This window comes from Oncorhynchus masou, chromosome 3 (genome assembly GCF_036934945.1).
Source record: "Oncorhynchus masou masou isolate Uvic2021 chromosome 3, UVic_Omas_1.1, whole genome shotgun sequence".
Classification (NCBI taxonomy): Eukaryota; Metazoa; Chordata; class Actinopteri; order Salmoniformes; family Salmonidae; genus Oncorhynchus; species Oncorhynchus masou.
In genome coordinates, this window is record NC_088214.1 from 19,256,326 (window position 1) to 19,361,630 (window position 105,305).

The 105,305-nt window shown below is 43.6% G+C and overlaps 1 protein-coding gene across 5 annotated transcripts; it reads right to left on the bottom strand.

The window, feature by feature from the left end:
* Positions 1 to 16,759: 16,759 nt before the first annotated feature.
* Positions 16,760 to 96,253, bottom strand: LOC135512244 (E3 ubiquitin-protein ligase mib1-like). 5 transcript variants are annotated; one of them, XM_064934080.1, is made up of 23 exons: positions 95,858 to 96,253; positions 95,245 to 95,459; positions 94,263 to 94,434; positions 86,150 to 86,279; positions 79,258 to 79,362; positions 75,125 to 75,191; positions 74,447 to 74,651; positions 74,047 to 74,233; positions 72,373 to 72,517; positions 72,050 to 72,183; positions 63,031 to 63,138; positions 62,389 to 62,586; positions 61,973 to 62,124; positions 24,472 to 24,604; positions 23,842 to 23,928; positions 23,319 to 23,477; positions 22,225 to 22,406; positions 21,883 to 22,072; positions 21,437 to 21,515; positions 21,057 to 21,203; positions 19,575 to 19,652; positions 18,916 to 19,016; positions 16,760 to 17,052 (listed from the first exon to the last, which is right to left on the bottom strand). In XM_064934080.1, exons 2-23 carry the CDS (start codon positions 95,444 to 95,446, stop codon positions 16,912 to 16,914), a joined length of 3,102 nt encoding a protein of 1,033 aa, XP_064790152.1. In that variant the 5' UTR covers positions 95,447 to 95,459; positions 95,858 to 96,253; the 3' UTR covers positions 16,760 to 16,911. The 5 variants fall into 5 exon arrangements, with proteins under 5 accessions (XP_064790152.1, XP_064790171.1, XP_064790161.1 ...); XM_064934099.1 differs by having other exon boundaries at positions 19,575 to 19,649; positions 21,117 to 21,203; positions 95,245 to 96,253; XM_064934089.1 differs by having other exon boundaries at positions 21,117 to 21,203; positions 95,245 to 96,253.
* Positions 96,254 to 105,305: the final 9,052 nt, after the last annotated feature.

Sequence of the window (105,305 nt, forward strand, 5' to 3'; positions counted from 1 at the left end):
AGAATCACCTAGAAATACTCACACTGCCAAAGGTGATCCTAACATGTATTGACTCCGGGTAGAATACTTATCTAATCAAGATACAGTGCACTCGGAAAGTATTCACACCCCTCGACTTTTCCCACATTCTGTTACGTTACAGCCTTATCTCAAAATTGTTTTTTTTCTTCATCAATCTACACACATTACCCTGTAATGACAAAGCAAAAACAGGATTTTAGAAATGTTAGCAAATTTATTACAAATAAAAAACTGAAATATCACATTTACATAAGTATTCAGACCATTTACTCAGTACTTTCTTGAAGCACTGACTACAGCCTCGAGCCTTCTTGGGTATGACGCTACAAGCTTGGCACACTGGTATTTGGCATGGGGGCTGTGCTTTGGCAAAGTGGGTGGGATTATATCCTTCCTGTTTGGCCCTGTCCGGGGGTGTCCTCGGATGGGGCCACAGTGTCTCCTGACCCCTCCTGTCTCAGCCTCCAGTATTTATGCTGCAGTAGTTTATGTGTCGGGGGCTAGGGTCAGTTTGTTATATCTGGAGTACTTCTCCTGTCCTATTCGGTGTCCTGTGTGAATCTAAGTGTGCGTTCTCTAATTCTTGGCCATGTTCTGTTATAATCTCCACCCGGCACAGCCAGAAGAGGACTGGCCACCCCACATGTGCTCTCTCTAATTCTCTCTTTCTCTCTTTCTTTCTCTCTCTCGGAGGACCTGTGCCCTAGGACCATGCCCCGGGACTACCTGACATGATGACTCCTTGCTGTCCCCAGTCCACCTGGCCGTGCTGCTGCTCCAGTTTCAACTGTTCTGCCTTATTATTATTCGACCATGCTGGTCATTTATGAACATTTGAACATCTTGGCCATGTTCTAATCTCCACCTGGCACAGCCAGAAGAGGACTGGCCACCCCACATAGCCTGGTTCCTCTCGAGGTTTCTTCCTAGGTATTGGCCTTTTTAGGGAGTTTTTCCTAGCCACCGTGCTTCTACACCTGCATTGCTTGCTGTTTGTGGTTTTAGGCTGGGTTTCTGTACAGCACTTTGAGATATCAGCTGATGTACGAAGGGCTATATAAATAAATTTGATTTGATTTGATTTTGATATTTGGGGAGTTTCTCCCATTCTTCAGATCCAATCAAGCTCTGTCAGGTTGGATGGGGAGCGTCACTGCAAAGCTATTTTCAGGTCTCTCCAGAGATGTTCGATCTGGTTCAAGTCCGGGCTCTGGTTGGGACACTTAAGGACATTCAGAGACTTGTCCCGAAACCTCTCCTTAGTTGTCTTGGCTGTGTGTTAATGGCTGTTGTCTTGTTGGAAGGTGAACCCTTGCCCCAGTCTGAAATCCTGAGTGTTCTGGAGCAGGTTTCCATCAAGGATCTCTCTGTACTTTTCTCTGTTCATCTTTCCCTCAATCCTGACGAGTCTCCCAGTCCCTGCTGCTGAAAAACATCCCCACAGCATGATGCTGCCACCACTATGCTTTACCGTAGGGATGGTGCTAGGTTTCTTCCAGACGTGACGCTTGGCATTCAGGCCAAAGAGTTCAATTCTTGCATTCATCAGACCAGAGAATCTTGTTCCTCATGGTCTGAGAGTCTGTAGGTGCCTTGGTGGTTCTAAACTTCTTCCATTTAATAATGATGGAGGCCACTGTGTTCTTGAGGGACCTTCAATGCTGCAGACATTTTTTGGTACCCTTCCCCAGATCTGTGCCTCGACACAACCCTGTCTCGGAGCTCTACGGACAATTCCTTCAACCTCATGGCTTGGTTTTTGGTCTGACGTCCACTGTCAACTGTGGGACCTCATATAGACAGGTGTGTGCCTTTCCAAATCATGTCCAATCAATTGAATTTACCACAGGTGGACTCCAATCATTGCAAGGAAGATCAATGGAAACAGGATGCACCTGAGCTCAATTTCAAGTCTCATAGCAAAGGGTCTGAATATTTATGAAAATAAGTTATTTCTCTTTTTATTTTTAATACATTTGCAAAAAAGGACGAAAAACCTGCATTGTATATTAGTATTTTATGTTCCATAACCTTCCCTTTACAAAAATGAGTTTTTATTCCACAGAGTATTTTGTGTAGATCGTTGACAAAAAAGACAATTAAATCCATTTTAATCCCACCTTGTAACACAACAAAATGTATAATAAGTCAGGGGTGTGAAAACTTTCTGAAGGCACTGTATATAACAGTTACAGGAGTATATATATTATTACATAGATTAGAGGAATATGAGTATTACCAAAGGCAAATGTTTTGTCTGTGGGTCTGCAGGTTTAGAGTTATGCCAGTAAACAGTGACCTAATGCTAAGCATTACTGTAGACTAAAGAGCAGTGGACTGGTCTCTCCCCTGCCCCCTGGCTGCCCCCTAACCTGTACTATCCAGGGGCTTTGTGTAAAGTAAACTGTCTGTCATAGTGACCTCCAACAGAGAGAGAGCTGTCTGTCTGTGATCATCATGGGTCTCGCCGCCCCAACCCTAAACAGGGTTCAGTAACACCACCAGTCAGTTCCAGCCAGTCAGCCAGCATTAGCCAGAGACCCACACCACCAGTCACCCAGCCCCAGTCATTCAGGACCCTAGCCTGGCCTGCTCTGTGTCCTAGCCAGCATGGCCTGGTCTGAATCTAGCCTGGCGTCTCTTCGCCTCTCCGTCTCCTCCATGGAGACAGCCTATCAGGGGCTCACGTCATCCGTCTCCTGGACCCGATGGGCAGGGAAACCTGGGCGGATAACAGCCAGGCCCTATCAGTGGGGATGCCTATTTTAAGTGGATGCTCTCTCTCTCTCTCTCGCTCTCTCTCTAAGAGTTGTTTTAAAGCAGCTAAAGCGTTGTTGCCAACCAGTTATCTGTCTGGAAGAGAAAATGATATATCTATTTTTCTTTAGGTTGACAAACATACAGACACACAGTTTACCAGACAGATTCTGACATATCTCGGGATGACTACAATTTGGGAAGCCAGTTCCGACACTGAAAGAAAGGGGAGCAAGTAAGGGCAACCTAGCTTGATTGTTTGGGGTCATTTCCCCCACAAATAACCCGCGAACTATACAGCACCAAGGGTGAAAAATTACACCAATGGAAATGTGCAACGCTGACGTGCGCTGCTGTCCAAACCAGGTGGTGCATTCTCAGGGTATGAGGCAATCTGGCCTTCAGTGCTGGAAAATAGAACTGTATACACTTTTCGACATGTCACACAGACAGTAGAGATCCGTTCAGTTTCAGAACTGGGAAAGGAACAATGGAGAAAGAAAATGCAACAAAGACACTCAGTCAGTTGAGTGTGAAACAAACAACAGTTCCTCTCAGGCAGCTGCAGCAGCAGCAGGTGCTCAGAGTCCTCCCCTCCACCACGCTGTAACCTTGAAGGGAATAGACAGGAATGCTGCCTGCTGGCTGCGCTATCTGAGGAGAGAAATACTGACAGCAAAGGCTTTTTTTCTGTGGGTGTGAGAGAGAGAGGGGGGAGAGGGAGAGAGAGAGCGAGACAGGAGAGAGGACTAGTCAATATTCCAGAGTCCATCAGAGGAACCAGGTTTTTTGTGTGTGTGTCGGTAGGTCTATGTGAAACCACACTGTGACCCCTGAAAAAAAAGGTTAATGTCTAACTTCTTTATCTCTCTTTTACAGCCAAGGGTTGTACCCCGAATCAATACACGATGCACAAATATCTCAGAGTTCAGTGTTCTGAACAGAGAGATAGAGAGGTAGGTGATGACGAGAGCCTGAGATTTCCCCATCCGTAGACCACCTGGAAAAAAGGCTCATGTAGAACAGACCTATGATACAGTGTGAATGCAGATTAAGGTCAGACCGTTTAACTCAAAGAGTTAAAAAAGAGTAGGAAAGCAGAAATCCCTAAAAGGCCAAGCATGCAGTGGGATCATGATTTCACCATGTTCAGGCTGCATTTGATTGTTATATGGTTAAGTCAGTGCAACAGACACTATTCATTGTGAAACGTAACGTTAAAGCAATGAACATTGGATTCAAATATGTTGAAATATTCATAGTCTTACTCTAGAAAATAAAGTAAAACAACAAAAAATTACATTATCACACCACAGTGAGTTGGCAGCATTAAATGCAGGAATTGTTTCCAATATATTTTGAGCAAGTTTATGTGAAGCCATAAACATCATGATCATTTCTAAATAAACACATCATAAATGCAAAGATGTTCACTCAAAAGTATTTAGTTTTTTTGCGATGTAACACAGTGCAGGTATGGATCTTGCATCCAACAACAGACCATAGCTACATACAATGTGGTGAATTCTATCTAACCTTCTAATGCTTTTCTCTGGGTTAAAAGTGGAGTGTGATGAAACTGCTCTTAATTCACAATGTACCGGTACCACCACTGTGCTAATAACCTGTATGTGTTGTTTGAGAGGCACACCATGATTGGTTCAAGCCAACTGTTGATTAATCACAACTCCTCCATTGTTCTACATTACTTGCAGAGTGGATCTAATCACCACGATGGAGAAGATAGAGCGACTGTTTGTGTGATGGCTACTCTCTCTGTCTCAGTGTCACCCGATTACACCACAGCTATTTGTTCTGGCTTGTATTTACATTACGACACAAAAATGTGATTGTGCTGAAATTTTCTGCAATATAATGTGATTATTTTTAAAGTTTCCTTTGTTGTTTTCCCTCGGTGGGATGTGTTTACTACCAACAGTCCTCCGCCTGTTCTGTTACTCCTCTTGCCGGAGAAATGCAGAGTTGAAAAAACCTATTCCCCTACTTCACACACCTCTTTAACTTTTGTTTTTATTGAACTACATTCCCTTTCTTAATCAACTATATTTTCTCAAATACTTATTTACATAAAAATGGGTACAAAACGTTGGGAGCTCTTTCCATGACAGACTGACCAGGTGAATCCAAGTGAAAGCTTGGAGCAGAGAGTGAATGGACAAGACAAAAGATTTAAATGCCTTGGAAACGGGGTATAGTAGAAGGTGCGAGGCGCACCGGTTTGAGTGTGCCAAGAGCTGCAACGTTGCTCACTTTTTCACACTCAACAGTTTCCTGTGTTTTTCAAGAATGGTCCACCACCCAAAAGACATCCAGACAACTTGACACAACTGTGGGAAGCATTGGAGTCAACATGGGCCAGAATCCCTGTGGAACGCTTTCAACGAATTGAGGCTGTTCTGAGGGCAAAAGTGTGTGTAACTCAATATTAGCAAGGTGTTCCTAATGTTTTGTACACACAGTGTATAAATATGGTTATAACATGGTGGTACAGCATTTATAGCCTCTCTGTATTCTCAGAAGGCTCTCTTCAATCTCTCTCTGCATCAAAAACACTTGAGGCTCTTTAGTTTACTGCCCAGCCAAAGGTTGCACTTCCAGAGCTTTATAGAATTATTAAGTAAGCAATTATGATAACCCACTGTTTCAAAGATAATACAATGATAAGGTTCTGCCAAAGTCCCACTGTAGAGTAGTTTGCTCTATAACACTGTTTTCCCTCTACAGAGGCCATACTGTCCTCTCCTCTTTCAGGTCGAGTGTTTGTTTTGATTTCTGTTGAGTATGAAATGTCCCCCGATAGAGGCACGGTAAAAACCTCTGCCATCCACACTTTGTAATGACCCCGCTTAGCTAGTGCTAGTGGCATTTTATCAGAGCTCATAAACCTTGAATGACTATATATTGATAAAGACTGTTTAAAGTGTCATCTAAACGATAACATTTGCACTGTAAATGTGACCCTACAGGCTTGGGCTCTCAGTACTCCAATCAGGCTGTGGTGGTGATAAGCATGGTGCGTGTAGTGGGCCACAGCCATACACATCAATAAGGTCAAAAGTTACACAACCTTTTGTGGGGATTTATATATACAGCTGAGGAGGCTGCATGGGAGCTTGTGATGCAATGTGGATTCTCTATGTCAATTCATCGCAAAATGTATATCATTTATTTGTCTCACAACATGAGTTCTGCAAAAAATATATAAATAATGTGGTGAGAAAAATTATATGTAAAAATCATAAAAAATTATGAAGCTACAACAAGTTGAAGAGAAAAGAGAGAAAGGTAACCCTTTATTTTAAAGCCTGGTATTTACAAGGCAGTTACTTAGAAAGGACTTGTTGAAACAGTAGCTACCTAATAAGTGCATAGCAATTACACTTTGGTTTCTTTGAGATTCATTGACACAAGCGTCACTATGTACCATTTGGTACCAGGTAGTTACCAATTATGTTGACATCTTTGCTGAAAGATGGGGAATCATGAACATTTAATGAGGGTTACTGGGATTTCATTATTAAATGTAGAAACCTATAGAAAGATTCTGATAGGCCAATTTTCACACACACCCTATGAGAACAATACAGGCTATCTGCCATCGATAACGAATCATGAATAAATACATCATGCAACAATATCAGTCCCCCAAAAAGATAAGTATTAATAATACTGTAGTATGATATAAACTGTAGACACTGTGCAGTATTGCACAGCGCTAACGCGGTTAGCATTGGGCCAGTAACTGAAAGGTTGCTGGTTCGAATCCCTGAGCCGACGAGGTGAAAAATCTGTTTGTGCCTGTAACGGTCTTCTTCATCCTCTGACGGGGAGTAGTAGGAAGGATTGGAGGACCAATGCGCAGCGTGGTAAGTGTTCATGATACTTTTAATAGAACACAGAAAAATACTAAAGAACGTGAAATAACAAAAAACGAAACAGTTCCGTGTGGAACACACAGACACAGAAAATAATCACCCACAAATCAAGGGTGAAAACAGGCTGCCTAAGTATGGTTCTCAATCAGGGACAACGATTGACAGCTGCCTCTGATTGAGAACCATACCAGGCCAAACACAGAAAAAGCAACTCATAGAAAAACAAACATAGACAACACACCCAACTCACGCCCTGACCATACTAAAAAAAAGACATAACAAAAAGAACTAAGGTCAGAACGTGACAGTGCCCTTGAGCAAGGCACTTGCTCTCTCTGGAGAAGAGAGTTTCTGCTAAATTATGTAAATGTATAGTAACTTTAAAGTAACTTTTTAAATTGTGTTGCAATGGAGACACATGCCAACAAGCTCTCAGAGTCCCATTGCAGAATTAGACGTTCATTCACGATCTGCAAACGCCAAGTTTAGAGGTGTTTTTGTTGCTCTCATTCTGAATTGTTATGGTAAGGGTTAAGGTTTGGGATAGGGTTAAAAATAAAAAATAAAACAGTCTCCACAACTGGGAACAAACACGCAGTTTTCTGATCAAGAGTCATTGGATCATGGGATTATGCCCATCCACCACCCCAGTCCACAACACCCGAGCAAAACCCAAACCTACTTGATGGTAATAGCACTCACTGTTGCCCCTAGTGGCCGGTTTTTGAAGGCATTTCCCAATGTCCTCAGGACATGGACAGATGTCCAATTTCGACGTCAATATTGAACGATCTCCTTGCACATACAACCATAGGTGTAAACTAATAAAATGTTACATTAGCGTTCAAACAACAACTTGGGGACACGAGTCACCACATCATTGAGTTGTTCAGTCCTTTATTCCCCCTCCATGTTACATGTGTAATATGCTTCCCACATGAGAGGGCCAGGACTCTTTGCCCTGATCTTTAAAGCAATCAGTGTGTCAGTTAGTATAGAGGTGGGGTTGGTGAGGAAGAGAATATAGCTCCTTTATGACTTTACTGTGGAGGTGGGGCGGCCAAACTCCATGAACACACACCGACTTTTTGGAGGTGAGACTGGCGGTGGTTCCAGGCTGAACTCCATGAACACACACAGCCCCCCCCTCAACCCAGTATAAGGCACTCTCTGATCCAAGATGTGCCTGTCCAGACAGAGTGCACTTTGCCCAGGCCAGCCATAAACCCGACCATAAATACAGCTCTGCTTATGAACTGGATGACGTGAGAGGACCTTCAGACCGAGAGAGATCAATGCCTCCAACAAGGCACTCAGATTCAAGACAGGCACATACACTGACAAATGCTGAACACGCACATACAGTTATGAAAAAACATGACTCTTACCTGGAATTGGGATGACATGGGTCGACCTCCCAAATAAAGAGGAAGGAATAAATGATTTCCAACATGGCAGGTTTGAATTGAAACTAACACATAATTAGCACTTATTCTGAACATATATAGGGGAAATACTATTTTCAAAGATGGTTGCAATTGATTTCCCTTCATAATGTTCTGGCAGGACAATATGCAAGAAGCAGCTCAGAAAGCTATGTCCAAGAGGCCTAAACGCTTACTGGACATTGGATATACTGCCACCTTGTGGTTTGTTCAAGAATATGCACGTCAACTACAGCAAAGATACAAAACATTAGGAACATCTGCTCTTTCCATGACATAGACTGACCAGGTGAATCCAGGTAAAAGCTATTATCCCTCATTGATGTCACTTGTTAAATCCATTTCAACCAGTAAAGATGAATGGGAAGAAATAGGTTAAAGAAGGATTTTTAAGCCTTGAGACAATTGAGTCATGGATTGTCTATATGTGCCATTCAGAGGGTGAATGGGCAAGACAAAAGATTTAAGCGCCTTTGAACGGAGTATGGTAGTAGGTTCCAGGCACACCGGTTTGTGTCAAGAACTGCAACAATGCTGGGCTCAACAGTTTTTTGTGTGTATCAAGAATGGTTCACCACCCAAAGGACATCCAGCCAACTTGACACAACTGTGGGAAGCATTGGAGTCGGCCTCCCTGTGGAACTCTTGACACCTTGTAGAGTCCGTGGCCGCACAAATTGAGGCTGTTCTGAGGGCAATAGGGGGCCTGCAACTCAATATTAGGAAGGTGTTCCTAATCTTTTGTACACTGTGTATATTGTTCTTCTCACCCTTCTTTAGTTTAGAAAAATAAAATCCAACATTTTAAAGTGATGGGACAATGAAAACTTCAGATTTATTTTCTACACAAAACCCCAAAACCCATTCTATTCAGGATATGAGTTTAGACAGGTAAGCCTTCATCGTGCTCCTTACACTAACTTAGAAGGGAAATCTATATTTACAACAAATAAAGTTCACCCTAACGTCTACATTTTCTTAAAGGGAAACGGTGAGGCGCTGTAATGTTCTATGTTGTTCTGTACCTTAATGAGGTTCTTTTCCACCAGTCAGCCTTCTTCTGCAGCTTCTCGATCAGAGCAGACAGCTCAGTACTCATACGATAGGAGGGAAGGACACCAGTTAGTTATATATACAGACCATCTGTGTGGCGGGTAAAACAGACCACCGTGAGGTTAAAGGGATAGTTCGCAGTTGGATGAACTACCTTTTAAAAATAGCTTTGGTGTTTCTATTGTGTTATACAGTAGGTTATGTTCTATGTTATGTGACAAGCCCTAGACAACCAGAGGGGTATACTACCAAGCAGGGTTAGTGAGTTAGCCAGCTAACTGTGATAAACAACCAGAGGAGTATACTACCAAGCAGGGTTAGTGAGTTAGCCAGCTAACTGTGATAAACAACCAGAGGAGTATACTACCAAGCAGGGTTAGTGAGTTAGCCAGCTAACTGTGATAAACAACCAGAGGAGTATACTACCAAGCAGGGTTAGTGAGTTAGCCAGCTAACTGTGATAAACAACCAGAGGGGTATACTACCAAGCAGGGTTAGTGAGTTAGCCAGCTAACTGTGATAAACAACCAGAGGGGTATACTACCAAGCAGGGTTAGTGAGTTAGCCAGCTAACCAGCCAGCTAACTGTGATAAACAACCAGAGGGGTATACTACCAAGCAGGGTTAGTGAGTTAGCCAGCTAACTGTGATAAACAACCAGAGGGGTATACTACCAAGCAGGGTTAGTGAGTTAGCCAGCTAACTGTGATAAACAACCAGAGGGGTATACTACCAAGCAGGGTTAGTGAGTTAGCCAGCTGTGATAAACAACCAGAGGAGTATACTACCAAGCAGGGTTAGTGAGTTAGCCAGCTGTGATAAACAACCAGAGGAGTATACTACCAAGCAGGGTTAGTGAGTTAGCCAGCTAACTGTGATAAACAACCAGAGGAGTATACTACCAAGCAGGGTTAGTGAGTTAGCCAGCTAACTGTGATAAACAACCAGAGGAGTATACTACCAAGCAGGGTTAGTGAGTTAGCCAGCTGTGATAAACAACCAGAGGAGTATACTACCAAGCAGGGTTAGTGAGTTAGCCAGCTGTGATAAACAACCAGAGGAGTATACTACCAAGCAGGGTTAGTGAGTTAGCCAGCTAACTGTGATAAACAACCAGAGGAGTATACTACCAAGCAGGGTTAGTGAGTTAGCCAGCTGTGATAAACAACCAGAGGAGTATACTACCAAGCAGGGTTAGTGAGTTAGCCAGCTAACTGTGATAAACAACCAGAGGAGTATACTACCAAGCAGGGTTAGTGAGTTAGCCAGCTGTGATAAACAACCAGAGGAGTATACTACCAAGCAGGGTTAGTGAGTTAGCCAGCTAACTGTGATAAACAACCAGAGGAGTATACTACCAAGCAGGGTTAGTGAGTTAGCCAGCTAACTGTGATAAACAACCAGAGGGGTATACTACCAAGCAGGGTTAGTGAGTTAGCCAGCTGTGATAAACAACCAGAGGGGTATACTACCAAGCAGGGTTAGTGAGTTAGCCAGCTAACTGTGATAAACAACCAGAGGGGTATACTACCAAGCAGGGTTAGTGAGTTAGCCAGCTAACTGTGATAAACAACCAGAGGGGTATACTACCAAGCAGGGTTAGTGAGTTAGCCAGCTAACTGTGATAAACAACCAGAGGGGTATCCTACCAAGCAGGGTTAGTGAGTTAGCCAGCTAACTGTGATAAACAACCAGAGGGGTATACTACCAAGCAGGGCTAGTGAGTTAGCCAGCTAACTGTGATAAACAACCAGAGGGGTATCCTACCAAGCAGGGTTAGTGAGTTAGCCAGCTAACTGTGATAAACAACCAGAGGGGTATACTACCAAGCAGGGTTAGTGAGTTAGCCAGCTAACTGTGATAAACAACCAGAAATAACTACTGATATTCTGGCTCATAAAAAAAAGCTAAACCTAGATATGTGTATTTGGTTGTTGTCAATCAAACCATGCCCATTTCATTCACATCAGAAGAAGCAAAATATATATTTCAGAATATTTAGGCATGTTGCTTTGTAGTATACCCCCCTGGTCCTTGCCCTGATCCATGGGTGGCTGATCAGAAGCAGACAGGCCCCCAAACAGGCAGTCTGCTGATCACCTACCATGGCTCAGACCCAGTCCATTCCAACATCCATCACCCTGACTGATTGGCTGCAGCCCTGCTGTCCCGTCAGGGTGTTGGAGACAGCACTATCTCCTCTGGCCTGGGGAGGCTGGCTAAGCTGCCTAGGGAGGGCTGTTTGCTGACTGGGCCATGAAGGGTTAGGGGCTGTTACTCCCCCACCAGGTGGTCAATTTGTCAGTTAACCCCTGCTGGGTGTGAGTGACAGCAGCCCATCAGTTCAGCCTGGGGAGAAGAATGGAGACGTGCGTCACCCCAGGACACTGACTTTGACCCCTCATGACTGTGCTGTGACCATCCCTAGTGTCTTATGATTTACAGCGCCTTCAGAAGGTATTCACACCCATTGATTTTTTTCCCCATTTTGTTGTTTTTCAGCGAAAAATTTTGTCTCACTGGCCTACAAATGATTTCCAACATGGCAGGTTTGAATTGAAACTAACACATAAATAGCACTTATTCTGAACATATCTAGGGGAAATACTATTTTCAAAGATGTTTGCAATTGATTTCCCTTCATAATGTTCTGTCAGGACAATATGCATGTTGTTTTTCAGCCAGACATTTTGTGTCACTGGCCTACAAATAATACCCCATTATGTCAAAGTAGGAATTGTGTTCAATTAATTTAAAATGAAAAGCTGAAATGTCTTCTCAGTAATTATTCAACCCCTTTGTTATGGCTAACCTAAATAAGTTAATGAGTAAACATTTGCTAAATAGGTCACATAAGTTGCATGGACTCACACACGCTAGTAGTGTTTAACAAGGTTTTTGAATGACTACCTCATCTCTGTGCCCCACACATACAGATCAGTCAAGCAGTTCAACCACAAAGACCAGGGACGTTTTCATACATCTCGCAAAGGGCACCTATTGGTAAATTAAAAAAAGCAGACATTGAATATCCCTTTGAGCATGGTGAAGTTATTAATTACACTTTGGATGGTGTATCAATATACCCAGTCACTACAGAAATACAAACCGCATAGGGATTTCACCAGGAGGCCAATGGTGACTTAAAAACAGTTAGTTTAATGGCTGTGATAGAAAACATTGTAGTTCCTCCTCAATACTAACCTAAATGACAGAGTGAAAAGGAAGCTTTATACAGAATACAAATATTACAAAACATGCATCCTGTTTGCAATAAGGTACCAAAGTAAAACTGGAAAAATGGTGAAGAAATTAACTTTATGCCCTGAATGTATAAAGCTTCTGCTAAATGACTTAAATGTAAATGTAATGTAAATGTAAATGTAATGTAAATGAATACAAAGTGCTGTTTGGGGAAAATCCATCACAACACATCACCGAGTGCCATTCTTTTTTTCATGCATTGTGGTAGCTGCATCATGTTATGGGAATGCTTGTCATCGACAAGGACTAGAGTTTTTTTTAGGATAAAAAAAAAACAATAGAACTAAGCACAGGCAAAATCCTAAAGGAAAACCCGGATCAGTTGGCTTTCCAACAGACATCGGGAGACAAATTCATATTTCTGCAGGACAATAGCCTAAAACACAAGGCCAAATATATACTGGAGTTGCATACCAAGACAACGTTGAATGCTCCGGAGTGTCCTATATTTCATGTTCAATAAATGAGCAAAAATGTCCAAAAACATGTTTTCACTGTCATTATGGGGCATTATGTATATGATATTGAATGCAGTCTGAAACACAAAATGTGGCATAAGTGTCCAGGACTACAAATACTTTCTGAAGGCACTGTACCTTGGTTTGCAGCCCTTCAGGTTTTTTTTCTGACTGAATATTTTGAATATTGGTATGTGTAACAGTTCAGCTTCCGTACCTCTCCTCGCCCCTACCTGGGCTCGAACCAGGGACCCTCCGCACATATCGACAACAGCCACCCTCGAAGCATCGTTACCCATCACATTTACTTCAAGGTCTCAGAGCGAGTGACGTCACCGATTGAAATGCTATTGGTGCGCACCCCGCTAACTAGCTATCCATTTCAAATCGGTTACATATGCTCAGTCAGCCAAATACCTTTAAATGTTTGTAAATACAATGCCAGCCTACACTGAAGGGGCAAGTTAACAACATGCTAATTGCCCAAACACGTTAAGCAAACAAGTTGGCAATGTCGTTCTTCAGTTTGTTTACATTCACAAGAAACAAAGGAATAAAAACAAGAGTGTGGGTAGAGGTCTCAAGATTCATTCAGAACTTTATTTCAGTTACATGGTGCTTTGAAAAGCACTTAAGCAATACAGAGTGACCAGCTTTTATAATACATGTCATACTGCATAAATAAAATATTCATGCCTAAAAAGGGAAAGAATACTATTGAAACCTTTAAATCTTGACAGGTATAATAAGTTTTGAACATAAGGTAGAAAATAGGCCTTTATAACAACTAACAAGACAATACTAGCATTAAGCAATATTAGTGTTTTTAGAATGTTAACGCCATCCGGGAAATAAAAACGGAGAGTAAAAAAGTATGAAGCTACTTTTCGTTCTTTCCTATAAAATTGCTTATTTGCGTGGTCAAGCTGGTCAGCTTATACCGAGGTGAAGAGCTTAATATATAATAATAATAATATATCCCATTTAGCAGACGCTTTTGTCCAAAGCGACTTACAAGTCGGCTGGGGCCACTACTTTTGCATATGGGTGGCCCCATATGGCTCCACACAGACGGATCTGCCTTATTACTGTCAACTGGACCAGTGGAACCACTTTCTTTCTATCCCCCAAAACACTGGCAGAAGAATACATGAAAACCCTGACAAAATTGTCACCCTCATCACCAGTTTCATTATTGACTCTGAACATGTTAGACTTGCAGACAAAACAAGATAAAATAATGCTTAGTGTTTTTTTGCTTGAAGTCTATCAAACTAAAAAGACACATTTCAACATTGATATTGAACCAGGATGTGTGGGTGAGAGTGGACGGCTACATTACATTATAGCTAAGGCTCTATAGAGATACACTTCTAAATCCTATTTGTGGGCAGCAATACAAAATAATTTACTCTACATTTTATCATCTTGGCTTTCTATTAGATTGTACACTCTAGCTCAATAAATGTGTTCATTACAAAAAATTCTGTAAAATACATTTAAATAAAAGCAATACCAGATTAAGAGCACCTTATCCCCAAACAACATTTAACAGGTAAATCATTTTTGGAAGCAATGGCACATGAATAATCAATGGTTATTAGCGATGCTTATAAGAATCATAGGATGGTTGTATACCAGACAGGTAATACCATCTATAGTCTTGGAACAGCTCTAAAACAACTTGTGTCATACATGATGACATACTCTGTTTGTACAAATGCTCAATAAAGTTCATTCATCCTCAGAAATGTCCAGCAGGTACATGATAGTATTCACTTATAAGTAGGCTGAATGAAACACTGTCTTGACTTGCATCTCTACTGGGTCCACTGTACTTAAGTATTAACAATTGGTGTAATGCTAACATTGTAGTGTCTGGCCTGTCTGTGTTTCTCCAGAGAGAGAGGTTGGTAAACAAGGTACAGGTGATGAGGTGTTAGCAGACGATTGGACTGCAGCGGTATCACCACCTTATCAGTCAGTCAGAGTTAAGGTGGATTTGGACCTCCAAAGTCTAGACAAACAGAACAGCAATTTTGCTTTTGTTCAATCAGCAGTTTTTCTCCCGAGATAGCGTGCAAACCTGCCCTGTGCAGGTCTTAAAGGCATACTTCGGGATTTTGGAAATGACCTTTGTCTACTGCCCCAGAGTCTAATGAACTTGTGGGTACCATTTTTATGTCTGTGTCCAGTATGAAGGAAGTTAGAGGTAGTTTTAGCGATCCATTGCTAACTAGCATTAGCACAATGACTGAAAGTCTATTGTATCTGCTAGCATATTATGCAGACTTCAGGTCATTGCGCTAACGCTAGTTAGCAATTGTGCTAGTTAGCAACTTCCTTCAAACTGCACAGACATAAAAATGGTATCCACAAGTTCATCTGACTCTGGGGAAATAAAGGGCCTCATTGCCAAAATCGCCAACATGTCATGACAACCCATCTCAAATATGCACGTGTAGCAGAAGACTGGCTGAACTTGTAAAAGTGCTAGACATCGCATTTTTTTGAATGTACACAAATATGTCATCATATTGTAGCGATCATGAAATGTTGAGTAAACTACAAAAGTAATGAATATCCAAGTCAGTAGCTTCTATTACCAATACTCTTGCATAAGAAATACAAATAGAATCAATGATAAATGGGTTTTAAGTTTTAGGTTTAGCGACAGGAGAGGGAGCCCTTCGACAGGAGAGGCAGAGCGTGCCCTAATGAATAGGACCTTGTAGATGGGACTAAGTGGCTCTGACCATATCCCTCAGTCCATATCCCAAGGCCAACACAGGGCAGTGTTGGGATATGTGCCAATAACCCCACTACAATAATAACAGGAAGAGGCGTTCTCACACAGAAACAGGAAAACAACAGAGGGGAGGGGGGGGAGAAGAGATACGAGAGAGAGGAGAAAGGGCATTCTGAGGAGAAAAGCAAAGAATCAGGCTGCTACAGGCTTTCAGCTGAGCTACAACACCAAAGACCTCTTTCAGTACAATGTTTGATTGTTATAAAACAAAGTTTCAATTTTTAAAAGAAGCAACGTTGGTAATTCTGATGTTTTTGTTTTTCTGGTGTAAAGACGCCGAGATAGATGGGAGAGCAGCAGCTGGTGTGGCTGGTTGTAGATGGGGGATTAGGCAGAGACCTGCCTGAGACTCTAGTACAGGAGGATGCGCCTCTCGAAGGCCTTGACATGGGGGGTGGTGGGGGTGTAGAAGGCTCAGACTGAAGCCTGGGACTCTAGTACAGGAGGATGCACCTCTCGAAGGCCTTGACATGGGGGTGGTGGGGGTGTAGAAGGCTCAGACTGAAGCCTGGGACTCTAGTACAGGAGGATGCACCTCTCGATGGCCTTGACATGGGGGGTGGTGGGGGTGTAGAAGGCTCAGACTGAAGCCTGGGACTCTAGTACAGGAGGATGCACCTCTCGAAGGCCTTGACATGGGGGGTGGTGGGGGTGTAGAAGGCTCAGACTGAAGCCTGGGACTCTAGTACAGGAGGATGCACCTCTCGAAGGCCTTGACATGGGGGGTGGTGGGGGTGTAGAAGGCTCAGACTGAAGCCTGGGACTCTAGTACAGGAGGATGCACCTCTCGAAGGCCTTGACATGGGGGGTGGTGGGGGTGTAGAAGGCTCAGACTGAAGCCTGGGACTCTAGTACAGGAGGATGCACCTCTCGAAGGCCTTGACATGGGGGTGGTGGGGGTGTAGAAGGCTCAGACTGAAGCCTGGGACTCTAGTACAGGAGGATGCACCTCTCGAAGGCTTTGACATGGGGGGTGGTGGGGGTGTAGAAGGCTCAGACCGACGCCTGGGACTCTAGTACAGGAGGATGCACCTCTCAGAAGGCCTTACAGGAGGATGCACCTCTCGGAGGCCTCGACATGGGGGGTGGTGGGGGTGTAGAAGGCTCAGACTGAAGCCTGGGACTCTAGTACAGGAGGATGCACCTCTCGAAGGCCTTGACATTGGGGGTGGTGGGGGTGTAGAAGGCTCAGACCGACGCCTGGGACTCTAGTACAGGAGGATGCGCCTCTCGATGGCCTTGCGGCAGATGGGGCACTCGCTCATGCGGTCGCCACACAGCTGGCAGGTGCCGTGGCCACATATGAAGATCATGTTCTTCAGCCGGTCCAGGCACACCGGACACATGGTCTGGAGAGACACACAAAATAACACTTAGTACTCATCTTAGTGGAGTCATCCAAGTTCTGATATAAACACATTTTATTGGAGAAATGGTTGCTTTGAGACATGGCTATAGATTCCAAAATGGTCTACAGCCTGTCTTAGGGCAAGGAAAAGGTGTCTCATTTCCACACACTGTTATTAAACATTTTGTTTGTTTTTTTAAACCTGTTTTCGTGGTATCCAATTGGTAGTTATAGTCTTGTCTCATCGCTGAAACTCCCGTACAGACGACTCAGGAGAGGCGAAGGTCGAGAGCTGTGTGTCCCCTAAACACAAACCAACCAAGCCGCACTGCTTCTTGACACAATGCCCACTTAACCCGGAAGCCAGCCGCACCAATGTGTCGGAGGAAACACCGTACACCTGGCGACTGTGTCAGTGTGCACTGTGCCCAGCCCGCCACAGGAGTCACGAGTGCGCGATGGGAAAAGGACATCCCTGTCAGCCAAACCCTCCCCTAACCTGGACGACGCTGGGCCAAATTATGCGCCACCCCATGGGTCTCCCGGCTGTGACAGAGCCTGGATTCGAACCCAGAATTTCTAGTTCGGGAGGCCTTTATAAAAAATGTTATACATATTTTTACACTAGTGGTTGGAATGATACTGTGAAATTGCTAAAATTATGATAATGCCCTTTAAGTGTAAGAGCTGTTTGAAAATACTGCATTACATTCTGCCTGTTTTGGTGGGATGGAGTTCAGGCCTGCCTGGTGACATCACCATGCAGTACATTAGTTCATAGACCAATAAGCGAGAGAGTTCCAAATCTCTAGCAGATTTTCAGTTTTCCCCTCCCCACTCAGACCACTCCCAGATAGTCCTAATTATATTCTTGCTTGAGAAATTGCTCTTTGCTAACAAGCTATTTGTTTCTTTGTTTTCATTTTAAAAATGGTCAAAATCACAGTACATAATTGTTAACCAGAAATTATTTGATATTGAGATAAAATCAGCTGCATTGGACCTTTAATGTTTATTGATGTGTCTAGCACACACACACACAGTTAACGTTCATTATTACAATTAAACCATCTTTAGTACACACCACCATGTCGTCTTTAGTACACACCACCATGTCGTCTTTAGTACACACCACCATGTCGTCTTTAGTACACACCACCATGTCGTCTTTAGTACACACCACCATGTCGTCTTTAGTACACACCACCATGTCGTCTTTAGTACACACCACCATGTCGTCTTTAGTACACACCACCATGTCGTCTTTAGTACACACCACCATGTCGTCTTTAGTACACACCACCATGTCGTCTTTAGTACACACCACCATGTCGTCTTTAGTACACACCACCATGTCGTCTTTAGTACACACCACCATGTCGTCTTTAGTACACACCACCATGTCGTCTTTAGTACACACCACCATGTCGTCTTTAGTACACACCACCATGTCGTCTTTAGTACACACCACCATGTCGTCTTTAGTACACACCACCATGTCGTCTTTAGTACACACCACCATGTCGTCTTTAGTACACACCACCATGTCGTCTTTAGTACACACCACCATGTCGTCTTTAGTACACACCACCATGTCGTCTTTAGTACACACCACCATGTCGTCTTTAGTACACACCACCATGTCGTCTTTAGTACACACCACCATGTCGTCTTTAGTACACACCACCATGTCGTCTTTAGTACACACCACCATGTCGTCTTTAGTACACACCACCATGTCGTCTTTAGTACACACCACCATGTCGTCTTTAGTACACACCACCATGTCGTCTTTAGTACACACCACCATGTCGTCTTTAGTACACACCACCATGTCGTCTTTAGTACATACCACCATGCTTACCTGCTCCTTGATGTCCTGCAGTTGCTGCTGCAGTTTCTGAACGTCAGCGTTGACATTGGTGTTGTCTTTGTCTCTCTGCATGGCCGGGATGTTACCGCTGGCTGTAGAAGGGAAACGGGGAAAACACACACAACGTTGAGAAACGAACAAACATATGCAGGTTCTCAAACTAGTGGCCCCCGAGCCGATTTAATGCGAGCGAGAGCGAGATGCCTTCACTGTAAAGTCTACCTGTTGTATTCTGTGTATGTGATCAATAAAATTGGAATAGATTTTAATGACATGATGCTCTAAAGGCCAAACTAATCAAGCAATCATAAAGCCTTGTCTATGTGGGCTATTCTGGAAAGAGTTCTACACTTTAACCCAGTCCGTTTTTAACAAGCAGCAATTTCAGAGTAAGACATGTACTTCCTCAGACAGTATTTGGCTGAAATAGGTCTGAGGCCCTGTGCTTGAGGGCACAACCTTTCTGATTGGTGGAAATCAGTATCATTAAACATTTGTATGTGTGTGATTCTGTGTCTTGTGTTGAGGGGTGGGCGAAGGATCGTTGCAAATGGGGTTTCGGCAGCAGGTCATAGGCCAAGCAGGGCAGACAGCACTTGGGATTTTTGGTTTGGGGAGTTTTGAACCAGGGAAGAGGATGAGATACTTACACCAACTTAGTGCCAGATTGTTGGGCTGGAGCAGATCCAGCGAGCCCCCTGCCATTAGAGCTGAGTTAGAGTTACCTGCTGAGAATAACCAGTCACAGTGTTATAACAGGAGCCCCTGGTACAACTCCACAAGGCCTGAGGAGGAGTAGTCTACTCACTACTAAAGGCCTGGAGACAGAGGAGGGCATGGACAATAAGGTTATTAGATTTAAACACGTTAGGTGGGAGAGAGGAGTCTCTTCTAGGTAGAGTGAGCTGCAACCGCGTCCTTCAAAGTCAAAAATCATACACACTAAGTTGTACTACTAGAAGGAAAGGTACCAGGACAAAAGCTGTTTCGTCATCAGTACTCAGCAGGTAACATGACAACTCGTAGTGCTACCAGTGGGCTAGAAGAGTGGTCTAGGATGGCATCCCTCTCCAAATGTCCAGGGACATAAGGGAATGAGTGTGTGTGTGAGATTGAAATCATGTACTTTGTATTTGAAGAGATCTCTGTGTGTGTGTGTGTGTGCGCGTTTGTGTGTGTGTGTGTGTGTGTTTGAAATAATGTACTTTGTATTTGAAGAGATCTGTGTGTGTGTGTGTGTTTAAAATAATGTACTTTGTATTTGAAGAGATCTGTGTGTGTGTGTGTGTGTGTGTGTGTGTGTGTGTGTGTGTCTGTGTGTGTGTGTGTGTGTGTTTGAAATAATGTACTTTGTATTTGAAGAGATCTCTGTGTGTGTGTGTGTGAGAGTTTGTGTGGCAACACACAAAGATCTTTCGACGAGCAAATCTTTGGCAAATCATTATAAAATCAGTGAACTTACAACAGTTTCCCTTTTAACTCAACATAAAATAATAAGGAAAACAAACTAAAGGGAAGTGCAGTCATAAAGGTCAGATAATAACGTGATAAGAGTGTGTGCAACTTAAAGACAACACTAGCGATGGTAAACGTAAGCCTTAATACACACTCACACATTGAAATAACCAACACTGTACCGTCACTACTTAGCTAACAGATTGGATCGAGCAATGGACTGATGGCAATATTAAAATCAGTTGGCCAAATAGACTTTTAGGAGCCAGCTAAGGGAGAATTAATAGCCGGTTATGGAGGTCAATTTCTTTTAATAAAATTAGTGCATGCTGCTGAAATGTTATAACACTGATGGGATTGAATTGCATGTTATGATTAAAATACATTCTTGTCTGATTAAGTTACAGATCATGCATTATGCATTAATGACCTCAACTAGGGAGGTTTGTTTTCCAGTCTGGGAAAATGACACATTCAAATAACCCACACAAAACAATGACAACATTAACATTAAAATAATGCAGGAGCAAGACAGCTGTGAATCAACAAACCAACACAAACAAACAAAAACACAACAAGTTCATCATGGGGGAAACAACAAGATGGACAGTCATGACAACGAGAGAGAAAGGAGGATAAAAGGGAATTAAAAGGGAACGTGTGGAAGATTCACTCACTAAGGTCCTCATCATCATCATCATCATCATCATCATCATCAGCGGCATCACCCTCCATACCTTTCCCTCCACAACAAAGGACAAAGGGCGTGCGGCGTTCCACAACAGCCCGGCACTGTACGCACTTCTTCATGAGGCCGGCACAGTCTGTATGGAGGAAACACAAAGACAGAATGAAAGGTCAGTATGGCCCACTAGAACGCATCAAAGGTTCTGGAGAATTGTTGCGTTCTTGCAGCGAGGCAGGGTCTTCGGTAGGGCACACCGAAGCAAAACATTTTGCAACAGAGAGAGAGAAAAAGTGTTCAGTAGGCTACCTCCCCACTTCAAAACGGTTTCACCGTACGGGGAAGCAACCGTAGCTGGTTTAGTGTACTTACTTTCACAAGCGCACATGTGACCGCAGGGCTCGAAAAGCACGGCAGCCTTCTTGTCAGAACATACGACACACTCCTCGATCTGTATGGAGAGACAAACATCTGATGTCAGCGAAGGGAAAGAGAAGAGAAAGTCAGACCTCTAACTGGAGGATGACGTTACACCCAAAACCAATGCAAAGCATCCATTAATGTACTAACTAAGTCATTAGTAACTTACACAACTTGATACGTCGAGGCACCCCAACAGTTGGCCTAAATCACTCATTGACATCAAAGGGAGACTTGAGCGAAAAGGTGAGTGAAAAGCATTCAGATCAGAATACCGGACAAAGATTAGTCCTGTACTACAACGTTATTTCAATGGAGATTCACAAGTTTTCAGTCCAAGACCAAACCGTCCGTTAACGTTATTATTTAAACCAACGAGGCCGGGTTTGGTACAATACCTTGGTTCTGGACTGGACCTGGTCCTTGCAGATGAGACACTTCTTGACGCGGGGGGAGCAGAGAGAGCAGGTGGCGATGTGTCCGCACGGTCCGAACAGGGTGTCTCTCTTCATGTCAGAACACACCATACACTCCTCCAGGGTCTCACCGGTACTGTTCAGAGACGGGCTGCGAGAGCCCACCTGGCCACTGGAAGAGAGAAAGGGATAGAGAGACGGAGTTTGTGAGAAAGAAAAGACGACGGGACATATTAAAGGAAGATGGGGAGAAAACAAGTTGAAGCTCACCAGCTGTTTCATCTAAAAGAGTGTAAACCATGTCCTAGACCTGGGGTTTCTTACCTGATCTTCTCCTTGTGGCACTTGGCCAGGGCCTTACAGAGGCTGGGGTCGGGGCAGAGGTCCAGAGGGGACTGGCCCTTCTTGTTGCGCATGGTCAGGTCTGCTCCGTTAGCTGCCAGGAAGCAGGCGATGGACGCTGCACTCTTCTTCTCTGCTCCCTGGGTGCCCAGGCCCATGATCAGCTGGAGGACCAACACACACAGGAGTCAATAACACTGTCTCCCTTTCTCTTTCCCCCTCCCCCCAGCTCCACCAGACAGAGGAGCACAGAGCAGAATACAGTGTATTTGGGAGATATGCAGTGTGTTGGGTAGGGCTGGGCTATACATCAAATTAATTTGATTAGCGCAATGTTCCAAATGCCTGTATCGCAAGAATCGAGGTTGTTATTTTTTTCCTGTTTTTATGAGAGTTCTGTGTCTTTTTGGTCTCGTCTCCTTCTGTGCACCTTCCCACTCAGACACCAAGCCCCTCCCCCGTCCACTTACAACAAAAGACCAAAGATAACTGCTTGTTGTCAGGGAGGAAGAAGTTTAAACTCACCATTTGCATTGGAGGTGTGGTCCAACAGAATCGGTCACATGGACAACGAAATGCTTAGACATTTTACTGTAATAGACAATAACTTAACCTTTTAACGACCCCCTTTTATTGTCTCATCTCCCAAAATGTAGAACAGAGTAGACCCTACTAAAACCCGTATCAATTAACATGATTGTGGAAAATGGATGCTCAGTTTGTCACGCACGGCATTGCGGTAGCCACAGACTGATGTGCAAGCTGTCTAGTCTGTGTTTAATACATGTGCAATGAGCATTAAAAAAGGCACTTAAATAAGGAATTGGCAACTTGTTCTCATTCTGAGAAATAAGCATCTTCTCCAGGTAGGCCACGCGATTTCAATATGTAAAGGTGAACCGGCTGCTGTTCAAACAGTTGGAAACAGACAGGAAGAGACAGCACTCAAATGCTCAATCCCCTACAGTATTTTTGGAGGGATCTAGAGGTATGTGTTAGGTGTTTGTGGAGGGTTCTAGAGGTATATTAGTTGATTTAGGATGGTTTTACAGGTATATGTTAGGTGTATTCTGTACCGTATTTTTTGAGGGTTCCCAGGGCTCCACCTTGCTGACGTCTTGCATGTCCTGCAGCTGGCGGAGCTGGGACAGCGTGTGGTGACGCAGCGCCTCGTGGAGAGGAGTGTCCCCATCCTTGTCCTGCACGTCCAGCTTTGCCTCTGCTCGCACCAGCAGCTGGAGACAGACAGGCAGAGAGGCAGACAGGCACACACAGACACAGAGCATTCCAAATTAACATGGTAATCATTTAAAACGAGCATTTATTTACATAACAGTCCAGTACATAAAAAAAAAAGATCATCATCCAAATAAGTCTAGCATGTCATCACAGCTAGAGATCCTGCATATTGACTGTGTTCCTGCACCACTGAAGCTGCACTTCCAAACCACACCAAAAGATGGCGACGTAACAACTGTTGTCTTCATCTTCTCACCAGCCGTTAGTGCACTGTCAGGAGTGACAGACAGATGGGGAGATAACTGCAGATAGCATCTTCAGGTAGCTGTAGGAGAGAGGAAGTGAGGAGAGGAGACTGACCCTGACTATCTGTGTGTGCTGTCTCTCCACAGCCAGGTGCAGGGCTGTCTGCTGGTTTACGTTCTGGATGTCCAGGCTGGCACTGCCCTGAGAGGAGGAAAGCGAGGGAACAGATAGAAAAGACAGACGGCGTTGGCATTCAAAAAGACCTGTTTGAACTCTGCAGTAGGCTATAACACATTCCTTCTGCAATGTACCATCTCGTGTATTTTGACAACATTTCTGGAATGTTACAATAACATCTCTCACGCCATTGAAGTACAGCAGCCTCATTAGCCCAATTCCAGCAGTTGCTTGGTGGGATGCTACTTACTACACGCTGGTCCTGTTAGATAGAGGTCTGCACCAATACTGTCTCAGATAGGCCGAGCATGATCCTGAGGAAGCAGGTTATAGGCTAACAGTGCTTGTGCACCACTAGGAACCCAAAGGATAATATGGATTCAATAAACAATGAAAGCAGTTATTGCTACCCTATACAGGCACAAACCTATACAGCATTATACAATTAAGAATAAGGCCAGCACTTACTGTGTGCGTGCGAGCCAAGATGGAGACACTAGGGCTGCTATGGACCATCAGCATGAAACCAGGGGTGTCAGTGGTTAGGTTAATGCTAGCGCGTCCTACCTGGTGAACCAGCAGCTCGGCCACCTCTACGTGGTTGTTGAGTGCCGCCAGGTGCAGGGCGGTGTAACCGTCATCTTTCTTCTCATCTACGATCCAGGGCCGCGGCAGCTTGGCCAGCAGCACACGCATGGCACTGCTCAGAGAGGGAGGAAGAGAGGGACAGAGGGATGACTGGAAGGTGACTGCAGGTGCATGACAACAGGAATCTATGATGGAAGGAAGGTCATGGCGCAATCAATTAATCATTATTGGATTTGAGGAGGGATGCACCACACATGGCAGCTGAGCCCCTATCTAGTGCACTAAGTTTGACTAGACTCCTTTAGTCAAGGTCAGAATCTATTTTATATGATATAACATCCATCTCAATGCATATCTAAAACTCCAATTGCAAGGCATCACTACACTGAGGACAGATACAGAATGGTGCTGAAACAGCACATTTATTCTGACACGTAAATGACTCGCATACTAAATAAACCAAGGGATGGGCTGGTAGCATAACCCGGAGTAGTAGGTCAATGATACAAGCGTTGTGCAATTTTAGAAACCCAGTTAAAAGAAGCAGCACAAAAGCCCCAGTTATGGAGACAAACTGGTAATAACACCACAGGTCGCTGCATTCAGTCAGCTCTCATGAACTGTGTGATATTGTTTAAACAGGGTTGTTTAAGAGTGCTGTGATGCGAGGCAGCAGCGACTGGTTGTGTTCCTGTTTGAAGGTCATTTGGAGGCTACATGCCTTATAGAGAGATGGCTGCTGCATAGGAAACTGCATGGTATGAGAAGAACGCAAGGAGTACAGTGTCTGACTCTGGACTAGAATAAAACCAATTGACAATCTGCACAGCACTTGCAAAGGACAACTGACTGACTATGATGCCACACCAAAATGGGAGGGAGAGCATGGGAGAGAGAACAATTATCATGTAAACTACCCCCTATAGTACATGGGCAGACCGTATTTGAACGTGGGAGGAGGAGAAAGATGGGTAGAGAGGTAAATGGCAGGAGAGCGAGAAAGAGAAAAAAGAGCAAGATAAAAAGAGCGAGAGAGCAGAAAAGAGAAAGGGCGAGAAAGAGAGAGCGAGAGACTGAAAGAGAGCACAAGAGAAAGAAAGAGAGTGGTAGAAGGAGAGAGAGGGGGATAGGAGGAGGAAAACATGCATTCAACAACCTCCCTGCTGAGCAGACTTGGTCTTCCATCCTGTCCCATCATGGCAACATCCTCAGCTAGCCAACACTCAGCCATTATCTCTGTCTCCTCTCCCCCAGCCCAGCCCTGGGTAAGCAGCCTGGGATAGGAGGTGAACAGCCCCTGAGCAGACCAGTGGGTCTCATCCCAACACACACACTGCATGTAGTGAGGCAACACTGTAACCTACCTACTACACAGTCAACCAGGTCACTTTTGTAAAAAAAATACTAAAAACGGCAATATGTATGTTAATGTCTTCTGACTTTCTGTGGGGAGACTTAGCCGGCACAATGTAATGGCGTAGCCGTAGGGTGCATCTTTGAACTGCGACAGAAAAGCAGCAGCCAATTTCACAAGGGTTTGGACACTGCTGAAGAGCTCTGGCAAGGCACTGGAGCGAGCACACACGAGCACACAGGAAAAGAGTGCAGTAGTTGCTAGGTAGATGTTAGGCACTTATACACATGTAGTAGTGAAAAAAAAACACTCTGCAGTACTGGCAAGCTGCAGCTCTCTGGAGAACTGGCTAGCTGCAGCTCTCTGGAGAACTGGCTAGCTGCAGCTCTCTGGAGTACTGGCTAGCTGCAGCTCTCTGGAGAACTGGCTAGCTGCAGCTCTCTGGAGCTGCAGCTCTCTGGAGAACTGGCTAGCTGCAGCTCTCTGGAGAACTGGCTAGCTGCAGCTCTCTGGAGTACTGGCTAGCTGCAGCTCTCTGGAGAGCTAGCTGCAGCTCTCTGGAGAACTGGCTAGCTGCAGCTCTCTGGAGAACTGGAGCTGCAGCTGCAGCTCTCTGGAGAGTACTGGCTAGCTGCAGCTCTCTGGAGAGCTCTCTGGAGAACTGGCTAGCTGCAGCTCTCTGGAGTACTGGCTAGCTGCAGCTCTCTGGAGAACTGGCTAGCTGCAGCTCTCTGGAGTACTGGCTAGCTGCAGCTCTCTGGAGTACTGGCTAGCTGCAGCTCTCTGGAGTACTGGCTAGCAGCAGCTCTCTGGAGAACTGGCTAGCTGCAACTCTCTGGAGAACTGGCTAGCTGCAACTCTCTGGAGTACTGGCTAGCTGCAACTCTCTGGAGTACTGGCTAGCTGTGTGATAAACCCAGTCTCTCTCTCCCTCTGTCCTTAGAGTAATAACATACCCTCCTAGATGTACAGAGCTGGGGCTAGCTGCAGTACTACTACTACAGTGCTGCAGTATACACTGAACCCCAGTCTCTCTTTCACCACACAGAACCACTGGATCGAGAAACACCCTCAACAGACAACCTAGCCAATGACAGCCCTGCTTGCGTCCCCAGTCCTGAGTCCCCTATAGTGACTCGGGACTGATAGACTGGCGCCCTCTGCTGTTTCCTAGGTGATACTCCGGCGCTGTGCCGGTTGGGATGGAGAGAGGAGAGCCTCTCCAGTAAGAAGAAATCTGAACATAGAGATGGATAGAGGACGCACTTGAACACTGCATGGGCAGCACCATTGAGAGCTTTCAAGGAAGCCATCAAGGCAAAGAAAGGTGTTCTCTCTTTCTGACTAAATTGACATGCTCCATGCCACGCTGGGTGAAATGGGCGGACATTAATATTAATGCCCCAGCCACACGGCCTGCCTGGCAGGCACTGCTGCAATGCAGTTAGCTATTTGACAGAAATGTACAATGAAGAAAAGGGGAAAACGAAAGAAGAAAATACTTTTTCCTGTCTGTGTGCGAGTGGATTTTTACTGCAAGAAAGGGGATCTGTGGGAAAGTGGGGAGGGGGTGAAGGCATAGGGGGAGAGAGTGGGGATGGGCAGGTCAGGCTCCAGCCCTTAAGTAGTAACAGGTAATAAACTTGACATGGGCATTAAAACCAGGGAGGCTTGGCGAGAGATTCTGGGGCAAGAGGAGGAAGAGGGAGAGAGAGCAAGTTACAACGATGAGGGAACTGGAGAAATAAAAAAATGGGAGCTCCTCTTGTTACGATTGGTGTTAAAGCTTGCAGGTCGCTAGAGAGTGCCTCAATGCAGAAGGAAGGGCACATAGCGGAGGAAGGAGAACAGGTGGAGAGATGGATCAGAAGAGAAAGAGAGAGAAAGAGGGAGGAAGAGAGGAAGTGAAGACGGAGACGTGATGAACTGGGTCACCCTGAGAGAGATGCCAGGAGTCCCTCAGGAGCACTCCACCAGGGCCTGCTGTCTTGGGCTGCAGTTTGTCCTTGACCAGGAACCTGTATACTATGTGTTTGGGGAAGGGTCGACAGGGCCCTTCTGCTGCCCCGGCCTAGCTGACAGCCATCTGTGTGGTGGTCAGTACCTGGTACCAACCATTCAACGGGAGGGCGGGGGGACAATAACTTCACTAGGACAAAGCTAAATATGAAGTGTCCCATAATGTTTCACTGACAACATTTCTTCCACATTTGAGCATATTTTGGGCTGTCGATATTTGGGAAAGTAAACAGACAATTTGCCATTTCCAACATGTCTGTCGTGAGTTTTTTTCTGTGACAGGCATGCCATTTCACTGAATAAAAATGATTAGAAGGAAACATGGCTAATGACTACAATCAATGTGGACTGTACTAGTCATGTAGTATTTGTGATGCATGGAGGAGGTGTAGCCAAGCCCTATCAGAACGCCTGTCTCAGATGAGGCTTCCTCAGAAGAAACATGGCTGAGTCAAACTCATCAGGACAGGGCAACAGGATCAATCTTTGAAATAATGACCCGTTCCCAACCAATCATTCCAAAAGCCACCAGGCCAGACTCCTAATGCACTGATTACTGATGACTGTTTTAGCCCTACCGTGGAAGGCCAGTCTGTTTTAGCCCTACCGTGGAAGGCCAGTCTGTTTTAGCCCTACCGTGGAAGGCCAGTCTGTTTTAGCCCTACCGTGGAAGGCCAGTCTGTTTTAGCCCTACCGTGGTAGGCCAGTCTGTTTTAGCCCTACCGTGGAAGGCCAGTCTGTTTTAGCCCTACCGTGGTAGGCCAGTCTGTTTTAGCCCTACCGTCTGGAAGGCCAGTCTGTTTTAGCCCTACCGTGGAAGGCCAGTCTGTTTTAGCCCTGGAACAGTCTGTTTTAGCCCTACCGTGGTAGGCCAGTCTGTTTTAGCCCTACCGTGGTAGGCCAGTCTGTTTTAGCCCTACCGTGGAAGGCCAGTCTGTTTTAGCCCTACCGTGGTAGGCCAGTCTGTTTTAGCCCTACCGTGGTAGGCCAGTCTGTTTTAGCCCTACCGTGGAAGGCCAGTCTGTTTTAGCCCTACCGTGGAAGGCCAGTCTGTTTTAGCCCTACCGTGGAAGGCCAGTCTGTTTTAGCCCTACCGTGGAAGGCCAGTCTGTTTTAGCCCTACCGTGGAAGGCCAGTCTGTTTTAGCCCTACCGTGGAAGGCCAGTCTGTTTTAGCCTTGCCATGGAATTGGCATTCCAAGTCAATTGAAATAGAATGGCACTCAGACTGGGGGGGTGACAGTGTTCAGTGACAGCTAAGCCAGAGGATGTAAATATATGATGATGTAGCCTAAATAAGTAAATAGAGCCCCACATATTGGTTTTGGCTATCAAAAGGGGGATGGATGCGCCCACTGACCGAGTCCCACCATTAAGATGGACCAGAGAAGGGGTATTCAACTCTTACCCTACGAGGTCCAGAGCCATCTGCTTTTCTGTTCTATCTGACCATTAATTGTGCCCACCTGGTCTCCCAGGTCTAAAGCAGTGCCTAATAAAAAGGGGGAAAATGAAAGTACTTTTTTTTTTTAAGCAGTAGTCTTTGAGGTCCAGATTTTAATTTTAGGGGCCAAGAAGGTTGGGCACATCCCAATGAGGACTGACAGGGTAAATAAACCATTGGAGGGTAAAGAAGCACATCAGATGAACCAGGCTCCAGCTCCATATTAAAGCCTTTGATTAGGCTGTCGTGGATGGAATATTTCTCCCTGAAATGTGACCTTCGCTGCCTTTGTCTAACAGGGTAGGCTGTTTGTGCGCGTTTTCATTAACCAAGATGGGAAGAAAGTGACTTGACAGAAGCATTTATATTATGTTTTGGTTAGATAATAAATCACAATGCATATAGCGTGCAGTTGTTTGTGGTGACATTTTTAACGCAGGTGCATTTTTAAAGCAATCTAGCCGGCCATGTCTGGTTTTGTTCATCTGTGAAGTAGGCATACTAATGCCTCGTTTTGAATTAGCCTAAATTATCCCTAAATCACCTTGCATTGTGGAACGTCCTGACACATAGGGATTTATGAAGACACAGGCAGACAGTGATAGTGCTGAATGGCACATTAATGTCCCATTGGTTCTAGATGACCCAATTATTTGCCCACAATGCTCCTCTTCCCCTTGCACATTACTCTCTTCAGCGCCTTGAAAAAAACGAATTATCATCTTACCAACTCATCTCATTCACTAGCCACGACAGCCGTAATACACGCCCTGCCACGACAGCCGTAATACACGCCCTGCCACGACAGCCGTAATACACGCCCTGCCACGACAGCCGTAATACACGCCCTGCCACGACAGCCGTAATACACGCCCTGCCACGACAGCCGTAATACACGCCCTGCCACGACAGCCGTAATACACGCCCTGCCACGACAGCCGTAATACACGCCCTGCCACGACAGCCGTAATACACACCCTGCCACGACAGCCGTAATACACGCCCTGCCACGACAGCCGTAATACACGCCCTGCCACGACAGCCCAGCCACGACAGCCGTAATACACACCCAGCCACGACAGCCGTAATACACGCCCTGCCACGACAGCCGTAATACACGCCCTGCCACGACAGCCGTAATACACACCCAGCCATGACAGCCGTAATACACACCCAGCCACGACAGCCGTAATACACCCACACTCCCAACCCCCCGGTGCACATTAAGGTTTTTGCCCAGGCACTACACGCTGATTAAAATAACCAACTCATCATCAAGCTTTGAGTATTTGAATCAGCTGTGTAGTGCTAGGGCAAAAAACAAAAACAACGTACACCCAGGGGAGGCCCCAGGACCGAGTTTGGGAACCCTGCTCTGGCTGAAGGAGGAATACAGAAAAGATGAAGAGGGGAAATATAAGGGCGTGTATGTCGATGACAACACAACGTCAAGACTTGTACCGCAACATGCATTCACTACTCTGTCCCTGCCTAGTGATATGACTGCGCTTTCTTTCACCACAAGCCTTACCATCATGACTGATTGATTTCCTGACCTTTCTCACCACAATATCCATGACTCTGTGCATCAAACATGGCATGAACAACATATACAGTACAAGATAAAAACCTACTCTTGCCTGTGGGGATTTTTCATGCTATTGTCTCACACCGAGGTAAAGAAGCCAGGCTTCGAGAGGGATTGTTGGGGGTTAGCAGAGCAGAACAGAGTGGTGATTGAGAATTCAGCTGCTCGAAGCGAGGGCCTTCGATCGACGGCCAGGTAGACCAGGCAGCCTCCCGCCTCCCTGCCTGCTACACTGTCACCATATGGGGAGAGCATCAGACACCAATGATCTACAGCATGCTTGTAAATCTACCTCTCTAAATCACCGACCGCTGGGTGCCTCGGCCCCAGGCCACACACACACCGTTCACACTCCAACAGATGTCGGAGTTTAGTCTGTAGTAGATGAGCTATAGGGGTACCTGTTACACTACACCATAATAAACCAACACCTTTAAACCAATAACATAGGTCAACCCTTCATCAGAGTCCATACTGAAGTAAAGTGCAGTAACTGTAGGAAGAAGCTCCTAACAAGAGATTAAGAGGCTGCTGCAGTATTGCGGGGATGGATAAGGTCTACTCACCCTCTTACCTACTACAAATACACAGGGAAGGAAGATACACGGGTGGAAGACAGCCCATTTAGCATAGTAAAATGAATCCATTGTTTGCAGAGGAATGATGGGGAGTAAAGGGCTGTGTATCAGCCATCATCTCCCCCCTAAGCTCTGAAACAAAGGGGCCACATGGCCCAGAGCAGTAGAATGTATATGGGTGTAGTATAATGGCTTAGTTGTGACTTAAGGGAGCGGGATCGTTTAAATGTACATTGTTGTAAAGACAAGAGAGCCCATATAAGCAAGATGAAACAATTCCAACTGTAGCCGACCAGATCCATGTGGTGTGGAGATAAAAAACGACTACAACATGTTTCTCATGTTTTCCAATGTATCCAAACCACAGGCCAAATAATGGACTTTTTGTTGTTAGATTAGTTCTGTATAAAAAGTTTTCCTTATTCATGTTTCTTATTTATATTTGAGTCATTTAGCAGACTCTTATCCAGAGTGACTTACAGTTAAGTGCATTCATATTAAGATAACTAGTGGAGACAACCACATATCACAATCCTATAAGTACACGTTTCCTCAAAGTGTATCAGGAAAGTTTTCAATGGTGTGGAGGCTACATGTGTCCCAATATAATAAGATGGGCCTTAGATGGGGAGACTGTGCCCTACTTGTACGCAATGCAACACACACCCCTTTTACTTCCTTCACCTGTCACACTGCATTTATACTTAGCTGTACCCCACTGAATAATTACACTTACCATGGCAACTCGCTGAATAATTACACTTACCATGGTATCCCACTGAATAATTACACTTTACCTGGCAACTCGCTGAATAATTACACTTACCATGGTAACCCACTGAATAATTACACTTTACCTGGCAACCCAATGAATAATTAAACTTACCATGGTAACCCACGGAATAATTACACTTACCATGGCAACCCACTGAATTATTCAGCGGCGGTCAGATTCTAAACACACGAGATCATTCCGTATTAGATCTGAATGTGCACCGTGCAGTAAAAGGCTGCAGTATTGCAGGGATGGGTGACTTTCATCCATTCAGATCTAGTATGTTTTTAGTCATTATGTGTCTGCATGCATGGAACATGAACTACTAAAACAGTGTGGTGAATTTGGGTTCATGTGCACAACATGATGTAAGCTCGATCCCCATGATGAAGCTTTGAGCACAAAACTACTTAACCTAGCTACAAAGTGGTTAAGTCAGAATTGTATTACCTACAATAATCATGAATAAAATACCAATGATAACACTCAACAGTGTCCTTCCACCTCAGACAAGAGGACAACACAACACCACGTGCTGAAACACCATCATTGACGATAAAGCACCATCAAGTTGCGCATGCTAATAAATCCCAACAGCCGTTCCAATACATCAAATGAATATATAAACATTTGTTTTTAAATGGAGTGAGAAAATATTCATAGACCCTTGTCAGCCGTGTAGTGGAAATACATCACTTTCAGCTCCCATATTTATCACATGCATCGCTGAAGCACTTAAAGGGAACTAACACAAATAAATCCTGCTCCTTCTAGGTTTGTCAGATCAGCACAGACCCTACCACCGTTTCATATATACTGTACAGTAGTGCTAAATAATGCAAAGGCTTCTGTCGGTTACGTTTACGAGTGTGTGTGTGTGTGTGTGAGTACCTGTGTCTGTACTTTATGTAGGTTTACGTGCACTTGTAGGTGTGTGTCTCACTCCCCCCCCCCCCCCAAAAGTTCCTGGAGTCGTTGAGGAGGAGAGCAGCTAGAGCAGCATGGCGGCTAGGAACGGATGTTTTCCGCATACCACAGAGAAGGAAAGAGAAACAGAGAGAGAGAGGTACAGCACGGCCAAGCTTATCCATTGGCCCAGAGCCACGATTGGCCCGGCCCCCGGAGGTGGTGTGGGCATTCTGATTTGACAGAGGGGATTCAGGCTTCTATCGGCTTGTCCTCTGATTGATCTGTTGGACAGATCCCAGCGCTGAGACCGACAGCGAGGTGGACAGAGAGTCTGGACACTGTGGTTGGCTGGGTTTGGTTAGGGATGTTGGAATTTAAGTCTTCTCTGCACGCCACATGGGTTACCTCAGAGGTTGGAGGTGGATGTCATTTAGCTGTATGGTAAATGTCTAATATGATACAGCAAAGAAGTTTCAAAACGAGTACTTGGCCGAAACAGTATCCTGGCCTATTCCCTATTTTACGCACTACTTTTGACCTGCGCACTATTTTACATTTTAGTCATTGAGCAGACGCTCTTACCCAGAGCGACTTAGAGGAGCAAATGAGTGTTAAGTGCCCTTTTCATCTAGTCTGCCCGGGGATTCGAACCAACAACCTTTCGGTTAATGGCCCAACGTTTTCAAGCGCAAGGCTACCTGCCGCGGTTATAAAGGGAATAGGTTGATATTTCAGATTAGGATCTGGACATGAACACACACTGAAAGGTGTTCCTTGAGTACAGCTCATCTCATCTGCATTCCAAAGCTTAACTGGAGTTACGCATCTCTGTGAGATCACTTCTCTTTTAATGAAATACACCAGAGCACTTATCCCGTTCCTCCTCCAGCCACCGTATCATCCTCAGTATCCTGGAATTAGACCACATCAACTGGGTAAAGAGGGACCGATCATACACACTGCAGATAAACAACAAACCTATCATAAAAAAAACACAAACCATGCCTGTTTGTAACTACAGTACCAGTCAAAAGTTTGGACACACCTTCTCATTCAAAGGTTTTTCTTTATTTGTACTATTTTCTACATTGTATAATAGCAAAGACAAAAAAAATTCAATAACACGTATGAAATCATGAAGTAACCAAAAAAAGTGTTCAACAAATAAAAATATATTTTCTATTTCAGATTTTTCAAAGTAGCCACCCTTTTCCTTGATGACAGCTTTGCACACTCGTCATTCTCAGATTTACCTCAAAAGCATTAACTGCATAGCCTGGTGCCAGTTATGTTTGTGACGTGGTTGTCACCAACAGAGTTGGTAAAATAGCACAAACGGATCTGGAACCACACTCCAAACTGGACTCATTAGAAATAAGAGACTCGTAGCCCTTTATGGTGTTAGCTGATAGGTTGGGATATACAGAGGAAAGTTAGACAGCTGAAAGAAGCCTCACATGTCAGACTTCAACAGCCAGGATCTGAAGTCAGACGTTGAAAAAGCATCAAGATCTGAAAGCTCATGCAGTCCTTTAAGTGTGAGAGGATCTCTTTCAGTCCAGAGACGTGTGACTGTAGCTGTGGTCAATCACTTGGAAGATCATCAATACAAAAGCCCCCCAAAAAGTAGGGAAGAAATCAGTCCAACCTGACACACTGAAATACGTGAATGATGAGCACATCACTGAAAGTCATCCACTAACTACAAATATCTAATGGTAAATCCAAAGTCTAAACCCAAGATCTTGACTAGAGAGTTAAAGGTTATGATGTTTCTGCCCCTTTGAAATGTTTGGTTCCAGAAAGGAACCACATTGAGAAACAAACCAAAACCCGCCTTTATCTCTTATAAAATTGCCCATCTAATTGGAGCTCTTGTTTGAATATAGTCGAGGGATTCTAAAAGGGGAAATCTGTAGTTGCTATATTGATTTTTGGACTTGAAATTAATGATATACACTACATGGCCAAAGGTATGAGGACATCTGCTCGTCAAACATCTCATTCCAGAATCATGGGCATTAATATGGAGTTGGTCCCCCTTTGCTGCTACAACAGCCTCCACTCTTCTGGGAAGGCTTTCCACTAGATGTTGGAACATTGCTGCAGGGACTTGCTTCCATTCAGCCACAAGAGCATTAGTGAGGTCAGGCACTGATGTTGGGTGATTAGGCCTGGCTCACAGTCAGCATTCCAATTCATCCCAAAGGTGTATGACGGAGTTGAGGTCAGGGCTCTGTGCAGGCCAGTCAAGTTCTTCCACACCAATCTCAACAAACCATTTCTGTATGGACCTCACTTTGTGCATGTGGGCATTGTCATGCTGAAACCGGAAACAGCATTCCCCAAACTGTTGCCACAAAGTTGGAAGCACAGAATCGTCTAGAATGTTATTGTATGCTGTAGCGTTAAGATATCCCTTCACTGGAACTAAGGGGATTAGTCCGAGCCATGAGTAACAGCCCCAGACCATTATTCCTCCTCCACCAAACTTTACTGTTGCACTATGCATTAGGGCGGGTAGTGTTTTTCTTGAATAAACCCAGATTTGTCCATCAGACTGACAGATGGGGAAGGGTGAGAACGAGTTTCCACAGCTCCAGAGTCCAACGGCGGCGAGCTTTACACCGTCCATCCGACGCTTGGCATTGCACACGGTGATCTTAGGCTTGTGCGCGGCTGCTTGGCCATGGAAACTTATTTCATGACGCTCCAGACAAAAAGGTTATTGTGTTGACATTGCTTCCAGAGGCAGTTTGGAACTTGGTTGTGAGTGAGTGTTGCAACTGAGGACAGACAAAATTTGTCGCGCTTCAGCACTCCGCAGTCCTGTTCTGTAAGCTTGTGGCCTCGAGACTTTTCCACTTCAAAATAACAGCATTTACAGTTGACCGGGGAAGCTCTAGCAGGGCAGAAATTTGACAAACTGACTTGTTGGTAAGGTGGTGTCCTGTGACGGTGCCACATTGAAAGTCACTGAGCTCTTTAGTATTCTACTTCCAACATTTGTCTATGGAGACTGCATGGCTATGTGCTCAATTTTATACACCTGTCAGCAACAGGTGTGGCTGAAATAGCCAAATTCACTAATTTGAAGGGGTGTGCTTCATGAAGATGCTTCATAAGCTTAGTTCAACTGTCATACCCCATCAGAACCCAAAACATATGATTGTTTTACTCCAATGTTCGGAAACAAAATAAATGTAATCTAACACTGTATTGCCTCAAAACATGGTCAGTCCATGCATTTTTTTATTCATTTTTATTTTATTTAACCTTTATTTAACTAGGCAAGAACACATTCTTATGTAAAATGACAGCCAACCAAAAGGTCTCCTGTGGGGACAGGGATAAAAAAATACAATATAAACAGAGGACAAAACATCACAACGACACTATATAGAGAGAACATCTAAAGTCCTGTGTATGAATTTGAGTGTGGTTACATTTCTCCAGACCCATCCCTCACCTTGTTACCAAAACAGTGGCGGGGAAAAGATGTGTTATTGTTTCAAATGTGGATTGCCTCTTTAATTAAGACAGTAGAGGGAAACCTTTATCTAGCTGAAACCAAACTCATCCATCTCCAGCCCCTTCCTTCTCTTATTGATTATCTGCTCAGCTACACATCCAGCCCATACTATTCATCACCCAGGCAGGCAGGATGCATGTGAGGCTGCTGGGTGATGCTGTGGTGGGGCTGCAGAGGCGGATGCCTGTCCGCTGATTAAACTGCGGGGCTTGGTTCAGGTTGGGCTGGGCAGGGTGATGACTAGAGAGGAACCAGTCAGACAACACAGAGTGTTGATCATTAGGGGACACTTTCACGCCACTTCAACAGGAAGTGATTTTCATAGCAGGTTAGGAGAATATTTTCGCTAACCCTAACCTCAGTATCCTAACCTGCTACGTTAATTCTCCTAACATGCTACAAAAAAGTTACTTCGGTATGGAAGTGGCGTGAAAAGTGTTTCCCTTATCATTAGGGACAGGAGTTTATCTTGACCACATGACATTGAGTTTTTCCTCCTGACAATGTGACCTAACCAAGAAAAAACAAAAATCCCTACAGCTAATAAGTACGGCCTGGAGTTAATAAGAAGTTAACAACCCCGCAGCTTCAAGACCCATCACCCCCCACACACATGGTAAAGTATGTAGGCCACTCCATCTTAATTCAGTCATTCAACACACAGATGATGTCAAGCCAAACGTCAAGGGGACCTAAAGTGGAAGTAGGAGCTAAACAAGCATCACATCATAGTAAACACAGTTAGCATCACATCAAGGTAAAGACAGAGTAATGAAAGAATAAGGCTGATGTACAACGTTTGCTGAGAAGAAAGAGCCTGTGCTGATTCTCGAGTTAATTCAGAGGGGCACCTTTAGTTTAACAGGTGAAGTGGGGTCATGCTTGAAGCCTCCCTACAGGGTACTGGGACAGCAGCCTCCTCTCTCCTGATATTTACTGCACAGTATACCTACCTACCTCACACACAGTAGTGACTGGGGGATGCAGTACCATGACACGTGCCTGACTGGAGGACTGTGGAAATGACCAGTTATCTGGTGGGTGCTTACACAGCGCATTTAGAACGTTTTTAGACCCTTAGACTTCTTCCACATTTTGTTACGTTACAGCCTGATTCAAAAATGATTACATTTAAAAAACATGAAGCGACACACAACACCCCATAATGACAAAGAAAATACAGGTTTTTAGAAATCACTTATTCACATCCTTTGCTATGAGACTCCAAATTTAGCTCCGGTGCATCGTTGTTTATATTGACCATCCTTTAGATGTTTCTACAACTTGATTTGAGTCCACCTGTGGTAAATTCAATTGATTGGACATGATTTAGAAAGGCACACACCTGTCGATATAAGGTCTCACAGTGGAGAGTGCATGTCAGAGCAAAAACCAAGCCATGAGGTTTAAGAAATTGTCCGTAGAGCTACGAGACAGGATTGTGTCGAGGCACAGATCTGGGGAAGAGTAACAAACATTTATGCAGCATTGAAGGTCCCCAAGAACACAATGGCCTTCATCATCCTTAAATGGAAGTAGTTTGGAACCTCCAAGACTCTTCCTAGATGTGGCCGCCCGGCCAAACTGAGCAATCGATGGAGAAGGGCCTTGGTCGGGGAGGTGACCAAGAACCCAATGGTCACTTTGACAGAGCTCTGGAGTTCCTCTGTGGAGATGGGAGAACTTTCCAGAAGGACAACCATTTCTGCAGCACTCCACCAATCAGGCCTTTATGGTAGAGGGTTCAAACAGAAGCCACTCCTCAGTAAAAAGGCACATGACAGTCCGGGCGTTTGCCAAAAGGCTCCTAAAGGACTCTGACCATGAGAAACAAGATTATCTGGTGTGATGAAGCCAAGATTGGGTGTCACGTCTGGAGGAAACCTGGCACCAGCCCAACGTGAAGCATAGTGGTGGCAACATCATGCTGTGGGGATGTTTTTCAGCAGCAGGGACTGGGAGACTAGTTAGGATCGAGGTAAAGATGAACGGAGCAGAGTACAGAGTTTCCTTGATGAAAACTTGCTCAAGAGCATTCAGGACCTCAGACTGGGGTGAAGGTTCACCTTCCAACAGGACAACAACCCTAAGCACACAGTCAAGACAACACAGGAGTGGCTTCAGGACAAATCTCAATGTCATTGAGAGGCCCAGCCAGAGCCCGGACTTAAACCCAATTGAACATCTCTGGAGAGACCTGAAAATAGCTGAGCAGCGACACTCCCCATTCCAACCTGGCAGAGCTTGAGAGGATCTGCAGAGAATGGGAGAAACTCCCCAAATACAGGTGTGCCAAGCTTATAGCGTCATATCCAAAAAGACTCGAGGCTGTAATCGCTGCCAAAGATGCTTCAACAAAGTACTGTGTAAAAAGTCTGAATACTTATGCAAATGTGATAGTGTATGTTTTAGACATTTGCAAAATTTTCTAAATGGGGTTTTGTGTGCAGATTTAATCAATTTTAGAATAAGGCTGTAACGTAACATTTTGAAAGTCAAGGTTTCTGAATACTTTCCGAATGCATTGTATTTGTCCTATTTCACAAGTGTGTATTAATATGCATGTGTGAATAGGAAATGCATTTTTTTTTAAATAACCCAACTCTCCCTGAGAAACCCTCAGATTGTGAGGTCAAGTCCAGGGTCTGCCATTATCAACAGAGACCCTGGAGCAATTAGGGTGAATTACCTTGTTCAAGGGCACGTCGACAGAATTTCCACCTTGTCCTCGAATGATAAGCTGACTTGAACAGCTCGGGGATTTCAACCAGCAACCTTTCAGTTACTGGCCCAACGCTCTTAACCGCGAGGCTACCTGCCACCCTTAATGAAGGGAATGAATAGATGTTGAGTGTTTAGGGGTGGCTGAGACTGACTGTGGAGGGATGTAACTACAGAGGTTCAGTGGAGTTAGTTAAGTAAGAAGTGAAGGTCATTTAGTCTGGGGCGGCAGGGTAGCCTAGTGGTTAGAGCATTGGACTAGTAACCGAAAGGTTGCAAGTTCAAATCCCCGAGCTGCCCCTGAACAGGCAGTTAACCCACTGTTCCTAGGCCGTCATTGAAAATAATAATTTGTTCTTAACTGACTTGCCTAGTAAAATAAAAGGTAAAATATAAAAATAATCCCTGGTCAAAAGTAGTGCAATTACATGGGAATAGGGTGCCATTTGGGACACACACAATAAACATATGACTTCAAGGGAAGGTGATTGGAGACAAAACCAGCCGAGAGCAGAACAGAACTAAAGCAAAACTATTCCCCACACATATAGCCCTCCTTCTCTCTGCTCTGATGACACTAAGTGAGATCACCACTGGGAAGAAATTATGGCTGTGAAGTTATGGCTGGTTTGATTTAAAGAGGGCCCTGCCTTAGTACTAAAGGAAAGTGGAGAGACAGACTGCAGCTACTTTTTAGAGCCCAATAACATGTGACATTCCGGGTCTGCCATTTATACAGTTGCAATTCTGCACTTTCATTGGCCAGGTAAGGTCAAGCTTTGAGCAGACACATTAGCCTGGAATGAATCCATTCCAACCTGGCAAACGGTCAATTCTTGTAACAGCCATAAAGATAATGTAATTGAATGGCTATAAATTGCACTGACAATACATAAATTGAATTGCATACTTAAAATCTACGTAAGGATTGCTCTCAACCGCCACATAAAAAGCAAGGGATATAATTTTGCTATTGTGGAGTTGAGGAAGTGATGCAAGTGAGCTTGTTAGTGACGATATATAAATCAATCAGCAGCAGATATGTGGAACGAAGCACATTAGGCTAACGCACGATGCTAGACAAGTCCTTTTGATGACAACACACTTTCCTCACATGAGCCCCTCTCCATCTCAGCAACTGTGTCTCAGAGGTTCCATTCTCTTTTATGATGACAAATACCTCAGAGACGTTTATATATGATTACTTAAAGGGGACATGACAGTTAAGTGTGAAATACACTTCCTCAGGCAATAAAGTTACAATGTGAGGAGGGGTTGCACAGTCACTAGGGGCAGTAGCAGAAACAGTCAAAGACAGGTACTGAGAGAGATGGGAAGGGAGAGGGACAAGGGGAGAGAGAGAGAGAGAGAGAGAGAGAGAGAGAGAGAGAGAGAGGAAAGAGAAAGTGGAGGGAGCAGAGGACATTCCAGGCAGTACAGTAGATGTGCCCTGTGATGAGACCAACTAATTAAACAGATATTCCTCAGTGGCCACCGTGCCTCGGGAAAGATAGAAAAAGCCACTTGAAAATTAATGAAAGCTCAAAAGGAGAAAAGAGAAAGCCCTTGTGGAGGAAAACGTTGCACTGTGCCTTGAGGTGAGGCTGGCTGTCTGACGCGCATGTGCGTGCATTGCCAAAAAGGACACACTAGCACTTTGGAAGCGTAATTATATCAGTTGCTCTCCAGTACCCTTTCCACTTCTCACCATCACTCTTTACCTGACTCCTCCTCCTACTCCATTTCTCCAACGCACAGTGTTTCTAAGTATAGAGTTTGAGCAGACACCAGCTCTACCTTAAGCAGCGTTCTCCAGGGAGAGTGAAGGGGGTTCAAAAAGAGGGAGAGAGAAAAAGGGGGGAGTTGAGTTGTAAAACGGGATGGAAAGAAAATAATCAGGAATATACATGAAGAACCATAAAAGGGATACCAGTTTATTTGGTGGTACTAAAAAGAGAGTAGAAAATGGCAGCAGCTGGCAGTGTGGGCCTCGGCTCCCAGGCCGAACCAAACGACACACCTCGCAGGACGGACCGATGGACAGGAGATGCAATTGCTAGGCAGTGGAACTGGATGGAGGCTTACCAGAGGCTGTGGCCAAAAGCTGCTGAGAATAGTTATGAAGGGAAGAGTGGAGTGAAGCGGAGAGGAGGGGGGCGGACTAGATTTTGCACTACTTGACTAAATATGGTCAGAGAGGTGGTGGGTGAGACACACCGGTGCAGCTCCACAACCCAGGACAGAGTGTTTCAAATGCTTGGCTAGCCATAAACAAAGAGCTAGCTAACGAATGGTAGCTTCACTGTCTGAACTGTGGGGAGACGACCATCCCTCATCCTCTCTAGACCGTGACCTTCACCCTCTGAAGAGAGGAACCCTGCTGGGTTGGTTTGGCCTAAAGAGGTGGGGTCCCTTCTAGTGTAAAGACCAGCGATGAACTATGAAGGCAATCAATATCTCCAGGTCACCCTAGCAAAAGTTGTTTTTTTAAAGAGAGGGGAAGGAGGGAGCGAGAGGGGAAGGAGGGAGCGGGAAAGGGGAAGGAAGGAGCGGGAAAGGAGCGGGAGGGGAAGGAAGGAGCGGGAGGGGAAGGAAGGAGCGGGAGGAAGGAGCGGGAGGAAGGAGCGGGAGGAAGGAGCGGGAGGAAGGAGCGGGAGGAAGGAGCGGGAGGGGAAGGAGCGAGCGGGAAAGGAGCGAGAGGGATCGAAAGAGAGAGAGGGGGAGGAGCGGGAGGGGAGGGAGCGAGAGGGGAGGGAGCGAGAGGGGAGGGAGCGAGAGGGGAAGGAGGGAGTGGGGAAGGAGCGGGAGGGAAGGAAGGAGCGGGAGGGGAAGGAAGGAGCGGGAGGAAGGAGCGGGAGGGGAAGGAGCGGGAGGGGAAGGAGCGGGAGGGGAAGGAGCGGGAGGGGAAGGAGCGCGAGGGGGATTGGGAGAGGGGGAGCGAGGAGCGGGAAGGAGCGAGCGAGCGGGGAAGGAGCGAGCGAGCGGGGAAGGAGCGAGCGAGCGGGGAAGGAGCGAGGAGAGGGGAAGGAGGGAGCGAGAGGGGAGGGAGCGAGAGGGGAGGGAGCGAGAGGGGGAGCGAGAGAGAGGGGGAGCGAGAGAGAGGGGGAGCGAGAGAGAGGGGGAGCGAGAGAGAGGGGGAGCGAGAGAGAGGGGGAGCGAGAGAGAGGGGGAGCGAGAGAGAGGGGGAGCGAGAGGGGAGGGAGGGAGAATGGATGCTACACTTTCTGCCTGTCTCCTAAAGACCAGGCCATCCTCCCATCCATCTCTCTCCCTCAGAATGCACATGGTGTAAAGCAAAGGAGTGCTGCAGTTTCTCTTCCTCTGCCTTTTTCAAACGGCAGCAAGCTCCTCATGTCAGCGCAATGTCTTTCCCCTCCTAAAGGTATGGGGTGAGTATGTGTGTGTGAGCGTGTGTGACTCTCCCCCTCGGTGACTATGGCAATCCTCACTCACCCCCTCCCCCAATCAGAGAGCTGAATCAGCGAGTCAGGCGTGCACCCAGCACACGATGGCTGCAGTAGCAGCGCAAGCTCTAGGTCATTATGGTTCTCCTCACTAGGAAAGAGGAGGAGGAAGAAAGGAGAGGGGGAGAACAGGAGCAGCCCCAGATAAGAAACTGATCTGACAGGTAATATATGCTCCCTCTTCTTCATTTGGATGAGGAGTTCACCCCTGATGGGCCCTGACGTCTCTCTCCTCCGTCCTCTTTCGCTCCTCCTCTAGCAGAGGAGCATGGCTTGGCCGTGAGTGGAGCGTCGTCAGTCGGGAGGGGGAGTGGAATTTACTATTCTGCAGTAGCAGCACACAGTAGCAGCCAGCCAGTAGGACAGAAGAGAACTTAACCAACACCTTGGGGCTTCTCTCTTTCTCTCTCCCTCTCTGCTGGGGTCGCTCTTTCTGGTTGCCTGGATAGACCACCAGGAGGGAAGAGAAAGGGAACACCGGCCGGGGAGGAGTGTGGAACAAAAACTAAAAAGGAGTGAAGCAAGGGAAGGTGGAATGAACGAGGGGAGAAAGTTGCTGTCTGTTCAGTTGTACACATGGATCTTTTGTTTTTGCCTTATTCTATCCTCTCTCTGCTTTCTCCCTCTCGCTTCTCTTCATCCTCTTAACTCTCTCTTGCTGCTGTGCTGTGGCTGGACATGCTGCAGCAGAGGTCTCTCTCTGCCTGGCTCATTAGGCATCGCAGTTGCAGCCCTGTCGCTATCTAATGACGGACTTATTAACTCAAACCCACACCGGCTTGGAGACTGCCTGAGACTGAGCCAAAGACAACCATTTCATTTTCTTTTTCACACTATCCTACCTTACTGGAAACTCTGTTTTACCGCCCACTTTTGAGTGTACCCTCTTGCCTTTTCATTCACTGCTCAAGATAAGAGAGAAGACTGCATTTTATAAATGGAGGTCATCAACGTCATCATTTATTTAATCGAGGGGTACGTTTTGAGGACATGTCAACATCAAAGTCCCGAGAATGACTTCTGGATGGACGGTTGGAATGTGGATGATGTCGTCTGGGTTGTGGTGGTGAATGATAACGAGGCTTTAGCAGCAATAAAGAACAGCGTCAGTTTGTGTGGTGAACGAACGAGACATGAGTTTTAAACAGAACATGGGAGTATGGAAGAGCGCAGATTGACGGCACATCGCTTAACACTGAGGTGGAGGGGTGAGGATAGGGGGAAGTGGAGGGGTGAGGATGGGGGAGGAGGATGGAGGTTATGGCTGACTGAGTGGATGTGTCACTGAACCCATAGCACTGGTGGTAGTAACCCAGTTTCTCTCCCTCGTGATTTCTCTTTCTCTGAATGCTTGCTAGGGGCAGGCAGGGCACACAGTACTGCGGTGCTACTGTATCTCTCAGCCCAGACCAGACCAGGGCCAGATGACAGCCACCCACTCAGCTAATTTACTCCCTTCACGCCAGTCAGTCAGTTGCTAGCTAGTCCACCAGAAGGAATTCCAACCCCCTCTCGGGCGGCCGTGACATTTCCTAAATGGGACGTGACACCTCCAACACAGAAGCGCTGGCTCATCCACCCAGCCAGCACTATCTTTATGCCGAGAACAACTGGGTAGGACACCTCCAATTCTCTCTCTGTCCAAATCTTCATTAATTCATATTTCCAGAACCATAACCCCCAAATACATTTCACTATATTTGGCATTAACACACATATTAACAACCATTCCAAAATGTCCTAGTGGTAACATGAAGACAAATGTCCCCCTACCCAGCCATAGCCTCGGTTGGTCTGTCTGTCAGGTCAATCAGGCAGCACCTAGCTAGCGGGTTAGGGGGGGGGGAGACAAGCTGCCACCAGGCAGTGTTGACTTGTGGAATGTGTTGGGCTGGGGTAAAGATTCATTAGAGACTCACTGAACATTTCACACTGCCACATAAATGGCCATCTATCTATCGCCTCCTGCTGCCTCATCCCCTCCAACAGAACAGCTGCTGCCGCCTTAAACATGGGACAAGGAGGAAGAGAGTGATTTGATTTTAAAAAGAGTGACAAAAGAACCCCCCACATAATACAGGAACAGAGAGAGAGGGCGAGGTGGAGAAAAGAGCACCACCCAGGGCCAATCCACATACAAGTGCTGAGTGGGCAGGCTAGCAGTATTAGCGCTAGCATGTGACCTCTGGTCTGCCTGCCTGTGCATGAGCCTAAAACCCAAATCCTGCTCACAATAGCTTCCTGCTCCACTTGGATAGATACCACCCTCGTTGTCAAACATCAGCAGCAGCACCGGGGTAGTAGAGGGCTGGGTGACACTGGGGGACAGGGGCTGACAGTGACACCAGAGACATGCATTGGACAAGAGCAATGTGCAAAACGGGTAAGGGATATGGTAAAGAGGGTGGGAGTGAGAGAGAGAGCAAGCGAGAAAGAGAGAAGGGGGAGGATCAGGAATGTGTAACTGTGTACCGTATGTAGCTTCAAAATGCGCCCCTATTCCGAGGACAGTAGGATCAAGCCTTATTCAAGACCAGATGCACCGAGGCTAACCATCTACCAAAGACGCATCACCAACCAGGAACAAGTCCACTACTGCTTTCGAACTTTGACCCAACCACTCTACATCTCCCCCCTTCCTTCTTGTTCTGGAAGAATACAAGGACAACCTTCACTTACTGGGGGGGGCGGCAGTTTAACGTCACCTGGTAGCTAAAGGAAAGCGGCCTTGACTGTTGATCCGAACTGAAATCAGGCTCAAAGTCACCTTACGGTGCAGACTCACACTGCATTCTTAAGGGGAAAACGGTGAGGAAAAAAAAGTGAATTTTCTGTGCTTCTAGTACTACTACTAACGGCTACGTGCGACCTTGTGAATTCACTGGGATTGCCGACTTGGTGTACATACTTCTTTATGTACCCATATGAACATATGATAGCTATGGAATGTAAAGAAGTATGTATTCTTGGTGAGGTGCAGGGCGACGGGGAATGTTTTCTGATTGATGAGTCAGGTTTTTTTGACGATCTGCGTCTGTGTGGAGATGATTGTGAACAATGCCAGGATGTAAATGAGAATAGCGGGCGGAGTGGAGAGCGAGTGAGTGGTGTAGGGGGTAATACATTAGCTATACTGTTTCTGGGCAGTCTCACTGCAGCAATATAACCGTTGCAAAGACGTAGTTAACGCTGCTTTCTCCAACTGGCTGACTTAACCAACTGGCAATAATAATATTTGTTAAGCCGGTGTCTACCAGAGGTGAGATGTAGGGTTCGTGTGCTTGGCTTGTATTACTCCCCTGTGTAACAGAATGAGTTGGTTCTGGCAGTTCTAGTCAGTTAAGGAATGCGTTAGTTCTATTTATTAGGTATGAGTTAGTAATGAAATGGTTCTAGGTCAGGAAGGCATGAGTTAGTTCCGTCACCTCAACAAACTCAGGAGGAATAATCACCCTGGGACATCGACATACGACAGGGCCTCCTTACATCATTAATGGGTTTTACTGCATTATGGCCTTCTGAATCACAGTCAGCTGCAACATAGCTCTCCACTTCAGTTCAGGAGAGAAGGGCAGCGAGCGAGAGAGGGGAGAGAGCCAGGCCGGAGAGAGCCAGGCCAGAGAGAGCCAGGCCAGAGCTCCACAATTAATACTATAATATTTTCTAAAGGTCTCCCGGCTCGGGATAGGAAAATAAGGAAGGTGAATTGTGGCAAACTGCTACCATCTTTGCTTTATCAAAGCAGCCAATGGGATGGAAGGCCAGCAAAAGAGTTGCTAAGGAGGCAGATCAGAAAGGCAGGTGCACAGAGAGATTGAGGGAGGCAACAACATCGCTGTTTAAAAGGCTGCTGGCTGGCTCTGCCCCAATGCTATATCATATGGCTGGTGTGGTGTTAACCCTACTTTGTGTCCTGTCCAGCTACAGCACTAGCAAAGTCTCCCCCAACATAACCCCACCCCTCTGAAAACCCCTCTGCCTGCCTCCCCCGCTGATTCCTGGCCTCATTGTTCAGTTTGCTATGCTCGCCAAATGCTTTGCTGCGCAGCACGGCAGTCGGCAGTGCAGCTTAGGACCATCGAAAAGTGACAATGTAGGATCAGGGCCTGCTTCGGACTGGTCAGCTGATTCCAATTGTATCACTGCTTCCAACAAATGAAAGGGAGAGAGATGGGGGGTGGCTGCCCAAAAAGGTGTAACCAAACTAAGAAAGCATTCATTGTTTTGTTTTTCTGCAGTGGAAAACAAAGGCTTGTGGAAGTTGTTGTAGAAGAGCTGAACTGAGTGGTGTGCTAACACTAAGTCTGCTAACAGCAGAACAGCTCATACCACGAGCATGGTCCTCTCAGCACAAGCACCATGCTAGTGCAGAGAGTAGCAGTTAAGCAATGGAAAAGTATAACTCCCTATGGGACAGCTCTGTGATGGCACTATTCTAATGAAATACAACACAAAGACATTATGGTTGGACGAATATGCTAAGGAGGATGGTGCTGTGAAGACATTCCATTTGCTATCCATGAGAGAAAGAAGGTAGAGCAGAAGCAAAATTCTTAATGCGGTCTTCGACAATCTGCACCAGTGTCATTCCAGTGACATCAAGACAGAAGAAAAAAATCACCAGCGTTTTTAGACTTCAGAAAGAGAGAAACAGAATTTGTAACCTACTTGTCCCCTTTTAATACATTCAGGTTAATATTTTTACCTCAGTGCAGTCATATTTGATGCATGAAGAGAAAACTGGTAGTAGAGGCACTCAGATTCTCTGTGCTGCTAAACTCCTCTTAGACGCAAGAAGGCTTGCAGACAGACAGACCTGCAATGCTTTTCAATGAAGTCCACACTAGCTCAGGGTGCAGCTATGCTTTAGTGTAAGCTAAGCTATTAGTGCTTAGAGGGGGGTTATGACTAAGAAAAGGTCAATGAGACCAGGGTAAAAAGATCAAGCTCAAATGTCACTTCAAGAGACATTATCTGGACAGAAGATTTAGGCTACAACATGCCTGTCTTGCGCTTTCATTACCCCCTCGCTGTGTCCTAGTCCCTTTTTACGGTCAGTCTCTAACCTTGCTCAGTCTTTCACATCTCCATATATATATATATATATATATATATATATATATCTTTCTCTCCCTGTAAAGACCTATAGCAGCTATTCCACTAACTGTCCATGGGGGCATGGCTTTCTCTCCTCCTCCCACCGTTCCCTCCCTCTGGCCGTGACCTGCTGCTTGACTGACACTACACAGCAGATGCTGACATTATCAAATGCTCAGTGCCTGTCTGTCTGCCCGCAGCCCCCCTGCTTTTGCTCTGTTATAGACAGTGGACAGGATGGTGCAACTGGCTGCCACCCGCCCAACCATCGAAATTGACGAGTGTGTGCGTGTATTGCAAATAGCCTCTCTCCTGTGCCATATCGACCTGCCCCTGTACTGAACTCTCCCGCTCTACAGCTCCCTCTTGCGCTCCACATCTCCCTCTCTGTTACCTGGCTGGTACACACACACACACACGGTCCCATCCGTCACAGGCTGTAATTGCTACATGACTCTGGAACATTCGACTCAAGTGCACCTCGACAGATTATTATCCTTTTCTTAGGGAACCATTTTTTTTCACTCAAAGGTTGGAAACGCAACTTAAAAAATGGCAATGAGGATAAATAGACGTGCTGGAGGGCAGAGCATAGGGGAGATGGGGGGGGTTAGGCAACAATGACTGTGGTGGGTGAGAGAGCGAGTGTACACTGCACACTTCCCTGTACGATTGTACTGTATATGTTCATGTTTCCAGCTTGTTCCATCTGGGTCGGCTCCACTCCAGTCCTTGAACCTGACACAGTGAACCCCCAATGCTTTGCTAAAGCTGGTAAAAAGGAACCAAATCACCTCTTGAATGGATTTGGTCCCCTTCAACCAGCTGTAGCTATGCTTTGATGACTACATACTGTCCAACTGGAGCTTCGCTCTCTTCCAAAGTGTTCTGACTGACAGGATGCCCTCAGTGTCAATGATCAGCTGTAGCGCCGTACCTTGGTGACTTAAGACATATCGTTCACATCTGCTCTCTACATCTCCAGTAAGTGATTATTGATTGAGTGTCATGTTTCATTGCTGCTAAAATTGTTGCTCTTCCATCATGACTAATAAAAAGGATCCCAACATAGTTTTACAACTAAACGGCGTAGCGTCCCTTTCTCCCAGACTCTGACTCAACCGTTCCGTTACCATAGAATGCATATATATATATATACACAAGATTGATATTCCAACCAGATACTCAACGGATGTTTTAAAAATAGCAGGAGACATATGCAGGGCACTTCAGACACACACACACCATACGGGGCTGAGCTCACTCAAATCAAATTGTACTTTTCACATGCACCAAATACAACAGGTATAGGTCGACGTTACAGTGAAATGCTTACTTACAAGTCCTTAACCAACAATGCAGTATTAAGAAAATCTATATGCATAGGTAAAGAGAGTAGCAGCAGTTTGGGGAGGGGGGGGAATAATGCAAATAGTCTGGGTAGCCATTTGATTAGATGTTCAGGAGTCTTACGGCTTGGGGGTAGAAGCTGTTTAGAAGCCTCTTGGACCAAGCACAGGTAGCAGAGAGAACAGTATATGACTAGAGTGACTGGAGTCTGACCATTTTTAAGGCCTTCCTCTGACACCACCTGGTATAGAGGTCCTGGATGGCAGGAAGCTTGGCTCCGGTGATGTACTGGGCCATACGCACTACCCTCTGTAGTGCCTTGCGGTCGGAGGCCAAGCAGTTGCCATACCAGGCAGTGATGCAACCACTCAGGATGCTCTCGATGGTGCAGCTGTGGAACCTTTTGAGGATCTGAGGACCCATGCCAAATCTTTTCAGTTTCCTGAGGGGGAAAAGGTTTTGTCGTGCCTGCTTCATGACTGTCATGGTGTGTTTGGACCATGTTAGTCTGTTGGTGGACGCAAAGGAACTTGATGCTCTCAACCTGCTCCACTACAGCCCCATCGATGAGAATGGGGGAGTGATCGGTCCTCTTTTTCCTGCAGTCCACAATCATCTCCTTTGTCTTGATCATGTTGAGGGAGAGGTTGTTGTCCTTGCACCACACGGTCAAGTCACTGACCTCTCTATAGGCTGTCTCATCGTTGTTGGTGATCAGGCCTACCACTGTTGTGTCATCAGCGAACTTAATGATGGTGTTGGAGTCGTGCAGTCATCAGTGAACAGGGAGTACAGCACGGGACTGAGCACGCACCCGAGAGGCCCCCATTTTGAGGATCAGCGTTGCATATGTGATGATACCTAACCTTACCACCTGGGGGCGTCCCTTCAGGAAGTCCAGGATCCAGTTGCAGAGGGAAGTGTTTAGTCCCAGGGCTTTGAGGGCACTGTGGTGTTGAATGCTAAGCTGTAGTCAAAGAAAAGCATTCTCACATAGGTGTTCCCTTTGTCCAGGAGGGAAAGGGCAGTGTGGAGTGCAATAGAGATTGCATCTGTGGATCTGTTGGTGTGGTATGCAAATTAGAGTGGGTCTAGGGTTTCTGGGATAATGGTGTTCATGTGAGCCATGACCAACCTTTCACAGCATTTCATGGCTAAAGACGTGAGTGCTAAGGGTTGGTAGTCATTTAGGCAGGTTACCTTAGTTTTCATGGACACAGAGACTATGGTGGTCTGCTTGAAACATGTCGGTATTACAGACTCGGACAGGGAGAGGTTGAAAATGTCAGTGAAAACACTTGCCAGTTGGCCTGCGCATGCTCGCAGTACAGGTCCTGGTAATCATTCTGGCCCAGTGGCCTTGTGAATGTTGACCTGTTAAAAGGTCTTACATTGGCTGCAGAGAGCGTGATCCCAGTCATCTGGAACAGCTGATGCTCTCATGCATGTTTCAGTGTTAGTTGCCACAAAGCAAACATAGAAGTTATTTAGCTCATCTGGTCGGCTTTTATCACTGGGCAGCTCTCGGCTGTGCTTACCTTTGTAGTCTGTAATAGTTTGCAAGCCCTGCCACATCTGACGAGCGTCGGGAGGCAGTGTAGTACGATTTGATCTCAGTCCTGTATTGACGCTTTGCCTGTTTGATGGTTTGTCAGAGGGCAAAGCGGGATTTCTTATAAGCTTCCGGGTTAGAGTCCCACTCCTTGAAAGCGGCAGCTCTACACTTTAGCTCATTGTGAATGTTGGCTATAATCCTTGGCTTCTGGTTGGGGACGACGTCCTCGATGCACTTATTGATGAAGCCAGTGACTGATGTGGTGTACTCCTCAATGCCATAGGAAGAATCCTGGAACATATTCCAGTCTGTGCTAGCAAAACAGTTATGCATGTTAGCATCTGCTTCATCTGACCACTTGTTAATAGACCGAGTCACTGGTGCTTCCTGCATTAATTTTAGCTTGTAAGCAGGAATCAGGAGGATAGAGTTATGGTCAGATTTAACAAATAGAGGGAGAGGAAGACCTTTGTACGCGGCTCTGTGTGTGGAGTAAAGGTGGTCTAGAATTTTCCCCACTCTTGTTGCACATTTAACATGCCGATAGAAATGAGGTAAAACGGATTTAAGTTTCCCTGCATTAAATTCCCCGGCCACTAGGAGCGCCGCCTCTGGGTGAGCATTTTCCTGTTTACTTACGGCGCAATATAGCACAGAGTGTGGTTTTAGTGCCAGCCTCAGTCTGTGTTGGTATGTAGACAGCTAAGACAAATACAGATGAAAACTCTAGGTAGATAGAGTATCTCATGATAAGCTGTAGACCACACTACATCAGGCGAGACTTCCTTAGATATCGTGCGCCAGCAATTGTTTACAAATATGTATAGGCCCCCGCCCCGTGTCTTACCAGAGGCTGCTGTTCTGTCCTGCCTATAGTGTGTATAACACGCCAGCTGTATGTTCTTAAATGTCGTCGTTCAGCCACGACTGTGAAACATAATATATTATGGTTTTAGGATATACGTGCTTTCAGTTCGTCCCATTTATTTTCCAGCGATTGAAGGTTAGCTAGCAGAACGAAAGGCAAGGGCAGGTTAGGCACTCGTCGCCTGATCCACACAAGGCATCCTGATCTCTTTCCGCAAAACCTGTGTTTCCTTTTCCAGCGAATCACGGGGATCTGGGCCTGGTCAAGTGTCTGTAGTATATCCCTCGTGTCCGACTCAGTAAAGAACTCCTCGTCCAATTTGAGGTGAGTAATCCCAGTTCTGATGTCCAGAAGCTATTTTAGGTAATAAAAGACAGTAGCAGCAACATTATGTACAAAACAAGTTACGAAAAAAAAAGCATGGTTGGCAAAGAACCGATAAGATGGCAGCACCCCCCCTCCAGCACCATCTTTATCTCAATGGCTGTGTAAAGAATGCAGAAGACCCGGGGCCACACGACAACTAACTCCAACTGACTAGCACAGGGTGATATAACAACAGACAATTACAGTGTGGAGGGGTTGAGATGTGGGGAGGCAAGCCAACGCAGCACAGTGGGGCCACATAAAAAGGTTTGAAAGTTTAGATCTAAGGGAAGGTTTTAAGGAGAGGGGAGGAGTAGAATAACTACTACACACAGTGTGATAGTGTCAAGTAGCCTTGTGTGCGTGAGGCGGTGAGAAGCCAAATACTCCAGAGGATGGGAGCTGAACACACAAATCACAAGGCGCAGAGCCCTCACAGACTGACACACACCACACATACGCTGCCGCAGTACATGCAGGCATATCAAACCAAACCCCTTTCTCGCTGCATCTTTCCCTCCCTCTTTCTCCAGTCTCTCACATGCATCACACTTCGCCTTTCCAATTTGTCTCATGCTTAATGCCAATCTGCCCTGTACTCTAGCTGAGACTACACACACCCTAAATACACGGGATATATTGGTGAGTGTACAGGAAACGTCCCATATTAGCTAAAAATGCCAGCATCGGCCAGATGTCTAGTTAACACCAGTGTGCAAAACCGATGTCAAAGCTGATGTGCATACCTATATAAACGTGGGTAGATGGCGTAATGACGGCATAAAAAATACAGCGCAACACAGAACAAAATCAGAAAAATACTAAGCACACACTTCCAACAACTAAACAGGTTCAAGTCGAGCAATCATTTGAAAGAGTAAGAACATTTCAGCGAGACAACTCAAATGCGAATCAATTAACGCCAAGATAATGGTATTCATTGCCCTTGACAATCAACCGTTCTCTGTCGTGGATGATGTTGGCTTTAACCGACTGGTTGAGCCCCGGTACACACTATTTTTCACATCCATGAGTGTCACTGCTATTAGCTTCATGACTGACATTTGGACCAGCGATGTCAGCCCCATAAGCATGCTGAGTCTGACAGCACAGTGGGTTGACGAGGACTTCCTACTGAGGAAAGCTGTATTGCATGCTCATGAATGTGTTGCTTGTCATATTGCTGCTGCCATTTCAATGGCATTTGACAACATGTTTGAAACTGACTCGAGAAATAAGCTCATCAACTGCACCTGCAGCAGACGTGATACCCTCTGTCATGGCATTGAAACGCCTGTCAACAAAACTGCAGACACAGGCTGTGAGGTTAAAACTTACAAAAGTACTTTAGACTGTGAACAAGCGAATGATTCAGTGGCACTCTATCTGAGCCTCTCTCATGTGTCGCCACCATGCTCGATGCTATGTACAAGGACCGTTACTTCGATGCAAACAAGAAACAGGGTTAACATGAAATGTTACATACACAGCTGGACCAGATGGAAACAGACACAGTGACAGTGCGCACCGAGGAAAAGAAGCCATGGACAGACAGCTGAAACTTCACAAGTATAATGAAATCCTGGTTGAGAATGAAACGACTGAACAAATGAACAACGAAACAGCACAGCAAGTAAGTGAAAGAAATAGGTTTTGATGATGTTTTCCTGGTAATGGGGACGTATGTAAATGCCAACAAAATAACTTGTTGGTCAGTGGTGTGTTACCTTTATTTTACTAGGCAAGTCAGTTAAGAAAAAACTTCTTATTTACAATGACTGCCTACTACGGCCAAACCCGGACGACGCTGGGCCAGTTGTGCGCTGCACCATGGGACTACCAATCACGGCCGGATGTGATACAACCTGGATTCGAACCAGGGACTGTAGTGCCTCTTGCACTGAGATGCAGTCCCTTAGACTGCTGTGTCCATATGTGTGTGTATTTAACTGTACTAGAATGCTTAAAAGGCAGCTAAAATGTTTCATATCGGTTATCGGCCAAAATTGTAATATCGGTGCATCACTACTAAAAACATGGATATAAATGACTCAAATGAGCCAAATTCTGGTTGAAACAGGGATCTGAAAAGGGACAGGAGGTTAAAAATACAAGCTTATCAAGAACCTGAAGGGTTGCAGGTGTAATTGAGGGGTTATAACAACTGTGCTAATGTAGAATACTATTATAACCACAAGTCAAGTGTTTCATTAGCTTTTATTTAAAATAATGTTTAAAAAAAACCTATGGTAAAGTTTTCAGCTGCAACAGTCTGTCAATTCATCTTCCAAGGACTATACAGATTTAATTAATTGAAAGTTATCCTTTTTCCTTGAACAAGGCCCACTAGTAACCTAGTCTGGAAGTAAGGCACTAGGCTTGGGCGGTATACCGTTTCTGATTCTCTTATTTTATTTATTTAATTAAACAAAGTTATGCAACATCCAATTCTCCTGTGTGAAAAAGTAATTGCCCCTTTACACTCAACTGGTTGTGCCACCTTCAGCTGTAATAACAGGAACCAAATGCTTTCTGTAGTTGTTGATTAGTCTCACATCGATGTGGAGGAATTTTGGCCCACTCTTGCATGCAGAACTGCTTTAACTCAGCGGCATTTGTGGGTTTTCAAGCATGAACTGCTCTTTTCAAGTCCTGCCACAACATCGCAATTGGGATTTAGGTCTGGACTTTGACTAGGACTTTACAACACTTTAAATGTGTTGTTTTTTAGACATTTTCATGTAGACTTGATTGTGTGTTTGGGATCATTGTCTTGCTGCATGACCCAGCTGTGCTTCAGCAAACAGACAGATGGCCTGACATTCTCCTGTAGAATTCTCTGATACAGAGCAGAATTCATGGTTCCTTCTATTAAGACAAGTCCACCATGCTGAGGATCCTGGACATCCTGAAGGGCCGCCCCCAGGTGGTAATGGTAGGTAACAACACATCTGCCACGCAGATCCTCAACACAGGGGTCCCTCAGGGGTGCATGCTCAGCCCCTTCCTATACTCACTGTTCATGCCTGATAGCACGGCTAGGCACAACTCCAACACCATAATTACATTTTCCGATGACACAACAGTGGTAGGCTTGATCACCGACAACGAGACCGCCTATAGGGAGGTATGAGGTTCTTACTGTGGAATGCAGTGTTTGGTTTTCACCAGTCATAAATGGGACCCATGTTATCAAAAAGTTAGCCAAAAAGCACAGGGACGATCATCAAGACTCATTGAAGAATGTTCTATAAAACAGATAATTCAAAAGTATACAGTCACTTTTTAGTAGTAGTACTACTTCAGTCAGGGCAGGGTGGTAAAACCCTCACTAAGTGCAGTAATGTATGCCCTGCAGCAGCCATCCCAATAACCCCAAAAACATCCAACACAACCATTTCACAGTCGTCTTCTATACAGTCCCCCGTAACATTAGGTTGTCAGTAATTACAACCCCTGTTGCGACGACCAACAATAAAGCCACTTCTCCTCCCTCTAGTCTATATTAGTTCTGGCAGAGTGAACCATACATTAGATGGAGAGGATTCCTTGAAGGCTGTTTTTCACAATGGTGTGTGCACGCCTTGTAACCCAGCAGGTGAAGTAATTACTACTATATAGGGTGTCCTAACTGTTTGTTGGTGTGTTAACATCTTGGTGACAGGGGAAGTATTGAGTAGCTTGGATGAATAAGGTGCCCAGAGTAGACTGCATGCTACTCAGCCAGAAAAGCTAGAATATGCATATAATTAGTATATTTGGATAGAAAAAACAAGTTTCTAAAACTGTTTGAATGATGTCTGTGAGTATAACAGAACTCATATGACAGGCGCAAACCTGAGAAAAATCCAACCAGGAAGTGGGAAAACTCCTTATCATTCCAATATACAGTGTCTGTGGGGTCATTTTGCACTTCCGAGGGCTTCCACTAGATGTTAACAGTCTTTAGAACCTTGTTTGATGCTTCTACTGTGAAGAGGGGCCGAATGAGAGGGGATTGAGCCAGGTGTCTGGCAGATTGCCACGAGCTCGTGACGCGCAGTCATGTGAAAGTTGGCTTCTTAGGGCTGCAATCCCGTTAACGGGATCCATATGACAACAGCCAGTGAAAGTGCAGGGCACCAAATTCAAAACAACAGAAATCTCATAATTAGAATTTCTCAAACATACATGTATTTTATACCATTTTGAAGGTAATCTTGTTGTTAATCCCACCACAGTGACCGATTTCAAATAGGCTTTACAGCGAAAGCACCACAAACGATTATGTTAGGTCACCACCAACTCACAGAAAAATCAGCTATTTTTCCAGCCAAAGAGAGGAGTCACAAAAAGCACAAAGAGATAAAAATTAATCACTAACCTTTGATGATCTTCATCATATGACACTCATAGGACTTCATGTTACACAATACATGTATGTTTTGTTCAATAAAGTGCATATTTATATCCCAAAATCTCATTTTACATTGGCGTGTTATGTTCAGTAGTTCCAAAATATCCAGTGATTTTGCAGAGAGCCACATCAATTTACAGAAATACTCATAATAAACATTGATAAAAGATAACACTATTATACATGGAACTTTAGATAAACTTCTCCTTAATGCAACCGCTGTGTCAGATTTCAAAAAAACTTTATGGAAAAAGCATACCATGCAATAATCTGAGTATGGCGCTCAGAGACCAAAACAGCCAAAAAGATATCCACCATGTTGTGGAGTCAACATTAGTCAGAATCTACTAATAATATGCATATTTTCAGGGGATGAGTAGCAGGCAGTTGAATTTGGGCATGCATTTCATCCGGAAGTGAAAATACTGCCCCGTCACCAAGAAGTTAAAGCGGATATTGAAAACTGTATTAAAAAGGGGTGAGAGGCATGTTAAAACGTGGCGGTGCAGTCTAGTCTTACACAGCAGGCCCTTCTCTCAAACATGCAATCTTTGGACAATAAAATGGACAAGTTACTGGGAATATTAAACTACCAATGGGACATTAAAAACTAACATCTTATGCTTCACGAAGTCGTGGCTGAACGACACCAATATCAACATACAGCTGGCTGGTTATATGATGTACCGTCAGAATAGAACAGCTGCCGGATAGAGGGGATGATGTCCACGTATTTTTGTAAACAACAGCTGGTGCACGATATCTAAGGAAGTCTTGAGCTATTGCTCGCCTGAGATAGAGTTTCTCATGATGTTGCAGACCACACTAACTACCGAGATAATTTTCATCTATATTCTCTGTAGCTGTTTACATACCACCACAGACTGAGGCTGGCACTAAGACAGCATTGAATGAGCTGTATTCCGCCATAAGCAAAAAAGAAGACGCTCATCCAGAGGCAACGCTCCCAGTAGTCGGGGAATTTAATGCAGGGAAACTTAAATCAGTTTTTGTTTTTTATTATCAGCATGTTAAATGTGCAACCAAAGGGAAAATAACTCTGTAGCGCCTGTACTCCACACAGAGATGCATACAAAGCTCTCCCTCGCCATCCACTTGGCAAATCTGACCATAATTCTATCCTCCTGATTCCTGCTTACAAGCAAAAATTAAAGCAGGAAACACCAGTGTCTAGATCAATAAAAAAAAGTGGTCAGATGAAGCAGATGCTAAGCTCCAGGACTGTTTTGCTTGCACAGACTGGAATATGTTCTGGGATTCCTCCAATGGCATTGAGGAGTACACCACATCGGTCATTGGCTTCATCAGTAAGTGCATCGAGGACGTCATCCCCACAGTGACAGTACGTACATACCCCAACCAGAAGCCAAAGAATACAGGCAACATCCTCACTGAGCTAAAGGCTAGAGCTGCTGCTTCAAGGAGCGGGACTCTAACCAAGAGGCTGATAAGAAATCTTGCTATGCCCTCCAACGAACCATCAAACAGGCAAAGCGTCAATACAGGACGAAGACTGAGTCGTACTACACCGGCTGAAGCTCGTAGGATGTGGCAGGGACTGCAAACCATTACAGACTACAAAGGGAAGCACAGCCGAGAGCTGCCCAGCAACACAAGCCTACCAAACAAGCTAAACTACTTCTATGCTCGCTTCGAGGCAAATAACACAAACATGTATGAGAGCACCAGCTGTACCAGAAGACTGTGTGATCATGCTCTCCGCAGCAAATGTGAGTAAGACCTTTAAACAGGTCAACATTCACAAAGCCAGATGGATTACCAGTACGTGTACTGTGAGCATGAACTGACCAACTAGCAAGTGTCTTCACTGACATGTTCAACCTTTCCCTGTCCGAGTCTGTAATTCCAACATGTTTTAAGCAGACCACAATAGTTCCAGTTCCCAAGAACACAAAGGTAACCTGCCTAAATGACTACCGACCTGTAGCACTCATGTCTGTAGCCACAAAGTGCTTTGAAAGGCTGGCCATGGCTCACATCAACACCACCATCCCGGAAACCCTAGACCCACTCCAATTTGCATACCGCCCCAACAGATCCACAGATGATACAATCTCTATTGCACTCCACACTGCCCTTTCCCACCTGGACAAAAGGAACACCTATGTGAGAATTCTATTCATTGACTACAGTTCAGTGTTCAACACCATAGTGCCCTCAAAGCTCATCAATAAACCAAGTACCCTGGGACTAAACTTCTCCCTCTGCAACTGGATCCTGGACATCCTGAAGGGCCGCCCCCAGGTGGTAATGGTAGGTTACAACACATCTGCCACGCTGATCCTCAACACAGGGGCCCCTCAGGGGTGCATGCTCAGAACCCTCCTATACTCACTGTTCATGCCTAATAGCACGGCTAGGCACAACTCCAACACCATAATTACACTTGCCGATGACAGAACAGTGGTAGGCTTGATCACCGACAACAACGAGACCGCCTATAGGGAGGAGATCAGAGACCTGGATGTGTGGTGCCAGGATAACAACCTCTCCCTCAACTTGATCAAGACAAAGGAGATGATTGTGGACTGCAGAAAAAAGAGGACCGAGCTCGTCCCCATTCTCATCGACGGGGCTGCAGTGGAGTGGGTTGAGAGATTCAAGTTCCTTGGTGTCCACACCAACAAACTAACATGGTCCAAGCATACCATGAAAGTCATGAAGCAGGCACGACAAAACCTATTCCCCCTCAGGAGACTGAAAAGATTTGGCATGGGTCCTCAGATCCTCAAAAGGTTCTACAGCTGAACCATCGATATCATCCTGACTGGTTGCATCACTGCCTGGTATGGCAACTGCTCGGCCTCCGACCGCAAGGCACTACAGAGGGTAGTGCGTATGGCCCAGTACATCACTGGGCCAAGCTTCCTGCCATCCAGGACCGCTATACCATGTGGTGTCAGAGGAAGGCCCTAAAAATTCTCAAAGAGTCCAGCAACCCTGGTCATAGACTATTCTCTCTGCTGCCACATGGGAAGCGGTACTGGAGCGCCAAGTCTTGGGTCCAAGAGACTTCTAAACAGCTTCTACCCCCAAGCCATAAGACTACTGAACATCTAGTCAAATGGCTACCCAGACAATTTGCATTGCCTGCCTGCCCCCCCCCCTTCACCCTCAACACCATTTACCCCTGGAGGGCCCCATCACACAGAACCCCTCTGACTGATCAGTGTGGCTGCCGTGACATCTGATGTCTTAAGCTCACTGCAAGAGACAACACTGCAGATCATATAGCTGAGGGGTAGCCTACTGTATATGGAGGGATTGTCCGAGTGATCATTTCATCCCAGATGACGCACAAGACTTGCAACTTGCATTTGTGTACAATCAATAAAACATCATGTGACAAGCAGTTTTCATCCATAGCTGAACATAAACAGCTTGAAGAGAATCTTGAGCCGTATTGTACCATTTAGAGGTACAACTGCCACTTAACTCTGTCCTTCTGACAACCACCTAGGGTGCTTTTCAGGAATATGACTCACTACTGCAGTCAGAACCTACTCCCTGTCCCAAGCACTCAGTGGGGACGCAAACGTCACTCTAATAAAACACTACTAAAATAAGTACTTTCCCTCCAAACCAGGGAAATGTCGTTTTTAAGGGGTTTAAGACTTGGTCGAGTACAGATGTCCATCTCCCGCTCTCTTTCTCTGCAATATTGTGGATGAGCTTGAGTGTGAAATAAAAGTAAATGGCTAGATTGAAGAGTGGGACAACAGAGTTCTAGAAAGACGAGGGGGACAGAGTGACGGCGGAAAGCAAGGCAGACTCCAGCACTTTTCACCTTTACTGTACAGTCAATATGAAACTAACAGTTCCCACTGTTGCACACTGATGATCAAATCAAATTTTATTGGTGGCATACACATATTTAGCAGATGTTATTGCAGGTGTAGCGAAATGGAGAGAATGCAATGTACAGTACCAGGGTTTTTCTGATATCAAAATGAGTCTTAGGTGGTGGGCGTGGTGGGGACGTTGCCATGGGCGTGGCAAATAGTGCGGTTGCAGACTGAACATTTAACCTCAGTGACAAAATGTTGATGTTTTAAAGCTAATTTCCCATAATTCCACACATTTTGCCATGTGGCGGAGATAAAGTTGTGCATTCTACGCTGACAATCTCAGAGAGAAAATGTTTCAGTTTCAAAGCAAATTTCCTATACAGTAAATAGACTGACAATATTTAAAAATAATAATAATAATAATAATAACAAAAGCAGAAACATTCGCCCCCCATCTTTTGATGCCATTAACTGGTGAAATCACTGCATTATGATGACAAATGACTTCAATGCATCTCTGACTGAGGCCATAGGGCTTGTTCAGTAATAGACTGTCAGGCCGGCACAGCAAGGCAAGCAGATTGCAATCCAGATTATTGTTCAAACTGGCTATCTATCAGTGGCAGGCAGTGCCATAGAGTAGCGATGAAGACTGAGGGGTGTTCCAGTGTTATTCCACTGTGCCACTGCCAGTGGACCAGGCCAGGACAGGGTAGCTGAAATAGCAGGTGCTCCAGAGCCCTCTGACCCCAATTCTCTCTGTCCTCATGCCAATGGAATGTGTGTCAGCTAAGGTGAAATGATACTAATGTCCCCTAGCCGGCTCTGACCAGACAACACCACAAGCCAGATCTACAGTCCAGCCAAAAGGCAGCTGCTAATGTGTGTGTGGCGTACACTCCAGAGAGACTGTGGCCTCTATAACCCGAGGATTTTCATGCTGATGGGTATAGTATAGTCTCTCTAAGCTACTAGCCTTACTGTGTGCCTCATGTATGTATGAGAGACTAGAATAGCCCATCGCAAGAGTGGAGCAGTAGCAACCAGGTGGAGCTAGAAATAGCTGTGGCCAAGGATGAGGACGCCGACAGAACTGATATAGGCTGTAGGCTAGGATGCAGGCTAGGCTGTAGGCTAGGATGCAGGCTAGGCTGTAGGCTAGGATGCAGGCTAGGCTGTAGGCTAGGCTGTAGGCTAGGATGTAGGCTAGGCTGTAGGCTAGGCTAGGATGTAGGCTAGGATGCAGGCTAGGATGCAGGCTAGGCTGTAGGCTAGGATGCAGGCTAGGCTGTAGGCTAGGATGCAGGCTAGGCTGTAGGCTAGGATGCAGGCTAGGATGTAGGCTAGGATGTAGGCTAGCCTTGGATAGAAAGGACCAAACCCATCAACCTCAAAAGCAATAGGGTTCAGTGCTGTCATGAACCATTTACCAGCCATACCATACAATTAGTTAACTTGTACTCAATGAGAATAAAACCAGTTTGAAACACATCTACAACTTTGCAAGCCACCAGTCTAACTGTATGGAGGCCAGTTTCATGTGAAGCCAAAGGCAGATTTCAACATTGTGTGAACAATAAAGTAATTCTCTTTTCATCACTAGCCCTGGCTTGGCAGTTAGGGTCAGGGTCGTACCTGGGGTTCCCTCGCAAGGCGGCGTGGTGCAGGGCGTTGAATCCGTTGTTGTTGGTGATGGTGACGTCAGCTCCCGCCTCCAGCAGCACAGAGAGCATGTCGTCCCTCTTCTTACTAATGGCGTCATGCAGGGGCGTGTCTCCCTCGGAGTCCTGTACGGGGGCGACATACATACCGTTACCACAATATCTAGCAGGAACCATCATTATCAAATCAAAATCCTATCACTAACAATATAGGCCTATACTGGTTATGTGAAGGAGATGTTTACATTTCACAAACACTTGAGTGCAAAGAGAGCCACCCAAATATTTTGGTTAGAGTGGATGCTTGTATTGTATTTGTCCTTTCACAATTGTACAAGTGTGTATTATTTGCATGTGTGAAATGGAAGTGTGTGTGGTGTGTGTGCTAACCTGGAGGCTGGGGTGGCAGCCAAAGTCCAGCAGGGTCTTGACCACCTGCAGATGGCCTTTGTTGACAGCAATGTGCAGTGGGGTCTGTCTGCGCTTGTTCCTGGCGTTCAGGTCGGCACCGCCCCTCTGCAGCACCTCGATCACAGAGCCCTCGTCTCCGAAGGACGCGTGGTGCACCGCCCGGTCTCCATCCTTGTCCTGGGAGGGATATTATACACAGACTGACCCAATGTCTCCACTGTTTACACCTCAGTGAGCATCCAACTATGACTGATAGTCAGCTTTTTAAGAGTATGAATTGAGACCAGTATAGGAAGACTGAAAAAAAGGGATTAGTTTCACTAGAGCACAGCTGTTCAATGTCAATCCTGGAAAGAAACACTCCAGGTTTTCATCCTCTCCTAATAAGGGACTAATTCAGACCTGGGACACCAGGTGAGTGCAATTAACTACCAGGTAGAAGAAAAACAGAAGTGTTTTGGCCATCCAGGACTGGAATTTAAACAGCCCTGATATAGTGTCTAGGGATATCATTTGTGGCACTGTTGGTCTTGGTATTGGGGAGGATTTCAATATATAAGTATTGAGAATGGGCTATAGGATAGACGTTATTATTGAGGAATAACTGTTGCCTGTACAAACCTCAGCCTCCAGGTCCACGTTGTGTTTCAACAGCAGCTTGAGGACGTCCACGTGTCCGTTCTGACTGGCCGCCTGCATGGCTGTGTGTCCAGCACACTGCCCGTTCACCTACAAACACACAATGTAGCACTGTTAGGTGTATTCTTGTATTTTGAGTTCATCCAGTGCACTGCCTCGTCACCTGCATACACAAGAGGGGGTTGTGTGTGTGTTTCATCGCCAACTGAGGTACTGGAATACTTGGGGCATAAATATTCATGTATGGTACTTTGGGAGTCACAGAACACATCTTGCCCTGGCGGGAGGATCACTTTGCCCAGCTCACTGTGCTTTAAAAAAGGTCCAATGCAGCCATTTTTATTACAATATCAAATCAATTCTGGGTAACAATTATGTACCTTAATGTGATTGTTTAAATTACAAATGGTCAAAAATAAACAAAAAAATACTTCTTGGCAAAGTGATTTCTCAAGGAAGAATTATGCCAGAACTGTCTGGGAGCAGTCGGAGTGGGTGGCCTAACTGGAGGAGCCTAATGGGAGGGACATGTAAACTGAAAAATAGCTATTATTGGCAGAGGAGTTTGACACACTCTGTTATTGGTCTATTAACTTATACTGCCAGGCAGGCAAAAACTCCACTCATGCATCATCATCGTCACAATTTCACAGTAACACAGGAAAATAAAGTTTGACTGCACTGGGCCTTTAAGTAATAATTCCACTGAAAGACACCGAGGAACCTGGCCAACCCTCACCGCACTGAGACACGCGTGCTCACACACACAGTCGCAGTGACAATGCTGCAGAACGCTTACAATGAGGGAGGGAGGGTAAGACGCTCTGATCTCTATTCTAAGCAGCTCTCTAAGGAAATAGGAGAGCGCAGACAGCAGACAGCTCCCCTTAGGGGCAGGTTGTTGGCCTGGTTGATGGAAGGACAAGCATCACAAGGGACAGGAGTTATTCCTGACTAACAACCTGCCAAGGAAAAACTCTGTGCCCCACCTATAACTAGGCCGCAGAGTTTTCCTAGTCATGTGTAAAATTGGCTCTGGACCATGAAATGGGGTATATTCACTCGGCTTGGGCGGGATACCGTATATGCCGCATACCAGAATATTTGGAAATAGCCACACTATGTTTTTTTCAATACCATAAAAACTATTTATTTCAAATTTTTCCAAACATTGTAATATTTGTAGCAAGGGTTGCAAAGTGTCGGAAACATTCCGTAAAATTTCCCATGGGGAGTTAAGCCTGGAATTTGGGCACTTTTGCTTAAATTTATTTTAAAAAGTTAGCTATTAAAAGTGAACCTTTTTTGTGAGATAGACACAAGGTAATTCTAGGTCTTGTGGCATATTTTGGTTAACTATCCCCAACTCAATGGAATAGCAAACCTCTGCATTAAAGGTTGACCGATTATGGTTTTTCAACACCGATACGGATTATTGGAGGACCAAAAAAGCCGATACCGATTAGTCGGCCGATTTTTAAAAATGTATTTGTAATAATGACAATTGCAACAATACTGAATGAACAGTTATTTTAACTTAATATAATGCATCAATAAAATCAATTTAGTTTCAAGTAAATAATGAAACATGTTCAATTTGGTTTAAATAATGCAAAAACAAAGTGTTGGAGAAGAAAGTAAAAGTGCACTATGTGGTATGTAAGAAAGCTAACGTTTCAGTTCCTTGCTCAGAACATGAGAACATATGTTAAAAGGAACCACCAGCTTTCATGAGTCTTCAATATTCCCAGATAAGAAGTTTCCCTCTACACCATTTGTATTTCATTAACCTTTGACTATTAGATGTTCTTATAGGCACTTTATTATTGCCAGTGTAACAGTATAGCTTCCGTCTCTCTCCTCCCTGGGCTCAAACCAGCAACACAATGACAACAGCCACCATCGAAGCAGTGTTACCCATGCAGAGCAAGGGGAACAACTACTAGAAGGCTCAGAGCGAATGACGTTTGAAACACTATTAGCGCGCGCTAACTAGCTAGCCATTTCACTTCGGTTACACCAGCCTCATCTCGGGAGTTGATAGGCTTGAAGTCATAAACAGCGCAATGCTTGACGCACAACGAAGAGCTGCTGGCAAAATGCACGAAAGTGCTGTTTGAATGAATGTTTACGCGCCTGCTTCTGCCTACCACCGCTCAGTCAGATACTTAGATACTTCTTGTATGCTCAGTCAGATTATACGCAATGCAGGACACGCTAGATAATATCTAGTAATATCATCAACCATGTGTAGTTAACTAGTGATTATGATTGATTGATGGTTTTTTATAAGATAAGTTTAATGCTAGCTAGCAACTTACCTTGGCTTACTGCATTCGCGTAACAGGCAGTCTCCTTGTGGAGTGCAACGAGAGAGAGGCAGGTCGTTATTGCGTTGGACTAGTTAACTCTAAGGTTGCCCGATTAAATTTAAATCGGTGCCCAAAAATACAGATTTCCGATTGTTATGAAAACTTGAAATTGGCCCCAATTAATTGGCCATTCCGATTACTCTGTCGACCTCCACTCTGCATGCACAGTGCACTCTTCCTTCACATATTCAGCTGATTCTCAAGATCTTGCACACTAATGAGATGCTATTGAGCCCACACTACTACACTGTCTGAGCCAAGGACAATATGCTTTCTGGTAAGTTTTGATTACAATACTGGTTGGGGTGAATATATTTTATATGACACGTGATTTTTTTGTTAACTAGTAAATAGTAGCCTACAGCAAAGTGTGTTTAAATCATTTCTTACTTGTAAACAATTTCTGCTAGTTAGTTTTTGCTACCAGGGGGGTTTTAACTTGCTTGAGCCTGCTAACTACGGTGTTAATTCACCTGTTTCCATACATGTTTAATTTTAAAACATTTATTTTACAAAGGAGTTGTTTAATCTAACTGCTTAACTATTTATCTGTACATGGAATTGTATTTGTTTTTTTAAAACTCATTTTTCATAATCTTTACAGGAAAATGCCATGGTCACTATCTGATGTGTGGAGACATTTCACTGCAGCTAATGTCGAAGGAAAAGCTGTGTACAATTGCAAATAATGTGCAAAATCAAATGTGAAGGCAACAAAGATGCAGAATCATCTGGTGGAGTGAATAAAGTTCCCTCAGTGCTCACAACAAACAACCTCTGACAAAAGTCAATACTTCTATTCTGAGGTGAAAATGATGAATCGGACACCTTATCGATAGCAGCAGCTCACGGTCCTCCTGGAAACAAAAGGTTTTTTGACATATGTTACTCCATTGAGTCATAGAAATGCTGATTAATGTCTTGTTTGAGCTGTGTGTGCAACTGGTTCACCTCTGAAGCTCACAGGCAATGTGTATTGGAAGAGATCTCTGAATTTTCTTGGCCCACCATACACCCCTCCAACCAGACATGCTTTATCTACTAATATGCTGGGGATGCAGAGTTCAACAGAGCTCAAGTGAAGGTCAAGCAAATCATAGAGAAAGCAGACTGCATTGCAATCATCTCTGATGGATGGTCAAATGCTCATGGGCAAGGAATAATTAACTAAATCATCTCCACCCCTCAGCCAGTATTCTACAAGAGCACAGACAACGGACACACTGGTCTCTACATTGCAGATGAGCTGAAGGCAGTCATCAATGACCTTGGACCACAGAAGGTATTTCCACTGGTGACAGACAATGCTGCAAACATGAACGGGGCTTGGTTCAAAGTGGAGGAATCCTACCCTCACATCACACACATTCGCTGTGCTGCTCATGCATTGAATCTGCTCCTCAAGGACATCATGGCACTAAAAACAATGGATACACTCTGCAAGAGAGCCAAGGAAATGGTTAGGTATGTGATGGGTCATCAAGTTATAGCAGCAATCTACCTCACCAAGCAAAGTGAGAAGAATAAGAGCACCACATTGAAGCCGCCCAACAACACCTGTTGGGATGGTGCTGTCATCATGTTTGACAGTCTCCTGGAGGGGAAGGAGTCTCTCCAAGAAATGGCCATATCAGTCTGCCCATATGGACTGCCCCATCAATAGGATCCTCCTGGGTGATGCATTTTGGGAGAGAGTGGTAAGCAATTGAAACTCGTGAAACCTATAGCAGTAGCAATTGCACGTATTGAGGGAAACCATGCCATCCTGTCTGATGTTCAGACTCTGCTTGCAGATGTAAGAGAAGAAATCCGTACTGCCCTGCCCACTTCACTGTTGCTCCAAGCAGTTCTGCAGTTCTGGAAGACTTCTGCCTGAAGCCCACACATGCCGCAGCGTACATGTTGGACCCCAAGTATGCTTGGCAAGAGCATCGTGTCTAGTGCAGAGATCAACCAGGCCTATGGTGTCATCACTACCGTGTCTCGCAAACATGGCCTGGATGAGGGCGAAGTACACTTCCAAGCAAGGGCTTTGGGATGGAGATGCAATATGGCAGTCATGCCAACATATCTCATCAGCCACCTGGACTAAGGGACTTTGTGGACCCGAGGCTGTTTCCCCTGTTGCCTCCATCATTCTCCAAATCCCACCAACATCAGCCGCCTCAGAGCGCAACTGGTTCTTGTTGAGGAACACACACACCAAAGCACGCAACAGGCTGACCAATACAAGGGCTGAAGAATTGGTGACCATCCGGGCAAATTTGAGGCTGACAACGAGCCAACCTCAACAGGGTTATGGTGTTAGAGGAAGGCCCTAAAAATTGTTAAAGACTCCAGCCACCCTAGGCATAGACTGTTCACTCTGCTACCGCACGGCAAGTGGTACACGGAGCGCGGTGTCTAGGTCCAAGATGCTTCTAAACAGCTTCTACCCGCAAGCCATAAGACTCCTGAACACCTAATCAAATGGCTACCCACACTAATTGCATTGCCCCACCCCACCTCTTTTACACCGCTGCTTCTCTGTTATCATCTATGCATAGTCACTTTAATAACTCTACCTACATGTACATATTACCTCAACTAACCGGTGCTCCCGCACATTGACTCTGTACCGGTTCCCCCCTGTATACAGTCTCGCTATTGTTATTTTACTGTTGCTCTTTAATTACTTGTTACTTTTATTTCTTATTCTTACCCATATTTTTTTTAAACTGCAATGTTGGTGAGGGGCTCGTAAGTAAGCATTTCACTAAGGTCGACCCCTGTTGTATTGGGCGCATGTGACTAATACAATTTGAAGGTTGTAAAATGACAGTGAAAATGAGGCCTCAGAGTCTGATATTCAAGAGTTGGATATTGAGGAGGTCCAGGGAGAAGACATGGAAGCCTGAGAGGAAGACAACCAAAGCTTTAGTTTCTAGACTATCATTTTACAGATGTACGCTGAAAACGTTTTTTGGGAAATGCGATGGATCATTGGGAATCATTAAATATTCCCTTTCTTTTGTTGTTCAGTGAAATCAATGCGTCAACTCATTTAATTAAAGTTCAATTCGTAACTAAATGTTTATTTTATTTATTTTGGATGGATTTAATAATTTACAATTAGGTCTACTTATGATAAGGTAAAAGGTTTATGTTTCCGTCTCCATATATGGTAATTATATCCAATGCAAAAAAACAATTTGCATATATTTCCGTTAATTCCCATATATTCCTATTAATTCCCACAGAAATTTACCACCTCTGAATATTCCCCAAAACTTGCAACCATATTTGTAGCTATTATTTAAGTATACCCTGCAGTCGACTTGTGCAACTTCATTTCACCTGTTAAATTATTTTACATTAGGAAGCTTAAGTAGTTCCCCTGAACAGTTGAGCCAGCCACGTGACTGTTTGTAAATAGCACAATGGGAGAAATGGGGATCAGGGGAGTCCAGCTGTGTGTATTGACAGGGGTCTCGTTTTATATTGAATGTCAGTGTTTTTTTGCTTCAATAGAATGATCAGGGACAAGCAATTATAGTTTTCCTAAACAAGAAAATACATTAGTTCAACACAGTCGGCAGAAATTTGCTTAATTTTCATCAGATGAGAAAAGTAAATGAGCTTACAATGAAAAAGAAAAAAGGTATTTTTTTCAAAAACGACACATGGCCATCATATTTCTAATGTTTAGGACTATGCAGTTTATTTATTTTTCCTGGGTGAATAACTCTGCGTTAACAAGACCCAAGTTTAACTTGCTATCTACAGCGCATTCAGAAAGTATTCAGACCCCTTGACTTTTTCCACATTGTTACGTTACAGCCTTATTCTAAAATTAATTAAATCGTTTCCCCCCTCATCAATCTACACACAATAGCCCATAAAGACAAAGCAAAAACTGCTTTTCATAATTTTTTGCAAAAATAATGAAATATGACATTTACATAAGTATTCAGACCTTTTTACTCAGTACTTTGTTGAAGCACCTTTGGCAGCGATCACAGCCTCGAGTCTTCTTGGGTATGACGCTATAAGCTTGGCACACCTGTATTTGGAGATTTTGTCCCATTCTTCTATGTAGATCCTCTCAGGTTCTGTCAGGTTGGATGGGGAGCTTTGCTGCACAGCTATTTTCAGGTATCTCCAGGGATATTAGATTGGGCCACTCAAGGTTCCCACAGTTGACAGTGCATGTCAGAGCAAAAACCAAGCCATGAGATCGAAGGAATTGTCCGTAGAGCTCCGAGACACGATTATGCCAAGACCGCAGCATTGAAGGTCTCCAAGAACACAGCGGCCTACATCATTATTAAATGGAAAAGGTTTGGAACCACCAAAATCTTCCTAGATCTGGCCACCTGGCCAAACTGAGCAATCGAGGGAGAAGGGCCTTGTTCAAGAAGGTAACCAAGAACCCAAATGGTCACTGACAGAGCTCTGGAGAACTTTCCAGAAGGACAACCATCTCTGCAACACTCCACCAAATAAAGCCTTTATGGTAGTGGCCAGACGAAAGCCACTCCTCAGAGTAAAAGGCACAACAGCCCGCTTGGAGTTTCCCAAAAGGTACTTAAACAATATTCTCTGGTCTGATGAAACAAAGATTGAACTCTTTGGCCTGAATGCCAAGTATCGGGTCTGGAGGAAAGCTGGCACCATCCCTACGGTGAAGCATGGTGGTAGCAGCATCATGCTACGGGATGTTTTTTTTGACGCAACCCATGTAAAACAACCTGATTTGAGCTTAAATTGATGGAAATTGATTGGGATTGTGTTTATTATTAAATATACTGAACACAAATATAAATGCAAAATGTAAAGTATTGGTCCCACATTTAATGAGCTGAAATAAAAGATCCCAAAAATGTTAAACATGCACAAAAAGCTTACTTCTCTAAAATGTTGTGCACAAATTTGTTTATATCCCTGCTAGATTCTTTGCCAAGATATGCCACACCTGACAGGTGGATGGTTTATCAAGAAGCTGATTAAACAGCATGATCATTACACAGGTGCACATTGTGCTGGGGACAATAAAAGGCTACTAAAATGTGCAATTTTGTCACAACAAAATGCCACAGATGTCTCAATTTTGAGGGAGAGCACAATTGGCATGCTGACTGCAAGAGCCAGAGAATGTATTGTTCATTTCTCTACTGCCTACAAAGTCGTTTTAGAGAATTTGGCTATACGTCCAACTGTCCTCCCAACCGCAAATCACATGTAACCACGCCAGCCCAGGAACACCACATCCGGCTTCGTCCCCTGCGGGATCATCCACCCAGACAGCTGATGAAACTGAGGAGCATTTCTTTCTCTAATAAAGCCCCTTTGTGGGGGAAAAAAAATATTCTGATTTGGGAGGGACTTATAACACATAGTAATCAAAAAATAGTTAAACAAATACAAATATATTTTAGATTCTTCAAAGTAGCCACCCTTTGCCTTGATGACAGCTTTACAAACTATTGGCATTCTCTCAACCAGCTTCACCTGAAGTTCCCACATATGTTGAGCACTTGTTGGCTGCTTTTCACTCTGCGGTACATCTCATCCCAAACCATATTAAATTGGGTTGAGGTCGGATGATTGTGGAGGCCAGGTCATCTGACACAGCACTCCATCACTCTCCTTGGTCAAATAGCCCTTACACAGCCTGGAGGTGTGTTGGGCTATTGTCCTGTTGAAAAACAATTGATAGTCCCACTAAGTGCAAACCAGATGGAAAGGCGTATCGCTGCAGAATGCCGTGGTAGCCATGCTGGTTAAGTGTGCCTTGAATACTAAATAAATCACTGACAGTGTCACCAGCAAAGCACCCCCATCCCCCTCCATGCTTCACGGTGGGAACAATCTGAGATGCAGTCAACTCTAATGAACTTATCTTCTGCAGCAGATGTAACTCCGGGTCTTCCTTTCCTGTGGCATGAGAGCCAGTTTCATCATAGCACTTGATGATTTTTGCGACTGCACTTGAAACTTTCAAAGTTCTTCAAATGTTCCAGATTTACTGACCTTCGTGTCTTAAAGTAATGATGGAATGTCGTTTCGCTTTGCTCATTTGAGCTGTTCTTGCCATATTATGGACTTGGTCTTCTACCAAATAGGGCTATCTTCTGTATACCACCCCTACCTTGTCACAACACAACTAATTTGCTCAAACGCATTAAGGAAAGACATTCCAATATATAACTTTTAACAAGGCACACCTGTTAATTGAAATGCATTCCAGGTGACTACCTCATGAAGCTGGTTGAAAGAATGCCAAGAGTGTGCAAAGCTGTCATCGATAGGCACATAACACATGATTATTTGATGTTATTTCAAAGTGTTGATGTCTTCACTATTATTTTACAATGTAGAAAATATAAAAAATAAAGAAAAACCTTTGAATGAAATAAATAGTTGAAAAAAATAGTTGAAATTAGTTGCATTTATATTTTTGTTCAGTATAGATGGCAGCACCGCTGCGTCAATGGACACTTAAGGATTAACTGAGCCCCTGTCGTCATAATGTCATTTTGCCATCTCAATTACCAATAAATATATCCCTGGGGGGGGTGCGCCATGGAACTAAACTATGATAGACACCTACCAAGCTTGAAGCTGTGTTGAATGAAGAGATCACTTACGTCCACGTCAGGTCTCTTGAGGATGTCCTCCACCTTAGCCAGGTCTCCATTGGCTGCTGCTTTGACCAGTTCCTCATTGACATCACCCGACTCCTGGGTCTCAAACAGCTTCTTCAGCAGCTGAGACAGACGCTCTACACACAACGTTACATGGGGGTCATCTTCTAGGTCCAAGGAGTGAAGATTGTGTGTGGTGTGTAAGAGGGGTCAGTGTATGTCTATGCCCACTTATAAACAGGCTAGTAGTAGATTTGGAAAAAAATATTGGTTTTCTGGTTTGTGTATCGGTGTGTACACGCTGTAAATGTGTGTGTTCTGACTACCTCCGGATGCGTTGGTGACAGCAGAGCCAGTGGGGGCCACCTTGGTGACGGCAGCAGGGTTATAGGTCCATGACGTTCCACACACCTCCACCTTCAGGTCGCTGTCAGAGTAGATCTGCTGCACGCGGCCCACCTTGCCCAGGGTCTGAGGAAAACAATACATTCTTTACTATAGCATTTTTTATTACAAAAAAGAGCATAAACATAACATACTGTTAAGAGATTGTAACAATCTGTTAAGTACCAAATATTATTGAAGGGAATTCTGAACCTCCTTTCAGAATTCTAGTGTCTCTTACACAGGGAAGTTAAATTATCTGAGATATAACCAAGGTATAAAAAACAAATACAATTTGAGGGGGAACAAAACAAAAAGAGATGCGCATCTGTGTATTTAATTTCTACAAAGCCATTCATTCTCATTTCAGAAACAGACACGGCCCTTCCTTTCCAAAAACATGACAGGAAAGCGTAATCACAGATGAGTCTATAGCACTGTTCTGATTATTCATTCAAAGGGCAGTTGAAGGGCTGAGTGAGAGCCAGACATTTCTCATCTACACAGCCAATTATCTGGGGCCTTGCATTTTGTGGCTGTCTCCCTGTTCTTTGATAAGACTGAGGCTACGATGCAATATCCACGGTCTCCAGCATACTAGATACATACATTTATTCTAATCAGGAATGCATTCTGAGTACTATGCTAACGTGGATATTGAAACAGACTAACACATCGTTACAATATGTAAACACTAGTATACCAATTAGAATGCATGACCAATACATTGCTTCATTGGCAGCCATCTTTCCTACACAAACTTTTCCAGCCTAGTGTCGCAGAGCGTCATGTGTAATTTGAATACCATTCTCTAGCAAGTCTGCAACTTGATTCACTCTGTTTGGAGAGTCAACTAAAGAGCTGAAAAGGCACTACACCTCGCTTAAAGTTTGAATCGGGACATCAGTCCGACTCAAGGAGCCTTTCGTAAACACTCAAAACTGAGGGGGCGGGCGAAGGGGAGCAGCAGCAACAACAGTAGGTACCGATGAACGGGTTTTAGGGCTTAGTAGTCATGACATACACCCAGGTGATATGGTCCTTGATACGTGGGAGATGAGATGTGGAAGAAAAAGGATGTTTTGCTGACAAAGGAAATGCATGTGTGTCTTACAGGCAGCATGGCCTCAGCCCACTCCCCATGCGTGTCTTACAGGCAGCATGGCCTCAGCCCACTCCCCATGCGTGTCTTACAGGCAGCATGGCCTCAGCCCACTCCCCATGCGTGTCTTACAGGCAGCATGGCCTCAGCCCACTCCCCATGCGTGTCTTACAGGCAGCATGGCCTCAGCCCACTCCCCAGTCCCCATGGCCTCGCCCACTCCCCATGTCTTACAGGCAGCATGGCCTCAGCCCACTCCCCATGCGTGTCTTACAGGCAGCATGCCCACTCCCCATGCGTGTCTTACAGGCAGCATGGCCCACTCCCCATGCGTGTCTTACAGGCAGCATGGCCTCAGCCCACTCCCCATGCGTGTCTTACAGGCAGCATGGCCTCAGCCCACTCCCCATGCGTGTCTTACAGGCAGCATGGCCTCAGCCCACTCCCCATGCGTGTCTTACAGGCAGCATGGCAGCATCAGCCCACTCCCCATGCCCCATGGCCTCTCCCCTGCAGGCAGCATGGCCTCAGCCCACTCCCCATGGCCTCTCTGCAGCAGCTTGATGCGGTCGATGTCGTAGCAGATCTGGACCAGGTCTCCCACCAGGAACTGGGAGCTGCCTCCCTCTGCCCCCGCCGCAACACCTTCCCCACTACGCACCACGTTGGCCTTGGTCAGCACCGCAGGGTTGAATGTCCACCTGGACACACACACACTTTGAGGTGGCACCAACATCATCGAAATTACAGTGTCATAAATATCTTTCATTAGGACAAAAAGGTTAAGTCCATGTCCTATTCTTGTTATGACAGAAGTTGTTGTGTTATGACAGGACTGTGCTTGTGTACTGGTCTTTATTTTTTTATTGAACCTTAATTTAACTAGGCCTGAATTAAGCCCTGATAGAGCTTACCTGTTCCCACTGGGGTACTGCACCACAATGTCATGGTCCTCGTCGATGCCACACACGGTACCGGTGGTGGTGAGAGTCTCGAACATTCCGTCTGTCCAGCCTCCGTGGCCGTGCTGCAGGGACTGGACTATTTCCAGGTCCAAGTCGATGTTGACCAGGTCTCCAATTTGCAAACCGCCTGGGTTTCTGTTGCCATTCTGCTCACCTGTGGGGAGAGGGCAGGTGGAATACATACTGGTTACACATTCTTATTTATTTACTTTATTTCACATTTATTTATGTAGGTTAGTCTCACTAAGATAAAATAGGGTGGACAAATCAGATCATGGATTGTCTTTTTTGATTACTTGTATTAAACTTGACGAGTTCATTTGGTTGCTGCAGTGCTGCTAAACAAAACACAGGTATCACTGGCCAGGAATATCAGAGAAGACACGATCCTTGAGATTGCGGAAATGCTGTGCCAGTGTGGCCTGTGACTGCACCAGGTCTGTCTCCATGCAGCCTGATACTGCCTGTATTGGTGTGATGATGCCACCTAGTGGACACTACCAGTAACAGCAGGCAGGCAGAGAAGTGCTCCTGATGCCCTTGGACTCAACTGCAGAACACTGTGCTGGGGAAGTATTGGTGCAATAATTACGACGTAGTGCCATGGATCACGAGTACTGTACTCACCGAGAACAGGGCAGTGGTCTCTGTAGAAAGAGCCTCCTTTGGCATCCTGGACACATTTCAAATCCGACTGAAAGGGAGAGACAGGGAAAAAAGCATCAGCTAATGATCTACTTAATTCAATCTATTAGAAGTACAGTAGATTAACAACGACGTACGAGTAAATTCACACTGCAGTGACATGCCGTGTGACATTGTGTTAAAGTTAGGGCGGGGTGGCAACAATGGCATTACCTTAAGGACTCTGGCTCAGCAGGGAAGGAACAGCATCATATCACTTGAAATGACAGATGCGGATGGGCATCCACTGTCAGACAGAGGGCAGCCATGTTGACTAAAAGGCATACTGCTCCTCTGACAGAGCAGGGTTCACTAACAGTGGTTGCGCCCCCAAATTGGACTCTATTCCCTACATAATGCCCTACTTTTGGTCAACGTAGCGCACCATAAGTGCATCATAAAGGGAATAGGGTGCAATTTGGGATATTGGCTTTTTGATGTCATTTTGTACAAAACAGATGTGTAAAAAGCAAAGGAAAAAATAAAACACATTGAGGAAAGGAAAGTCAAGAGACCAGATGGTGGCCTTTTGGTGCTACAGTCAAAGTCGGAAGGTTACATACACCTTAACAAAATACATTTAAACTCAGTTTTTCACAATTCCTGACATTTAACCCTTGTAAAAATTCCCTGTCTTAGGTCAGTTAGGATCACCACAGGATCACCACAAAAATGTGAAATGTAAGAATAATAGCAGAGAGAATGATTTATTTCATCACATTCCCAGTGGGTCAGAGTACATACACTCAATTAGTATTTGGTAGCATTGCCATTAAATTGTTTAACTTGGGTCAAACATTTCAGTTAGCCTTCCACAAGCTCCCCACAATAAGTTGGGTGAATTTTGGCCCATTCCTCCTGAGAGAGCTGGTGTAACTGAGTCAGGTTTGTAGGGCTCCTTGTGCGCTCATGCTTTTTCAGTTCTGGCCACACATTTTCCATAGGATTCAGGTCAGGGCTTTGTGATGGCCACTCCAATACCTTGACTTTGTTGTCCTTAAGCCATTTTGCCACAACTTTGGAAGTATGCTTGGGGTCATTGTCCATTTGGACCAAGCTTTAACTTCCTGACTGATGTCTTGAGATGTTGCTTAAATATATCTATATATATTTATCATTCTACTCCCTCATGATGCCATCTATTTTGTGAAGTGCACCAGTCCCATGATGTCAAGCAAAGAGGCATAGTTTGAAGGTAGGCCTTGAAATAAACCTACAGGTACACCTCCAATTTACTCAAATGATGTCAATTAGCCTATCAGAAGTTTCAAAAGCCATGACATAATTTTCTGGAATTTCTAAGCTGTTTAACTTCTTACGGGTATGTGGGACAGTAGTGTCCCAAATGGCCAACATTCGGTGAAATTGCAGAGCACGAAATTCAAAAATACTAAATTCAAATATTTAACCTCTCTAGGGTATGTGGGACGCTAGCGTCCCACCTGGCCAACATCCAGTGAGATTGCAGAGCGCCAAATTCAAATACAGAAATGCTCATTATAAAAATTCAGAAAACAGAACTTATTTTACATAAGGTTTAAAGATTAAATTCTTGTTAATCCAACCACGGTGTCAGATTTATAAAATGCTTTTCGGCGAAAGCATACCTAGCCCAGAACATACCTAGCCCAGAACATAGCCCAGTTGACAAATTATTACAAACAGTAACCAGCCAAGTAGAAGCATTACAAAACTCAGAAATAGAGATAAAATGAATCCCTTACCTTTGATGATCTTCATATGGTGGCACTCAGAAGACATTCATTTACGCAATAAATGTTCCTTTTGTTCGATAAAGTCTCTTTATATCCAAAAACCTCTTTTGCGCGTTTTCTTCAGTAATCCACGGGCTCAAACGCAGTCAAAACAGGCAGACAAAAATTCCAAATTGTATCCGTAAAGTTCATAGAAACATGTCAAACGATGTTTATATTCAATCCTCGGGTTGTTTTTAGCCTAAATTATCTATAGTATTTCAACCGGACAATAACGTCGTCAATAGAAAAGGTAAACAAGAAATGCACTCTCTCTGGATTGCGCATGAAAAAGCTCTGTGACATGTCAGGGTTCACTCATTCAGACTGGCCTTACTCCCTCATTTATAAGAATACAAGCCTGAAACCATTTCTAAATGCTGTTGACGTCTAGTGGAAGGCATAGGAACTGCAAATTGAGTCCTAAGTCAATGGATACTGAAATGGCATTGAATAGAAAACTACAAAACCCACAAAAAAATACTTCCTGAATGGATTCTTCTCAGGTTTTCACCTGCCAAATCAGTTCTGTTATACTCTCACACACTATTTTAACAGTTTTGGAAACTTGAGAGTTTTCTATCCAAATCTACCAGTTATATGCATATCATGTCTTCTGGGCCTGAGTAGCAGACCGTTTAATTTGGGCATGCTTTTCATCCAAAATTCAGAATGCTGCCACCTACCCGAGAGAGGTTAATGATCTTCTTCTGTTGGCAATCCAAAACGTCCCAGTTATATCATAAATGGTCCTTTTGTTTGATAATGTCCTTCTTTATATCCATAAAAACTCAATTTAGCTGGCGCGCTTCAGCCAATAATGTACCCAGTTTCCCTCCAGCAAAATGCATACAAAATGAATCCCAAACGTTACTAATAAACTTTTCTAAAGAAGTCAAACGTTTATTATCAAACCTTAGTTTATTTGTGTATTAGGATACCTATCAAATTTAAGACGGAGAATAGTATGTTCATTACCAGAGATAAATAAGAAAGAACGCACTTTCCTCCACGCGCTTGGAAACACTACAGACAAAATGAGAGCCACCTAGAAAAAGTACAATTTCTGGGTTATTTTTCCAAAAACCAGCCTTAAACTCTTTCTAAAGTCTGTTTACATCTAGTGGAAGCCCTATGAACTGCAATTTGGGAGGACTTGGGTTTATAATTATAGTACTAGCCCTTGAAAATAGTGGTAAGCTGATTTTTTTGGAGGGGGGGGGGGAATTTGTCCTCGGGGTTTCGCCTGCCATATCAGTTCTGTTATACTCACAGACATAGTTTTAACAGTTTTAGAAACTTTAGTGTGTTTTCTATCTAAAATCGACCGATTGTATGCATATCCTAGCTTCTGGGCTTGAGTAACAGGCAGTTGACTTTGGGTGCGCTTTTCATCCGGATTTAAAACCACTGCCCCCTATCCCAGAGAGGTTAAAGGCACAGTCAACTTAGTGACCCACTGGAATTAGTCATGCACAAAGTAGATGTCCTAACCGACTTGCCAAAACTGTAATTTGTTAACAAGAAATGTGCGGAGTGGTTGAAAAACGAGTTTATGACTCCAAACTAAGTGTACGTAAACTTCCGACTTCAACTGTATTTGAACCAAACTACCCAGTAAAAAAAAAGTGAAAATACATTGATATTGTGCACAAAAATGCAGTGTGTCTTTCACCATGTCCACAGTACTTGTTTGTAGTCTTTGATTTTCAATAATAATATTAAGTGTGTTTGAAAAAAATGTTACAAAGCGTACAAAGTAACAGATTACATAACACCCAGGTTGGCCAATGACCAGGACATCAATATATACCGTATAACAGATGGATTTGGTCAGTTTGCCACAGAGGCTGTGGTTTTTCATTATTTTTGGTGGAGCAGCATATATAATCCATGCTTTACTTAATCCAGAAGCAGATGTCGTCTACCTCAACCCCTCAATCCTACCAGACATATTAAAATAACAAAGGACAAATCTGTTACATAAACCAGCTCTCTGATTGTCAGCATTCATAAAAAAGCAGGAGTGTTCTCCACCAATCAGCACACTGCCTGTCATTTGTAGCTCTTTGGGACCTTAAGACTCCTCCTCCTCCCCCTGAAGCTGACCTCTGTGTTCACCCTCTTCCACATAAAGAAAGAAGGGACCAGATTGCTTTTCTCATGTAGATTCCCTCCCTCCTTCCAGCTGCCTGACACAATGGGGCTCTGGCTACTGGCTGGCTCTCCACTACAAAGGCCTGGCAGCACAAGAAAGACCCCCAGCTCAGTGGTCAAACAAAGAACACCTGATATTTTGTGTGTGTGTGTTACTTTACTCACCATCCCCTCGAAGCCCACTCTGTAGAGGTTCTTGGCCCCATTGTCCCAGAGGACGTAGGCTGCACTGTGGGGGCTGGCTGCACTCCAGTCCTGGATCTCTGTCACCTGGGGAGGAAGACGTAGAGAAGAGGAGAGATGAAGAGTCGAGGAGTTAGCCAAGGCATTCCCATCTAAGAATAATTCTAAAGGCATGCCTCTTGGTTAACAATCTGTTGGCTATAATGTGAAATGTATTATGTGCGTTTCTGGCACATCAACAGATAATGTCACAAATATCATGATATGTCATTTAATAATATGGCCATGGGACTATTTACATTGACACCACATTCGTTTTCACACTGCTGCTACTTGCGGTTTATTATCTAAGCAAAGTCACTTTACCCCTACTTACATGTAAATGACCTTGATTAACCTGTAACCCTGCACACTGACTCGGTGGAGGTACCCTCTGTATAAAGCTTCAATGATATTTTAATAATTATTCTTTAAATTATTAATACATTTACAAAAAAAAAAATTAAAACAATAATATAAAGTAAATTGGTAGTTTATTAAGGCTTAAGAAACAAAAACAGAATAATGAAGTGACCTGTGTGTTTTTAGCGAGGTCCAACCAACTTTATGATAAAGGATGCAGTGGTGAACGTCAAAACTGTCAGATTATATAAAATGAAGTGTGCTATGATAAATTGCGTCCAAGGGCTTCAAAACACTGTTAGCTGCATTCATGTATATAATATCACCATAATCTATAACAGGAGTAAATGTAGACTGAATTATCTGTAATCTACTATTTAATGAAAGGCAAGACCTATTCCTATAGAAGAAGCCCAAATAATTCTTAATTTCTTGACAAACTCGTTAACATGCTTTTAAAAAGATAGCTTTTCGTCAATCCAGATGCCCGATATTTAGAGGCAGGACACGATCAATGGATGGACCATCTATATCTAAATCATCAATGACATTATTTGGAAAAAAACATGTACTTGGTTTTACCAGCATTTAGTAACAATTTCAGGTCATCCAAGGCTTCCTGCAAGGTAGTAAAAGCAGATTGAAGAGTCAGAGCCTGAGCTGCCGTAGGGGCAGTAGCATATTGAGCAAGGAACTTCATCTGTACGCAGATGACAGTTACAGTTTTGAACAGATAGACCAATGCTATTAATATAAAAAGTGAAAAGAACTGAACCAAGAACCGAACCCTGTGGGACACCTTTTGTTATTTCTAGAAATCCTCATTTAACACCATCAGTAAGTACACACTGTTCTGTTTTAAATCCTTCTCAAACCAGGTACAAGCAGCCCGATCTAAGGCAATCATAGAGAGTTTCTGAATAAGTAAGGTGTGATGCAGTGTTGAATACCTTGGACAGGTCAAACAAATCAAAGTTTATTTGTCACGTGCGCCGAATACAACAGGTATTACAGACCTTACAGTGAAATGCTTACTTACAGGCTCTGACCAACAGTGCAATTTCTAAAAAAATAAAAAGGTATTAGGTGAACAATAGGTAAGTGAAGAAATAAAAGAAGAGGGCAGCACCGTTTGGAGGAAAGCACACTTGGAGGAAAGTTCATGGTAACAAGTGGAGGACAGAGGAGCCTCTTATTAAAGAAGAAGTTGTTACAGGTCTGTGAGAGCCAGAAATCTTGCTTGTTTGTAGGTGACCAAATACTTATTTTTTTCCACCATAAATTGCAAATAAATTCATTTTAAAAAATCCTACAATGTGATTATCTGGATTGATTTTTAAAAATTTTGTCTGTCATAGTTGAAGTGTACCTATGATGAAAATTACAGGCCTCTCTCATCTTTTTCAGTGGGAGAACTTGCACAACTGGTGGCTGACTAAATACTTTTTTGCCCCACTGTAAATAGCAAATGGAGAACGCTTAATATTAGGGAAGTTCATTAATAAACACACTAGGCCTAGCCTATAGAATGCTGAATGGATCCTCTTTTTAATAGAGGCCATCACTCAGTTCTCTCAAAATTGCATAGCCTATAAAAAAATATTGTGCAACATGAGCTCTCATGAAGTGTTTGATTAGATTTTTGATGACATTTGCATTGATGTCAGAGTGGTTAGAGGGACAATAGAGTGCTGAGTACCAGGCAGTTAGCAAGTTTGGTAGGCTACTAATGACCATCAGCAGCATCATAGCTTGGAGAAGCCCAATTACCGTGACTAAACGGTAACATGGAATTTGACTGATTTCATGACTCGTAAGCGCCGGTGTGGCGGTAATACGGTCACCCCAATAGCCCTAGCTATAGGACAATGATCACTAAGGTCAATTGCAAACACACCAAAAGACATGCACTTATGGGTGTTATATGTGAGAATTAAATCTAATAAGGATCCATCTAGATATTTCACATTTCACCGAGTGGCTTTTGAGATTAGCTGCATTAGATTAAGATCAAGACAAATGTTCTTCAAGTTATCGGAGATAGGTAACTTTAACCTGGACTGGCTGACACCTAAGACCACCAGTTCAGACGATAGAAAAGGTTTTAAATGCTCAGCTATGATACTAGTCGCATCAACTAAAGGAGTAAAAGGCCAAAACACTCCAGCAACAAATAAATGCCTCTTTTGGCTCATGGTCACATCTACAACCAGGATTTCACAATTATGGAGCATAGTGATATTAAGAGCACATGGATTTCACAGAGTACAAGTCAAAAGTTTGGACAAACCTAATCATTCAAGGTTTTTTCCCCCCCTTTTTTCTCCATTGTATAATAACAGTGAAGACATCAAACTACGAAATAACACATATGGAATCATGTAGCAACCAAAGAAAGTGTTGCTGGAGTGTATAGGCCTCCTGATTAAGTACCTTTAGCTACTGTAATATTTCTCCATAAAAAAATGCCAAAAATGCTTTTCTACAAAAAAGTCTGGGTGGGAAATGGAAAACTAGCTGTTATTGGCAAGGAGGTTTGGAATTGGTTTATTAACCTTTCTAGGGCAGGGGTTCAGCCTCGACCACATTCCGCTGAAAAGGCAGCGTGCGAAATTCAAAATAATTTTTCTGAAATATTTAACTTTCACACATTAACAAGTCCAATAAGCAAATGAAAGAAACATCTTAATGTTAATGTACCCATCATGTCCGATTTAAAAAATACTTTACAGCGAAAGCACAACATATGATTATGTTAGGTCATAGCCAAGTCGAAAAAAACACAGCCATTTTTCCAGCCAAAGATAGGAGTCACAAAAAGCAGAAATATAGATAAAATGAATCACTAACCTTTGATGATCTTCATCAGATGACACTCATAGGACATGTTACACAATATATATGTGTAAGATGTATATATGTTTTGTTCGATAATGTGCATATTTACGCAAAACTCTGTTTACATTGATGCGTTACATGCAGTAATATTTTGATTCCTAAACATCCGGTGATATTGCAGAAATAGTCATAATAAACATTGATAAAAGATACAACTGTTAGTCACAGAATTAAAGATGGACTTCTCCTTATTAATGCAACCGCTGTGTCAGATTTCAAAGAAACTTTACGGAAAAAGCATAATCTGAGACCGGCGCTCAGAACCCAAAACAGCCAGAGGAATATCCGCCATTTTGGAGTCAACAAAGTTATACATAAATATTCACTTACCTTTGATGATCTTCATCAGAAGGCACTCCCAGGAATCCCAGTTCGACAATACATGACTGATTTGTTCCATAAAGTGCATCATTCATGTCCAAATAGCCACTAGTTGTTCGCGTGTTCAGCCCAGTAATCCATCTTCATGAGGCACAGGCACTTCGTCCAGACAAAAACTTCAAAAGTTCCGTTACAGTCCTTTAGAAACATGTCAAACGATGTATGGAATTAATCTTTAGGATATTTTTAACATAAAACATCAGTAATGTTCCAACCGGAGAATTCCTTTGTCTGAAGAAAAAGCACTGGAACGAGAGGTAACTCTGTCGGGAGAGCGCGTCATGAAACCAAGGCTCTCTGGCAGACCACTGACTCAGAGGTCTCATGAGCCCCTCCTTTATAGTAGAATCCTCATTCAAGTTTCCCTAGATGGCTGACTAGTGGAAGCCATAGGAAGTGCAACTTCATCCATATCTCAATGTGTAGTCGGTAGGCCAAGCTTTGAAAAACTACAAACCTCAGATGTCCCACTTCCTGGTTGGATTTTTCTCAGGTTTTCGCTTGCCATATGAGTTCTGTTATACTCACAGACATCATTCAGAAACAGTTTTAGAAACTTCAGCGTGTTTTCTATGCAATACTAATATGCATATATTAGCATCTGGGACAGAGTAGGAGGCAGTTCACTCTGGGCACGCTATTCATCCAAAGTGAAAATGCTGCCCCCTATCCCAAAAAGGTTAACCAATTTATAGATAGTATTTTCAACCAGCAACTATCAGGAAATAACACTGATCAAAAGTATTCCACATTTTTACAGTGTTCAATTTCAGATTTTGCCCTACCGGAGTTACACAGTACTGGCGTCACTGCTATTAGCTTCATGACATACATACTACAGAACGCCGTTTGGGACTTTGTGTGTCAAGAAAGATACAGTAGCACTGTCAAAGCTGTACAAAAAAAGCCTGAAAACAAGCAAACACCTGCCACGAATGATGTGTTTACAATACTGCATTGGTAATAAACCAACTTCTGGGGTAGCTATCTTTAGCATGGTACCTAGCTAGCACCAATACAACCAGCCTGAAAACAATGACCAGAACAACCTGAAGTAATTTTAATTATTCTTAGCAATGATTTAGGAATCCTTTTGAGTAAGTATTGGTTATGTTGCCACTTGTTCGCCTATTGAAATTGAACTTCAGTTCATGAAAATAAATAGCTAGCCAGCTACTTAAACCTGTTGCCCAAAGCTAACATTATAAGCAGCCAGCTAGCTTCATCTGGCTAGTGAATGGTGTTCCATAGAAATCCTGGTTGAGAATGAAACTGAACAAATGAACAACGAAACAGCACAGCAAGCGAGTGAAAGAAATAGGTTTTGATTATGTTTTACTGGTAATGGGGACATACGTAAATGCCAACAAAATAACTTAATGGTCAGTGTGGTGTGTTAACTTTATTTAACTAGGCAAGTCAGTTAAGAACAAAATCTTATTTACAATGACGGCCCGGACGACGCTGGACCAGTTGTGCATCGCACTATGGGACTCCCAATCACGACCGGATGTGATACAGCCTGGATTTGAAATAGGGACTGTAGCGACGCCTCTTGCACTGAGATGCAGTGCCTTAGACAGGAGCATCCATATGTGTGGTAACTATTTAACTTTACTAGAATGCTTAAAAAGGTCACTAAAATTGTAAATATCAGTTATCGGTATCAGGTTTTTGTTGGCAAGGAAAATATCGGATATCGGCCTCACCCAAAATTGTCATATCAGTGCATCACTACTTTAAAATGTTGTATGGGAAATTGAATACTGGGGTCTAGAGCTTTATAGAGCTGTTCCTTTTATAAAAGGGATTCTAAACATGCTAAACAAATTCAACCTGTTGAGATGTATTCTGTGGTGAGGAAATCTGCATGTCTGTTCCCAAATATACTAACATAGAGGTTGGGGACGGACTGGGGTGGAACCAAGAGAACAGTGATGCCATTTCTCTTTAGAACAAAGGAACTTTTCCAACTCATAGGCTGGTCCCCACATTCTCCACACTTAATTCTCACCCATAAATGCAGGCATGCACACAAATGTTTATCACTTTCTTGGACCCAATGATGAAATCAGAAAATCATCATTCCCATATTCTAAGCTCTAGACCTCAGCTGACTCTAGTAATGAATGGTGTGGCTGTTGAACAAGTTGAGATTAAATTACTTTGTGTTACCTTAGATTGCAAACTGTCATGGTCAAACCATATAGATTCAATGGTTGTAAAGACGGGCAGAGGTCTGTCCGTAATAAAGAAATATGCTTTTTTGACACCCCACTCCACAAAGCAAGTCCTGCATGCTTTAGTTGTCTTATCTTGATAATTGTCCTGCCATGTGGTCAAGTGCTGCTAATAAAGACAGTTAAGCTGCAGCTGGCCCAGAAGAGAGCTGCACGTCTTGCTCTACATTGTAATCAGAGGGCTAATATAAATACCCATGCATGCAAGTCTCTCTTGGCTAAGAGTTGGAGAGACTGTTTCTTATAAAAAAATAAGTGATTCAGTCAATGTGTTGAAAATTCAAAATTGTTTGCGAAGTCAACTTACGCACAGCTGACACACACTTACCCCACCAGGAGTCTTTTCACAGTCCATAAATCCAGAACAAATTCATGCAAGGGTACATTATTAAATAGAGCCATAATTGCTTGGAAGTCCCATCTCACATTGCTCAAATGATCAGGAAACCTGTTTTCTAACATCAGATACAGCAACACCTCACGGCACAACGCCTCTCCCCTATTTAACTTAGTCATCTTGTGTGTATGTATTGATATGTAGGCTGTGTGCCATTTTTAAATATATGTAGTTCTGTCCTTGAGCTGTTATTGTCTATTACTGTTCATTAATGTTCTGTATTATGTCATGTTTCATGTTCTGTGTGCACCACAGGAAGAGTAGCTGTGACTTACCAAACAGCTAATGGGCAACCTAATTAAATCCCAAATAGACATAGTAATACATTTCATATTTGATGAGAAGCCTGTGTCATCTACAACAGGCAGCTAAATTTAGCAAAAATCTTATTGGCGGTCCAATAAGAACACAGATTTCCATCTTAAATTGCAAAACATTGCCCTTCAGCATGCCCTACTGAACAAGGTACAGGGTCATGATTAAATGGTCACACCGTAGCAAATTATATATAGATCTATTTTTTGACATGTTATATGTGTTGCAACAGAACGAGTACCTTTCCTCTCCTTCCGTTGCCTCCATCCTGATCCTCCCACTGCCAGTCCACTCCTCTCACCACCCGGCCACCGGTGAAGATGCCTCGGGCTGTGATCTTCTTCGACTTACGGCGAGACTCCAACAGGACTCTGTCAAAATAGACACATGCACATCTACGTTTATTTTACTGACTTAGTGGGTGTCATAGTAGTAGTAGTAGTTGTCATTTTATGGTTGTGAAGGTTGGAAATATATAACCAATCAATACTGGATAAAGTTGGCCATTTATTTTTTGTGGTATTGAAAGACCTACGAGCAAATCATGCAGTTGATGTGTTAGTCAATCTATATCAGTCATTGAAATGTTCATTCATTATTAGCCAAAAATAAACAAGGGATGCACGGACTAGGGATGCACGATACATCGGTAAACATATCAGAATCGGCCTAGTTTAATGCTGATGTGCAAAATCTATATAACGTATGACGTAATGACGCCACGTAAAATGTTGCGCTATACGTCCAACACAGCATTCCTAAACTAGCCCACCAACATTTCAGCAAGACAACCTAAAGCCAAGATTATGGAATTTCATGACCCTTGACAATCAACCGTTTTCTGTCGTGAGTGATGTTGGCTTTCGCTGACTGGTCGAGCACCGCCAGGTTGCCAATTGTTGTTCACCTATTGAAATATAACTTCAGTTCATGAAAATATATAGCTAGCCAGCTACTTAACCCTGTTGCCCAGAGCTAACGTTATATCAGCAGGCAGCTAGCCTCATCTGGCTAGTGAGGCTTGACTGCACCGGGTTATGTGTTGTGAAGCTAGCCAAAATAAGGATTAGGCACAATAGTGGAATTTGCGGTTTGCCTTCAAAATAAGTGTGTTATTGACAGTGATGCAAATGAATACAAATAGTAGAATTATGCCATAGTTTTATTTTGAAGGCTAACAGCAAAGTCCACTATTGTGGCTAATCCTTAGTGACTAGTTGCACATAGATGGGTCGACCACCATTAATCAAATAAGAACTGTCTTCTAAATTAGCATTATTTTAGATGACACTTAGCTATATAGTTAGATTGCTAACTATAGCTACTGAAACAGATCTCGTTTTGCTGTTTTTGGGGAAGAACATTTTTTTGTATGTATTTTTATGACCAGCACTGTAAGTGCGCAAGACAACTTTACCAGCATCGTAGCATGAATCGTTGTGACATATGAAATACGAGTGATAGTTATTACACATTGATTACACTAATTGAAAAAAGTATGAACGTTTAAATTATTGTGACGTGCAGTCATATTCAGGTCCTGATTGATCAACAAATGTATTTGACACTATATTATTTGACACAGAAAGACCCAAACGGCATTCCATAGCAAAGACCAAAACGGCATTCCATAGCAAAGACCAAAACGGCATTCCATAGCAAAGACCCAGACGACGTTCCATAGAAATTCTGGTTGAGAATGAAACGACTGAACAAATGAACAATGAAACAACACAGAAAGTCATCTATAAGTCTATGCTAGGTAAAGCCCCGCCTTATCTCAGCTCACTGGTCACCATAGCAACACCCACACATAGCACTCGGTCCAGCAGGTATATTTCACTGGTCCATCCCCAAAGGCAACACCTCCTTTGGCCGCCTTTCCTTCCAGTTCTCTGCTGCCAATGACTGGAACGAATTGCAAAAATCCCTGAAGCTGGAGTCTATATCTCCCTCACTAACTTTAAGCATCAGCTGTCAGAGCAGCTTACCGATTGTTCACAGTCAATCTGTAAATAGCACTCCGAACTACCTCATCCCCATATTGTTACTTATCCTCTTGCTCTTTTGCACCCCAGTATCTCTACTTACACATCATCATCTGCACATCTATCACTCCAGTGTTAATGCTAAATTGTAATTATTTCGCCTCTATGGTCCATTTATTGCCTTACCTCCTTACTTCATTTGCACACACTGTACATAGATTTTTCTACTGTGTTATTGACTTTATGTGTAACTGTGTTGTTTTTGTCGCATTGCTTTGCTTTATCTTAGCCAGGTCACAGTTGTAAATGTGAACTGGCCTACCTGGTTAAATTAAAGGTGAAATAAAAAAAAATATATATATATAGTTTAAAAAAAAATCTACAGGCCATTGCCAGCACAACAATTGGGTACTCTGAAATAGGGCTGTGACGGTAATTGAATAACCCTGTAACTGACATTTATGGATTAAGACCGCATTGAAAATAAAATAATCGTAAAAAACCCTGATTAAATGGGCCTTGTTTTGCTAACTTCTGTCTACATCTCTTCTTTCCAACGGTCGTTTGACGTTGGAGCAGCTAATCCGGTACAGGTGCAGGGGAAGCACTTGTCTATAGGCTATGCACATTTTCATTGCTTGCTAGTAAATAAATTATTTTAAAACAGGTTGGATGTGTCCGACCTCATTATTCACCAGCCATCGACAAGGTTCTTCTGGCTCTGATGAAAAATGTGTCAAATGAACAAACGAGCCAATTCTATCCAACCCGCCATGGTATAATTTGATAAAATATTTTCTTCATTTATAGACCAAATCAGCACTGATAAATAGTATATGGACATGTTGCTTGTATTTGTTTCTATTTTAATGGTTGTCAATGTCATATTAGCTGTCTCTCTCCCCATCAATTCATTATCTTGTAGCCTACTTTCAGAAAGCCTAAGGTAGGTCTAGGTTTGTGTCTGACAATATACAAAACATTAAGGACACCAGCTCTTTCCATGGTGGCCCGACCAGGTGAAATCACTGATTAAATCCAGAATTGAGACATGGATTGGGTTCCATTCAGGGGGTGAATGGGATATGGTAGTCCGTGCCAGGCGCATCGGTTTGTGTCAAGATCTTCAAAGCTGCTGGGTTTTTCACACTCAACAGTTTCCCGTGTGTATCAAGAATGGTGCAACTCAATATTAGGAAGGTGTTCTGAATGTTCTGTACACTCAATGTATGCTGGTGGCCTTGATTGACAGGTCCTTTTACAGGGGTGAGCAGGTATGAGTTCGCTGATTCTCTCTACAGGCCGATAAAACCATTCAGAATGTCTCTTAAAGTAGCCTGTCTGGATGATCTCTAACTAGAATTTAACGCTCATGTCATGATTTAATCTTGTAAAAGGCCTATTTTCAGTAAAGGCCCTATCTCACCAAGTCCGTTATTTTTCATCTGAATAATTAGTCCAAAAATTAAATAAATACGAACACGTCTTGTTTATGACGCCATTCAAACCAATTGTGAAATATCGTCCGGCCACAATCCGTAAATTATTTATTTGACCAAAGGTTAACAATTTAAAAGGCAATGCTACCAAATGCTAACTGAGTGTATGTAAACTTCTGACCCACTGGGAATGTGATGAAAAGAAATAAAAAGCTGAAATAATTCATTTTCTCTACTATTATTCTGACATTTCACATTCTTAAAATAAATTAACATAAGACAGGGGATTTGTACTAGGATTAAATGTCAGGGTTTGTGAAAAACAGTTTAAATGTATTTGGCTAAGGTGTATGTGAACTTAAGACTTCAACTGTATATACAATAATTTGTGTCAAATGTCATCTGTGCCAAATTCCACCAGGTAAACGTGTCTGGTCTTCTTTGACCTGAATATCACCAGCACATCAAAATAATAAATAGGCTGTGGCTCCTTGTCTCATATGGGGGTCTATAGGGACGCTTGTCTACTTGGTCAAGCAGGTGTCCTCATACATTACATAACCAAAAGTATGACGACACCTGCTCGTCGAACATCCAACTCTATATGGTCCCCCCTTTGCTGCTATAAAAGCCTCGACTCTTCTAGGAAGGCTCTCCACTAGAAGTTGGAACCTTACTGCAGGGACTTGCTTCCATTCAGCCCCAAGAGCATTAGTGAGGTTGGGCATAGATGTTGTGGGATGAGGCCTGGCTCGCAGTTGGCGTTCCAATTCATCCCAAAGGGTGTTCGATGGGGTTGAGGTCAGGGCTCTGTGCAGGCCAGTCAAGTTCTTCCATACCGTTCTCGACAAACCATTTCTGTATGGACCTCGCTTTGTGCACTGTGGTATTGTCATGCTGGAACAGGAAAGAGCCTTCCCCAAACTGTTGCCACAAAGTTGGAAGCACAGAATCGTCTAGAATGTTATTGTATGCTGTAGCATTTAGAATTCCCTTCACTGAAACTAAGTGGCCTGTACCGAACCATGAAAAACAACCCCAGACCATTCTTCCTCTTCCACCAAACTTTACATTTGGCACTATGCAGTCGGGGCAGGCAGCGTTCTCCTGGCATCCGCCAAACCCAGATTCGTCCATCAAACTGCCAAATGGTGAAGCGTGATTCATCACTCCAGAGAACGCATTTCCACTACTCCAGAGTCCAATGGCGGCGAGCTTTACACCACTCCAGCCGACGCTAGACATTGCGCATGATGATCTTAGGCTTGTGTGCGGCTGCTCAGCTGTGGAAACCCATTTCATGAAGCTCCCGATGAACAGTCTGTTGCTTCCAGAGACTGTTTGGAACTCTATCGTGAGTGTTGCAACCGAAGACAGGCGATCTTTACATGCTTCAGCACTCGGTGGTCCCATTCTGTTAGCTTGTGTGGCCTACCACTTGGCGGCTGAGCCGTTGTTGCTCCTAGACATTTCCACTTCCCAACAACAGCACGCACAGTTGACCGGGGCAGCTCGAGCAGGGCAGAAATTAGTGGAACTGACTTGGAAAGATGGCATCCTATTCTATTGTTTGTTCAATAGCACTGCCATTACTTGACAGACGACGTATGCATCCATGCTCCTTTACTGGTAATTGGTCAAGAGAGAGGCCAAAGCCTCATGGCAGTGGTCTAACTAACCATAAGAGCCCTAGAGGCGAGACAACTAGACAGAGCAGCTGGACACTGTAGGCCAAACCAATGTAAACAGACTGCTGTCTTGGGGACACTCCCCCCATCCCCTCCCACAGTCAGTGAAATAATCTAATGTGGCATAACAAAACAGTCCACCATGCCTTCAGTTCAGAACAGTGTCTGAGGGAGGACAGGGACCCCCCTGCTGCCTTTGTTTGCAGTCATGAAATAACTGTCTCAGGGGAACTGAGGTCATATGTACTTGAAAAGGTGCCAGCTGTTGCGCCATGCGTTTTGTTTGTCCCTTTGAATCTCGCAAAGGGCTTGAAGCGGATGGAGTGACTGCTTTAGCAAGCAAACATATTGTTTGCAATATATGGCTGTCCCCAACATACACAAAAAAAATATTTGTAGAGCTAAAGTCATTTGTTCTTTCGACCAATCAATTGGTCAACATTTTTAAACGTGTATTCAATTTTTTCCCATATGTCTTTCCATGTTTTAATAAAATCAACTATATGCATTGAGCTTCTGACGCTTTAAGCTTACTGTTTGATGAAAGACACAAATGCCTCAAGGGAGCCAGAGATCTCAACAACCAGAAGAAGAAAACCTGACAACCATTTCCCTCCTCTCCTGCAGATTCTGCCTCGGCAACCTTTCTCATGTGGAAAGCCAATTTATCTTACCATTTCTACCAATTTGCGTGCCAGTTAGGGTTTTCATATGCACATTTTTGTGGAACTGTTTAATTTCATTTAGAATAACGTTTTCACATCTCAAATTCATTGTCATGTGGGTAATCCAAATTCTATCCAAATCTGAAATGAGACAAACCTAAAAAAGTATATTGCCAACTATGTAAAAATAGCCTACAGAAAGCAAACAAATAAAAACATTACAGCCTGCAGGTAGAAAATATCCTGATAAAAATAAATATCTTATAATTCATATTGGCTATGCATAGCCTGTCTGCAAGGAACTTGAAACATTGTATCAACTATTAACTTAGTTGCTTGCGAACTTACAACATTGTATTAAATATTCTGGGCCCTGAAAGTTTCCTGCGCCAGTGAGCTCAGTACAAACAGCTGTAGGCAATTTACGCAAAGTGATAAGAAGCAGCGCTTGACTTGGGCAGGAGCTCACCGGAGCTGAGTACCAGAAACTCAAAATGTTATATTCCTCTTATAGAGTATTAACTCAAGTATTGTGGAGCTCTTGCACCTAAATATAAAACAGTACCAGCACCCAAAATAAGTACCGGAACCAATTTCACTCAAAGTCAAGCACTGATGAGAAGTAATCAGGTAGGCCCATTTTATGACATTTCCACTGGATCAGAGAATGACATTTTTCCCTTTCAAGCTGAGTGGTTATCAAACAGGAGAGAGCTGGAAAGATGTTTTCAAATACATTGATGAACTCTTGTAATTTTCAATGGATGTAAAAACAGACTGTTTGCTTGCTGTTTGAGGTGAAGATAATGTATTTTGAGAAGCTCCACAGATCATTAAGCCAATCAGAAATACTATCAGATCCCCAAATGGGCACAATTATATGCCTACATTTGTGCACAGGCCAGGTAGCCTATAAGCCTACTTCTATGCCTACTTACTCAACATTGACAGGAGCACTCCAAATAAAAGACAATGACTAAATAGTCAACTTGTAAATGGAATGAAATAAACCAAAATGTGTTATTCACAAGTGTGGCATAGGTTTCGCATTAACATTGAATGCATTAACAGAAATTACCGTAACCAAAGTAACAAACATAGATTAGAAATTATAGGCATTAACAGTAAATGTAGTACTTGTGATATATGTAATGGGGAATTGATATACACTAACAATTTACACAATGAAGTTATGAAACAATGAATGTGCACACATTGGCACGAGGGAGAGTATTCTGGAGATAGTAGTGCATTATATATGTGGGTCAATCTGATGTCTGCATTTGCCATGCAGCATTTACAGTGATTCAGCCTCAGCAAAAATCAAGGGATTCATACTTCTTGCGCTTCGCTGAGCAGTGCTGTTGTAAAGGAAGTTGTCAAGGAACCACCACCTACCTTCAACAAATCATGTCAATTCGGAGCTATACAGAGGTCTCCACATTGTTAAAACATTTGGGAGGTGCATGGCGATGCAGTGCGGAGCTCGATTTGGCCACTGCAATTGCATCACACCCTCCATATGGAGCCTCTGACCACATTTCTCGGATCAAGCATAAATTGGCTTTTAGTCTAGGCCTCTGCAATGGATTAGTTCACCGAGATGGCCGCGTATACATGTGTTGTTAATGCTCGACTAAAAGAAAATCTTGGTCAACCAACCGCCTATGACCAAACAATCGACAAGTCGACTAATTGGGGTCAGCCCTAACGCAATAAGATGTCTTGGTTGCACTCTCTGCAGGTTGTTTCAGTCATTTGGTTAATTTTGAAAACCTCTTAAATGTAACTTATTCTCAGCACCTTTTATTATTATTTCAAACTATTACATTCCTTTCCCATCATAACATTCTCAAGATAGGTTGGTTGTGTTGATTTTTCAATTGGGCTTGGTCTTTTACCTATAAATCTTCAACGGAAGCAGAAAAAAACAGACATGGCCAGTAACATGGGATTGGCTGAGGCTCCAACAACATCACTGCTTCTGAAAGAGAGGCTGAGCGGTGGCCTGGCAACAAAGAGCCAGGATTGGTTGCCACATGTTGAGTCTGCCTATCAGGCTGGGCTCAGGAATTACAACTCAAATATCACAGAGAGACAGCCAGGTAGCAACAGAAAACAGAAGGGAGAGTAAAATTGGTGGTTCTTCAACATAACCAACCAAAGGATGTAAATAGGAACTGATATTAAACTCATCACTAAACCATAGATTTTGTCATAGAGGTGGGGCTTAGTTGACGAAGCACCCCTACGCATAGGGCTTGTGTTCCATGTTACCTTTGTTGCGGTCATACTGTGAAGATAATCAGAGGTGCATTCATTACATATTGCAATGGAAGTCGTTTACCGTTTAAAAACCAAACGGAAGCAAACAGCAAACGGAATGAAACATCGAGGGACTCACATTTTTGTTGCAAAATGTTTCCTGTTTGGAATAAACTCTTGGTTGCAAAACATTTTACAACTGAATCTGTATAAGGAATACACCCCAGATCTCACAACGCGTAATGTGACTGCATTAAAGAGGTCCTGGAATGCAACCATTGGCTTCACGGGGCAGTGGACAGTACTCACCTCTCGCTACCAGGAGTAGTGATCCTGTAGAAGCGATGTCGCAGGTGGTGCTTGTCTCCATGGTAACAGGTGGTGCAGAGGTCATAGTTGTTGCATTCAGCACACTTCCAGCGGATCCCGATGATAGGCTGCTGACGACAGGTGTCGCACATGGTGCCGTCATGCTTGATACCTGAGAGGGAGTGTTAATAAGGCAGTTAGGAAATGGTAAGAGGACCCGAGGCTCTGGGGAGGCTCTGGGGTTGCTCAACTTGCCATCTTCATACCATCATTCACAAACTCTAAATCAAATCAAAGTTTGTCACGTGCGCCAAATTCACCTTACAGTGAAATGTTTACTTACAGGCTCTAACCAACAGTGCAAAAAAGGTGTGAGGTGAACAATAGGTAATACACAGAACAAAAATATAAACGTGTAAAGAGTTGGTCTCATGTTTCATGAGCTGAAATAAAAGATTCACAGAATGTTCCTTCTCCCAAATTTTGGGCACAAATTTGTTAACATCCCTGTTAGTGAGCATTACTCCTTTGCCGAGACAATCTATCCACCTGACAGGTTTGGCATATCAAGAAACCGATTAAACAGCATGATCATTACACAGGTGCATCTTGTGCTGGGGACACAAAGTGATTATATCAAATCCAGAGATTAGGGCCTAATTAATGTATTTCAATTGACTGATTTCCTTATATGAACTGTATTAACTAACAGTCTAATTCAGAAAAATATTTGAAATTGTTGGATATTGCATTTATATTTTTATTCAGTAAAAAAGTGGACATGCCACATGATCTGTACGGAGTTCAGTTTACCATGTTAGGTTCTTCCATGTCGCTAACGCTTGGTGCATTGCAATACTTGAAATGCGGTTGCGAAATAACTGTGTAGCGTACACATCAACACTCAAATGCATAAGCTAAATGTAACACGAAAACAGGAAACAAGATGTTTAGGATCGCAGTACCAGAAGGGAAACATTACCTGTGGGAGCACTATCAAATATCCTCACGTCGTATGCACCAGAGCACCGGTAGTTGGCTGCAGTCCCGTTATCCCAGACAACAACCACTTCTTCCGGACTTTCAAAACTCCTGACGGTGCCTACATGTCCCTCTCCACCATCCTGTTTTCCCCATTTCCAATCGGGTCCGCGGATCACTCTTGCACCAACTCCTTCCATCATCACACGGTTATTCCTGCCGGTAGTCATTTATGAAAAGGTCTCGCAAATTGCCAGCTAGCAGAATATGCTAGATTGCTAACTAACGTTAACTATGTTCGGCAGGATAATTTTGCGATGCAAAATCGGTCTGTTGTCCAGAAGAACACAATTCAGCAATATCTTGTTAGTTTGCAAGTAGCACGCCGAACTGTGTGGCTAGCCTGCTTACTGTAACGTTCAAAAACAAGATAGCAGAAACACCCTAGCGACAAATGTGTTAGTCAAATGTATCGTAATGTGAATGTTATACGTTAAGTTTCCAAACTAAAAACAACAACAACGCAGTGAACTGGGAAGCAAAGCCAAGATAACTCGCTAGCTAGCATTTAGGCTAACGTTAACTGACAAAGTAAGCTGTTGAATGGCACGCACTTTTCACTCCACAAGCTGTTGAAATAACTGATACGTCTCAGTATTCCCTTTCAGTTGTTTTTCGTCCCAAGACCACAAGAAAGTGTCACCCCAAGAGCTTGTAAAGTAGCCACATCGTCACGAAATTGTAGACCTTTGTTAGCTGCTAGCTAACGTTAGCGCTTGTGCCTCCGCAAGAATGCCACCTCCACAACTTAATTAACACATTAGCCAGGTAGTGTAGCTTAGTCCTTTTTTTGTTGGAATAATTGTTTCCTGCTACGTTTATTATCATATGTATTTGATTGTTCTCCTCAAATGTATTTATTTTGTCAAATGGCTTGCAGAAGTACACTCAGAATAAAAGCGTCGCCATTATTGTAAATCATCAAGCAGACGGAGATGGACCAGCGGTCAATGAAGATATTTGGAAAATGAGGGTTTGGCTAGCTCGTAGCGTCATTTGACAAATAAAGCACTAAGGCGAGGCTAAACAAAATGTTTTAATTGTAAAATGACTGGTTTTATAAGTAATTTGTTTATTGAATTGAATACCTATAATTCCTTGCGAAATTAACTTTTTGCCAAATTTTGTTGCACTTTTTGAAGCAGCATAGGCCTGGCCAAAAGACTGCACAGGTGATGTTGGTTTCAAGCACCGATTTTCACAGGGTTTTGGGTCAACAGTTTACTATGATAATTCAAATATAATGTCTTCCCAACCTGCTCCCATATGCAAACACCACATCTAGGGGACCACATTTAAAATAGATACCCAAATGCGGTTTTCAAACATTTAAAATAGCTACACACACACACAAATCCTGTTCATGGTAAAGTGCAAACATTTTAAGGGCCGGAGAGCAAACAAAGTTTGTACCGACAGAAATATAATTTAATGATAGAATATGCATAAAATTGGAGCGTCTGCCTACTGTCTCAATAACATTTTAAATTTGTAATACCCTCAAATACCAAGTGAGGCATACCTAATTTAGAAATAGGCCATGGCATCATTACTGTCAATCGCGAATGATAATTCTAAAGATTTAGCCAGTGAAATGAACGAACCTCGTCTGTCTGCATGCCAGTCATTTGATCTCCATCAGTTTCATGTGAATATGCATTTAGATCTTATTGAATTACTGTTTCGTGAGCCAGTTAGAGCAGATAGTGTCAACAATCTATATAGCCTTCCTATATTTGTGTTTCAATCAATGTACATTCTGCCTAATGGCGTGGGCGTTGAGTTTTTTTTAAACTATTCAGATAGCCATCTCATGAGAAATTAGGTTGTTCTTTTTGGTGCAACAGTAACGTTTTATTATGATATTATATTTGGTTATATTATGTAGAATACCAATTAATCATTATGTGATCTTCCAGGACATCGATTCAGCTTTTATCTAACTTGACAAGACAAGCACCATTGTGAGAAGAGTCGGAGCGACGCTGCACTGAACGAGCAATTACAGTGTACACAACTATTTTGTATTGCGCAACATTTGGCGATGCAGAAACGAGATATCACATATGTGGCTGTTTTATGAAAATCGGGGAATATTTGGCCAAGGAAACATTTCTGGTTGGTCTCAGGGAATGAATGAGTGTACACCAGTTAGGATGGGATACTTTTAAAACGGGATTGAGTGAAGTAACAGCAAACACGTTGAATGAGCAACTAATAAACATGGAGAGCCTCACAAATGTGACTTTTTTATGTAATATCTTTCAGTCTAATATAATATGGATATTTACTTACTTTTGGAGCTCTTCGACAGATGCACGCTTTTGTAAATATACTGAATGTGCAATTTCAAAGCGTTTACTGAGTTACAATTCATATAAGGAAATCAGTCAATTGAAATGAATTCAATAGGCTCTAATCTATGAATTTCACATAACTAGGAATACAGATATGCATATGTTGGTCACAGATACCTTTAAAAAAGTTAGGAGCGTGGATCAGAAAACCAGTCAGTATCTGGTGTGACCACCATTTGCCTCATGCAGAGCCACACATTTCCTTCGCATAGAGTTGATCAGTCTGTTGATTGTAGCCTGTGGAAAGTTGTCCCACTCCTCTTCATTGGCTGTGCGAAGTTGCTAGATATTGGCGGGAACTGGAACACGCTGTTGTACACGTCGATCCAGAGCATCCCAAACATGGTCAATGGGTGACATGTCTGGTGAGTATGCAGGCCATTGAAGAACTGGGACATTTTTAGCTTCCAGGAATTGTGTACAGATCCTTGCGACATGGGGCTGTGCATTATTATGCTGAAACATGATGTGATGGTGGCGGATAAATGGCATGACAATGGCCTCAGGATCTCGTCACGGTATCTCTGTGCATTCAAATAGCCATTGATAAAATGCAATTGTGTTCGTTGTTCATAACTTATGCCTGCCCATACTATAACCCACCTGCCACCATGGGACGCTCTCTTCACAACGTTGACATCAGCAAACCGCTCGCCCACACAATGTCATACATGTGGTCTGCGGTTGTGAGGCCGGTTGGACATGCTACCAAATTCTCTAAAACGATGTTGGAGGTGGCTTATGGTAGAGAAATGGACATTCAATTCTTTGCCAACAGCTCTGGTGGACATTCCTGCAGTAAGCATGCCAATTGCACACTCCCTCAAAACTTTGGACAAACTACACATTTTAGAGAGGGTGTTTATTGTCCCCAGCATAAGCTGCACCTGTGTAATGATCATGCTGTCTTGATATGCCACACATGTCATGTGTGGCATATCAGAAACATTTGTGCACAACATTTTAGAAAAATAAGCTTTTTAATTTTATTTCAGATATCTTTTATTTCAGCTCATGAAACATGGGACCAACACTTTACATATTGTGTTTATATTTTTGTTCAGTTGATGATAGGCCTCTGACATCGACTCACGCTGCGCAGAATATCAGATCTCAACAAAGATTGGAGAAGTGTTTAACATCACTTAGGCTAGCACATCCTTATGATATACAGTACCAGTCCAAAGTTGACAGTTTGGACATGTTCTACATTGTAGAATAATAATGAAGACATCACAACTATGAAAGAACAAATATGGACTCATTTAGTAACTTAAAAAGTGTTAAATAAATGAAAATAGATTTTAGATTCTTCAAAGTTGCCACTCTTTGCCAAGATTGTGCAAAGCTGTCATCAATATCCTCAAATATAAAATATGCTATGATTTGTTTAACAGTTTTTTGGTTACTAGCCACTTCAATAATGGGAATTGATGGGAAAGGATGTAAAATATATCACTAGCCACTTTAAACAATGCTACCTAATATAATGTTTACATACCCTACATTATTCATCTCATATGTATACGTATATACTGTACTCTATCATCTACTGCATCCTTATGTAATACATGTATCACTAGCCACTTTAACTATGCCACTTTGTTTACATACTCATCTCATATGTATATACTGTACTCGATACCATCTACTGTATCATGCCTACGCTGCTCTGCACCATCACTCATTCATATCTTTATGTACAGTGCCTTGCGAAAGTATTCGGCCCCCTTGAACTTTGCGACCTTTTGCCACATTTCAGGCTTCAAACATAAAGATATAAAACTGTATTTTTTTGTGAAGAATCAACAACAAGTGGGACACAATCATGAAGTGGAACGACATTTATTGGATATTTCAAACTTTTTTAACAAATCAAAAACTGAAAAATTGGGCGTGCAAAATTATTCAGCCCCTTTACTTTCAGTGCAGCAAACTCTCTCCAGAAGTTCAGTGAGGATCTCTGAATGATCCAATGTTGACCTAAATGACTAATGATGATAAATACAATCCACCTGTGTGTAATCAAGTCTCCGTATAAATGCACCTGCACTGTGATAGTCTCAGAGGTCCGTTAAAAGCGCAGAGAGCATCATGAAGAACAAGGAACACACCAGGCAGGTCCGAGATACTGTTGTGAAGAAGTTTAAAGCCGGATTTGGATACAAAAAGATTTCCCAAGCTTTAAACATCCCAAGGAGCACTGTGCAAGCGATAATATTGAAATGGAAGGAGTATCAGACCACTGCAAATCTACCAAGACCTGGCCGTCCCTCTAAACTTTCAGCTCATACAAGGAGAAGACTGATCAGAGATGCAGCCAAGAGGCCCATGATCACTCTGGATGAACTGCAGAGATCTACAGCTGAGGTGGGAGACTCTGTCCATAGGACAACAATCAGTCGTATATTGCACAAATCTGGCCTTTATGGAAGAGTGGCAAGAAGAAAGCCATTTCTTAAAGATATCCATAAAAAGTGTCGTTTAAAGTTTGCCACAAGCCACCTGTGAGACACACCAAACATGTGGAAGAAAGTGCTCTAGTCAGATGAAACCAAAATTGAACTTTTTGGCAACAATGCAAAACGTTATGTTTGGCGTAAAAGCAACACAGCTCATCACCCTGAACACACACCATACCCACTGTCAAACATGGTGGTGGCAGCATCATGGTTTGGGCCTGCTTTTCTTCAGCAGGGACAGGGAAGATGGTTAAAATTAATGGGAAGATGGATGGAGCCAAATACAGGACCATTCTGGAAGAAAACCTGATGGAGTCTGCAAAAGACCTGAGACTGGGACGAAGATTTGTCTTCCAACAAGACAATGATCCAAAACATAAAGCAAAATCTACAATGGAATGGTTCAAAAATAAACATATCCAGGTGTTAGAATGGCCAAGTCAAAGTCCAGACCTGAATCCAATCGAGAATCTGTGGAAAGAACTGAAAACTGCTGTTCACAAATGCTCTCCATCCAACCTCACTGAGCTCGAGCTGTTTTGCAAGGAGGAATGGGAAAAAATGTCAGTCTCTCGATGTGAAAAACTGATAGAGACATACCCCAAGCGACTTACAGCTGTAATCGCAGCAAAAGGTGGCGCTACAAAGTATTAACTTAAGGGGCTGAATAATTTTGCACGCCCAATTTTTCAGTTTTTGATTTGTTAAAAAAGTTTGAAATATCCAATAAATGTCGTTCCACTTCATGATTGTGTCCCACTTGTTGATTCTTCACAAAAAAATACAGTTTTATATATTTATGTTTGAAGCCTGAAATGTGGCAAAAGGTCGCAAAGTTCAAGGGGGCCGAATACTTTCACAAGGCACTGTACATATTCTTTATCCCCTTACACTGTGTATAAGAAATTCGTTTTGGAATTGTTAGTTAGATTACTTGTTGGTTATTACTGCATTGTCGGAACTGGAAGCACAAGCATTTCGCTACACTCACATTAACATCTGCTAACCATGTGTATGTGACAAATAAGATTTGATTTGACATGATTCCATATGTGTTATTTCATAGTTTTGATGACTTCACTATTGTTCTACAATGTAGAAAATAGTAACAATAAAGAAAAACCCTTGAATGAGTAGGTGTGTCCAAACTTTTGACCGTACTGTATATATATATTCATTAGTGCAACGTGGCTGCAGTAGGTTTAGGGGACAAATCAACTTTTTTTTCTAAATTGGTGGTGTTTGAATTTATTGATAAAATGATGATTGATGATTTGGGGTTTGCATTCATTTAGGCCTATATATGTGTGTGTGTGTGTGTGTGTGTGTGTGTGTGAAGTGGAAGCAGGTGCATAGGGAACAAGCAAAGAAATGTAAGCCCACAAGCTACTTTAGGCTGCTTGTCACGGTTGTCGAAAGAACGGGACCAAGGCACAGCAGATGTTGAGTCCCACATATTTATTGCAAAGTGAAACTTAAAGCAAAAACAATACAACGTGACTGTGTGGTGCAAATACACAAAACAATATCCCACAAACACAGGTGGGAGAAATATCTACTTAAATATGATCCCCAATTAGAGACAACGATTACCAGCTGACTCTAATTGGGAATCATACAAAACACCAACATAGAAAATATAAACTAAAACACAAAATAGAAATTTTAAACTAGAATATCCCCTAGTCACGCCCTGACCTCCTACACCATAGAGAAACAAGGGCTCTCTATGGTCAATGCGTGACACTGCTATGTGTGCAGAAACACATATCCTGTTGTAAAACATTGATCATAGGCCTATTGTTTGGTTGTTTTTGGTGTTTTGAGCAGCATCTTTTCTATTTTATTCTATTGTGTTATATTCCAGTGACCTGTAGCCTATGATACATCTCAATATATTTGCTTCCCTGGATATAATGTACTCACAACCTATTTAGGAAAACAACTTATAGTCACTGGTTTTCATTGAGGATCCTGTGGCCCTTATTTAATGTATCCTTCCTTTCTTTCTCTCTAAGATATCTCTGATCTGAATGATTGTGATAAGATCAGGGATTTAGACTGAATGTGAAGGTGCTTAGGCAGGCTATGTGCACACTGATTAAATCTAATTCATTGACTGTAAAGACTTACTGGACTAAAGGATCTCCTAAATGTTAATGGATTCCAAAGAATATGACAGACCATTATTTGTATTTATATTTATTAAGGATCTCCATTAGCTTCTGTCAAGGCAGCTACTCTTCCTGGGGTCTAAACACATTAAGGCAATTACATTACACATAAGACAAAAGATAAAACAGTACATCATACAACATTATTACACCACTACATACCTACAATTGTCACACCCTGATCTGTTTCACCTGTCTTTGTGTTTGTCTTCACCCCCCTCCAGGTGTCGCCCATCTTCCCCATTATCCCCAGTGTATTTATACCTGTGTTCTCTGTTTATCTGTTACCAGTTCGTTTTGTTCATCAAAACTACCGGTTTTCCCCTTGCGCCTGTCTTTTTCTAGTTCCTGTTTTCTAGTTTTCCCGGTTTTGACCATTCTGCCTGCCCTGAGCCTGCCTGCCTGCCGTTCTGTACCTTGTCACACCACCCTGGATTATTGACCTCTGCCTGCCCTGACCCCGAGACTGCCTGCCTTTTTGTATCTTATGGACTCTGATCTGGATTACTGACCTCTGCCTGCCCTTGACCTGTTGTTTTGCCTGCCCTGGGTCTTGTCCTGAAACCTGGGTCTTGTCCTAAAACCTGATAACAATACAAAATGTATAATACCCAGTGGCGATTTTAGCATGTAAATCTTGTTGAGGCAAACTAATTTTTTTGTTGTTGATGTATGCCAGCAAAGCCACTAAACAACACTAAACAATGCATTAATTGCACTATAATGGTGACAAATGGTTCCCACAAACTTTCATCACCATGGAGTGAATCCTTACCTCTGCTAGTGTAATGGATGTGAAACGGCTAGCTTAGTTAGCGGTGGTGCTCGCTAAATAGTGTTTCAATCGGTGACGTCACTTGCTCTGAGACCTTGAAGTAGTTGTTCCCCTTGCCCTGCAAGGGCCGTGGCTTTTGTGGAGCGATGGGTAACGATGGCTTTTGTGGAGCGATGGCTTTTGTGGAGCGATGGGTAACGATGCTTCGTGGGTGACTGTTGTTGATGTGTGCAGAGGGTCCCTGGTTCGCGCCCGGGTATGGGCGAGGGATGGGTTAAATTTATACTGTTACACTACACCTGGCTATCAACAGAGCCTTGTCTGGCAGCAAAACTGTTCATTCAGTCTCATTTACTGCTTTTTTAAAACCATAGCTGATATGGCTAACTTGCTTAAATAAATTCCGTTACGACTGACTCCTTGTGGATCTGTGTAAGTCGATAAGAATTGCATTCTCTTTCAATAATAACAAACGCCAAAATGAGTTTTGACATTTGAACCATACACAAACATTATTACAGCTATATTCAGTAAATTCACAATGGTTATTTTTATATCATTAACACTTAGCTCTAAGTATAAGCAAACGTGCAGTGTCGAGGTAGGCCTAGTCTTTCAGTACTTTCAAAATGGACACCGACAGAAATTCAGATGTTAGTTCAGATAAATTCAGCAAGATGTTGAGGCCTTAACTTTAGACTTTAAGGTACCACCGAGAGAGAGAGACTCGGTTTGCCTACCATTTGAAGAATTTTATTAGACCTATTATGTGGTCTAAAAGGAAGGAAAATACAATCATGGAGATCCACTTTTACATACAATGTATCGATTCACAGACAGACAGCACATTGAGCAAACAAAACAACCCTTGCAATATCAACTGGAATTACATGGGTCTATTTCTGAACTTTTTGTTTAAAACAAATATTTGTATGGGAAGAGACTGTCACTGGAAAACAAGGTTACAGTCCCAACAACATTAGATAGTATCTCCTGCTCATCAAGAATATGTTGTCATCAAATTTTGTTATCAAAGTCTGGCATTCTCTGAATTTATGGTGCTTTAAAGACAACTGGGAACTCGGAAAAAAATGAGGTTGAATCATGATGTCAGTGATCTTCAGGTTGGAGCTCAAGAAAGAGGCCCGAGGTCCCGACATGGAATTCCGAATTGGATGACCGTTCAAAACGTAAATTCCTGGTTGTCTTGAACTCACTGAAATCTGAGATTTCCCAGTTCCGAGTTTCCATTTGTTTTGAATGCGGCAGAAGTCATGCTGGATTGACAGCATGGCCAATTTATTCAAACTTTTCTGGCCCATGGTGTTGGTGTGTGAATGTTTATCCTGCTTGGGAAAGGGACCCGTTCAGATAGATGTTTTAAATCCTTAAACCCAGACTTGGACCACACACCATCTCCACCGGATAGCAGACAAGGGAAGCAAAATAGTGATTGCTTTGCAACGCTTACAGTTGTCCACTGATTCCTTCCAAACCACTTATTGTTGAATTTGCAACTCCTGACTTGTTGTGTAATGTTTATGTCCAATGGCCGATGAGCATCAATCATTTTATCTATAATGTATCTTCATATGACAAGGCTTGAAAAGGATTTGCCAGTAGATTGTCGACATGATTTATGATGATGACTGCTTGTCTAACTTGCTAGCTAAGATTTTGAAAGTATGATGTTGACATGATCAGTCCAATCACAGCTACAGTAGATATAACGTGATTTGACATCATTTTTTCTGTGGCCAATGACATTGAGCCTTCTTCTAATGTAAATCTATGGGAGCACCCAAGGGGCCTTGAACTGCCCATCTCCCCCTGTAGATTCTGTGGTGACATAGTGTCCCCATGAGTGACAGAACACTAAGTCAATCAATGCACAACTAGAGAACATTACCAACGCCTGTGCTCTGTATTTTCCGCTGGCTGCCCCTCCACCACAGAAAGCACTGAGCTCGGCTGAAACACCTTCATTTTGGAGAAAGAAAGAGACCATGTTTGTATGCGGATTGTGTGTTTTTACATTGTTTGCAAACTGATATGTGACACAAATTAATGCCAAAATAACATGCAAAACAGGCACACACAAAAAATATGTATATACCTTTTTAATGTATAACATTTTGGGGGGTGGCTAACCAGGTGGGGATTAAAACAGGTGGGGCTTTGCCTCACCTTCTCTGAATGATGAGTCACTGATAATACCACCATACAACAATATT

Bases quoted from the DNA above. Each gene is read 5' to 3' on its own strand.
- LOC135512244 (XM_064934063.1), bottom strand. From the start codon at position 95,473: ATGACTACCGGCAGGAATAACCGTGTGATGATGGAAGGAGTTGGTGCA. The intron at 74,234-74,446 runs GTAAGCTCTATC...GTGTGTGTCCAG, and splicing joins CAGTACCCCAGTGGGAACAG to GTGGACATTCAACCCTGCGG. The intron at 23,478-23,841 runs GTCAGTCTCCTC...GTCTGTCTCCAG, and splicing joins AGCACACACAGATAGTCAGG to CTGCTGGTGCGAGCAGAGGC.